Source organism: Equus przewalskii, chromosome 30 (genome assembly GCF_037783145.1).
Source record: "Equus przewalskii isolate Varuska chromosome 30, EquPr2, whole genome shotgun sequence".
Classification (NCBI taxonomy): domain Eukaryota; kingdom Metazoa; phylum Chordata; class Mammalia; order Perissodactyla; family Equidae; genus Equus; species Equus przewalskii.
The window spans coordinates 16,525,489-16,629,823 of NC_091860.1; the positions used below are offsets into that span (position 1 = coordinate 16,525,489).

The 104,335-nt window shown below is 37.5% G+C and overlaps 1 protein-coding gene across 1 annotated transcript; it reads right to left on the minus strand.

Moving 5' to 3' along the window:
- Positions 1-5,211: 5,211 nt before the first annotated feature.
- On the minus strand, positions 5,212-94,448 carry MRC1 (mannose receptor C-type 1). Its single transcript, XM_008541233.2, has 30 exons — positions 94,020-94,448; positions 84,193-84,594; positions 80,499-80,672; positions 75,972-76,136; positions 68,604-68,717; positions 64,534-64,680; positions 60,502-60,684; positions 57,243-57,400; positions 55,232-55,342; positions 49,694-49,809; positions 47,158-47,306; positions 44,232-44,431; positions 41,441-41,568; positions 40,858-40,945; positions 38,702-38,846; positions 37,113-37,154; positions 35,729-35,892; positions 34,631-34,698; positions 33,060-33,160; positions 32,220-32,362; positions 31,715-31,829; positions 28,554-28,720; positions 25,372-25,474; positions 21,403-21,635; positions 18,820-18,985; positions 17,838-17,987; positions 8,876-8,989; positions 8,188-8,352; positions 7,040-7,081; positions 5,212-6,153 (listed from the first exon to the last, which is right to left on the minus strand). The coding sequence occupies exons 1-30, from the start codon at positions 94,078-94,080 to the stop codon at positions 5,903-5,905; spliced, it is 4,365 nt and encodes a 1,454-aa protein (XP_008539455.1). The 5' UTR covers positions 94,081-94,448; the 3' UTR covers positions 5,212-5,902.
- Positions 94,449-104,335: the final 9,887 nt, after the last annotated feature.

Genomic DNA, 104,335 nt, shown 5'->3' on the forward strand with positions numbered 1-104,335 from the left:
GCAGGAGTCTCTCTCTCTTCCCCCAGGAAAAGCCTAAATTCAATTTTAAGACCGTTCAACTGATTAAGTTGGGCCCACCCAGGATAATCTCCCTAACTTAAGGTCAACTGATTAGGGACTTTAACTGCTTCTGCAAAATCCTTCCACAGATCACGTAGATTCATGTTTGATTGAGTACCTGGGTGCTGTAGTGCAGTCTAGTAAAACTAAGCAAAAAGCCACTTCTCAAATAACTTCTAGTAATGTACCTACCATCTACTGTGCCAAATCATCCAGCCTTGACTGGAAGCTTGAGGATCAGAATTTACACAGCAATGTAAGTACAATGTAAGTAATTATATAGCAATGTGAGTATCCTAATGAACACAGGACCAAAGTAAGTGGCAATCAAAAGAGAAACAAGGTTTGAGATATGTGAAACCAGAAGCTAGTCTACAGAAACTCTTTCACTCACCAGAATGTAAAAAAATAGGAATAGAAATCTCAGTTATCATTGATGCCTAGTCAAAATGGAAGGCTTAAGTAACACGATATATAAAATTATAAAATCAGTATGCATGTTTTGACGGGAATGTGATATTGGAGATTTATCAAATAATCCGCTTTAACTGTAACTTGGAAAAATATTTTTGGAACACTTCAATACAACAATTGAGAAATTCTTCTATAGATACTGGCAGATGACAGATTTGAATGTATAGAAAGTATACTTTATTTTGTCATTTTAAACTATATCAAAGAATTAGGAGAAAATGCAAGGAAAATTAATGGGAATATTGAACAAAGAAAAATTAGCCATGAAACCAATAGAAATTATTCTGAGATCAAGATATAAATAAGAACAAGAGAATTTTCAGATGATTCCCAAAACGGTAATTTATAAACAGGAACTGATAAATTTCGAAATGAAGTAGTGAAGAGACTCAGGTTTTACAGTAATTTAGTTAATGAAGGAAATGAAGAGAAGTGAATCAGATGAACATTTTAGAAAAAGATTTAAATTTTTAGCTGACGACGTAAAATAACAACCTCACCAAATATCATATAATATGCCATTACAAAAACAGTGTCAAGAAACTGATTAGCGAGAATCACCAAATTCAAAGGTATTTAAAATTATTCATTGCACAAGAAAAACTCTCAAAATGAGTGCCCTGAAATATTAGTGATATTTGAATATATCAATATATGAATGAAATTCAATAGTGGTTTTCCCATATTTGACCATAATCTTAAAAATTTACACCACATTATCAATAACAAGTTGTCAGAACCTTTCCTAAACTGTCAAAGCTTTTTAAAAATTCTGATTGATCATGCAAAGCTGCATTATCTTTCTACTCCCTCTTTAAAAATAATTATAAAACCATTGCCGTATAAGGGGTGTAGTGGTTAATTTTATGTGTCAACTTGGCTGGGCCATGGTACCCAGATATTTGGTCAAGCATTATTCTGGATGTTTCCGTGAAGGTGTTTTTTTGGTATGATTTTCACATTTAAATCAGTGGACTTTGAGTAAGGCAGATAACCCTCCATAGCATGGGTGAGCCTCGTCTAACCAGTTGAAGGCCTTAATAGAACAAAGAGCCAGAAGATTTCTGCCAGCAGACTTCCTTTGGACTCAAACTGCAGTTCCTCCCTGGGTCTTCAGCCTGCTGGCCTGGGCTGTACGTTTTGGACTTACCAAGCCTCCACAATTGCATCATCCAATTCCTTAAAATAAATCAGATAGATAGATAGAAAGATAGATAGATAGACAGATAGATACATACGTACATACATACATACATACATACATAGATGATAGATAGATGTATATTGGACAGCCCTGATGAATACAAGTGACAATCAAAAAGAAGTGTTACCACAGGAACAGAAGTCATGAGCTGAATTGTGTATCCCCCACCCCAACAATTCATATGTGGAAGCTCTAACCCACGAAACCTCAGAATGTGACTGTATCTTGAGATACGGTCTTTAAAGAGTGGGTTAAATAAAACCTAAGTCCATTAAGGTATAACCTAATGGTATCTAACTGTTGTCCTTATAAGGGGAGGTAGGACACACAGGGAGACACCAGGGCGTCCTGCACACTGAGAGACAACCATGTGAAGAGGCAGCAAGAGGGCAGCCACCTGTACACCAAGGAGAGAGGCCTCAGAAGAACCCAACCTGCCAGCACCTTGATCTTGGACTTCCAGCCTCCAGAACTGTAAGAAAGTAACTTTCTGTTGTTTAAGCCCCCCAGTCTGTGGTATTTTGTTATGGTAGATCCTAGAAAACTAACACAAAGCATATCAGGAAGTTAATTATTAGAAATAATGTGTAATTGCCCTGAACTTAGGTTTGTTGGAGCTGCCAGCTCTTAAAAATTTATTTGTCATGATCTTTTCTCATTCTGAATAAATTTTCACTTTTTTTTTTTTTTGGTGAGGAAGATTGGCCCTGAGCTAACATCCATGCCAATCTAGCTCTATTTTGTGTGTGGGATGACACCACAGCATTGCTTGATGAGCAGTGTGTAGGTCCATGCCCAGGATCTGAACCCACAAACCCTGGCCTGCTGAAGTGGAGCGTGCAAAGTCAACCACTATGTCACTGAGCCAGTGCCCTAAATTTTCACTCTTTTAACTATTATTTTGTATTCCTTTCTTGAAGAAGCCTCCCAAAAGTTGACTCTTCAGGCCCCCCAAAACCTGGCTCTTTCTCCTGAAACCATATCTGTCTCTGTCACCACTCGATTAATATCTTAAGCATATTTCGAATTGTAACCAGGTGAGGCAATGGATGTGTTAACTAACCTTATTGTGGTCATCATTTTGCAATATGTACTTCCTTCAAATCATTACATTGTACACCCTAAACTTACACAATATTATATGCCAATTATATCTCAATAAAGCTGGAAAAAATATCTTATGTGTATTTCTACCAGTGCATCCCCCACGTTGCTGAAAATGATCTCTTTGTGTGGACCTCCGCTAGACTGTGTGCTTCCTGTGGACACTGCTTCTTATCCATATTTGACGCTCCAGGAGCTAGCTCAATGGCTGGCACACGTATTAGATGCGCTACAAAGAGCTGATGACTGAATGGGTAAATGTACAAGCAGAGCAGGAGTGAATACTGAAAAATGGGTGGATCAGGACTCTACCTGTCTCTACAGACATCACCTTTATTTTTAGAGTTCAAGCTACAGACTATTCACATTGTTTGCGTTCAACTGGGAAGAAAACATCCTTAAGAATCTTCCAGCTGCCAAGTTCTGGTGCGAGTGCAAAGCCACTGAGGAGAGCACTTCAACATTTAATCCCCAGAGAGAATTTCTGGTTAAAACACAAAACAAATCAACTACAACCACCAAAACTGAAACCAAACGCATAAAACCAACCAAAACTGCTCTTCTCCACCCTGTATATTGCCCCCCGCCACCCCCATCCCATAGCCTTGCCATGTGAGTATTCTGCTCGGCAGGTGTGTGGACGCATACCACTTATCCACAGGATTATCTGTCTGAGTGGACAATGTGAGAGCGGGAAGTACAATAGTTAGCTCTCTGTCAAACACAGACCATTTCTAGAAAAGATAAGACATTTAAGTCTGAGATATATGTTGTTTGAAGTCCAAAATATTTTCTGTGAAAATGCGTTATTTTGAATAACATGAAAATTATTATAAATTATAATAAAAATGATGTGTAAAGACTTTGTAAGTCAAGCTCACTCATGTATTTCCCCTCATTTCATATTTCTAATTCTCTCTTGTATCTTGAGAGAAAAATAATACGTGTTTATATATAAAATATATATATAATAAAAATTTATATAAAATTAAAATATGTATTAGGAATATATATACATATTAGGATTAAGTATATTTGGAATATATATACTAGGAATATATGTATAAGGAAAATATATTAGAAATATATACATATATAAGGAATATATATTAGGAATATAAATTAGGAATATATGTATATATATATGTAGGATATATATATATATATATATTAGGAGAGGAATTTCTTTAGTATAATTCACCACACAGAGCTTTGATGCTGCAGCCATTGTTTCCACTGGAACTTCAAATGGAATACACTTTGTTCTTACCAAGAAAATGGAAAGCCACTTTGTTTTCTATTGTTTCAAATGTGCGAGGAGTTGTCTGTACCCAGCAACCTTTCCCACCATCACCCACCTCTCAGGTCCTATTTCTTTCGACCTGTCACCTATCTAAGTTGAGGTATTGGAAACGCCATCCTCCCCCTACCCCACCAGCTGCTGCTTAATCTCTTTTGAATTGTGGAACTTTCTTGAAAATCTAGCTATTTTCTTCCCAGAAAAAAAAAAAAGAGACACGAACACAAATAGGAACATTTTCCATGTAATTGGGGGCCCTCATAGACCTCTCCATGCCACCCAAGGGGAGTCCTGTCCAGGGACCTCGGGGGAGGAACTCTTGGCCATGAGCAATCCCTTTGGAACGGCAAGGATGAGCTGGCAGTTTGGTACCTTTGTGAGATGTGAAACCTCCAAGGTATTTCACAATGTACATGAAGCTTTAATTAACATCAAATCCTTAAGCAAAAAGGAATTGTTAACATGAGAAAAAGCCACTTAGAGATCTAATTCCCAATAATGGTCTTAGATTGTTGAATTCTGAGTTGCATCAACTTTATGGGGAAGATCTGGGAGATTATGGTAAAACATTCATTTCATGCATAGTATTTTTTTTTTTAAAGATTGGCACCTAGGCTAACAACTGTTGCCAATCTTTTTTTTTTTTTTTAAGGATTGGCACCTGGGCTAACAACTGTTGCCAATCTTTTTTTTTTTCTTCATTATCTCCCCAACCCCGCCCCCCATACACAGTTGTATATCTTAGTTGCAGGTCCTTCTAGTTGTGGGATGTGGGACGCCACCTCAACGTGGACTGACGAGTGGTGCCATGTTGTCCGCGCCCAGGATCCAAACCCTGGGCCACCGCAGCGGAGGACACGATCTTAACCACTTGGCCATGGAGCCGGCCACCATGCATGGTATTTTAGCAACATATCTTTTCCACATAGATGAAGGGTTTAATTTAAAGAATTCCTCTACTGATAAAATCGCTTATTTTCAGACTAAAGCTAAGTGTAACGTAAATGGATAAAGAAATCACATTTAAAAGAGAATTGACACTTAGCAAGATCACCAAAATACAAATCTATTAAAAATAGACCTTGTCTTTGACGTTTATTTCACATTATCTAAGTACATCCAGTTGCGCAAATTTACAGTTTTATTTCACATCTTGGCATTCCTGATATACATAGAACAGGACAGAGAACACATTTGCAATATTCAGTCTAGAAAACTCTGCTTGGGGAACACAAGATTCTCAGCTGCCTAATTTTTTCTGCACATGTACAAATACAATTCTAAATAACTGGAGTGAAAATCAAGATTGCTAAAAGAAAAACATGGCTACATTTTTATGCCACTAGAGGTTATTTGTACTTAGTTTTTGAAATGGTCTTCTAATTACGGAAATACAATTCAGTAGGTAACTACTTTGGGAGCTCTTTAAACTATTTCAGGAAGCTTACAAGTTTGAGGTTTTTGTAATCTGCACACAGTCGAAATTAGCTGCACGAGTGATGCTTAAATGTTGGCATTTTCGTGCCGTGTCTTCACCTAAGATATTTTTTAAGTGATAGTCAATATTATTATTCCTCTCTTGTGAAAATATCTCGCCAGGCTAGAAAATGAGCAATTATTTCTGCAATTAGGCAAAGAAAAAGGACAGACAAGTGCAATACAGTACTAATTTTAAAGGAAACAATCACATTGAATTAAAGACCTTAACATTTGAGTTACAATTTTATAAAATTCAAATACATCTAAATCACATTATGATACTAGATGACGGCGTGTTCATTCTGTTCAATGTTGCCCATGAGATCTTTTGTATCACCAGTTCCCGGACTTGATCTACTGTTAAAATAGAGAGTGTTTTCAAAAGTGTTCTCTTGAGGTAAGTGCACACGTCTTTTCTTATAAAAGAAATATGCAGTGAGGCCAGCACCGATTATAATCAGGAGGACCACAATGACTGCGACTCCTGCCATGTTGGAAGACGGTTTGGGAGGTTCCATCTTCCTTGGGTCAGCTATAAATAAACAAAATCATTAGGAAAAAGGTGGAGGGAGGCAGAAGGTTGAATGCTATGGAGAACAATACAACTTTCTTTTTTGAAAAACTAAAATGCAAGAATATTCTTTCCAGAGACATTTCTCAAACAGACATGCCGGAAATGAAAAGCGGAGTCCTTATGACATAGAGGATTACTTTAAATGTTAAGATTATTATTCAGTTGCAAGAATATTTCATGTCTATGCAGCATGGAGCTGGTGAATCGATATTTTAAAATATTTATACCTGTTTCAAAATAATTTAAGGCTGCTTACAAATATATCATATGAAGGTAAATAGAATAGTAATAATAATGATGGTGGCAATAAAAAGCAAGAGAGAAAATTAGGGGAAAAAGAAAATAGGAGTAGTGGAAATCTGAATTCATGACTATAATTAATTAACCAATAGCACCCATGAGGTTATATGGGGGTTGCAGGCAAGCCATAAATCTCACTTTGTGTTTTTTTAGCAGCCAACAAAATGAGCGAAATAGGATCAGTTACCTAATTCAAATTGTCTATAAAATTAAAATGAAAAACATTGCTTAAAAAAAGAGAAAAGAAAAAACCACAGGGATGCCTGAGAGAAATTTCTTCCTTGGGTTTTCATAAGGCAACTCTTTGTAACAGAGCAGTCAATGTCTTCCGTAACATCTACAGTAAAAACACCAACTTGACTCCAAGGTCTGTTTTTGTAGAGCATCATTCAAGGCAAGTTGATGACATAATGTCAAAGGCTAGTAAAGCTCACACAATTCTACTGAGAGTGCGGGGAGTGTAGGAAGGGATTATTATGGTTTTTGAAACAAACTGTATGGATGTATTACTAATATAGAACTAGAAATTTCATAATGGTCTTACCTTTTGTTGTAATTAATGCAGTAGTAGGTTCAGCATCAACAACTGTGTGTAAAATAAGAATTTAATTAAATACTTATAGAAACCCACAATAATTGCATGTTGATAGTGAGTATTATTTGGTCACAGATACATGGAATCCTCCATATTTGGTTTATGGTGATATGAGATGATATAGACAGACAATAGATAGATAGATGGATAGATCCGTATATCTATACAGATGGACTTATCAGCCTATGTATTCTATAACAGCATCTTACAGTATGGAGAATTTGAATACATTAGAAGATCTAAAAGTGTAATCTTCTGAGTTGCATTTGAGCCACTGATTCACCCTCAAAATCTACCCAATCTACCCATAAATAATGTATTCTGGGCTAGCAATTGTGAAATTCGCCCACTGAAGCCTAAGGTATTGCAAGGCATTTGAGTGAAAAGTAAAATAAGCCTCCAACATTGCACCAAAGGGATTGGCATCTTAGAACAGAATTTGAAAAGACTGGAGAACTACACAATTCTAAAACAATCAAATCCACTGGGGATGAAGTGCTGATATATCTAGTTCATTCATTTAAATCTATTATCTAATTAATCATTTTATCTCTTGGGAAGGATATTATGTGAAGTGGAATGGAATAAAAATATTATTAAAGTCCAGATACATCGGGAGCAAATTCTATTAATTCCCTCAATCCTTGTCCTTCCGTGGTCTGCCACCCAGTCTCAGAAGGAGACTTCCTTGGTCTTACATGATTTATCCCATAATAAATCCTGATTCCTCTCCAGAACCCTGACCTCCTCTGGTTTGGCCAGGGGACTGTTTCATCTCTTCTCCTCTCATGCCATAAGGTTCTGTAGGCTGGCTCTCCACACTGCTTGCGACTTCACAAATCCATAGGTATGGATATTCCATTGTAAATGTATTGATCTACCAAAATCATTATGTCAGCTAAGCAGACAGAGAGTGTGTCGTGCTGCCTCAGAGCTGCAGACAATTGATTGCCATGGTAGACTGGATTTGTCACTTATCCAGGAGGAAAGCTTGCAAGGGACCTGTAATCACATTATAATCCCACACCGGATATCTTAACATTTGAAAGAAATGGTGATCTGTGAACTTATGTACCATGGGACAAATTCTTACTTACTTTTTGGTCTTTTACAAATATATCCTTTGTAGGAAGAACAGTGAATATTACTCCAAAATCCAGAAGATGCATGCAAAGCTACACAATCATTTCGTTCACCAGAGGGGTCTCCCGTGTTCCAGTTGACAAAGGAGACTGGATTGTGGTTTATCCACACCCACTTTCCTGATTATCAAATAAAGCCAATAAAGGTAAAGTTCAAAATAATCCATCTTAAAATAAATTTAACTTATTCATGTAAAATTTCCAAGTATATTATTTTATACTACAATCAATCATTGTTTACAACCAGACTTTTAAGAGGCAAGATTACAATGACTCATTACTACAGAGAAGGAAACTGAGAGAAATATCTTTCTTGTAAAGCTTTAGTTGAAAATTCCTAATTAGTACAAATATGTATACTCATCCTTCCCTAATTTTTTTCCAGGAAAAGATAGAAGATATTTTCTTTTTAGACTAATTTAGCCACAGAAGACATGCTTATAATTAGAAACTTTCAAGATAGCACAATATATGAGTCATTTAAAATTTCAGTTCTTATCTCAAAGGAAAATATGAGTTCGAATTTTTAAACTCTTCACAAATTAATCATTTGTTTAAGGCAAGACTTTCTGGAACTGACACCTTGTTTAACGTACAATATTTTGAAATATTTGTGATTAAATAATTGCTCTGTGAAAATCACCTTCAACATTTCTGAACAATCCTATCCAAAAATTGGTTTTGCTTTGAAGTGGCTCAACTCGATATGACAAAAAACTTGATTCAGCAGCACTTTCAATGGAAACCAAAGAGGAACCTGCAAATTGTAAAAGGACAAATATGATGGAAGCACACTGAAGTACCTAAAAATATTTTTATAATGACAGTATTGATATTAAGAGCAATAAAAATCATCCCAACCTCGCCACTTAAGGGGAAGAATTTCAAAGAGTGGACATTTGTCGTCTCAGAATCTCAATTTCCATTCTGAAAATATGATTTTTTAAGCATCATTCTTGCTCAAGCACTGAACAACTTGCTGCAGGACATGCAAAGATGAGTAGGACATAGAATATGTCTTAAGAAGGTTATGGTTCAGTGGGTAGTAATGAGTTGAGAGTATAAAGGAAAGCATTAGATGAGGAAATAAGTATAATATGCTACTGACATGTCAAATAGGGAGAAGACTTGTTTTAGGTGAAGCAACTAAAAGGGAGCATAGAGGAAATAGAATTTAAGACATTAAGGAACATAGGATTTCAAGAAGAAAAGATAGAAAATAATTCCAGGAAGAGAAAGAATAAAAGAAAAGACATAGAGGAAAGCATAGAGCTTCTTCAGGAACATGGCTGACAGACACGTGGAATCCTTCATATGTGGTTTATGGTGACGTAATATGATAAAGATAGGCTAGAATGATCATAGACAATAGATAGATCAATCTACTGGGGGAAATTGAAAGCATTAACAGATGGTTCAGTGTGACTAGACTAATCTGGTCAATGGGTAAAAATGGACTTGGGTTAGGCCTCACTGCAGATGGCAAGAGATTGGTATTTAGGGTAATGCGGTGATAAAGAACATTTAGTTTTTTCAGGCAGCAGAATGATGCAATACACTGTCTTAATCCAGCTGTTATGTATAGAATTATACAAAGTAAGAAGAGAGGAAATTGAAAGACTGACTGGATGACTATGGCACTGACAACCCACATTAGATTAAGGTTGGTTGAGTGTTGGCATTTGATTTTATAGTAAACATCTATAGCTTTTTAATAATAAATACTAATATATTTTAAGCACTTTATGCCAGATATTTTGCTTTGGGCTTTACAAGCATGAGCTCACTAAAATTTTACAACACCCTTATTAAATGGGTACTATTGTTACCCATTTTATAGATAAGGAACCTAAAGTGCAGAGTGTCAGCAATTTGCCAAGATCCTAATGATAGTAGAGGGCAGATTCACGGCATGATCCAGGCACTCTGCATCTTGAGGGCCTACACTTAACCATAGGCCTGTATCCCATGTTACTGGGTCCTGGATTGCCCCCCTGAGGATTTTTTTCATGGCACTTTTACATATTCTGTTATTAAATGTATTTCATAGACAATAGCCGTTTCAAAATATTTGGACATAATTTGATGAATGAGAATCACTCACTTTATTTACAGGAAAATATAGTCACTTAAAAATTGAAAACAATATTTCTACATATTCATTGCAAAATTTTTAAAAATACTGAGCAACATGAAGGAAAAATGTTTTTTTAATGAAAAAAGCACAAAGCAGACTTCAAGTGACATCATAAAAAATGGCAGAGTAAGTACCCCTGAAAATCCTCTTCTCTGCAAAAGCAATAAAACACTGAAAAATTTGTCAAAATCAACTTTTTTAGAAGGCAGAAGATTAATTAATGGCTTGTAACAATCCAGGAAGAATTTATTCAAGAAAAATGATTCAATCTTGGTATGAATAGTGAGCTTCATGGTGTTTTAACTTGTCCTAATCCTATTGTCTTATTCCTAGCTCTGTGGTTGTCCTAAAAACCAACAGCCCTAAATCACAGTGAAAACCAGTAGCCTAGAAGCCACTGGAAAAGTCAGAATGGGGTTGGAGTTCTTTCAAATTCCCATTCTCAAAAAATTTCCACTATTGGATGTCTCTGACAGTTCCCTGGAAAACCTCAGTTGCAAAGCTTGCTTTTATTTGATCTGATTCAGAGTTCACCTAGTGTAAACAGCCTTTTTCCTGGGAATGTACGTCAAAAACTATCCGTGGCAATTGTCTAACATCACAGCTGCCTGAGGCAGGTATAACATTTCAGGAAAACAACAAGCTAACCAAAAAACTTAAAAGGTAAAATGAGAATGAGCTGTCCATAGGGAGCTTTAAAAAGCACTGACCTATTCCTGGGCATTTAGAAGGCCACAGACATGAACTGGGGTGTGGACATGCCCAGGACTATGTGCATTTCTGACAAAGAACTGAGAAATCCTTAAGCTCTCACCTCAAGGCTGACCTTGAGGATCTGCACAAGCAGGAAGTGAAGGTGAAGGCAGAGTTTTAATCTTTCTGTATGAGTGTTGAAAGCATGTCTTCAGACAAAGCCCCTGAGTAAAACCTGGGAGACTTATTTTTTCCAGGAACTTAAGAAAATCTTTTCCCAATCATTAGCCAACCACTAAGCAGAGACTAAACTGACCTCACATGAAAAAGAATTGGAGAGTCAGTGAAGGAATAAGCAAACAACAACAAACAGCAATAGCAACAAACTCTGTGGAGTGGAAAAAAATCTTATTTCCAAAGGTTCCTATTATATTATTTAAAATATTCAATTTTCAACAAAAAATTACAAGAAATGCAAGTAAGCAAGGAAGTACAGCCCATACCCAGGAAAAGAAGCAGTCAATACAAACTCTCCCTGAGAAAGCCACACCTCGGATTTACTGGACAAAGACTTTAAGGCAGCCATGCTAAAGATGTTTAAATAACTAAGGGGAAACACATCTAAAAAACCAAAAGAAAGTGTGAGACAATGTCTCACTAAATAGAGAATATTAATAAAGAGAGAAATTATTTTTTAAAAATAGAATTCTGGAGTTGAAAATTACAATAATTGAAAGAAAGAACCCACTAGAGGGCCTTAACAGCAGATTTAATAAAGCAAAAGAAATAATCAACAAACTTGAAAATAGGTAAATTGAGATGATCTAGTCTGAATAATGGGGAAAAAAGAAGAAAAATTTACAGAACCTCAGAGATCTGTGGGACATCATCAAACATATCAAAATACACATAGTGGGATTCCTAGAAGGAAAGGAGGGAAAGAAAGAGGCAGAAAGAAGACTTGAAGAAATAATGGCCCAAACCTTCCCAAATATGATGAAAAACATTAATGTATACACCCAGGAAGCTCCACAATGTCCAACAAGGATAATCTCAAGGAGACTCACACCATAATCAAACTGTCAAAAGACAGTGAATCTTAAAATCAGCACAAGAGCAATGACTCATCATGTACAAGTGATCCTCAATAAAATTAACACTGATTTCTCATCAGAAACCGTGTAGGCCAGAAGGCAGTGGGATGACATATTCAAAAGGCTGAAGGAAAATGACTCTCAACCAACAATTTTCTATCCAGCAAAACTATCCTTCAAAAATGAAGGGAAAATTAAGACATTCCTAGATAAACAAAAATGGAAAGAATTTGTCCCCAGCAGATTTACTCTACAAGAAATACTAAAGAGAGTTCTTCAGGCTGAAATGAAAGAACACTTGATAGTAACTCAAATCCACAAGAAGAAATAAAGAGCATCAGTAAAGGTAACTACGTAGGTAAAAATAAAAGACAGTATTAATTTACTTTTTGTTTGTAATTCTTTTTTTTAACCTTATATGATTTAAAGACAAGTACATGAAGCAAAAATTATAAATTTGTGCTGATGGGCATACAATGTATAAAGATGCATTTGCATGACAATGATATCACAAAGGATTGTGGAGGGAATGGAGCTATATAAGAGCAAAATTTTTGTACACTATTAAAATTACATTTATATTAATTTGAACTAGATTGTTGCATATTAAGATGTTAATTGTCATACCCAGGGCAACCACTAGGAAAATAAACAATACATCATAAAAGAAATAACAAGGAAATTAAAATGGTACACTAGAGATTATCTCTTTAACATAAAAGGAGGCAGAAATGGAGAAATGGAAGAACCAAAAGACGTAAGACATACAGAAAATAAATGAAATAGCACTTACAAATTTTACCTTATCAGTAATTACATTAAATGTAAATGGATTAACTACTCCAATCAAAAGACAGAGAATGAATAAAAAATAAGAATAAATAAATGGAAATAAATTTTAAAATGATCCTACTATATGCTGTCTACAAAATACACACTTGAGAGTGAAAGACACAAATAGGTTGAAAGTAAAAGCATGGAAAGAGATATGCTATGCAAACAGTAACAAAGAAAGAGCTGCAGTGTCTATACTAATAATACACAAAATAGACTTTTAGACAAAAATTGTTACTTTTTTAGAGACAAATACTGACATTTTACAATGATTAAAGTTTCAATTCATCAAGACTGTACAACAATTATAGATTTACATGTACCTAACAATAAAGCCCCAAAATACATGAAGCAAAAACTGACAAAGTAGACTTCATCTGACACGGAATTTAAAGTCAAAATTCAAAGGGAGGGACTAAGATGGTAAGAAGCCCGTGAAATTCCCTCCTCCCACAGACACACCAAATGAATAGCTAAACATAGAGCAATTCCTTCAGAGAAATCCAGAAACCAGTTCAGTGACTCCTACACATAGGGCAATTGTGAAAATACCCATACCTAAACAAGTAGGAAAGGCTGAGACACACTCTCTTCATAAACCCCACCCCCAGCACAGCACCATACAATAAGGAGGGAACCCCTAACTCTCAGCTTCTCTCTGAGGAGTGAAGGGTTTGGGCCACATGTCTAGCCCCCCAAGTTTTAAGGCTACCACATGAGGGATGGATCCCCAAAACACCTAGATGTGAAAGCCAATGAGATTTCCAGTCATGAGACCTACAGGACTATAGAAAACCACAAAGCAGTTCTTAATGGGCATGCAAGTATTCACCATGCCTCTATTCCCAGGGCTCAGCTAAGAGGAAACAGGCAAAAACGCCCATCTCTGTGTTTCCCTGGAAGGAGATTGACTGCAGACTTTACAACCTGCTGCCTGGGGGTCTGGCTGCTCATTTTCATGCATTTGGGGCCAGCTGTGATCCTCCACAAAGCTCGGGGGAGCTGGTGGGCACTGCCACCACCTCTCCCTCTGGCCTGCTGCAATGATAAAACCAGGTCAATAATATCCTCTGAAAGGAGCTGTACACACACCTGGCTTATGTACTTTCCCAGCTTCTGCCTGAGGGTCCAGCTTCTAATCAGCCTGCATTTATGAGCTGACTGTGATCCTCTCCTTTGGGATATCCTTGGGTCTTGGCACAACCTCAACTACTGGGAGCCACTAAAAACAAAGACAGCAGGTTGGACAATCACAAAGGTGTGAGAGACAGACAGGAGCTTGGGCTGGGTTGATTGATGAGTTTCACTTCTACATGAGACCAGTCTTTCAAGACTGGGCGAGGTGGTCTGTTCTGTCTAATGTGCAGGAACCAACACAGAGAGTCAAAGAAAATGAAGAAAAAAGAAAACGTGTTCCAAACAAAAGAACATGATAAATCTCCAAACCTACCTTAATGAAACAGAGAGAAGTGATTGACCTGATAGAGAGTTCAAAATAACAGTTATAAAGATGCTCACTGAAGTCAGGAAAGCAATGCACGAACAAACAAAGAATTTCAACAAAAAGATAGAAACTATAAAAAGTACACGCAGAAATCACAGTACCTCAACAAAATAAAAACCATAAATGATAAGCCCACAGCTAACATCATACTCAATGCTGAAAAGTGGAAAGCTTTTCCTCTCAGATCAGGAACAAGCTAAGGATGTCCACTCTCACCACTTTTACTCAACATGGAAATGGAAGACCTAGCCAGAGCAACTAGACAAGGCAAAAAAAAAAAAACAAAACAAAAAACCCAAAAAGCATCCAAACCAAAAAGAAAGAAGTAAAACTGTCTCTGTTTACATATGACATGATCTTATATGTAGAAATCTCTAAAGACTTCACTAAAAAACAGGACTAATAAATGAATTCAGTACGGTTGCAGGATACAAGATCAACATACGAAAATCACTCGTGTTTCTATAAACTAACAACAAACTATCAGAAAGAGATTAAGAAAACAATGCTATTTACAAGGGCTTTAAAAAGAGTAAAATACTTAGGAATAAATTTAACTAAGGAGGTAAAAGTCCTGTACACTGACAATGATGAAACATTGATGAAAGAATTGAAGACACAAATAAATGAAAAGATATACCATGCTTATGGACTGAAAGAATTAATATTGTTAAAATGTCCATACTACCCAAAGCCATCTACATATTCAATGCGATCCCTAATAAAATTCCGATGACATTTTTCACAGAAATAGAATCATAAAATTTGAATGGAACCACAAAAGAACCCGAATAGCCAAAGTAATCTTGAGAAACAGCAAAGCTAGAGGCATCACACTTCCTGATTTCAAACTATTTCACAAAGCTTTACTAATCAAAACAGTGTATTACTGGCATATAAACAGAAACATAGATCAGTGGAATAGAATAAAGAGCCCAGAAATAAACCCATATATATATATGGTCAGTAAATTTTCAACAAAGGAGCTAAGAATATACAAGGCAAAAGGATAGCTTCTTCAATAAATGGTGCTGAGAAAACTGGACCTCTGTCTTACATTGTACAGAAAAATCAACTCAAAATGATTAAAGACTTGAATGTAACACCTGAAACCATGAAACTCCTAGAAGAAAACATAGATAGTAAGCTCCTTGACATCGATATTGGTGACGATTTTTTGGATTTGACACCACACCATAAGCAAAGGCAACAACAGCAAAAATAAACAAACGGGACTCCATCAAATCACAAAGCTTCTGCATAGCAAAGAAAACCATAAATAAAATGAAAAGGCAACCTATGGAATGGGAGAAAACATTGCAAACCACATATTCTAATAGGAGTTTAATATCTAAAATACACAAGGCATTGATACAACTCAATATCAAAACAACAAATAACCCAATTTAAAAATGGGCAAAGGAAATGAATAGACACTTTTTTCCAAAGAAGACTTACAAATGGCTAATAGATACATGAAAAGGTGCTCAGCATCACTAATCATCAGGGAAATACAAATTAAAACCACAATGAGATATCACCTCACACTTATTAGGCTGCCTATTATCAAAAAGAGAGATAACAGAGCCAGCCTTGATGGTCTAGTGGTTAAAGTTTGGTGTTCTCACCACTTCAGCAGCCCAGGTTCAGTTCCCAGTCATGGAACCACACCCCCTGTTGGTCAGTTGTCATGCTGTGGTGGCATCCCACATAAAAGAACTAGAAGGACTTACAACTAGGATATACAACCATGCACTGGGGCTTTAGGGAGGAAAAAAGAAAGAGGAAGACTGGCAACAGATATTAGCTCAGGGCAAATCTTTTCCTGTGGGGAAAAAAAAGAGAGAGATAACAAATGCTGACAAGGAGGTGGAGAAAAGGGACCCCTTGTGCAGTGTTGCTGTGAATGTAAACTGGTACAGTTCCTACAGGAAACAGTATGGAGGTTCTTCAAGAAACTAAAAATAGAACTACCATAGGACCCAGCAATTTCACTTCCGGGTCTATATCCAAAGGAAATGAAATCATTATCTCAAAGAGATATCTCTACTCCCATGTTCATTGCAGCGTTATTCATAATGGCCAAGGTATGGAAACAACCTAAGTAAGTGTCCATCGACAGAATCAAAGGATAAAAAATAATATTATATATACATACAATGGAATATTATCCAGCCTTAAAAAAGAGGGAAATCCTGCCAACATTGATTAACTTGGAGGGCATTACTCTAAGGAAATGAGCCAGACAGAGACAGGCAAATAGTGCATGGGAAACTTACATGTGAAATTAAAAAGAAAAAAGGCTAACTCACAGAAACGGAGAGTAGAACAGTAATTGCCAGAAGCCGAGGGTTGGGGGAAATAGTGAGAGTTTGGTAAAGGGTACGAACTTTCAGCTATAAGATGAATGAAGTATGAGGATCCAGCAACATATAACATAGTGACTATAGTTGACAACATTGTATTGTATAATTGAAATTTGCTCAGAGAGTAGAGCTTAAGTGTTCTCACTAAAAAAGAAAAAAACAAAGGTAAATATGTGATGCAACAGATGTATTAATTAACGTGAAGGTGGGAGGCATTTCACAATGTATATGTATATCAAATCATCATGTCGTGTACTTTAAATGTTTTATAATTTTATTTGCCAATTATACTTCAATAAAGCTAAAGAAAAAATAGATACATAAAAGTAAAAAGACAACGTCAGAACTCAAGGTTGACTTCTGAATGAACGTGAAGGAAATGACAACACAACCATCGCACAGCGCTGTCGGATGAAGAATGCTCACTTAGGGCATAAGCCAAATTCAGCAAAAAAAAATAATTCTGTAAAAGAGTCAGTGGGATTTAATGAAGTGGATTTTTAAAGTGCCCTGAAAAATTAGTTTTATTTGACATTTTATTTCAGGGGGGAAATTATCCATCTATGTCTGTCTATTTGAGTTTTGTTTTTCTTCACAAACAATAATCAGATCCAAATGTTTTTCTGTTAATGGTAAAGCAAAGTGGTTCTTGGACATTTCTGAAACCTGAGCTTATCAATCATAAGAGACAACTGAGAATGAGAATCCTAACAAGTGAGAAGATTAGGGCAGAAAGTAAGACAGACTTGTTCAGCAAATGATTGTTTTCTACTGGAATTTTTTAAGATTTTGAGCCTACCACGTTGGAAATTACATTTTGGGGGGTGTGATGTTGGCCATTCTGTTATAATATAAATTATTAAGAAAAATAACCAGTTATTTTTATTCCTTATGTCTTTAATGTACAGTTTTATTAGTACCATAGTAATTCAGAATAGATGATTGTGAGATTTTCTTACAGGAAATGTGGCACTTACCCATTCGGAGACATTCCAGAGAAGCTTGGCCCCAGTTCCTTGTATACGAAGACTCGATATAGTAGCAGTGACCATGAAAAGGAATCCACGCGCTGTGCTCTGACTCTGGGCATCTGCCAGCCAGTTGTGGAGGTTCAGTGGCAGGGATTTCTGTTAGTAAAAAGACATTTAAAATAAACTAAAACCTGAAGTTTCTGAAGTACATAGAATAATATAGTAGTAGCTAAGGAAAATGTCATCACTTATCATAATTAAAAAAGGGTTCTAATAGTAATCATTTGGATCCACCATATTTATTATTGGGTTTTATTTTTACTTTATCATTTTTTTCACTTTAAATATATTTCAGTAGAATGTACCGTGGTATAGTGGAAACTAATCACACTCATAATTAAGAATGCAGGTCTATAGATACCTACAAAGATGTTAATAAGTTCCCCCCCAAAATAATTTGCAGAGGGAGATCTCTTTCAAGACACTGCTATCCTTTTCTGGATCTTAACCCCTATAAACCCTTCTTAGCTATGACTGACATCTGTGATATAACTAAATGCTATAGTTAAATTCTGGCACTGTGTTACTATCCACTTCTAAGACTGTATTTGAAGACCGTAGCACTGCAGCATCACTGACTCCAATGAATCTACATGCATCTACAGGCGTGCTCTCGACGTCAAAGGTAATCGTAATTTCCTGGGGAATCTGACATCATAGATTCAGAGGATAATCTCAGAAACAAAACTTCAGAAATTTATAAGGAGCAAATAAACTCTAGCAATGAAGAAAAATTTTCTATCCCCTTTATTTTGATCCATGTACATTTGTTTATTACCAAGTCTGTCTTTTGTTAGGTGAAAGAATAATGTTTTACCTTATTCTTAGGCTACCAAGACATGTTACTATTTAAGAATATCAAGAGTGGCATGTATTTGTTGATTGAGAACATTTCAAATTCCTTAATTGTTTTCGCGTATTCAATTACCATCTGATCTTTTGCAGAGAAGATAAAAGCTTTCATTACAATATGCTGTCTTCCAATAGCCATCAACATCCAGATAAACGCACGCTGATTTCAGCCTGGGCTCGTCAGCAGCCCAGTTAGTGTACCGCACCCTCCATTTATCAGTCCAAACATATTCATTATGGGTCTGCAAGAACAAAAACAACCATTAACGTGGAGCCTGCCTTCATTTAGAGAATACCAAAAGAACCAAGGGAGCATGAAAAACTATATTTAAGATTGTGATTTGATAAAGAATCTCCAATGTTTCGGAATAAGAAGAACATTATAAATCATTTCTACCAACTCAAATTCAGTAAATGCAGGCTTTCTTGGAGAGCTCCACGAACACATCCTTGGAGGCTAATTTCAAAAACACTGACTTAAAAACCTATGTCTTATTCTGTGAAACTCTATTTGCAGTCTTTCAGCGCAAAAGAGAAGTTTCATCTTGAGAACAAATAAAATATTTATTATATAATCATTGAAATGACAATAAAAATTAGTAATTTTCACTGAAGTCATGGACCCCTGAGAGAAACACTAATCTCTTTTGATCCTCTCATTGTTTCTCTGTTAAAACAGCGTCAGTGACAAATGACTTAGATAAGGTCACGTGGGTAGACAACCAAGGCACCTAGTTGTCTTGCCTTCTAATTAGATGATCTTTCAACTATAACTAATCATAATGGCAATTTTTAAAAAGCTGATTTTTTCAGTTTGCACACTTCATTTCCATGAAAGTTAGTTGAACACATTTATGGTCACATACAAATTAATCGATAACACCAAAAATTTACTTACCAATAACACCCTATTAACGATTTAAATGAGATTTTACAGTAAAGTCGAAGAACGGATGATATATCCGTGACACTAAGCAGAGATAAATTTTTAAACAATTCAAACCATTGACCCCTTTTTAATTGTATTATTTAATTTACCAAGCCAATTATCAAAGATTTAATGACAAAATCAAAAGCATGGGTTATCCCAAGTTAGAATTTTGTAGTATTCTACCATGTTTAATCAAATAATGCCTATCTAATCATTAACTCCATAGATGTAAGGAAGATAATAATACTGTTTTCGTTAAATGTTGATAGAGTGGAAAGCTATTTAATCTTTCTGAAAATAAATGAAAGCTTATTCTAAACTCACAAGAGAATTGCCAGCATGTCAGTGAGAAGAAAATGAGTGAATGATCAAGTGAATTGATTACTGAAAATAGAGTTAAAATAGACATAAAAATGTCTTGCCTATGTTTAATCACAGAAATCATTATAGAATTACTTCTTTTTAAATATTCACTTCCCTATTGAAGAAATACTCATTGCTTGAAGTATAAATTCCATCTCTGCATCACAGCATTAGAAGCTCTAAAAATCTGACACCAATCTACTTTACAGTTTTCTCCCCTTCTATCCTTTTCCCTCTTCTTGGTACTCCTTCCTTACGTTCCATCATCCTAGACGATATCCATAAAGTTTTACTTTCTCTGAGAAGCCCTCTTGGTCCTCAGCCGTGGCATCACTGACCCTTTCTCTCTCCTCTTGTGATCCTTTGTGTATTCCTCTCTTTGACACTTCTTGTATTGTCTCTTAACTACTTTTTGAAACTCTATTTCTTCTACTAGGAAGTTGCTGGCTGAATAGCTATGTGGATGGATGGAGGGAGGGAGGATAGACGGGTCATGGAGCATCAAAGACTCATTTTAGGACTATTTTGGCAACTCCTCCATCACCACTCTTACTTCTATGCCTCACCCTTCACTCCACTCCATTCTCTGCCAACCTTCCTTTCTCTGTTATGGAATACAGGGAATTGACTGAAATGAAATTTCTCATGCATGGATGGGAGCTCCACAACTTCCAGACTGATAGCAACTCTAGAATGCCTTGCCACGAAAAATAAGAAGTATCTTCTTCACCCAGGAACTATGCCCTGACTTGCTTTCTTTTTTTTCCTTTTTTTTTTTTTTTTTGTAAGAAAGATTGGCCCTGAGCTAACATCTTTTGCCAATCTTCCTTTTTGCTTGAGGGAGATTTTTGCTGAGATAACATCCGTGCCAATCTTCCTCTATTTTCTGTGGGATGCCACCACAGAGTCACTGGATGAGCGATGCTAGGTCTGCACCCAGGATCTGAACCTGTGAACCCCGTGGTACCAAAGTGGCGCTCGTGAACTTAACCACTATGCCATCAGCCCAACCCCCTGACCTGCTTTCTTAATTCTCATGGCATAGTTGTAATCACAACATTAGAAAAAAGAAATTAATAAATAAAACTGTTTAGATGCAGAATTTAATTTTAAGATTCAAAAGGAATATGAGAGTTAATATAAGTTAGATAAGGCTTTGTTTGATTTCCGACATACATTACTAGCTCGCGAGAGCCTTGAAGGCATTTGATCTCTGAAAGAGATCTTGTTCACGTTAGTATTATTCATACTGCCCGACACAGTTTCTTAGACATAACAAGTGCCCAACAGAATGAACAGAAAGGGAATAGTATTCAATCACAATTTATCAATCACGTCAAGTCGCACATGTTTCCAGTATCTTACCAAGTTACTGTTCAGGCCGATCCACACAGGTTCGTTAAACGTTTGCGTTTGCATCCACACAAATGCATTACTATAGGGATCTAGAATGCTAGCAATAAGGGAAGAGTGAAGCTTGCAATACTCCTCTGCTTCATACCATTGTAACTTTAATTTCATGAGTGAATAGCTACTTTCGCCATATTTGATAAAGCCATCTGTTGGAATTGTTGCTGGAGAATTAGGCAAGGAAGGGTCTGGAATAAAAAGATCATTTTCATCAGCATTATCAATAAACACTACTTGAGTGCCATCAATACATGACTACTATCTCATACATCACAAAAATAATCAGAATAGCACAAATGCAAGCTATCAGATGTTAAAAATATTTTCATGAACCATTTTGCACGAGAAAACAAAGCTCTATTTTTTAATCAGTATGCCTGATTGAATTAAATAATTTCCAAACGGTGTTTAGAATAATACAGCAAACATGATCAAGTCTCTAAACTGAAAAAACATATGGGCTTACAAATTCAATGAGATCCAGTATCTGGATGAAAAAAAATGCCACAGTTTAATCCTATAAATGAAAGAATATCATCCTGTCATTACTAATCTTTATTTTTCCATCTGGGTCAAATTTCAAGGTGAAGAACAGTCTTCTCCTCCCCCCCCACTCCCCAATCTGTTCCACTCTCTCCATGAATTTGCATCTATTTCTATCTGTTTGATGCCACCTGTGAGTAATGCACCTTCAAGAGACAGGTTTAAGTTCTGGCGTGAAGCTGTACACCGGTCCCTGGTTCATTTCACCTTGATCTCAGGATCAAGCTTTACTCTTACTGATGATTTCCTATGCCCTTCACCCAGACCCCCCATATCTTATCCAAACTGACTTAAGAGCCAGAGCCCTTGTAAGCCAGAGTCACTCTGGCTTTCTGACCTTTCCTCCTCAATCTCCTAGCATGGGTTTCTAATCGTTGTTTGAGGCCCACCCATACTCTGAGCCCCTCACCATCAAGACCCAAAAAAACAGCTTGTTTCTGCATGCCTTAGCTGGTGCCCTAGGGAAAAGGTCAGCAAAGGACAGCTGGAGTGTGAAACCTGGACTGTTGTCTGTTTCTGTAGCCCATGAGCTAAGAATGGCTTTTAAATGGTTGGAAAAAAAAATCAAAGATGAATAACATTTTGTGACACATAAACATTATATGAAATTCAAATGTGTCCATATACAAAGTTTGATTGGAACACAGCCACACTTATTTGTTTATATAGATAAGCTTGTCTATGATCACGGCAGAGCTGAGTAATTGCAACACAGACTGTATGGCCTCTCAAAGGCCACAATATTTACCATCTGTCTCTTACAGAAACAGGTTGCCAACCCCTGGTCTAGGGTTTGAGATATCCTTGCCTACCGATTTTGTCTTGGCCACTTCTCTGCCTTGTTCCACTAGACACCAACCTAATCCACTGTCTGCCTCGTTCTGTCACTACACAAATGCCAAACTTTCTTTTGATTTCGCCTGGTAAGGCAGCAACTTCAGTTCAGCAAGCCAGGCCAGCCTCCCCTTTCTTCTGCTGTTGCTGCCACCTGGTGTTGGTAGAATATTATTAAACTGAGAGACCCAGGCCAGGAGCCTGAACTGTCACGGCTGATCGGAACTGAACAATTTTATCATTTCCCAGCTTGTGGAGATCTGGGTTTGTCTTAATATCACTGGAAAATTTGGAGACTGCTAAAAGCGTGAAATGAGGCTTGAAGTAAAGCTAAAAAAAAATGTTTCATGGCAGGCTATATGCAATTGGGAAACTAAGCTCATCTGTCCATTTTGCCTGTTTATTAAAACATTCATAGAAAAAAATAAAGAAAAACTAAAATATTGAGAAGTTATTTTCTGTGGTTATATTATGGGTATTTTTTTCTCTTCTTTATGGTTTTCTGTATTTCCTAAAATTTCAACAAAAAATGTGTTATACATTTTTAAATGGTTTTTATTCATATACATGAATATATATATGTACATGTGTGCATATCTATCTACTTTTATATATCAAGAGAGAGGTTTTGAAAAATGAATAAAAATACAATAATACAATGAAAAGACTAAAGTCACCCTTAATCTCGATATCCAAAGATAACCACTATTTCTATTTTGGTGCATTTCCTTAATCTTTTTTGTTCTTATTTTTTTTATAGAGGGTTCATAGTGTTTTTTGCATAATTGATAGTCTATGAAATTTTATATTCTGCCTTTTTTCACTTTAACACTGGAAACCTTTCCTGAAGCCTCAGTCACCAAAAATCTTCAAAATATTTCTTATTGGTGGCAAATATTTTATCTCTTATGTTAATATTAAGAAACAAATGGATTTTTTTTGAGGAAGATTAGTCCTGAGCTAACTGCTGCCAATCCTCCTCTTTTTGCCGAGGAAGACTGGCTCTGAGCTAACATCCATGTCCATCTTCCTCTACTTTATATGTGGGACGCCTACCACAGCATGGTGTGCCAAGCAGTGCCATGTCCGCACCCAGGATCCGAACCGGCGAACCCCGGGCCGCTGAGAAGCAGAACATGCGCACTTAACTGCTGTGCCACTGGGTCAGTCCCAAAAAAAGGATTTTAAATAAGCTTGTGAACTGTCATTCACTCCTTCAAGGAGCCTTCCTCTTTCGCCCAAAGAACAGAGGCACAGATGGCACGGTTTGGCGTCACTGGTGGCCTAAGATTCTGGTGCTGTGGGGCATAAAAGTGACACGGCCTTCTCCGGCTTTGGGATTAACAGAAGGTTAGAATTCCTGCAGTACTTTTCAATCATCTGAAAATATCCTAGTGCTTTTCAGTCATCATGATGAGTTGGCATTAGTTCTCTGATTCGCCAGAAAGTGTAGAAAAATCTGTTAGACCTGGGAGAATAAGAACCTTCTGACTCAAACTCATCCTCCAAGAGCTGTGCTCAGGAAGACAACAGCCCACCCCACTCTCGACCCTCATCTTTATAATCTGTCTTTTAATTTCTGAGCCTCTTCTTGTGTAGCTAGACATTTTTATTCTAGTTTCACTAGACACGAAAACGTGTACAACCATAATCTTGATTCTCAGGAACTCTGTCTTATTTTCATTTAACCATAGTCAGGCTTCCTAAGATGAAAAACGGAACAGAAATCAGATAGCCACATTTTTAAAGACACAGAACACAGAACAAAAAAAGAAGCATAGACGATGTTTTGTGCCAATGGTTCTTAAAGTATGCAAGTTGAACTGAGGTATTCCTACTCTGACATTTTGTTTTAAAGGCACAGGGAGGCAAATATCCTAAATTTCTAACATTAGAAAGAGTTCCAACTTCAAGGTTAGACTGCACCAAACTTTCTGGTAATGGGTGAGGGGGCACATTCATGAATACATTATAGAAACCATCACCCTTTTTGTCTGTCACAGGCATACACGGATGAAAGTGAGAGTCAGACAAACCTGCTGATGTACAAGGGAATAATCATTTTCTTATAACACTTCATATTTTTAGAGCAGTTTAAGGTTCACAGCGAAATTAAGGAGGCAGCAATTAGAAAAATATCTATATTAAACATCCTCTGCTCTTGGGCCAGCCCTGGTGGCCTAGTGGTTAAGCTCAGCACGCTCCGTTTCAGCAGGCTGGGTGAGCTCCTGCAGTGGCAGCTCACAAACAAAAAGAGAAAGACTGGGAGGTCAGCCCAGCGGCGTAGTGGTTAAGTTTGCACACTTTGCTTTGCTGGCCCAGGGTTCATGGGTTTGGATCCCAGGCATGGACCATCAAGCCATGCTGTGCTGGCGTCCCACATGCAAAGTGGAGGAAGATTGGCACAGATGTTGGCACAGGAACAGTCTTCCTCAAGCGAAAAGAGGAAGATTGGCAATGGATGTTATGGTGAATCTTCCTCAGCAAAAAATAATAATAATAATAATCCTCAGCTTTTACAGGCAAGTGAAGTTTGGTAGAACTTACCAGAAGGTGTGTGGCATATATAGCCTCGCTTACTGTCACAGGTGTCATCCATCCATTTTCCTGCATCCTTTGATTTCCCTCCAATCATAACAACACAGTCAGCCTGTATGTTTATGGAGAAAGAAAAAAAAGTGTGAATCAACAAAATTATTTAAATCAGTTCATTAATAAGACAAAAAAATTCTTCATCCCTACCTCCAAATTTTAAGATCATTCAAATCCATTTATAATATATTCAATTTGTCTTTACAGTCTATGCAACTGCATCCATTTCCATGTGGATACCTCGTACTGAACTCTTGCTATTTTTTTGAAAACTAAATAGATTTTGGAGATAGGTCTGCAAAAATTTGCTATCAGAACTTTTACTAATCTCTATCAAAATTTAGGAACCAAGTAGACTAGGAGAACACAGTATCCTTTCCATACCAATTCTCATAATCCAAACCCAGAAATAGGCATCCTACTATTAATGGGAAATAAGTACAATCTATAGATTTCATTGCTAATTTAATTTATAAAAGTATTATTATGTATTCAGAGCAAATTGCTACTATACAGCTAGAAAGTTTCACCTTATTTGTAATCTTACAGGAGAATATGCCAGGGCTGGAAAAATATTCTATTTTTTTGTTGTAAATGAGTTTGCAATTTCAAGCTTCCATGGGATAGTCTTTAAGCCAAAAACTAGCAAAAAATTTGTGAAACCTGGACCTGTCAGAGTTTTCATCCAGCGTCATTGAATAGATTGGATAGATTATATTGGTTACATCATGTGTTGGGTTTTTTTAACCTATCAGTTCTAATGATTATCACTTACACTCATAATATCTAACACTATTCTAAGTACTTTACATGTATGGATTAATTTAACCTCACACTCATCCTATCAGGTCAGTACAATAATTAGGCCCATTTTATAGATGAGAGAATTGAGCACAGGGAAGTTAAATAACTTGCCCAAGGTTACACAGCTAATAAATGAGCATTCAGGCCTCTTGTCTAGACTTTAAGCACTACGCTGTATTATTTTAATTTTAATAGCACTACCATCCATCCAAATTCTCTATATAATAGATGAGATTAACAACCTCTTAATGAGCCTCTCAATGAGCAAGGAATGCAAAGTGTGCTGGGGGCAGGAGTGCCCTTCAAAGGTTTTCTTGTTGATAAAGAGCCGCAAAAGAAGGGAAGATTGGGTATTGTCTTGAGTGGTAACACCTAGACCTTCTCTATCATGAAGTAATGAAGATTTATGCCAGCATGTCAGGAGTCAAGAGGAGAAAGATGGAAAGACCCCCAAACCTTAATAATATTGTGTTTGGAAAACACGGATTTACCCCGTTCCCTGATCTGCAGCTATCACAGCTTGCACCACAGCTACAGCTGTCTTCCCAACCTGCTTGCCTCCAGTCTCAGGATCCCATGAGCCTCAACTCTCAGGAACCCCAATCCTACATGTCAAAGAATCTCCACTCATCCCCATCTCGCTTCTTAGCTATTCTTATCTCCCATTATCCTGGCTCAGAGTCTCTGCTCCACTCCAGAAAACACGTACACAACAAGCACGTTTCCACCCCAAAATACATATGAAACGTGCTCTCCCAGTCTCTTTATCAAACTGTATTTAATCCTTTCCATTTTCCAAATCCTGAAATTGCAACAACACAGTATGTGTGTTTTGATTCCATTTTTGTGAAATATAAACTTCATATTTTTACACACACTAAGAAAAAGTCCAGGCATAAAATCAACAAAAAATTAACAGTTTTTTTTTTTCCTGGAGGGTGAGATTATAGACTTTGCTTCTGCTTTTCTGCATATTCTTAAAACAGAAACTTGTGCAGCAATGATCTTTTTTTCTTTTTGCTTTACACAAAATTCACCTCCCATCCATGAAATGTTTCTAAGCAAATTCTACCTCACTACTTTAACTTCTTCAGTAAGTTTTCAGCCTTCATTTACATAATGAGGATTCAAATAATTTCTCTGCAGAAAATCAGTTACCCATCACCAAAATGTATCCACTCTGCACAGAACTACCAAATTAATGATCATAAAGATGCCATTTTGATCAGATCATTTTTTCTGTTCAAAACTTTGTTCGCTTCCCATCTGGCAAAGTCCAGACTCTTTCACAGGCCATCTAAATTTCTCTAAATTCTGCTTCCTGCCTTTCAAAGCCAACTCCTACTTCTTTTCTGCATGAAATACCTGCCACATCCACAACCATTCACTCCTGCGCAAAGCCATCTTCTGCCTTTTTCTGGAAGACTTTAATCCCCTTGCCCACATACCATGGCCTTCCCCATCCTCTTGGCAAGTCCCCCTGATCATTCTGTTTTAAACTTCTTGAGAAAAAGTCTCATAGCAGATTCTTTTTCATATTCCTTCTCTCCACCAATTGAAGGGCTTCATAGATATGTGTTGATCAATTAGATCATTCCACCCCATGATAAGTTACTTTCCTCCTAATTTCTATCATGCTTTATAGCTGGTCCTGTCATTATGCACTTTCATTTCTTTACTGTCTTCTTTCTTAGAGAAGCTTGTGGTCTAGCTTAAGTGTAGTCTTCTTGAAGGGAAGAACAAAATCTTATGTTTCTTCATGTTTTTCTCAATGCCTAGTAGGATGTTTGACATTGATTGGTTGACTGTTCAATGGCATAAGATTAAGAGTAGTAAAATAAAGAAGCAATCATCCGTCTCCTAGGTTAATGTACAAAAGCACTTCACACAGTGTTTTGCACATAGTAAGCACTCTACAAATGGTAGCTCAATAATGATAATGATGATGATGATGAAGATAACTTTAGAAGGACTGGTGCTTCCAGACATACACCCCAAATACTACAACAGCTTCAAGAGTTAGGGGCAACTGATGCAAAGATAGCTGGCAACTCTGCATTCAAATATACATCCTCACCACAACACAGACCCACAATGGAGCTGGCTTTCCCCATCCTTCATGATCGCCACCCTCTGCCCCCCAGGTTAAAGCATTCGTAACCGAATTTATAGCCCTCCCTTCAAGGTTGGCTCAGTCTGAAAGAGTTAAAGTCTGTAAGGATGGATCTGATCAAGGAGTACTCTGGTAGATTTTTCACGGAGGATAATCACTAATATGATGACTTTAAGCAAGCTGGCAGTGTATGGAGAGGTGACCTAAAAATGGTATTTACATCTTCATAGGAAAGACTGCTCCTTCTTCCACCAGGGTAACCTTTGCCCCAGTTTGTATAATAAACTCCTCGCCCATCCGTCCAAAGGAACGTGTGCTCTGAGTTGATGTCATTCAGCCCAGTCCAGGCATTAAAAGTGGAGTCCTTCATCTGGTAGGTAAGAAATGCTGAAAGAAAGTTTCACAAGATTAAACTTTGGGGGGAAATATTCATCATAAGGAAAATATTCAAAATATATTAATTTAAAAATACTGAGCATGTGACAAATGTCTTTATTGTTACTTAAAAGCACTTACCATGAAAGCAAACACATTCTAACTTTGGCATTGTGTTATCACTTCTGCTTTGGACTTTGAAAAGTTTTGCACAATCAAAGTCGAGGTTTTATCTGGGCCGCTGTAGACAGTTATACAGCTTGTGCCCTGCCCAAGGGCACTGGGGCACTGGGACAAGGAAAGCTAAAGTCCACCCCACACCCTACGCTCTATTTTGCACACCCAGTCTCGGTTGTGCCCTACCATCCTGCAGAAAGAGGTACCTTTTTCTAGTCCATGTAACGTCATCCTATGAGTTAGTAGGCATCCTGATTCTATAAGGAAGATAATCTGATTGTAAAAACTAGTGGGCAGAAAGGGCTCTTCACACAGAAAAGTTCTGAAAAGGAAAACTATTTTCCCAAACAAGAAGCATTAGGCTGTCAAATTAGCACTACCTTAGATTGCCAAACCAGAAGAGCTACCCAACTGGGACTCCTCCTGGGCAGCCAACTCCTAGGAGTCAGTGGCCATCCCCTGAGTGTGTTTGGACCCAGGAGGCATCCTGATGCTAAGTGTTCACATCATGAGGAGAGAAGATCTGCAGAAATTCAGAGAATATCGAGCCAATCTGGCCTCTTGATTCTTTATCAATTCAGTGGCTGAGAGGATGGTGGCAAACATCCAGAAGCTGTAAAAGGCTTCAATATGCATGTCCCATCCTCTCTTCAGGAGCCCATTCTCATGCCTCCCACACCATAGCAGCTGCCTTCTGCATCCAGCAGGGGCCATAGACACTTAGATGAATGAGCACCAACTCTACAGAACAACAACTTCCAAACATTTATGCTTAAACATGACTCGGGAATGCAAATAGGTAACTGAATGACTAAGCACTTGGGGTTACTAATAGAAGATGCGAAACAGAAAGAATCCCATAGAAATAGGATTATCTGTTTATTCATGAACAAACAATTTCACAGAAGGGCCTTTGCCATGTGCTCACTCTTTCACAGAGTGGAAGAGGCAGTGAGTACCCTGCTCAGAGATTTGCTTATTTCTCAATTAACTAAAGGTAAAAAAAAAAAAATTCCAATATTTTTCAGAGAGAAGTGTGAGTAGATATTTATTTTGGTTTTATTTCATTTCCTAAATAAGATCATAACTTTTACCCTATCCTCAACTTGAACTGAAATGTGGAAAAGCTCTACCTGCCAATATTTCAGCACTCACATTTTTTCTGCCAACAACCACAGTAAGAATTCAACAACATGTGCCTATTTTGCCAGGAATAATGTTATTTTATCTGAAAATTGTTTCCTTCTGCACATCTCTATTACCCAGGTTCGAATTTTGTTATGCCAGGAATCAGCACTTTGTGGTTAAGAGAGGAAATCAATTATTGTGTCTCTCTGCTGGGTAGCTAAGCCCAAAATGTGGTAGGCCAGTTAGAGAAATGTCAATATTACATTCTTAAAATTATGTGTGTGTGTGTGTGTGCGCTATGGTTTAACCCTTTTCTTTCAGTGTCTGGTGAATTGTTGAACTGGTCGACGGTTCTCAGTGAAAGCATAGTTGATTTCTTGTATAATGTGTTCCAAGAGAGCATATGGTGGCATTTATAGAGTAAAATAAACATTTGGGAGAGCACCATATGGGGTTCTAGCGTCTTTCCTCTTTCTTATGTTTCTTGAGACATACCATTTTTTCCAGGAAATGATTTTAGAAGTCAAAGATTCTTGGAACCAAAAAGGAACTTAGAAATTATCTAGACCACATCCCTCTCCTACAACATCTGGGTCAATTCACATATACGACTAACATTTATTGAGCATCTGTCACCCTAGGTACGAGTCAATATATGTGACTCTACAGCATCCATTTGAACACCTTCTGGGTTAAGCATTTTCACAGCTCTTTAGAAAACTCACAAAGCAGCCCATCCAACCAGTTCTCATTGCTAGAATCACCTCCTAATTTTGAGCCTAAATCTATATCCATATAATCGCCACTCGTTGGTTTTGGGTCTTCCTTCTGGAGCCACACAAGATGGTCCTTCAAAGCCCACAACATCCCTCTCCAGGCTGTAAAACTTGAGAGTCTTTCAAATATTCCCCATGTGCCACTTGCTGTGGCTTCCAAATCCTTAGTCACTTTCATCTGAATCGCCTACGCTTGGTCAACATCCTCCTTAAAGTGACAAGTCACGAATTTAACCTAATATCTATTTCAGATAAGGTGGCCCCAAAAAGACCATGCAAAAGTGGTCAAGTACCTTCCTTTTGACAGAACTGTAATGAATTTTACAATCTGCCCTATGGATATGGCGAGTTTTCTCCTTCGTTGCTTTTCTCCAAAGCTCTGGCTTATCCTTATGTTTTATCAAAAATTTTTTCTCAGTTTGTTCAAAGTTCATATTTAAAAATCAGTTTTATTGCATTATAAGTCATGTGATCACGTGAGTAGAAAAGCAGTAAATGGGAAATCAGCAATTTTTCATTTTCTTCCTAGAACCACTCTATTTCTTTACCTCTTTGGGGAGCAAATTGGTTCAGAGAAAATAGAATTTTCCGGATTAAACAGGATTTAAGCTGGATAGACTCAGTTTACCCGGTCAGTTCTTTGACTCAAGCCTCTCTGAAAACCATTTCCTCATTTACAAAATGGGGTATTGATACCTGCTTCATAGAACTGCTATGACAATGGAAAAGGTACTTTATACATAGAACACCCAACATGGCGCCTACAACTGAATAACAGTTCTCAATACACAGTTGATTGTTTTTTCCCCTTCCCAGTTCCTACTCTGGAAAACCACAAAATCATTTGTTATCAGCAATATTCGATCATTTTATGGGAAAAATTACATATTTAATTGTACCATTGATTGCACCATGGTCTACGTACCTTGCTCTTTTTCGCTGAGGATAGACACCAGATTTCCTCCAAATCCCGTGCAAGCTTTCCGTGCCTCTTGCCAACTTTTTCTTTCTTCTTCAACAAATCCAAAGACTTTGAAACACTGAGATGGAAGGGAGAAAGAGCCATCAGGATTAACTAAAGATAAGAGGGAAAAGACCAGCGAAAGACATCAAAATCATTTATGAACATGATAGCTAAACATAAATTTTCTCCCAATCAAATAGAGATCTAAAAAATTGTCAGTTTTTTTACACACAAACTTTCTTTGCAAAGTTTTTTTTCTCCCTTGGGACAAAGGGTACAACTATCTGGATAATATCTTCAAATTTACTCTCAATTTCCACGGAGAATTTGACATGGGGATCTCCACCTATTCTTGCCTGAAATTTTCTAACGTGATAAGGTCAGCGAGTTAATTGCAAGCTGAAAGATTTGCATTGTCACTTTCCCTGTTGATCAATGTCTAGACTGCAACTCATTTTCTTAGTACCTTGTTATTGTAAAAACTCCAACCTTCCTTACAACCTCCTGGGACGGACGGCGTGGTAGGAATAGCCGTGGCGTTGATGCTGCTGTTATGCCGTTGGCAAATGAAGGCATTTGGATAACCACAATTAATGTCATTCCAAAACCCTGGCAAAGAACAAAATAGTCAAATTATATTTACATGTTTATGTTTAAAAACACTCTTTTTTTAAACGCATTTATATTTTACAAGAATTCTCAAAATGGTTTAGACTACAAACTTTGAATTTACACAAGTGACTCGAAAGATCTATGCAATATTCCCTTTTGCTCTTTCACTTAAACTGATAATAGTTCAACTTTGTAGAAGGCTTCCTATGAGCCAAGCACATACTTGGTGTTGCAGTTATGTTATCTAAATAACCAGTAATAGCTAATAATAACAACCTAATACTACCTAAACTTTATATATACTAATCAGTTGCATAGTTTTTTAGATGGATTACCTCATTTAATTTCTTAACAACAGATAGGTTCTGTCATTATTCCCATCTTACAGATAAAGATTGAAGAGAGAGACAAAGGAGACAGATAAACATTCTGAATATTTTCCTCAAATCACAGCACGAAAAAGTATTTCATCAAATGAGAAGTGAGAAGATTGACCGTGTCACTTATTAGAGTAAATGTTAAGCATCCATTCTCCTTACAAATTGAATGGCTATACTGCTAAAATTAGAATCCTCCTTTATTCCCTCTTCTTTTCTTGCCCGATTTAAGTGCACAACTTGCTGCTTTTAGCCTAGGGATGTAGGAAATGACACAACATACCACAAGGCAAATTCAAGATTTTTATATCGTCTACCTGAGTTTGAATACATGGTTACACAGTTTTCATCTTCATTTGCAAAATTGGGTTCACCTGTGGCCCAAGCCACATAATCCACTTTGCTTCCATCCATCCATCTGGAAAAGAAAATTCAGGCATTTAGCAACAATCCAATCATTAGAATAATTGGCTATAGCCTAGTGGCGGGGACAGGCAAGTCAATCAAAATGAAGGGCACACAGGAGCCTAAGTGAACAGAAGAGAAGGTTCTAGAGAGACTAGCAGGAAAACACCAAAGATGGTTGATGATTCCTGTGGCATTGCGCTTCTCTGCAGCAATGCAGTGCCTTGGCAAGTCTGTCTACTTTTCCATCTCTGGAGGAAACTACCTTTAGTCTTGAACTAGGAGAAGAAAAGGAAGTAGGCCAGAGCACAAAACCCTCCATAGTACTTCTTAGGCACGATTCCAACAAAACAAAACCACCCATAGAGAAATTAAGAATGTAGAGTTTCTTGTTAGGCCCATCGCCTGATTTTCATGTTTATTCTGGTCTCTCCTAAGGTACGTGGGCCAGTGCTTATTTTCATAAATTATAGAAATTCAGAGACTGTTAGCTGGAAAGAGACCAAGAGATCATCGAATTCGACCCTCTCATTTTAGAGATGATTAAAACGGGTGCTTGTCCAAAGGAGCATCAGACATCTCTGGTCTTTAAAAATGATGAGTGTGAGTTTAGGTCTCTATTGCTCAAAATGTCAATGACAGTCACACGGAACACATGTGGCTAAAACATGTGTATATGAGCCAGGAAGACATACCTGCTCTTCAAACTTAGGAGAACATGTGTATTAATGAACAAGGAAAGAAACCCCAAAAATGTACTAATTTCCTTCTTTCTGCAGCTTTTCCTGGCCCCTGTATCTAACGGAAAACAGTACAGTCATTCCTTTGAAGGGAAAGCATTTCATGCAGTTGAAAGAATACTTCAAAGTAGTGTTCTTATAGCAGGGAGGAGGGCAGCATGAAAGGACCCTTTGGTTCTGTGCACCAAGAGCAATCCAAATGGGAATCATAATTTTTAAAATACAGTAATGTGCGGCATAATGATGTTTCGCTGAATGATAGACCACATATCGGATGGTGGTCCCATAAGAAGTACCATACAACCTAGGGGTTTAGGAGGCTGTACCATCTAGTTTTGTGTAGGTACACTCTATGACGTTCACACAATGATGAAATTGCCTAACAATGCACTTCTCAGAGAGTACCCCTATTAAGTGACACATGACTATAAATTCAGTATTCATATCTGTATAATACCTGATCTTAGGATATGATTTACTAACAGGTGACATCTAAAAACAAAGGTAGGTGAAGTTTTGTAAGATTAAATCAGATTTTGACTTGTTTATTTGACAATTATAATGTTGAAAATATTAACAGGGTTATTTTATATTCTTCTGGGTTTTTTTAAAGATGCTTTTTAGATTGAGAACACTGCAGGATTTTTTTTAACGCATTCATCAAAACAAAAGTCTCAGAATAACTCTTAGGTATTTATCAGATCAGTATCCTAAGCAAAGTTGTTTTATTTTAATTTACTTACACAAACTTTTTATCCAAGCTGACCAATAAGCCAATAAAATATGCTGGTTGTGCATCATTCTTGTTTACCTAAAACATGGAAATTTACAGATATTTCAATCTATACTTACATAGTAAGCAAATTCTTAAATAAAACCTACATATTCATGAGGCAGCCTATTTGGGAACTTTTCTAAGGAAGAACTCATGCAGAAATGTTGCTGTATATTCAAAGTTATGCTTTTCATAGAAATAAAAACAAAAATATGCACACTATATAACAACCTGCATTTATAAAACAAATATTCTAAGTCATTCTCTATAGTATCAAATGCCTATAGTAATTAGACTGTTGAAGTCATTCTTTAAAACAAAGTAATCATTTGGGACTATCTGTCTAAGGAAAGACTTTTTCATCCACATATATATTTGTGCAATATTAGGAAACATCCTGAGAATTTCAAACCAAGGTATATCCACAAAGATAAAGATAAGTTAGACTACACTCTAATATCTTTGTCATCAGATGAATTTTTATTCTTTCATTACTGTTCAACTTATTTTTTTCTGCTCTCTCTCTCCATTCCTTTCTGGCCAATAACAAGGATACCAAGAAGCTTTTTAAGAGAAAGACTGAGCCAAGCACTCTTAGAAAAAAAATTCTACTTTCACTGTTAGCTGACAATTTTGGTAAAAGCAGAAAGATTTTTATGTTAATAATCAAGCTATACTGTTTATTAACCAACAATTTGCTCCAACTAAGACAGGTTTGTAAATTAATAATCAACCTGCACTGCACATAAAGGGTCCAGGATTGATCTATAACAACTAGTCAAGAATCATAACCTTTGAAAATTAAATTGGTGAACTCAAAACCATCAATTATGGATTCTCACAACACCCAGACTGAAAATTGTTTCTGGGTTCTGTGATTCTGCATTAAATATTCAAGAAATCTATGGCCAACACCCACCTCCCCTCCTCTGGCATTTTTACCCCTGATCTTAGAAGGTTCAAATTCAGCACATAATTTGAAATTGCACCATGGGGTACCATTTGTAGACATTATCTTAGCTTATCACATGTCACTATTCTATCCTTAAATTAATCATATTCTTACATATTTCCACAGAAACTTCTTTTCACTTTCGCTTTGAATAGAAACAAGATCAGCAAAATTCTTCTTGCAGAATTCCCGTGCTTTGTCCATGGTTTCCTTCTCTTTGCTAAAATAATACTGATAGTCTTTGTAAATAACCCACCCATCTTCAGTGACTGGTGGATCTGAAAAATTAATGGAAAAAGGTGACGAATTTTACTTAGACAAATTCAAGAATCTAGTATGTATCATATACAAAAGTGCAAAGGGCAGAGTAGTTATATCAGAGGTATCTGCAACTCTGAGAGCCCAGAATAAGCAGGATGTGTATGCCTAATAAAGAGTGAATTATCTAAGCCCAAATATCCACTTTCCACCAATTCTGTAAAATCTAGCTGCTTTCTGTCCCCAATTAAGTTCCATGTATCATTATTGGGTAAAAGAACTCTCAATGTTACTTTCATCAATAGTATAGTATAGTTGGAAGGATTTACATGCAGGGAGTGGAAGTTATTAGAAAGCAGCTTTCATCTCAATATAAGAAAGAACTAAGAGATGGACTTGGGTGCTTCAGTGTATGATTGAAGAATTCACATACCAGGAAGGCTCCTCTCTTAAGGCTTCTTCCAAACCATGGGATTCTACGGTTCTGTGCTGTAGAAGGCTGACTAAGAGCCCCCAAAGATACCCAGGTCTTAATCTTTGGAATCTATGAATGTAACCTTAGATGGAAAAAGGTACCTTGTAGAAGTGATTAAGTTAAGGATCTTGAGACGGAGAGATTGTTCAAGATTATCTGGATGGTCCCTAAATATAGTCACAAGTGTCCCCATAGAGGGAGGCAAAGGGAGATTTGACTATGGAAGAAGAAGGCTTTGTGACAAATGAAGCAAGATGCTACATTGTTGGTTTTGAAGTTGGAGGAAGGGGCCATGGACCAATAAATGCAAGGAATGCAGCTCTAGAAGCTAATAAAGTCAAGGAAATAGATTCTCCCTTAGAAACTCTGGAGGGAGTGTGGTGCTGTCAATACCTCGATTTTAGCCCTGTGAAACTGATTTCAGATTTCTGACCTCCAGGACTGTAAGGGAATAAACGTGTGTTGCTTTATGCCACCAAGATTGTGGTAATTTGTTACAGCAGCCATAGGAAACCAGTACATGTGATAAGAAGAAACCTGGGAGCTTAGATTTGATTCGTGAACCCTTGAGAAATTGTATTACCCTGCTTTATGTTTGTGCTTACGAGCATCTGTCTGAGGGAGAAGATGCAAGCTTTCATGAGATTCCCAAAGATGTTAAGAACCTCTGTTCTCCACCTCCCTAGGGTAAGTATTTTCTTCACAGAAAGGAAACAGGAAAGAAAGGCCATCAATATGGAGATGGAAAAATAGGAAAACACCTACTGTCTTGAGGAGCTGGTGTTGGCTCAGGTTTTGGTGTTTGTCCTGGAAAACAAAAGAAAATGAGATATAAAGTGTGCTCGAACTTCTGCTATCACGTATCCTTCTAGTTTCTCTATCTTCGTGGATCAATATAGCTAACAACTTCCCCTCTCTTCCACTCACCAAATCTCCCAGTATGTTGCAGGGGAGGAGAATGAAGGAAAACAGAGTTAGGAGCTAAGATTGAAACAAATTAGGCACGATGATAACCACCAGAAATTGGAAGACAGCTTTCAGGCACAACAAGTAACGTCATACAAAGGAAAGAAAAGAACACAAGTTTTGGTTCAGAAAGCCTAGGTTCGAATCACAAACTTGACTGTAAATTGCTTACCCTTAATTTTGTCGACAGCAAAATGGAGCTAGTAATAGTTGGGGGAAAGTATCTTAATTATTGGAATTTAGAAGGCGCTCCATGATGCTAGTTTTACAGCCACACATCTTATCATTCACTGTAAAATTACTTAAAATTTCATTATTTGAAACCATTAAATGCGAACTATTTACTTACAAAATATATTTTCTTCAAAGCACCTTATTTTTATTAAACATATGTTTTACTAAAAGTTAAATTAAATATTTTTCTTTCCAAGCTGTTAATGGTATATCTGGACTTTGCTGAAATCTGATAAAAGAACTCAGGTTACCTAGCTTTTTTGGCTTAATGTGTTTAACATCTGTAAGAATAGAACGACTAATAATACATAAGGAAAATGGTCATTGGTAGCTCGGAGATGTTCAAAGCAAAACTGGCCGGTATTTAGTCCTCTCTTCTGAGAACTCTGAAAGCACTAATCTCAGATGGAGTGAGGAAAATAAGCTGACAGACAGCAGGAGCAACACAGCGTCTCTGGCAGTAGAGTTGGGACAGTAGCTAAGGCTTCCCCAACAGCAGAGGGCAATGTGGTCCCATTTATCTGTTTACTGAGGAGGTAGTTGACGTATATTTTGATTCAAGGTGTGGGTCTGTTTGTTTATATTAATACAAGAACCCAAATCCTCTGATGTCAATGCCTGACTTGAATATGTGGAACTTGCTGAGTTATGATATTGACTTTTTGACCATCAACCACATGGTGGGTCCAACAGCATCAGGGGCCTCAAAATGATGCTTGGTCTTTGTGTTGAACATTTATTTGAGAAAGTGATTCTTAGAATATTCAGACTTAGGAAACTTTTAACTGTTGATGAGTCATGTAGGTCAAGGGGTGAAAATTCCAAAACAGAAATTGTATTTGCATTACTCTGCTTACAAAGTACAATGCTCACCCACTCCCATCACTGAAAAACCTAAGCCAGAATCACAATTCGTGGGAACTGTTTTAGAGGACGTGACTCTCATCCAGGATTCCCCGGGTGGCCTTTTGATCTCCTGTTCCTTTGGGACATTTATCTGTGCTCAGCGACTTCATTCCTATCCTGTGAAGAATGGCCCCCGCCAGTACCCTTGTTTTGTTATTTTCTTTGGTTCTGCTAATTAAGGGAAGATAGTGCGATGTCATGAGGTTAGTTCTCCAATCTGAGATAAAGGAGAACACAGGTTATCATACCTTTTTGTATCTGGCAAATCCAGTTGTTGAGATGTTCACAGTTAATGTCATTCCAGGACATGCTGGGGTCACCTTTCAACTCACCACAATATTCAACATTTTGATAATTATTAGGCTCTCCAAAAGCCCAATTTTCATATGAAACCTGTGTTAGAAACATTACATTGCAACGATTAAGCATTTGTATCAGGCCAATGCCAATCATCTATCCAAACAGGAAAGGAAAGATATAGTCACATTTTTTAATCCATTTACTTTTTTTCACAATAACTTTGCTTTGAAAGCAAGGTTTATGAACATGGGTGGGAAAGAAAGAGCTTTCATTACACAGAAACTTTTGAAGTTGAATAGAGTATGCTATTAATTATTGTACAATTTTCCTTACTTAAATAGAGTGGATCCAGGGCCATGTAGAGGGACTCATATATAGGAAAAACTTGGCAAGAAAGCTCCACTTGTCAGTATTGGGAGATCCTACATCTATAACCCATTCTTAAGGGATAATAATTCCATGTGATGTTGGAAACTTTCTCTTTATGAGACAGGCAGGATAAAGAAATGCAATTAGTTCTTCTCACAAAAGAGAAAGACTTATGAAATGTTGCTAACAGAGCTACCAAACTTTACCAAAATGAACAGTGGACATAAATGGAGGGCTGGGTTTAGGTTTCTGATGGAGTTTTCAGTGCAGAATTATAGCCCACGGGTTTGAGACTAAGCACTATGATCTATCGAGAGATATATATATAATATATTATATACATTACATTATATTTATATTATTATATATGTATATATCATATATAATTCAAAATTAATTATGCATTCATATATATAATCCAAATATGAATGGAGCCATCAAATAAGCCATGTTATCTAAGTGCCTTGAAAAGGTGCTGGTGGGTTATAGGAAGAGGTAGAACTGAAATTACACAAAATCACTTCCTGTGATGACTGGAGCTGCTAAATAAACACCACGGGCATGTGCCACAGCCTCTCGCTTCTCCATTCCTGAGAATGGAGAAGTCTGCCAGAGCCAAATGGTTACTAATGAATACCAAAAGTTGTTTCCAGATCTCATGATCTAGAAAATTCTATAAAACACCCAGTTTTTAAGAAGCTTAAACACTTACACATCAATTTTATGTGGTAGAACCAGAATATTATTTTATATAAGCTAATGGGATGAATTTTCTAATATTTTTTCATCCAGTCAACCATGGTTATGCCTTAAGTGAACGGAGAACTATACCAGGGCAGGGCCATAATGATGATCCTAAAATGGCATTTATTTTTCATAGAAAAATGTCTCCAGCTATCATAAGAACCTGTCTTAGGAAAAAACAAATGTTGGAGAGAATGTGAAGAGAAGGGAACCCTTGTTCACTGCTGGTGGCAGTGCAAACTGGTGCAGCCACTATGGAAAGCAGTATGGAATATCCTCAGAAAATTAGGGATAGATCTACCATATGATCCAGCTATTCCATTGCTGGGTATTCATCCAAAGAACTTGAAAACACAAAGGCATAAAGATACTTGCACCCCTATGTTCATTGCAGCATTATACACAATAGCCAAGACATAGAAGCAACCTAGGTGCCCATCAAGGGACGAATGGATAAAGAAGATGTGGTATTTATACACGATGGACTACTATTCAGCCATAAGAAATGACGAAATCTGGCCATTTGTGACAACATGGATGGAGCTTGAGGGCATTACGCTGAGTGAAATAAGTCAGAGGGAGAAAGTCAAATACCATATGATCTCAATCATAAGTAGAAGATAAAAACGACAAAAAAAACACACAGCATTGGAGATTGGATTGGTGGTTACCATTGGGGAAGGAGGGAGGCGGGAGGGCAAAAGAGGTGATTAGGCTCACATGTGAGGGGATGGACAATAATTAGTTTTCGGGGGGTGAACATGATGTAATGTACACAGAATTTGAAATATGATGTACATCCGGAAAAATAAATAAAAATAAATAAATAAAAATAAAAAATGAAATACCTACAAAAAAATTTAAATTAATTAATTAATTAATTAAAAAAAGAACCTGTCTTACCAAAAATTTGGATTAAGCCAAGGAATAACGTCAAAATAAATACACGATAAGGTAAGAAAATGATATAGTCTTAAATCAAATTACTCACAGGAGAACCATCACTCCAAGTAAAGCCCTCTGAAGGACTTCCATATGTCAATCCCAACCAAAAGAGTTCATGGTAGTTCCCACTGGTCCTGCAATATACAAGACATAAAGAAATCTTATGCTATTGTGTGAAGTGAGTTTGCTTAGTTATGAGGACTAATCAAATGTGAAAGTTACCTCCAAAACATAAATTAGTTAGTACTCAGATAAAGAGATTCAAAGACTAAAGATAAGCAGTATGCAATAGATGTGCATTTGGGGACAACCCATAGAGATCCTGAAATGCCTGTCCTTTTAAGAATAAACCATTGTAAAGCATTGAAATACAGTCATTCATTTGTTCATTTAACAATAGATATTGAGTGTCTTGTACTTTTATAAAGCAATTCACCACAGGATTTAGACCTATAAAATTAAAGCTCGTGGAGTGAAACTAAATCAAAACGGACCCATGGATTTGGGATATGATATATGTACTCAGGGTAACCTCACGAGCCAACAATTTTGAAAATGTGAGAATTTTCTCAACATCCTTAGCACCCAATAGGTAAAAGGAAGGAGCATGATATACAAAAGATACTTACGTTATTAATCGCCATATTGCTTGCTGTTCCTCTTTGTTATTGATGCTAGCGAGATCTCCACCCAGAGCTCTACAAAAGTCTCGAGATTCAAACCATGTTTTCTTCTCATGTTTTCCTTTTGCATACAGCTAAAGATGATATAATTTCAGAAGTTACCTTACACATCAGAGCTTATCAAGAGAAATAATTATTTCCTTTTGATGAGATTTCATTTATAGAAAAACAAGATACTGCAATGGCCCAAAACAATATAATTCTCTTGATTGAAAATCGATTGATGAATGAATATTGGGGTAACAAAATTTGGGGGATCATTTTGTTGAGAAAACCATAGAAAAATCACATTTTTTATAGCACAGAAGAAATTAGACTAAAATCTTAGAAGCCTTAGGCATACAGCTCATTGTAGAAAACGGGATTAATTTGGTTAAGTGTGAAATGTGGCCTTGAGATGGGGGAAAAAATGAAAGAAACGATGCAGAGAAGGTAAACATAAATAAAGGAAATTTTAAGGAAAACAACCTCCCTAAGCTTGTGCCACAGTTTGTTATCCTGTGTAGCATAAACAATGAATAATCTGGCAGTCTTTCAACACATTGTTGGTAGTGTCCTTCAAAACTGTCTTGTCTTTTTCCTTATGGATGCATATTTTAACATTGGAACACATGCCACAACAGACACTCATCTGGCAAAGCATCTAAAAAGATGGGTTATAAGCTAAATGGAATTTAATAGATTACACAGTTTAGAGAATATGTCATATTATCCACCGGACTGCAGTGAAATGGAATCCACAGTGACAATCTGGGGAACACCTATCAGTATGCAAACAGTACAGGAGTTCATCATATCCACCAACTTTTATAATTTTCATTTGTTGTTTCTCCTAAGTCACAGCCCCCAAAATCACAGGCTTGTGGAAAAAGAGATTTGCTTCCAACAGACTATGGCTGCCCAGTTGTCACCAAGCAACCCAAGCCAACCTTGACCCTAATTTGAGCTATCTAGACTAAGGTACCTTGAACAAGTTTCCACTTCAGGAACACCCAAGACCTCTGTGAGCCCCTCAACTTGCTAGGCTGTGGTATAAGACTTGATTTTCTTAAATCAATTTACTATCAGCTGAATTTTATTGATAATTCCCACATCTTAATATGTACAAAGATGGTCTATATATTTTCAAATAAACCCAGCCCCGAGCACCTCTAAAACTACAGAATTTCTAGTTAAGCACTTATTTGGATTTGTTGAACATCTATCTAGATAATATCTACTGGAACCCTTGGTCCACTTCCAAGCTCTGGAAAATTCTGCTGCTTCTCTCAAAATCCTGTGACAAATCTCCATAGTCTACCACCCTCAGGCTAATAGCCGAGTATAGGATGAACCTGGCCTTTGCGTAGTAACTCAAAAGTTTCCAGAGGCAACAATAAAATACCTGATTTGCTTCATGTTGGTCCTCAGTTAACCCATTTACAAAATCCTCTCCTGTCTTGGCCCAATACATGTCCTTCTATGTGAATTATGCTTTTAGCCTTGACTGACTAGTCTGGATTGAACAGCTCATCAGTCTTTATTGCTACTAGTGGGAGTTACCAACCCAACTAGCCATACCCCTGTTGAGTTAGAGAAGACTAAACAAGCTCATTCTGATACACGTTAGTAATTCAAGTTCTTCATCAGCCTTGCGTAACTGTCTTACAAGGCATGCAATGGCCATATGCCATTGAAAGGATTGAATAAAAGAGGTCCAAAGAGTGGCACGCTAGAGAATAGTATCATTAAGCGGTAGATAAGTATATTTCTGTATTTGGCTAAATCTAACTTTCTCTAGAAAGGATAGGACTTAAAAAAGGGGAAAAAAAAGACCCAAATGCTGGGGCTGGCCCCGTGGCCGAGTGGTTAAGTTCACGCGCTCTGCGGCAGGCGGCCCAGTGTTTCGTTGGTTCGAATCCTGGGCGCGGACATGGCACTGCTCATCAAGCCACGCTGAGGCGGCGTCCCACATGCCACAACTAGAAAGACCCACAGCGAAGAATATACAACTATGTACTGGGGGGGCTTTGGGGAGAAAAAGGAAAAAAATAAAATCTTTAAAAAAAAAAAGAAAGACCCAAATGCTTAATTCACTGGGGCTTTTGTTTGTCTGTTTTGGTGAACTTGATTGCATAAGGACAAAATGGATGGTCAAGCCTAAGAATACACAATTGTCATTTAAAGGACACTGAAAGGCCATGTGCCCCTACCTAGCAATGCCTTCATCTCCCATCAGGCATAATAATCAGGGGATAAATCAGAATGATGGAGCATTATCTCTAGGATACCTAAGGGGCATTATTGTACATTTATTTATTCACTCAGTTAGCTAAAGGCTTGGGCTCTAAGAACAAGCCACAAATGAGATGCAATGGGGGAGAATGACGGGGAGAAGAAATTTTCATTAAGATGAAAAGCGTAAGCTCAGATTAGAGCAAGAAAGCCTGGGAGCTGGGAGAGAAGCAGAGAGAGAGTGATGAAGGCAAAGCACGTCAAGAAAGGCTTCTGTGAGTTGTGCTTGTGTTGTCGATTGTGTGTGTTGGTCTAAATGCAACTGGTCATTAGCATGCACCCGAGGACAGTTCTTTAAAAACAACTGATGTCTAGGCCCCCTTCCAGATCAATAAAAGCAGAATTTCTACAGGTGGAGCCTGGGCACTGTGGGTTTTGGTTTGGCTTTGTTTTCATTCCTTAGGTTATTCTTTAGGCTGAAGCATATTACAAATCCATTATTAGCTTAGCACGTCATACTTACCTTGAAACACATGCTTGTTTTAGTGGTGGTGCCCCAATCCTCTGGACATTTGGGTTCGGGAGTGGTGGTGGGCTCCGGTGGGCGAGTTACTCCTTCTGCCCAGTGTTTGCACACAAATTTTGCCTTTTCTTCACATCTCAAAACATCCCACAAGCCCCCTGCAATCCCAGTTCTCATGGCGACACATCCTGCTTTTCGCCCTGCATGAAATACACAAAGTAGAATTCACTCCAGAAGTGCTCCTGAAGGCTGGCCACGCTCACGGGAGATGGTTCAAACCTGAGTGTCAGATTATGGGGGAAAATCCACATATGAGGAGAAAATGGAGAGTAGAGATCCCGTAGCATTTAGCAATTCGTTTGTGCAACTTTGAACCATTACTTACTTTTTATTTGTGTGGCCTGTATCCCCACGGAATTATAACCTCAAATGTAAGGGTTTTGATAACATTTTGTGTTTCTAACATCTGGCAGGATGCCCCACACATAGACATTTAATGATACAATATTTTTAGTATGATAAAATTTACCATAATGGCAAAAATAGTGTTTTAATAGCAGTACCAGATAACATAGCAGTTTTCTCTTCCTTGCTTTCTTAAACCACTGCAAACTAATTGGAAAATTAAAAACAAAAACAGAGAGAGAATGAAATATGAAATACTGAAAGAATGATTCTTTTTAAAAAAATTCTTTAAGATCCTTTTTAAATTTTTTTTCCCCTAGGGCCCAGGTAGGCCTCCCAGGGTGGAAGGTGTTCACAGACGTCAAAATGAGACTCACTGGAGCTGGAGATTTCACATCAGTTACTCGACCACTCTGAACCTGTCTCCTCATCTTAAAATGCAAATATCACTACCTACCTTCTTGAGTTGTGACGAATGCCAGCTTTAATGGATAAAAAAGTACATAAAACAAAATGAGGACTTTACTAAGCTTAATAGTTTATAATTCTGTTTTTACAGTTGTGGTTCTTTCCAAATTATAATTAAGATAGAACTTTGAAAACATGAGGAGTCCTTGCTGCTAAGATGAGTTAATCTTTTCATCACTTTCTTTTAAAGGACGGTAAGTGTTTAGAAGTAACTCTCAAAGTTCTGGGGAGGTACATCTTTCCCAAAATATTTTCTCTAAGATACCTGATTCCCTAAGGCTCTGGTTTCATCCAACTTTACTCCTGAAGGACATTCCAGGATGAATCTCCCAGAATCCTACTGCTGAATGAAAAACAGCAGTGAAGTTAAGAAGTTTGATCCAGGGAGTAAGAATTACCACTCTTACTAGTATTTTTTTTTAAAGTGTGCGCTCAGCTCTTAATATAATACCTAGTTATTTAAAAATGAACTGAAAAACTACTATTTTTTTAGGATGTTCAATAATTAAATATGAATCGCACTGTCCAAACTACTAATCTATTTTTATTATTGACAGCTGAGGATACAAGTTAAAAGAACTCTCGAAGATTAGGACTGAAATTCATACACTGGAGCTATTATTCCTTCTTTAGCCTTCTGCCCAGGCACGATGAAACATCTGACTACAAAGGATGTTGAAATTTTGGGTGTTGTCACACTGAATGATGTCATATGCTTGACACCAGCGTATAAAGAAGACAAAGAATCTTTCAGAGGCTATTTCAGAAACTGCTTCCTAGGGCAGGCAAATCAAAATTTATAGGAAGGCAGGGTGGTGCTAGTGTCAAGAGCACAGATTTGGGAATTACACACATTAGTGAAACCAGTAAACAGCCATGGATGATTAGGTAGCTGGTAACTAAAGTTTTTTTTCCTTTTTTTGCAATTACTGATTACAGCTTTTGGTTCATCACCTGCCCATTGTTAACTGTGCTGCTTAGGCAATATACCATCCAACTCTCATGAGGTTCCTCCCTGGTGCCTGGGTCACCATGGGAATGGCCATTTGAGCTGTTTTTCAGGAATTAAGACCCCCTTGTCCAGTTCAGGCTGGTTGAGACCATCAACCCATCAACTGCACCTGTGCAGATGCCCAATAAGTGACTTTTTGACATCAGGAAGCTAAAAACTCCACCCTCAGATCATGCTAATGCTGCCATTTTGTGAACATGCATCCTATAAAGAGGCATGGATTCTGATTACTCTTGCACAGATCATCAATTACCTCCTCTCTCCTCACCTCCAATCACCTATCCCCATGTTTCAGATCACCTTGCCCCCTACTCCATAAATATCCCTGAGTCCCCATTTTCAGGGAGGCAGATTTGAGACTCGCTCTCCAGTTTCCTCAAGTGGCTGCCTTGTGATTAAACCCTCTCTCTGCTGTGATCTCATTGTCTCAGTGTTTGGCTTTCTCGGTGCTGGGCAAAAACTAACCTGATTCAGTAACGTTAGTCTAAATCCATGGTTGGAAGTTTTCTAGTCACAGAAATTTCCTGAGTCCCAGTGCTCACATCTTTAAAATGAAGATACTTAAACTTATCTTGCAGGTTTCTTAAAAGGATAAAATTAAATCCAAGGCATACAAAGGGTTAGCCAAGGCCACAGACACAATAATGAGGCCCACATAAGCACTATCGCTTGCTCCACCACTCAAGTGCAGGAATCTTTCTATTTATAGTTGCACCGAACAGTTCTGTATCACTTTCTTAGAGCTTTAAGTTTTCAGAAATAAGTTAGACCTTTGGAACATTTGTGACCATTTTGGATTTCATAAATATTTTTCAAACAGAGCAGTACCAGATAACCTCGCAGTTTTCTCTTCCTTGTTTTCTTAAACCACTGCAAACTAATTGGAAAATTAAAAAAAAAAAACAAACAGAGAGAGAATGAAATACTGAAAGAATGATTAATTTACATAGTCTATTTGGAAAGGTATGTGGGGGAATAACAGGCTTTGTCTGATGGACTTGTCGGGTGAATGAAAGCCTCAGAGGGAAGCACTCCACGTACCTGGCATATCTGAATTCCAGTGGCTGAACTGAACCTCTTCCTCAATGGTCCACTGAAAGGTCCCTTTGTTTCGTACATCTGAAAGTCCTGTCCAAAAATATCTTTCAGGCCTCAATCCAACCAAACTAGTTAGAAAGGCTTGTTCATATCTAAAAAAAAAATTAAAAATTGGCTAAATTTTAGAAGCATATGACTTTTCTAATTATCAACATGGAAAGTATCTTCATTGTATGTTTGAGCTGTGATTTAGTTGCTCATTCAAACATATTGTGGTGTATTTATATGTCAGTTAAGTTATGCAAATTTTCACTAAGGAAATGTGATCTTAAGAAGGAAAAATACCATTTAGCTGAGTGAATAAAATCATTGAGATATACTCGAACCATTTCTCTCTATTCCTCACAAACCTTTCTGCTCCTCCTCAAAATATAAGAAAATTCTGAAAACGCAAAGGAGCAAACCATAGCTTTTTAAAATACATTGTTTAAAAATCAGTCCACTTTCAAATATTTCACCTGCTCTACACAATTCTTGGTTAATGAAGTTGAGAGGTCATAACATTATTAAGGATAATACAAATAGAAAAATCTGTGTCAATTTTCCCCTCAGTTTCATTCTGAAACAGAAAGAAACAGAAGAGAAAATTATCAAGAAATACAGAAAAGCAGAACCAGCCCTGGGGGTCTAGGGGTTAATTCGGTGCTCTCCCCACCACAGCCCGGGTTCGTTTCTTGGCCAGGAAACCCTACTACCTGTCTGTTGGATGTCATCATTGTGGCGGCTGTGTGTTGCTGTGATGCTACAAGCTCTGCCACCAGTATTTCAAATACCAGCAGGGTCACCCATGGTGTACAGACTAAGACAGACTAGGAAGAAGGACCTCGCCCCCCTCTTCCAAAAACATTGGCCATGAAAACCCTGTGAACAGCAGCAGAGAACTGTCTGATACAGAGAGGATGGCGCAAAAAGACTGGGCAGGGTTCCACTCTTCTGTCCACAGGGTCAGTGGCTAGAAGGCAGAATCAACCCCACAGCATTAACAACAACAACAAAAAAATAGAGAAGCAGAACTTCAATCTCTAAAAGGGACTGGGAACAGAATCACAAATTCCAATATTTTCTCTGCATTTGAATCTGATCTACGTATTTGGCATGATGTGGTAACAATACAATTTGGTTAGTAAAGCAACCATAGTGCATCTTAATTGATGAATATTAGACAATGAGGCAGCACCGTAGGCAAAAATCTCTCTTTGGAGCAAAAGAAAAGTGGTGCCAAAAGTTTCTAGGAACAAAGGGAGGTGTAGATGGCTCCAGAGAGAGCAGAGAGGGAAAAGGTAGAGAAAGCTACAGTAACAGAACATTTGTTTGACCCTTGTCTAAACAATTTCATTCCCTACACTGGACAAACCAAAAAAATTAAAAGTTCCAAACTAAATATTTCTTAAATGTCTAAAAACCAAATTTAACCACAGAGTTAGTAAGCTCCTGAATATAAATGCAATAGAAAACATAAAGAAAAACAAACCTAAAATATAAAATATAGGGAAAACTCTGTACATCGTGCTCCAATAGACCAAAAGATCAATTACAGAGCAAATCACAACATGGCCCCGTAGTCCTAGGGCCATTTCCTTGTCATAAAATAAAAACTACGTATGTTCTAATTTTAAGATGTTAGCATTGTATCAGGGTGCTACAATATTTCAGACATATAATTGTACATAAAGGAAGGATGTGGTTTTAAATACAAGTTCTTTTATAAAGACTGTACAAATTCTATGACATCCTTCATTTTTATCAAAGGATTCTTATTATCAATAGCATCCTCTGCATTTTATCGGGTCTACCTTGAAAGGCCAAGAAATAGAACTTATTGTATTAAAACTCCATAAGTTTTTACCTTTTTACTGCAAATTAAATGGACATTTTAAAATTCCTTTTAAGTTTCTTGTGTCTCTAAGGCAGCGCTTTGCAAAGAGTAGGGAAAAAATAAATAAATACTAAAATCTCAAAGATGGATGGGACCCTAGAGGCCAAAAGTTACAGAAAATGCTCTATGTCTATGTGATTTTCTGGGCCTATTGGTCTAGCAAACCTAGAAAGGAAAAGAACAGAAGGATGGAAAGGATGGGTAAATATTCAGTAATCTCTCTGCCCTCTCTTTTTGGTAGAGGCAGTAGCAAAGATAGAAAGTGGGATCTTTGATCTAACAAATTTTCTTACTTTTTCCTGCTTTAAAAAATTTGACACATACGAGATCAGAAAAAAGTTACATCTGTAAACTACATTTACTAGAGTATTAATAAGCTCTTCTGAATATTGCATTATAGTGCTAAAAGTAGAAAATATTTTATAGTGCCTGCAATGAAGAATCCAAATAAGGATGTGATTTTTAATACTTCCACCTTTACAAACCATACCTTGAGATCAAACATAATTTACTCAGAAATTTAGAGCATGCTGATACTTAGGCTTTTCTGAAATCGCTTCATTATTTGACATATTTTAAAATAAAACCAAAATTGTTGCCTACCTGTCTTCAATAGTTGTTAGATAAGCCTTCTCATTTCCACAGGTTTGGTTTGCTTCTGTAAACGTTGAAAGTGTGTGCCCAATCAAATAGCAGTAGAAGCCATGTCTTTTCCAGCCCTATTAATGTCATCAAGCAGATTATCATGCATGTTTATTAGATAATGTTATGTTAATAATCCGTCTATCATGAAACGTAAATTGATACACAAAAAGGTGTCTGAAGAACACAAATCCAAATAATTTGAAATGCGATGAAAATCATCTATACGAATTAAAAAAAAACACTAGTGCATTCTTCCTCATATGACAAATTATGATACAAAATTGGTGGGGAGAATAATTTTCTCCACTTCTGATTCATCCTCCAACAGAAACGACTTGTGAAACGTCTACCAAGAAAACTGAACAGAACAACTAAGGTTTCAGTTCTAGAATTGGTAACTACAAGAAATAATGTGCAGAATAGCAAGCCTCGTTGCCTCTTGAGGCCAATAGTAGACAATGAGTCTAAAGCTGGATCATCTGGTCACAGGAGAGTACTTATCACACTTCGGGCAGCATGATTTGGCGTGGTTCCTCTCCCATACTTCAAACACAAACAAATGCTAAACAAAAACAACAATAAACAAAAAATCCATACTAGAATTTGAGAGAAAGAAGGGGAAATCTCCAGGTACCAAAAACAAATGGAAAACTAAAAAGTTGGAAAGGAAAACGCAAAAGCTGAGATTGTGGTTGCCCAGTTGTGTGTCAAACCTAGATTAAGGCCCTAGGGTCTAGAGTCTGGGGTATTAATGTCCACATGGACTATAATATTTGGCCATCAGCCCACCTGAGACAGGGAGATGGGACTGAAGTCCTTACATAAAGATGATACCCACTAAGGGTAGCCCCTCTGTGAAAGGAAAGCCAGAAAACTCTACCCACAGAACCAGCAGTTGACTGAGATTCTTGTCATCTGCCTGTGGTTTAGGTGCAGGAAAATTATTCTGTTTGAAAATAAATACCAAATCTGTGCCACAGATGGATGCCGGCCTCAGTTTGCTTCTATCCACGTTGTATGACAATCCACAGCCAAAAGTAAAACAAAATAAAACTTGGTCCATAAAAGGAGACTCTCCTAGGCACTCCGAGAAGTCAAATACAAAACCACACAATGGAAATATTTCCACAACCCCGGTCATCTAAGACTGTGATATTTGAGGGTTGTGGTTTGGATGGGATGTGGACTAACCCATAATTAAACATTACAAACCACGTGAGAAAATGTCTCATTTGAAGGAAAAGTCAACAATTTAACATAATAAAACAATCTGAAAAATATAATAAAAACAAGCACGTTTGAGATTATTTGAATGACAAAAGAATAGACTCAATAATGAAAGATCAGAATGCCAAGAACAAAGAAGAAGAGGATTGGAATACACCCACACAAAATAGAATTTCTAGAAAAGAGAAATTTAAAGTTAAAAATATATATAAAACTTTATAAAAATATAAAGTTTTTAACTCAATTGGCAGATTAAATATAGAAAATAGGGTTTCAGAAAAAGTAGCAAATTGGATGAATGCAGCAGAGAGAAATAAAGTGGTGAAAATATGAAAAGAGGTTAAAAAACATATTAATAGAAAATAGGAGAATATCAACCCAAGAGAAATTTCAGAAGCACCATATAAAATTAATGACTGATCATTTTCAAGAATTGGAAGAAAGATACAAATCCTCAAAATGAAGAAGCACACTGAGTACCAAACCGAACGAATAAAATTAAGTTCAAATCTCAATTTTGTACTAAGCCTGGAGAATGACAAAAACATGAGAAGATCTTAAAATCAATCAGAGAGAAAATAGAGAGTACCCACTTTCAAAAAAGAAGAATTAGTCTAATCAGAGGAATGAATGCCAATGACAAACATAAAGGCCAGTAGAAAAGAAATCATATATAAAGTACATACGTCAATTTACTCTAAAGACAGTTGTCAATCTACAATTCTAAACCAACCTACCCAAATTATTATGCAGGGTGAGGATGCATTCAAGACATTTTCAGACAAAGACAGAGAGTTTTTCACTCCCAGATCCTCAGTGAAGGAACTACAAAAACATTTACTTTGGCAAGAAGGAATTTTAAGTCAGGAGGAATGAGTGGGTTGCAAGTCAACACTAGGTAAAGATATCAACAAACGTCTTAGTAAATCCAGGTCTGATTGCCTGCACAAAAAGGAAAGATAACTAATTAGGGGTGGGAAATTAAAGAATGGAATATGAATAAGATCCGTAATTTAGTTAATAATATATTATCCATGTCAATTACCTGATTGTGATAACGTTGGATAAAATGTTATCATTGGAGGAAGACTGGTGGATGATACAGGGAAACTCTCTGTACTATTTTTCCACCTTCTTGTGAGCCTAAGATTATTTCAAAATTAAAATTTTTTTTAAATGTGTAAAGGATTAATCTCATTTTTTTCAGGAAGCTGATCGAGATGATTAAATTTAACTTTGTCACGAATGCATGTTCAAAACATGAAGGTAACCATTTGAAAAAAAAACAGAAGTAGAATGAACAATCCCCAAACCTGTAGATGAGGAAAATGGAATAAAAATACTCAAAAGAACCGATGGTATTCAGGGAAGGAGAAAAAAAGAAAGAAAAGAAAACAGAACGGTAAACAAAAGATGGCAGAAACAAATCCAAATATATCACTTGCAAAACAAATCTAAACTCATATGTTTGCCATTTAAAGCCAGAATTCTTCAAATCAGATTAAAAATTAAAATGCAGATGTATATTTACAAGAGCCATTCCTGGAATATGATGAAATAGAATGATTAAAAGCAATCAGTTGGAAAAAGAGATTCCAGAAAAATGCTAAGCAAAAGATAGCTTCCATGGCAATACTAATATTATTTAAAGTTGACTGTATGGTAAAAAAAAAAAAAAAGGGCATTGTTATAAATGAAGAAAGTAATTACATAATAATGACAGGACCAATTCATCAGGAAGATATCATGACATAGCTCAAAGCATATACAGCAAAAATTGACAGAATTACAAGGAGAGTATTTTGTCAAGACAACAAAATATTAGAAATATGTTATATCTGGATAATTGCTAAATTGTATCTAGTCAACATGTATGGATCTCTGAACCCAATAATCAAAGATCATTCTGTTCAAGCACTCATGGAATATTTATAAAAACTGACTCTGAACTAGGCCATAAGGAAAATCTCAACAAGTAACAACAAAAACTTTATATGCGGGCCAGCCCCGTGGCCTAGTGGTTAAAATTTCATGCTCTCCACTTCAGCAGCCCATTACTGCCATCAAAAACCCCACCACTACCAACACACACAAATACTTCTAAATAATTCCCGGTCAAAGAAATTTTAATAGAGGTAAAAAATATTTAGAATTGACTGATAATAAAAACACTATGTAACTATACCTGGTGGCTGGTCCATGGTTTCAATCCCACCTTTTCATTTCTGTAAGCATTTTACAACACATTCATTTTAATGTCATATCCATTAATTCCCACATCTAGAGCTCCTGGTGGTATATTTTAAAATTTGGGAACTCAAATTCATCTGTAGGATTCTTAATCAGCTGGAAAAGGGGACTTCTTTACAAAGATGATTTGCATTTGCATCTGTCAGACGTCCTGGAGCATCAGTAACTCAGGACCACTTTAATCTTAGCTCACGGTTTCCCACAAAGGTAGCCATGAATTGAAAACTGAATCCTACATCTGGATCACAACTGGCCCGTGGTTTGGAATTCTCAAAAAGACCTCTACACCACCAAGTGCCCAGGATCAGACAAAGAAAACTGTCTTGTAAGGCCAGCCTGGTGGCATAGGGGTTAAGTTCACGTGCTCCACTTCAGAGGCCCGGTGTACACAGGTTCACATCCTGGGCACGGACCTATACACCACTCATCAAGCCATGCTGTGGCAGCATCCCACATACAAAGTAGGGGAGGATTGGCACAGGTGTTAGCTCAGTGACAACTTACCTCGAACAAAAAGAGTAAGATAGGCAACAGATGTTAGCTCAGGGCCAGTCTTCCTCACGAAAAAGAAAGAAAGAAAGAAAGAAAACTGTCCTGTTGTCTTCCTTTGCTGGTGAGAGGATTTTTTTTTCTGGTCTTGCCAGCTCTTTGAGGAAGTCACTGCCTAGAGCAGGTGTTTTTAAACTGGCCAAATTATTTAATGTCACTGAGCTTCACTGGCAAACGATTGCTGATATTTTCTTATTACCATCCTAATGATTAAATTGGATTTCATCAGAGATTGTAGATATGACAATTACTAGAAAATATATACATATAAAACTTTGTGTGGAAGTAATAAAATTTAAGGATTGTTTATTATTTATAGAAAATTTCAATAATACACAATCTCCTGTAGATGCAAACTATTAGGCAAAGAACATATAAGTGTATTGGTAGTGAAAGTGGAGGGAGCTGGTGGCAGGAGACCTGGGTCCTAGCTTTGCCTCTGTGTGACTCAAAGAATGTCATATCTTCTCTGGGTTGAAATTTCCAGAATGCAGAAATTAAAAGGGGGCTTTTGATCATCACTAAGATCTTGTATATGTCTAACGTTCTGTGACTTTCTGTATCGCCTCTATTTTTCTTTCAAAATGGTTTGTTTGTAAAGCACTAAACTATGTTTCATGAATTCTGATGTTTGTTATAAGATAATTGGATCCCAACATGACACTCTTGGAAAGAAAATTAGTTTCTACTTTATTTTTATCCAAGAGAAGTGAGAAAGGAAAAAAGAGGAAGATGAGCCACTCAGCCATCAAACAGGAACATGATAATCATGCACTCTGTGCTTTGTAGTTTCTTTATTCCTCTAGAAATTGTTTCACAGAGATCAGTTACTTTAACCTCAAAGAAGTATAAGACCTGCGGGCAGGTGTTGCTAAGTGTCATCCAGGTGAGGTTGACACGCCATACGAGGCATGGCTTTAGTTTAACTGAGTTACTGCTGGCTACTCCCAGCCGGAGTCTAGCTGTCCTGCCTCCCATCGCAGTGATCTGCTGAGAAGAATCCCCACCAGAAGCAGGCTCATTAGAAATATTATCAATGGAAAACATGACTAAGGATCGTTTGCCATCTGCAACTGACGGTTATCTGCTGGAAACGTCCTTGACAACCCGTACGGTCACAGACAACCAATACCTCGATGACCCCTTCTCCTGTGACCTGCCTTAATCTGGTTACCCTCACCAGGCTCCACTGGGGGCGTCATTTTATTCCCTGTTCTCTTTCCTCCAATTCCTATGACACTCTGGAAGGAGCTACTGACCACATGTACCCCGTGGTAAGAGTAGAGAATGCTTGAAGAAGGCGTTACAGAGAAAATGATACTAACGCTAACAAGAAACCATTGAACATTCACACGGTTGAAACACTTGGCCATTTCTGACAATAATAAAATACTTTTACAGACAAAAGTAAAGCCAAGTATTCACATAATGTTTGCTGATCTGAGATCGCTGTGTGCGTTCCGCACTCACCTTCCGGCAGCCTGTGTCTACTTCCACTATTCCTGGCGCTTGGGCTTGCGACTTCGTCTTACAGATGTAGCCAAGAGGCTTCTCGCAGGCCCTGTCGGCCCAGTAGCCATCCTGTGGAAAGCAAAGGGAAAAAACTTGATGGTTATCCATTGTTTGACTTTGACGCTATTTTTTTTCTTGGAATTGTGCTTCAGAAAAGGAAAACAAAGATTTGAGGTTATTAAGAGAAAATGGCATCTAGGAAAAGGAAAGGTAAATTGATATTTTATAAGTAAAGAGCAAATTTGACTTTGGCTACAAAGATGTAAAAAGAGATTGTAACCACAGTATGTTTTTACATCTTAGCTCTCCAAGCCAGTATTTAGAGGGATCCAGAGAGAAAGTAAAAATGATGGTGGCCTTACGTGATGGTGCCAACAGAAGATTTGCATGAGCCTCCTTGTCAATCTCTGTAGTCAGCTGTTTTCAAGTTAACTAAGGACATAGATAGCCATCCAGAAAAAACTCCCTCACCTGACACACCAAACTTGAAAACACACCTGGAATCAGTCATCTTTCCTTTCTTCTTCCTGTTTCTATAGATGAGAGTCTTTCTGGATTGGAGCATCCCCCTTTCGCTCTGCTTCAGATTCCTTCTCTCCCTCTTTCTTAGAGATTTCATGTTAAAATGAACTCCCGCTCCTTCCCTAATTGCTAAACACCTTGAGAAATGTTTTCTTTATTGTCCGCCTCTAATTCCTCCTCTCACTTGGTCTCAATCCACTGCAATCTGGTACCCAAGCCTTCAGCCAGAGTCATATTCAGAAACTGCAAATTTGGTCTTGCCACTCCTAAGCTAATGCACGTTTTCTCAACTTCAGTGCTAGCGTTCCTACCCACACTTCATCTCTTTCACCACGCTTCCAGCCAGACTGTCCTTTCGGTTCTTAGTAAATACGATGTTCTCCAGTTTCCTCTTCCCAGGACACATTTCTACCTATTCTTTCCATAGCTAACACCTACTTTTTTCTTAAGCTTTCAATTAATCACAATAGAAACAGCCACAGTGACAACAGTAGCTAGCACTCGTTGAATAGTAAGTTTGGGCTGGGCACAGAGCACACTATATGCATCAACCCGCTTAATCCTTATACCCACTACGTGAGCTAGGTACCATTATTATGCCCATTTTACAAATGCATTTAAGCCACGCATCAAAACCCATCCTTGGGGCCAGCCCAGTGGTGTAGTGGTTAAGTTCACCAGCTCTGTTTCAGCGGCCTGGGGTTCACCAGTTTGGATCCCCGGGGCAGACCTATGCACTGCTTATCAAGCCATGCTGTGGCAGGCATCCCACGTATAAAGCAGAGGAAGATGGGCACAGATGTTAGCTCAGGGCCAATCTTCCTCAGCAAAAAGAGTAGGATTGGTGGCGGATGTTAGTTCAGAGCTAATCTTCCTCAAAATAAAAAAACAAAATCCATCCTCTTAACCATCACATAAATCGTCTATTAACAAAGTATAATTTGATAATATTGTTGAGTCGCTAAAGTCATATTTAGGACATGGAAACAATCTTTTCATGTTTGACACCTCCGTGTAACCTAAAAAAACAAAGGTAGCTCTCCAATCAACAGATTCCAGCTGTAGAACCCAGAATAGATCTAACTAAGTCTACAACTACTCAAATCCATCAGTCGAAACTAGAATAAAAGCTCTGAATTGATCCATCAAGCCATACATATATATGGTGTCATTTAGAACCCAGCATGGGAACAATATGAGTATTAGTTATTGGTTAATCTCATCCTTGAACCAAAGTTTCTGTCTTACTTTTCTGCTCCTCTTGAAAATTTGGCTTTGCTAGGCAATTGAGAGAGACTCAAGAAACTGAATCTGAATTTTGGTTCAACCTCAATCTATACCAAATAACCTAGAAAAGAAATAATCTAAACAACCATATGTACTAAGTGGCTCAGAGAAAAAATTCCCTGTGACTTCTGCTAGATATCAGTAATCGAAGTTGCCTTACCTTGCCTTTCATCACGGCGCAGTCTTCCTGCCTGTTGTTTTCATGACTTGGCTCTCCACGAAGCCATTTGGTAAATGTCACAGGGGTCCCATCACTCCATTCAAAGTACATTTGAATCTTGATGTCATTTAAGCCAATCCATAACTCATCATTTGGCTCTAAACAGGAAGAAAAACACAGAGGTAAATTACACGAAATTTTCTGTCCAAAAATCAAGAGGTTATCAGAAAAGGAAGGCTCTCTGCTTTATCAACCACAGCTCTACTCCCTTGATATTATAGCTGTCATAAAAGACCATCCTCTTGAGTGTTGATCTGACCTATAAGCTGTAGAGTGAGATGTCACCACATTTCATGTTATCAATCTTAGTTTAACTGTGTAATGTATTTTTTCCACTGTGAACGTGACAGTGTTCTTTCGTGCAGCTATTGCAAATTATATCTCCTGGGAGTTGCTAAAATGAAATCGAGGTAGGTCTATAATTATTTAATTATCCTTGTGAAGCTTCTTTTTTTGCTGTAAATAATTTACCATACCAATTGCACTCATAGTGTTGAAAATAATGTTGCTTACTTATATATTAATCTGACTATTAGTAAATCCTATAAATGTTTTAAAACAATGTAAATTAAAACCACTTCTATTTTACTGACTATGTTGCCATCAAGAACATTCTGGGTGTTTCTGTTCAAGCTCAATCATTGTAATAGGAGTGACAATGATCTATACAGTGAGAAGATATACAAACTGAGGAGTTTGGCTGTCTCCTGACATTTTGTATTTATTCATTAATCTATAAGTATAACTGAATCTGTAATCATTTTCACTATGAAATACCAGAAAAACCCGAATAGCAAAAAAAAAAGTTAAAACAAAACAACCAGGTATAGATATAAAATGTAATCATTTTGTTTTGAAATTCTACGAAGAGCATGATTGATTTTATCAGTAGTTATAATTCTAAGAACTCTAAATATCATAACTAAAATGGGACAAAATTGAAAAATCTAAGATGTCATGGCTAAGAACATATACACTGCCAAATTTTAAAAAATGAAAGAACACACAATTCAATATCTGTTTAATGTGCACTACTGGGAATGTCATTATGAATGCTTGATTTATGTTCTTTAAATGGTAAAATACAGGTTACTTGCCACAAGATCATAAAGATGATGTTGTTGTAGAAAATGAGAAAAATGCCACAGTGAATAGGAATTTCCCTAAATGATTTAGTCTCTTCCTCCTAACAGTTGTCACACAACTTTGCTTTTGGAGAAGTCTCTGCCTGGCCCAGCACCAGCCCCAGCAGATGTTTCCAGTGCCATGAAGCATGAATGACATTGCCAGGATGATCCCCTTTTCCTTTCACTCGATTTGGCACATCATGATCTTTTGAGCAGCAAATATAGGCTTCAAAATGACCTCATGTGCCCCTCAAGGATTTGGGTTCAACACTAATGAAAACCTAAACTCTTCTGTCCCACAATTATAATACAGTATTAAAAGTTTCATATAAACATTTTTCTCACTTAACTGTTCTCTCCCTACAGCTTTTTTAATTCCTAAGCACAATCTTGATCCTGTGAAAATATGTAATATGTGAGTGTCAAGTTTTTGGTCTGGTCGTTATAACTCAGTTATGGAAGCCGTCTTAGTTGATATGATTCATGGCCTGCGTGTGAAGGCCCAAATTTATCCACTGTGTATCCACGACTAAAGTAAAAGACATCATCTCAACTAGCTAAAAAATTCTTTCTAGGCTTTTGATTTACAAACAATAATTTCACTTTTATAACTATTCTTTACCTATATCAATATTATTTTCATTGTTTTAAATAAATAAATCCTTATTGATGATTAAAAAAAGGGAAGGTTTCCCTAGTGAAAATTTACTAATTCGCAAGCTGAATTTAGAAGTGACCTTTGTCATCCAAATTCCCAAAATAACTACAGCAATAAAGAGATACCGTCCCCCTATGACTATATCATGCGATATAAAGGAGGTCAAAATTTGCACCTCAGCCCTACAGCATCTTCACTAACTTGTTTTCCACTGATTCATTTGCAAACTTTTTTACTTCCTACAAGTATCATGACTTGTATGTCATGATATTATTCAGATATATCAATTTTGATTGCGTTACTGTTGTCTGGTCTGAATTCTGCAGGATAGGTAAATATAGAATAGCCAAGAAATCATTTATAGGCTGCAGCAGGCTGTTCTCACAGCCTCCCAACTCAGCAAGCTAAGCAGAGGAGAAAGGATGCCTTTTGGCTCAGGTGCTAGGAGTTGTAGTGTTTGGGGTCCTTTCAATCTTTCTCTGGTCTCTCTCTTTTTTCTCCTCTATTTGTTGTCTTTTCCTCTCCTCTGCCCCCACTCCTCTGAATTGTCAGGGAGTAAGTGTCAGGAAGCTGTCCCCACCACCACCACCATCCATTTCCTCTTGTTTTGCTGGCTGGAAATGAACAGATGCAGCTATTCAGCAGTCTCACCAGTGGAAGCAGAAAATGATAATCATTTAATCAACTACTGCTGAGTGCCCATTATCATTAGCTTCTTCCTCACCCTCCTCCTCTCAGGAGAAGCATGCCCGATTCACTTTACCTTGTCTCTCTCTGTTTTCTTTTTTTTGCTAGTGCCAATTTTTGAAAACTTTACAATATTTTAGTTAGTACACTTTCTATGTATTTCTTAAATTACATACCTAAAATTCAGACATAAATCTCTTTAAAAGGCTTAGGGCAACACCTACTCACTCTAATAAAATATCTATTTCTTTCACTGCTCAACACTCTAGCCACACTTGCTAGGTTAATAAAGAAAATAAAATCTAAAGTACGAGATGGTTCATTTAGAGAGCTTTCTTGTGAGAGAAAATATGGGCCTTAAAAAGGAAAACACATACACACACACACAAATAATTCCAATAAATGAAATATTGTTTACAGTTTTAAGGTACACTGCTATGAATCCAGATTATATGTAGAAAAATAGCATTTTTATAGCTATCCATACATTGATTGCATATTAAAAGAAAAATAAATCAAATTATCTGCTGATGATAAAAATGCTTTAACTTTCTATACAGTTTTTATATTTTAGGCATGATTAATATTTATTATTATGTTTATTGCATTGTTAGTTGAATTATTAATTCGAATTTATTAAATTTAACATTTCTCATTAAATTTTGCAGGGATGGGTGGAGAGTGGGGAAAGCTAGAGTCGTGCTATTACTGATGTCAGGTTTCTTACCATATCCCAGCTGAGAGATGATAAAGTCAAATTCTTCGATGCTGTGGATGCTTGCCAGATCGCCACCTTCCTTCCTACATGCAGTCAAGGCATCTCTCTGGATTTTCTTCTCTCTGTGAATCTTGTAGCAGTGACCTGCGTATGGCCACCACTGACTTGGACAGTTAGTAGGCACATCAGTTTCTAGGAAAAAAAAAAGTTTGGAACACATTTAAAATGAGAGAGCTTTTTATAATTGTAACAAGATCTTCTACCATTCTATATATAAAATAGTTCAAAGTTATGGGCAAATAAAGGTAATATTTATTTTTAATTTTTTGGCAGATGCAGTCACAGAACATGGACTAGACTGTGTTTGCTTTTAGACTAAAAAGTACGTGAAGCCATTTTTCATTTTAAAATAATGTTAAATGGGAAGTCTCTTTTTTTAAAATTGTCCCTGCAATAAAGTCACACTAACATACACGAGATTGTCTCATTTTATCAGCAAACCTGTACCAACCATCTGTTATATAAATCCTGGAGGCAAAAAAGATTTGACATATAACACTCTCCTGAAAAGATTTCAATTTGCCTCTGTTCTGTGGAGATTAGGGAGCCAGTAATTCTTCAGAGGAGAGGCAATATGGGTGAGAAAGATGAGTGTTGAAGCAGGAAATAGAATGGGTGGGGGACAGGAGGCCGCCGAGGAGCCTCTGAACCCACAGCAGCATGTGCTGGCCACCTGTGCCTCTGAACCCACCTCTGCCATTGACTCGCTTCCCAAAGATGACACGCGATATTGTGGTAAAACCTAAATTTGCCACACAAGCTGTGTGATCTTGGGCAAGTCATAGCACGTGAACCAAAGTATCCATATATGTAAAAACTCTAAATAATATGAATGCTAATATTAAACTACCCATCCTCATCATGTTCTTCTGAACTAGAAAATCTTTGGGATAATGTGACTACAAATTACAAATGCCACATAATTATTATTTAATCAAACCAGGAACAGTGGCCAACATCCTACTTATTGCTACTAATAGCTATGGTCCAATTTCATAACTGGATTATACGTTACAAAAATGTACTGCAATAGTAATGAGCTGGGGAGAGTGAAGCTAAAGACATTTGAAGGCAGAGACTCACCTTATTGATCCCTGTACACCCTAGAAATGGCAGATGGCCTGGCCTATGGTAGGTGTAATAAATGTTGGTCAAGAATTGAAATTATATTTGATATACAGCAGTCTAGGCTTACCATTTTATGGATACTGTTTCAAACAGCAATTTAGCAACACAGCTTGCTTAAAGAGGGATTATATTACCAAATGAACATCAATTTATATATTTAAGTTGGATGTTACACGTTTTCAAACGTGCTGCCTTAGTAAATATTTGATATAGAGAACCTTTGTGATTCATTTAAAGAATCAGCCCGATTTTCCCTGAAAGGCTGGGACCACCTATAACATCTTTGTCTGAGCCCAGGACTCTGTGCACAGGAGTCACTTAAGTCAACAGTCAGTCACGATGACCAGACAGTGTTATTGTAATACAAAAATGCGTATTTTAAAAAATTCTAATCCACCAACACTATTTAGATTCCGTCCACTGCCAGTGCTTACCAAAAAAAAAATATGTTAGTATAGCTCTGGAGCCCTCTGGTGAGATATTTTAATTTTGCTTCCTAAGAAGCTGAAAATAATGGCAGCAAATGCTGAGGGCTTCAAAAACTGAACCGATGAACTTTAAAAACCTCTTAAAACATGAAAACAACCAATGAAGGGGAGTTCCCTGGGGCAGCCCCAAAAGATCACTTCTTCCTCCAGAGCAACACTGTCCAAGAAAAATGGAACGTGAGCCACAAATGTGAGCCGCACGCATAATTTTTAATTTGCTAGTAGCCATGTTAAATAAAAGCAAAAAGAAACAGGTGCGTTTAATTTTAAGAATTTATTTTGTTTAACCCACTTTATCCAAACTATTATCATTTCACATGTAACCAATAAAAAAGATAATGAGATATTTTACTTTTTCTTCATGTGAAGCCTTGGAAGTCCAGTACACATTATAATGTACTCACAGCACATCTCAGTTGGAACTAGCCACATTGCATGAGCTCAATGGCCACATGTGGTTAAGTGGCTACCGGACTGGACAGTGCCACCCTAGAGGCCCAGGAATGATGGACAAATAGGGAGCATTGCAGGGACCAAAAGGGAATGAGGTGGAACTCTTGCCCAAGGGGTCACCCATCACGTGTGCTGCATGATTTGCTCTCTGATATGCTTTCCCAAGCTCTGGTTTATTTGACTTTATAGATAAGATGGAATGATGAATCCAGGAAGTTAGAGAAATTCAAAAACCAATGTCAAAGGAAAGTTAGCAAGGGAAGCAAGGTGAGGCATAGTAGAGAAATAATAGTGTTGAGTGCTTGACAACATGAGCAAATGTTCACAGGAAGAACAGGTATTCATATTTCCATTTTACAGATGAGAAACCTAAAACTGGGGGGTTAAGTGACAGGGCCAAGTTACAGAATTCCGCCACCTGTACCAGGGAAACTATAGACAACCATTCTCCTCTTCCCAAAAGTGGCAATTTCAAGTCTTCTGAAGGAGATATGGATGAGTTTTCCCAAGAAGGAAGAATTATACTATTTCTCCCGTGGGAGAAACAAAGGAGATGAATATCAAGATGGTTGAGGTTTCCCCGAGGCATGGCCACAGTCCCAACAGTGACCCTGTAAGTATAATCAAACCCAATAACCACACCCTCATCTACATCATTAGAGATCTTGGCCATGTCTGTGTGTTAGAATTGCAAACACCCCTACTCTTTGATCCGGCAACCCCACTTCTAGGAGTTATCACTTGCATGAAATGACATGTGTATAAAGTTATTCACTGTAGGATTGTTTGTAATAATAAAAAATTGGGAAGTAAACTAACGGTCCATTAATAGGGAACTGGTCAAAAAAAATATGGCCTCTGCAATGGTTATCGTGCAGCCATAAAAGTGAATGCCGAAGCTATTTATGTACTGTATGGAATGATGTCCAAAATTGCTACTAAGTGAAAAAAGTAAAGATATGTTTATTAGGCTACCATTTGAATAAAAAAGACAAAAATAATTATAAACATTTGTTTATGCATTGATAGAATAACTAGGCAAGGCTATAGACCCAGAAACCATTTCCACCAGGGAGGAAACCGGGATGTTAGAAGTAAGAGGTGGAAGGAAAATACCATTATTTATCATTTTGTACTTTTGACTTTCTAGCCACATTAATCATATTATAAAATAAATGAAATTGCTTTAAAAAGTCAAGAATTCCACACTGTCAGATTTCCCAAGCAAAATATATATATTCATTCACAAATTCCTGTAAAGCATTGTGTCCCTCCAAAGACAGCTGATAGTAAAAAAATGTAGTTTATTTGTCTTTTGCCAATTTGAAAGAGAATGCATTCTCGCCTCTGTAGTTTAATTCTTCTATAAAATTATAATGGAGAGCATAATTGGATTTGTGTGTATGTGTCTAGCCTACATATAAAATTCGGTTACTACTTTGTGGATGTTTTATTCCATTTCTGTGATAACTTCAGTGTATGATGTTAAACTAAATAGCATTGAAATAGACCCTTAAATAGTGAGGACATGATAAAGACATCCCTTTCAGATATTTATTTCCTAGCTTGGATTCAAATTTTTCCACATGTGCAAGTTTTATATACCCTCTGAAAATCTCTTCCCTCATCTAGAATGTATGAATGATAATACCCACCTCATAGGGCTGCTCTGAAGATAAAATTCTTATTTATATTCTGTCAAAGGCTTTGTACATGCCTGGACACCACAGCACACACAGAAATATTAGCAACCAGTAGCAGTAACCACCAAAAAGAAATTGTGTAGGAATATCATTAAGTTTACTCCATAAATTATTAACAAAAGCTGTCATTCCATAAAGGTATGACTAAGTTATAATTTTACCTTTAAATTCTACTGTTTTATACACTTTAGATCAAATAGATCACTTACCTGAGGGAATAATAAAAGAATTCAAAGTTGTGTTGCCCTTTTTACAAATATAGCCTAGTTTCTGAACACATTCCAGATTTTCCCATTTAGCATATTTCCCAGGATTTAGTGACACGCAGCTTTTTCCAGGTTCTGCTGATGGACTTCCTTTGGAGAAAAGGAAAAATCAAAGTGCAACTACTATAGGTGTTAGAGTAGACAGCCCCCACAGCCTCACGTCTTCATCCTGGGGAGTCAATGCGTCCCACTCTGTCTTCGCTAGACATTCAGAAATAAATAGTTACTGACAGCAGAGCAAAAGATATTTTGGGTCTCTATTTCTTTGTTGTTGGATCATTCCAATGCCTAAAATGCTGATTATACAAGTTTACTTCTTTGAAATAACTTTTTCTCCCCCACAGTATCAAATAACAAAGCTAGATCTTAAAACCTGAACAATCTTCACGCTGGGGTATGTTACGCATAATAAAGAGATACCTAAGAAAAGAATATATGATGTTGCAAACCAGCCATATTAAACACTATAAATACCTAGCAAAAAAATTAAGTCAAGTTAACTGTGAGGACCAGACTAGAGAACTTCCGGACATGGGAAAACTTTCTCCAATTAGAGAGAGGGGACAAGAAAAGAGAGACAAGGAAAGGGAGATGCTGGAAGCAGCAATCCATCACAGTAAATGCTGGTAAAGTACGCCCAGAACCAAGGCTATGTCTCAAGATTTTCAAGTCGGCTAATTAAATAATATTTTTAACAGCTAATCCCTCATCCCATTTCTTATGGGAAATTGATCAAAGAACAAGATAAAGTCAACTTTGCTAACGCAATGGATATATGCATTGACACGGCGTTTCCCATGCTTTTTCACTACTTTAACATATGATTTTAAAACCAGCGCTCTAAAAACTAGCCCCACCTCTTACCTGAAGACAGGGTGATGAGCCACATTTTGTTAATGACTCTGCTCTGTGACCTTTGACATATATATAACCGGGACCTGGACCTCACTTTCCCTTCGTGCAAGCTGGGAATCATATTACCTACTCCATAAAGCCTTTGTCGAAAATTTGTGAAACTTGCTTGCATAGCGCACAAAGAAAAACCTTGTCAGTGATAAACATGTTTTAAAAATGTTGTCAGTGTGACCAAATCACAGTATAACTGAACTCACAAATAAGGTGTCAGTACCTGAAAGAAATTTTCCAGAAACAATAGTATGCTTTATAGCTACTGATTATTAATTAATATATTAACTAGTAAATCATGTTATGCATGTATTTATCAATATAACACCATCAACAACTTTAATATATCAATTAGTGGTCTTTAATGCTTACCATAGTTATTATATATTTGAATTTACACTTCCACATCATTTATGGAAAATAGCCTCACTTCAAATGGGAATGTATTTTAATAAGTTCATTACTTGGTAAGTACTTAATTGAATAGTTGATGGAACAATTTATACAGTAACATCTTCTAATATTCCTCAAGGTTCCTGCATTTAGTTTGAAGAAACTCTCCTACTATTTCGGAAGGTGATTTAATCTTGCATCTACTTCTTGGGAACTTGGTTTAATAAAGAAGGACATTTCTTTCCTTTTTCATTTATATTCCAGTTACATTTCTCACCTTCACGGAAGTTAACCCCCAAATTTCCTCACGGAACTCTCAGAATGCAAGTGCTTAAATATTACAATAATCACCCCCCAAGGTGAGTAGTAAATAAAGTGACCTGCCTGATGTTGTACAATAATGAAGCAGCAAAGAATAAACTCTAGTGCCCTAATAAATGATTAGTATTGTCTAGCGATCTGCTTGAGCCTGACTGGTGTTCTCCAATTTAATTTGCCTGAGTGAATCGGCAGACGAATCAAATCCTCCCCCATAAAAAAGGACATCTTATGTCCTTGCAGCATTTACTTTCCAAGTTTAAAACAAAATAGAGCTGATTTCTATTGCAAGGCTCCAGGGACAGCCCGGTAAGCATCAGGCATTGAAGGAATGCATTGAAAGTGGAATCTCATAGTAAGATCTAATCAATTTAAATCAAATTATATCCTCTAAAGATTCCTTCTCATGTTTTAGCGTCTATTCTGAATATCATTTTAGCAAAGTTTTTCTTTTTTTTAATAGCAAAAGTCAGTAATATAGAAAATGGATAGTTCAATTCTCTAAGCCAAATGCAAAACCATTCAATGGTAAAAAAAAAAAAAAAAAAAAAAAGATGTGTTGGGCCGGCCCCGTGGCGGAGTGGTAAATTTGCGCGCTCCAGCTTCGGGGACCCAGGATTTCGTCGGTTCAGATCCGAGGCGCGCACCTGGCACTGCTCAGCAGGCCATGCTGAGGTGGCGTCCCATATGCCACAACCAGAGGCACTCACAACTAGAATATACAACTATGTACTGAGGGGCTTTGGAAAGAAGTAAAAAGAAAAAAAGATTGGCAACAGATGTTAGCTCAGGGGCCAAAAAAAAAACAAGATGTCCGACTATATGAAAAAACAGCACTTTAGTATTTTCCGTAGCAGAACTGGGAAATGAAGATGTCCCCCTTACACTATTCCTCTCCTCTCCCACACTCACAGCGGATGTCACTAATCGTTAACCGCACTCTTTCCTAATAAACCATGATTGGTAGGAGGGTCAGAGGAAAGGGACTCAGGTCAGAAGCAGACCCCACAGCGTGCCTCAAGCAGCTACTAAGACTGGTTGGTATTGGGGAATAAGATGAAAATATTTTGTCATCATTGGTCTTTTTGCTTTCTCCGAATAATTGCTGTATATGTAAAACTTATTCACTCTCCTTTTATGCTGTCACCTGTACGTTATGACAGTGTAGCTCAGGTCATTTTCTCTTCCCCCCAAAATTAGAAAGCTTTTGAAGCTTTGCCCATCTGCCACCTGTGTTTTTCTACATCAGACTTCAAAATACCAACAAAAGTGCTAATGAATTTTATGCTAGTATGGAGTATTATAATCTGTGTCTGAAGTATTATTTTTAACCCAACTCTATTAGATTAAAAACGGGAGAAAATGATGTTCATGTAAACCTTAAGATCATTATGACAGTGATAGAAACATTGCAAAGATCTCACGGCTCAAGACAATGAGGAATTCTCTGACCCAAAATAATTTAAGTTCCTTTAAATTCATAGTTGGGCCAGCCCAGGGGGATAGTGGTTGAGTTCACGCTCTCTGCTTCGGTGGCCCAGGGTTCGCACGTTCGGATCCTTGACACAGACCTACACACCACTCAAAAGGCCATGCTGTGGTGGTGTCTCATGTGCAAAGTGGAGGAAGACTGGCACAGATGTTAGGTCAGGGACAATCTTCCTCAAGCAAAAAGAGGAGGATTGGCAGCAGATATTAGCTCAGGGCTAATCTTCCTCACCAAAAAAAAAAAGTTAAAAAAAAATAAAAACTCAACCATTAAAAAAAAAAAGAAATTCATAGTGCATGTGTGTATATGTATAAAATAGGTATAAAATCTTTGAATATAGCATGTACAACATATATTTTCTATATATCACTAATATATATCTCATATAAAAATGCTTTCAACTGAAATATTATAAAATTCAAAAAATAATGACAAAAGATTCAAAGGTCAGTCATACAAAAAGTTGAAAGCACCTTGTCAAACTTTATGAATAGATGTTGGATAATCCTTTCAAGGATGATGACAAGGCTGATGGTGAATCAAGGATAAAGTGACAATGCTGGAACCCAAAAAATAGCATGTAGGAGTAGCTATGAAATTTGATTTTGAATATTCTACCTAGCAAATCAAGGATACTCTGAGAATATCTACTTTAACAGAAACCTGTATTGATTTGTGTGATAATTCTGCCAGACAAATCTTTTATCTCTGTAAGCTGGAATAACCCTACAGTTTAGTATATTCAAATCCAGTTTGTAGATTTCAAAGCAAGGTGGGAAATGGACTGTATTTGGTGAAATCTCCCGATTCTTCTCTTTGAGATCTACATGTGAGATGATGAAGGTCTCTGTGGCATCCAGACAAATTAAATTTAGATGAATTCAACCACAGACAAGTTCAACCCTACCTGGTAACCAGTTCAAATATCGGAATGGCCCGCCATCACTCCACTGCCACCCACTGTTGAAACTCAGACTGTTAAGACCAATCCAGAGTCCAGAAGTCAAGGAAGTGGTTAATCCTACAGAACAAAAGTGAAAACAAAAACGAAACTGACATTCAGAAAAGACAATGACATCAAATTCAGAATTCAGTGCTTGAATCAAAAAGCAGTTGAGAGAAGTAATAAAAATCACACCTAACATCTCTCCTTTCATTCTCCTAACAACCTAAGGTAAAAATAACTTACCTCCATTGGCAGATAAAGAAAGTAAGGTGAGAGAGCCTAGGTGAGCCAATAAGATTCTTGCTAAGGTTCTAACCCAGATCTGACCAGCTTCAGCCCCCACCATCTTGACTACTCCTATAGGATAGCACAGATGTGCTTCTAATTTGGATAAGATTCTGTTTGACCATCATCAAATAATGACAAGTTTGCTTCCTTTTAGAGCAAAAACAAGATTTATTTTGTATTAAAGTCAGTTTTCTATCACGAAAAAGCTTAATAAACATTTCAATCTCTCATTCTCATAAGTTATCCCAACCTCACACTTCAGAACTTATTCTAAATTTTTTAATATTTTTAAAAATCACTTTTTCTTCTCATTAAGATGATGAATAAATTCTAAACACTAAATGCTTATGCTAACATGAACAACACTTTGTTTAGCCAGTTAATATATATCATAATTACGATGTTTCAAGCTCTGTGCTACACCTGGTGTGGAATAAAAACCAGAAGCAGGGGCTGGCCCCATGGCTGAGTGGTTAAGTTTGTGCGCTCTGCTGCAGGCAGCCCAGTGTTTCGTTGGTTCGAATCCTGGGCGCGGACACGGCACCGCTCATCAAACCACGCTGAGGCAGTGTCCCACATGCCACAACTAGAAGGACCCACAACGAAGAACATACAACTATGTAACGGGGGGCTTTGGGGAGAAAAAGGAAAAAAATAAAATCCTTAAAAAAAAAATAAACCAGAAACAGCATGAAACTCAGCCCTCCCATGTCCAACACTCCAAGCTGTTATTACCTATATCTTTCTATAAACCATACGTTCTCTGTTCTCTCTACATTCTTTTTAGTTAATGAAAGAGAAAGGTACCGTTTGGCTTTAATAAAATAGCAACGTTAAGTGTCTGTACATGCTAGTAAACATAAATGAACCAATTTATATGTACTGTTCACCCTAGAATGTATTCCCCAGTCACATCTTTTCAGTGGTGAGAATTACCACTTACCATATTCAAAGCACTGTATTTGCTCATTTAATCCTCACCAACTGTGATTAGGTACTGTTATCTCCATCGTAGAGATGAGAAAACTGACACTCAAAGAGTTGAGATGACGTGTGCAGCTAACAAAAGGCAGAGCTGAAATTTACACGGGTTCTTATAACACCACAGCCCAGACTCTATAGTTCTGATGTATAGTTCAGATAGCAACTGAGCTATCTCAAAGACACTAAAATTTTCCCCAATTTTTCGTTAGCTTATATATACACACATTCTGTCATAAATTCAAATGAATAGAGGTTCAAATGAACAGTAACTGGATGCCAAAAAAATCTCTCACATTTATTGCACCCAATTCCATAAAGGCACAGATAACTTTCTTAGAGATCATGTGACCTGACTATTGCTCTTAATTTATTCGGCATCTGGCAGAGAGGTGCTTGCAGGCAGAGAACACACTTGAGGATATTGATTATGTTGCTATTGATTGGGTAGGTTTATGCCTAATAAACTGAACTGAATTCAATACTGGAGGTATTTGCTGAAAAGTAAGCCTGGCATGTGATTTCCTTAAATAAAGTAATAAAATTAAAAAGGGATGAAATGAAATACGGCATGTAAAAATTAATTGATTCAGAGCAACTTATTTTTATCAAGTGTTTTAGAAAAAAAGTTTGAGTTAGCAGAGCTCTTGTGCCCAGACACTTTTGGTACTTTGGGAGGTATCTAGTGCAATGCCTTCATTTTACAGATGAGGACACTGAGGAATGGAGGCTAAGAAACTTGAAGAGAATGAAGCAGAGGGTTATTGGATCAGAATTGGAACCCAGGGTTCAATTTGGTTTTTCCAGTGAGTCAATCCCTGATTAAATTATTTGCCTGTGAGTTACTATTATAATACCCTTTCTAGATAACTTTAAATGTTAGAGTGCCTTTAAATAAAGAACAACGAACTAGACGGTTATTTCTGCCACGTGCCATTCCTCCCCAAACAATGGCTCATCCCACATCTCCCTCCCGTCTCCTGTGAAGACTCCACATTCAGTTCTCCAAATTTGCAATTTTACTAAAAACTAGATATATTTACTATAAAGTGATGTCAATGAAATGATATTATCAAAAGAGGGCAATGTTTGTATTTGTTTAGTCTTAGAATCTCTGCGATGAACATCATCAAGATGACTGCATTCATTTATAAAATAATAATGAAGTGATAAAAATTCATTCATATTATATCAATTTTATAGTTATTCATCTCATCAATGATTTCCTTTTAGTTTAGTAATTATTTTACATGTAGTTACTAACACTGTTTTGAGCACTATCTTATTACTTCTGTCTCTTTAAGATGAGTTAAAGAAATCAAGTAAAAAGGGCTGTTCCACCTCATTCGTGTAAACAGATAACTTATAAAGTATCAGTGGGAGTCATCCATCTACTAATCTGTACCTTAGAAATGTCATCCTGGGATCAGTTTCACACCGATACTATGTTTTATTAGTAATTACTGTATTAAATACTACCAAACATTGAATGATTTTTTTCCTAAATTCTTTAAAGTTGTGCTAACTTGAATAATGATTATCTCTATCCTTGCAGAGGGGTATAGGAGAGGACATGCTGATGAAAATAGCATTTCAAAATGTTAACTATAGCTATTTCCAAAATCAAAGATGTACTCTGGTATTTTTTAAACTTATCAGTTAAGAAAATAAGCATGTCTAAATTTTCAAAACCAGAAATAATTTACTGACTGTAGGAAGAATTAAAGTAGATTTTGTCTGAGATTGCTTAGATTACTATGTTTGGCATTATGAGAAAAGATGATCACCCTTTAAGGGAATACTCTATCTTTTGACATTCCTCATCTGCTCTGGGTACTTCTAGACCTGTCTGGAAGAACTAATTATTGCTTCTTAAAAAAGGGCCTGATTCATAGTATGTGCCCAATAAATGTAAGTTATTGCTATTATTATTAGTATTATTCCATGTTGAATTAAGTTTAGCAAATTGTGATTTAGAAACGAAATTCAAACTTTGTGTTAAATATGCCACTTAAAGTAGATGAGCATCATCCAAGAATTTTTTTCTCTAATGTGCTTTTGTAACTTTGAAAAGAAACAGACCAATTTTATTTTTAGTATTACTATACAAAGCATCAATTCCGCATGCTCAACTTTTTAATTTTTCTGCAGGTATTGTCTAAAATGGTTATATACCTACTTTTGAACTTAGTTATAATAGAGGATGTGTTAATGTCCAATCTTCCCCTGGTATTTTGATTTTCTTTTCTGTATTGAGGTCCAGTTTGGATTTCAGCCAGCACTGAAGGAAACTGACAGAAACAGAGTAACAAGCCAAATTTCACTTCCTATATCTTATTTCAGTTCTGTAAATCTAATCCTGCACATATGTAGTTATAAATCTGATTCAGGATTTGAGGACTAAAGAGAGCGTCCAACATTTTTGAGGGTAGAAACGGAAGGGAAGACGATAAAATGACTGTAAGTGACATAAGAAAGGGCTGCTGGGCAGGAGCGTTTAGTCCTGTAGATAAGGGTGAAATCAGATTACCAGTTTAGGATAAATTTACTGGAGCAAGGAGCTGTTGACATCCAAATTAAGGGTTCTCTCCAGTGCTTTGGGGACCACCAGATCCTTGCCTATATTGTCAGTGAGAGCTGGGCAGAGTGAAATGGAAAGATAGCGCTCAATTCCAATTCAGCTATTTTCTGAGCGTGAGGCATTAGACAAGTTTCTAACTTCTCCATCCCAGTCTGTTATTTCATCTACAAAGTGGGGATGACAATATTCATTTAAGAGGTTGGTGTGAGCTTTAGAAATAAAGCCCAGTGTCCGGCACATAGCAGCTGTTCAATCAATGACAGCTAATTTGATCTGAGTCATAAAACAAGCTTACATACTTTTAAAAAATGACATTTACTCCTCAAAAATCCTCACAAAAAAGAAATCTTATTTTAAATGTAGAACTATTTGTGGGTGTGGTTTTTAAAATTTTAGTGGCGTATTTCCCAAAATGGAGCAGATCACAATCTACTCACACCATTATTTTCTAGATTCTTCCCGTATATCTCAATAAAGCCTGAATGTGGTGAATACCTTCCCTCTCAAAAAACAAAATTCTGTTTTATTTTTCTGATTCCCCCATCAGCCTTTTCCCTCCTAATGGGTGATATTTTTGACTTAGAGAAAAGCAGGAAATATTACAAATCTCGTCAGAGAAGTCATTCTTATCCAGATTACAGTTAAAATTTGCTGACTGAAATTCCCGAGGCTTGGATAAGATTCAAGTCAGTATCTGAGGTAGTCTCAGCTTCAGAATCTCTTAGGGCTTGTTTGCCCTCCTGAGGGACACAATAACAGCACTCGCTGATTAGGGAAGCATTTCCTGTGGAGCCTGAGAGTGGAGCCAGGGACCTGGAAATGAGTCTAGAGCTGGGCAGAGCTGCTGTCCTGCCCGTATTGTCTCTTTCATCTATGTAGCTGGTGAAGTCTTAAAAAGTAACCTATGCCCTGTCCCTTGGCTTCCAGAAAGCCGAAAACCAAGTAAAACTTGGAAGAGTCAAGACAACACAACCCACAGATTCCTAAAAGTAAAAAAAGGCAACTCTGATTAGATTGTTCCCTCATCCATGCAAATGCACACGAATAATACCAGGATTGTCTTGAATCATCCTTTCTATGCCTTAACCATCCACATGAATTGATTTTTGCCCCTTCCTGTGTTTTCTTCTCTTTTTCCTTACTTTTATACATGATTGTAAGTATTAATCACTCTAATACTTTGTCCTAATATTAGAAAGGCCCCCAAACCAACGCAAAACAGAATAATTGAGCAGACTGAGGCATAATCCCTTCTCTGAGTTTATGAATACACAACGAGATCAGATTGCTTTTCTTTCATGAATGTCCTTAATAATAACAGAAAGAAAATGGTGAGTTGCTGCCTATACCGAAAGGAGAAGATTAATAAATGTTCAACTTGGTGCCCAACTGTTGCAAGAATATTTCATTACAATGGAGCTGTTTATGACTTAGTCCTCAGAAATGGATGAGAGGTAGAAAAATGCTTCTTGCCCAGTTACACTTTGTCTATTTCACAAGATTGTGCTAAATAAATGTACATTATCATTTTTCCACCAAAAATAGAATGCAATAAACATCTTCACATTCAAATTTTTAGAAAGAATAATAATAACTTATGGGAAGAATGTGTTGCAGTTGATGAAGGGTATCATCTGAAAAGAGTTGGAGAAGGGAAGTCCTAGGAGAGGAGGCCAGGCCGGGAACAGGCTCCATCCGTTGCATGGCTTCACACACACTCTCCCCTTTAACGATGAAGTCACTGAGGCATGGAAGCCTCAGGTGATCCCCTAAGGTCCCCCAGCTTCACAGAGTTGGGACCCAGGCAGTCTGCTCGAGAGTCTATTGTCTTTGCCCCTGCACTGTGCTGCCCAGTGTCTAGTCAGATGGAATCCATAGGTATTGCTGACACAGCAGATACTAACACAGTGTCTTGCCAAGTATGGTCCCCCAACCACTTGCCCCGGGGTATCACCTGGAGGGTTGATAATATGCAGATTTCTGGGCGCCACATTCTACGTACGTATCGATCTAGAACCTCCAGGGTTTATACGCGGGCATCTTCACTTTAACAAAGGTCGCTAGTGACTAATAAACAACTTCACATTTAGAATGACTGCACTTCTTGCCAGAAACTGACCGCTTGTCCAAACATGAGGCTGAATTTCTAAACAGTTATTTTTATTGTGCTGCATCGTCGTTTGTCAGTCAGCAAACACTCATCGAGACGCCCTTCCTTGGAAGGTGCTCTGTGAATCTCCTTGAGGAGGGGGCATAAATATGCACAAGATATTCCTCATTTTCAGCCAGTCGCCCCTCTAACCCCTTCTCCCCACAGTCTTCGGCTTGCTTTCTTCATGGCACTGACTGTAATTTGTATTTACTTGTTTGTTTTCTTGTTTATGTCTATTTTCCCCATTGGACTTTAAACTCCATGTCGACACGACATGGCTGGCTTTGGTCACCATTGTGTCCCTAGGATCCAGCATAATGCCTCACAAGCAGATACCAGCCATCTTGCTGAATGAATGAGAAAAAATAACAAAGGAATATATTTATACCCTGGTAGGGGAAGTAGGACACAAAGGTAAGTAACTCTTCTAAAAGTGGTAAACAAATAAGAAAAATGCAGATGGAAATGGAGAAGATTACATTTCAACCCTATAAAATTTTGGGAATTCCAGGCCCAAGAAATGGCAAGGGAGAAGATGTGGAGGTGAGAAAGAATGAGAGAGAGATGAGGAACACAAAACTTTTGTCAAGACTGTAAAATACATGATGGGGAACAAGAGTCAGTGGACAGATGACACCTTTTAATGTCAGGTAAAGGTGTTTTGTTAAATATTTGATAGGAAATGAGAAGCCACTAAGGGTTTTTTGAGCATGGTAGTCACAGGATCAGAGAGGTATTAATCTAGGAGCAGTGCCAGGGTGAACTGGAGGGAAGGGATTCTGGGACAGGGAAGTGGGGATGCTTTCTCTCCTACACTCATTTCTGGTCCTAATCGCTCTGTTCTGCAAGTGTGAATTTCAGAAGCTAAAACAGACATTCTCATCTCAGTGAAACATTAGGTCTTTCCATCTTCACAATCCTGTAAGAACAGAAGCTTAAAAAACAGCAGGCAGGTGGCTTAGCAGTTAAGTTCAGCATGCTCCGCTTTGGTGGCCCAGGTTTAGTTCCCAGGCGTGGACCTACACCACTCTGTGAGTGGCCGTACCTCACTAACTGGTTGTGGCACATTCTACTCTGAGCCCAGACTAATCCTCAGAATTCTAAGCACAGGTTCTAGAGAGTGTCACAAAGTTGGTTCATGAGACAAAGCCATCCTGGGTGTCATTTTCAGGGTGAAAATTTGTCAGACTCTCTGTACCTTCTGCTTAGGGACTGACTCCATCATCACGTCTACAATCACTTGTGCTGTCTAATTTTAAGTCAAACTCTGTAAAAAGAAAATATCAATGATCTTACTTACAACTTCATTTTCTTTTCATGGCATTACCTGTCAGGTATGTTTGCTCATGTATCTCTGTGATGCTTAAGAGTTCGGCTTTCTGTTGTTGGCAGCTCTTCCTTGCCTGTTGCCAAGTTAAAGCAGATTTGGAGTTTATTTGGTAGGAAATGCCAGTCAACGGGTCATTATTCCATAAGCTTTCACTGCCTTCAACTGTAAAAGAAGCCAAACAGAGTGAGCCGCATTATGCATTAGAAGACTTTCAGTGAACAATAGTTTTTAAACCATCCTACTAGTGTTATTGCCTGAAGCATTATATTTCTTTTCCATTCTTTTCTCTTTCATTTTTCTTTTACTTATATTTAAAGTGCCTAGGAGATTCTCTTCGCCCCTGAAATAAAGAGGGGCAATTTTCAAAAGATCCACCATATCCAACCTCTTTCACGTGCCTAAGAAAGAACGGGGGGCATCCCCTCCCTATTCTTCTGTTGGGATGTTTGGGATCAGGTGAGTTGAGAAATGAAGCAAATACAAGGACTAAGTAAGACTAGAGGTACCAGCCAACTTCTCTAATCTAGAAAAAAAAACTAAAAGGGAGAAAGAGAAAAGAAATACATGTCTTCTCTCAGAAAGTGGATATTTTGCCTGCATATTCTAGTTTGGTCTTTTTAGAGCAAAGACACAGGCCTTAGAAGGAGGGGTCACAGACTCCACAGACGGACTGACCTGGACCTGCACCCAGCATGTCACTCACTAGTGGTTTGACCTTAAATTGTTAACTTTTGGTGCCTCACTTTTTCATCTCTAGAATATATTCAATATACATAGCTCCTGGCAACAGTAGTTTCTGATTATTAGTTTTTCTCCCTTCAAGAGTAAAAACTAATTATTTTGGCATATTTTTTCCTTTCCTATGATTCCCAATGTACTCTATAAAGTTGATTATACTCTATGAAAGGCCAATAATGTAGACAGATAAATATTATTTATAGCATTTTACATGCAACATGTTGGGGAAATTAGTCAACAAATGAATTGTTTTGGTATGCTTCATGTTATAAAACTTTCTCTTTTGTCTTTTTAATGATATAAAATCCTGGCAGCCTGGTGGCATAGTGGTTAAGTTTGCATGCTCTATTTTGGTGGCCCAGGGTTTGCCAGTTCAGACCCTGGGTGTGGAACTACACACTGCTCGTGAAAGCCACACTGTGGTGGCATCCCACATAGAAAATACAAGAAGATTGGCACAGATGTTAGCTCAGGGCTAATCTTCCTCACTAATAATAATAATAACAATAATAATAATAATAATATAAAATCCTACTTAAAAGTCATGTGAAGTAATAATCCTTTCATTTATTTATAAGGCAGAGAAAGGACTATATAACTTCTCAAATTTTTTGTGAAGTATTCAACTTGCTAAGAAATTGGGCATTTTCCATAAGTATATAGCCTATGCTGTTATGATTTCTTTGTATCAGACAAGGAAGTGATCTTTTTCATATGCAAACCACATACTATGACATGAAACTTGTGGTCCCATGGCACACCAAAGAGGAAGAAAACGATATCAACATTTCATTCAGGCAAGAGCCTAGAAATTTCTAAGATGTTTTAACTATAAAATCATTATAGTCATTGGACCAGCCCTGTGGCCGAGTGCTTGAGTTCTCACACTCTGCTTTGGCGGCCCAGGGTTTGGATCCTGGGCGCAGACATAGCACCACTCATTAGGCCATGTTGAGGCAGCGTCCCACATGCCACAACTAGAAGGACCCACAACTAAAATGTACAACTATGCACTGGGGAGGTGTGGGGAGGGAAAAAAAATCATTATAGTCATGTAAAAATAAATTTGAATGACTAATGTTAAAATTACATTATCATGATCTGAGGCCTTACTAGTTTCGTGTCCAAATAGATGCTTCTCCACGTAAATGAGATCATTCAATGAAACTGTGAGGTGTATTTGAAGATGGAGATGTTTTAAATAAATATTTTCAGAGATTTGGAGGTTTTGCTTATACTATGGTAGAAAATGTGAGAGATAAAAAAAAAAAAGTGGGGATTATTTTCTTGCCCATGAATGGAGGAAAGGAATAAGTGACCAAAGAAGGTAATGGGATTTGATTCTTCTCTTCCTTTAAAAAAGGGATATTTTGCAGGGCCAGCCTGGTAGCACAGCAGTTAAGTGCACACGTGCCGCTTCGGCGGCCCAGGGCTTACCAGTTCGGATCCCCGGTGCGGACATGGCACCACTTGGCAAGGCATGCTGTGGTAGGCATCCCACATATAAAGTAGAAGAAGATGGGCATGATGTTAGCTCAGGGCCAGTCTTCCTCAGCAAAAAGAGGAGGACTGGCAGCAGTTAGCTCAGGGCTAATCTTCCTCAAAAAAAAAAAAGTGTTTTGCATTTTAAATCAAGGAATTACAACCTATTTCTCAATGATTGTGCAGGTTTGCTGGCTCAGCATCTCCCCAAATTTTTCAAATTCCCACAGTAAATCAGCACAACCGGTGTCAAAAGCTAAAGCTGCAAGCTATGGAGAATTGAGAGAAAGGGGTCTTTTCCTTTTCCTGTTCTCATGATACTTGAAAATAAATGTCTAAAGAGAAGGAAAACATTACAATAAACAATGCAGAGGACAATGAAGAACATATATTAAGTGTCAGTAGGTCAATAACTGGTACCTCATTTTCCTGTGTTGGACCTGCTAGTTTAAGGCTAATACAAAAGAAAATGTTCTTTTGGAAGGAACACAAAGCAAGGAAAATGAGACAGATTGGAAAACTGCAAAGCCCTTCCGGAAAGGCATGAAATGTACAAAATGCACTTTGAAATTCTAATGCATATTGAAATCAAACAATTTTAAAAAATTTCTACAGTTATTTTACTTTTACATTTAACAGGAAAAATACATAATTTGGTTTAGAAGACATAAATTAGAGGCAATAAGTCTAAAAGAGCGTCTTAGAGCATACTCAGCATACCCCCTCCAAAACACATTCTTCCACAGTTGTGAGGTGTGGTTCGTGATTCCTCATTTGTCCTCCATTTTATGATTCATTAAATCTACAAGCATCCAACAATTTCTCTGCCAACGCTACTTAAGTGCAGATGCTATAGTTGGACCCATGAGATCCATAAGCCTAAGAAACCTCTAAAGGTTGCTGTAAGAGAGATGAATACATTATGAGAGAGTGGTGCCACTATCAAGGGGGAAACCTATGAGTTTTTATGGGTATTCCCCCAGCACAGAGGGACCACACACAGGAGAGAATTACGATAACATACGGGGCATAGAAATCAAATTTATTTTTGGTGAGCTGTTTAGGGATTACAAATCAAGAGACAAATAAGCATGATTCTTGGAATTCTGGCTTCAACTCAACAAACTAAAATATTTTTGTAAGTTGACTGTTTCAGAATAACACTTGGGAGAACGTGATTGTGTATGGATGTCTGGTCCTGAAAGGTGAGTTGTGAGCAATGTTACTGCAGTTCAGACAGCCTCACAGCCATCCCAGACTGGATCTGATGCTTTTCCCCTGCACACGCCCCTTTGCAGGACAGCAGGAAAGAGAGTTCTGGGTAATAGCAGAAAACAGGAGCTGCTCTGATCCATAAAGTCTGAAGTAGCAAGAGGTCAGGGGGTAAGAAGTTTAGGGGGAAGTTAAGGAAGGGGGAGCTGGCAGCAGGAGAAGAATGTGGGGTAGCAGGGAAAGTGAAGCAAAGAATTCTTCCTTTTCCTCCTTCTTCAGCCTCATCCCTGCCTTCCATGGCTGATGCCCTTCCTCTACCCAACCCAGACCTGTTGCACTCTCTCTTTATAGATTCTTGAGCATAGAAAGAACACATTCTTACGTTCTGATCCTCCCCCATCAATATAATGCAATGCCACTTACTTTGCATTACTGCAATAATACTCATATTTTCATTTTAAAAACCCTTCAAGCACGGGAATAACCCACTTCCATTTGATTCACAGCTGTGTTAAATTAAATGATAGTCTTCTTAAGTTTAATGTAAGAAGAGTATCATTCCTATCATTTTCACAGTAAGGGGCCCTTTTCATTACATTGACATAAAATTCGGGAGCCCTCCCATCTCTCTCTCTCCAGCAAACCACACGCTTGTAGCCTTATTTAAATTCGATTTTTGATCTATAAATTTAATAAGGGTAAATCATTCAGAAGTTGGAGAATGGCATGCCTACCTCTGGTATTAAATCTATTTTGCATCATATACCGTATAATTTGAGCTTAAGTATTAGAAAATAACTGGCGGTAATGGTGGAAACTGAAGAAAAGAAGTAGTTGGTGAAAATAAAGGGGTTATTTGATTCAGACCAGGGCTGAGAGTCAGAAGATCTGTGTTCTAGTCCCAAGCCACTACGGATCACTTTCTTCATTATAAAATGGGACAATAACATCTGTAATGGGTTGTGATGGGGTATAATGCAATAATAAAGGTGACATAACTTTGGGGAAAAAATGTTCTAAATAAATGCAAGGTGTTATTGCTCTGTTGCCATACTGAATACGCCAAGTTTTCTTGATGATAAAGTTACTTACATTTCAATGGACAATATCCAAACAGCTTGTCCACGTCGTAATCTGTAGTGGTTCCACACCAGAGCCATCCATCTGATCGCCCAGCACTTGTGCAATCCGCATACCACTTGTTTTCAAACTTGAATGGGAATGCACAGGTTGCTCCGTTGGCATTGCCAAGTAGTGTGTACATGGCTGGAAGAGACATTGACTGGCGCTTAGAACATAAGTGATGCTTCCAATAAGAAGCATACCAAAAGAACCGGTCTTATTCCTCTGATCACACTTTGTGTCCCCACACAGGGGATTCCTGTTTATTTCCCTTCTCCCTCTACCCCAGTCCATTGCTGGGTGTAGACAACAGTCTGTACTTGGGAATAACTCTAGTACCACTTCATTTCTGCTGTCTTTTGGAACAGATTTTCCTCTTTCCTCTTGTGAGGCTAAAGTAATCAGCTCAACTGACACCACCTTTGACTTCTGCGTTTCCTCCAAAACAGAGAAGAGGCCATCCTTCCTCTTGCTTGGGATCATAGCATTATTAAATCTCTAGGTTGAAAAATAAACTTATAGCTGTGTAACCCAAACACATAGTCAAAATTTAAATCCCTCTAACCACTTCCTGTCAAACCCGTTCTCACTTGTGTCTCTCAACGATGACTATGGGAAAGGGTAGGAATTTTGGCATAACTTTCTAATCCACATTATGGAAAAAAATCACTCAAAACCATTAGATACTATGTACAATAAATATTTGCCTTTTTAAAAACTGAATTCAAACAGATCAAAATGGGAAGCTCTGGGTTCACTTGGAAATTGAAATATAGAATCATTGTTGATTATGATTTTGCTTAAGCCAAAAGGATTAAGGAAGCATCTATCTCCATTGACAACCAAACCACTCACCTAGCTAAATTCTCCAGTGTGTTTAAAGTCTCTGTCTTCGTAAGGACACCCCCGTGGGAGATAATAACACCCTCCATATTGAAGACACCTCTATATTGAAGACACAATATAAAGGACACCATCTATATTGAAGTATCTAGCCTCTTGCCACCAGTTGATTTTCAGAATTTGTGCTAGGTAGGAATACTCTTTTCTTAATTAAGTTGTGTAGACTCTATGGCTTTTAAAAGTTCTTAAAAAATATCATAAAAGTCATTTAGAAAACATAAAGTTTGCAAAACATGTAGCACGGCACCTACCATATATTAAGAGCACAATAAATATAAATTCCTACCCTTTACTCCTGTACTTACTGAGTCCTCCTTAAAAGCTAGGTTTATTTTCAATTACCTCAAAATCACTTTTCTGCCAATTAGGTAGTTGTTAGTAACTTTAAAATAACACTCTAGCTTTTGTTCCCCTAAGTTATAGGACAAGCTTTCCCAATCATATGTTGTGTAAGGAACGTGCTGGATTCAGAAATAGTTATGCCTCTCCATCACTGGAGTAGCTGATCCTTTGTATGAAGAAAATCTGGTAAGATCATCTCAGGGCTAGTTGTACCGTTCATTCAATTAGCCAAGGAATTTTCAGTGCTGGATTTATAGATGTCACTCAGAAATGGCCTTCTCAGGACTAATTCCATTTATTTAGCAAAGCACAGATGAGGCCAAAAGAACCAAGCTCCACTCCAGTCACTTCACTGACAAATCTTGTGACTGCAGTCAATTTACTCTTTGTCTTGTGGTCCAAACTTCCAGAAGACCCTGAGAGCCTTCGAAATCTACAATTCTGATTCCATTATTCTAAATGAATCCCTGGCCCCAGCCAGTTTTCTCCCCCAAGTTTTCTTTAGAGAAACAAAGACTCAGCAACACCCTCTCTGCATTGTTTTCAGTCCTAATGTATATTCCAATGAATGGATCCCAATCCCTCTGAGGGGCTAGGTCTTCTAGCAGAAATTTCTTAAGTATTGGGAGAGAGTTGGGGAGTATGCAAGGTGAGGTCAATGGCCCATCTGCATCCAACCACCCAGGTGTTCATAAAAATAACTCAATAGCTTCCCAGGCCGCTCCCCCAATATGCTAATTTAGAATCTGGGTGGGAGAGGGACCTTGGGATCTGCATTTTTAAGAATCTGCCCTTTCCAAGTGATTCTTAAGCTTATTAAAGTTTGTGAGCCACTGTCCTACACCCTATGCATATTTTTCTCAAAGCAAACAGAAGAACAGAAAATGGGGGGACTACAGAACTTCAGTTTATATTTTAAAATAAAATAAGAAATCTGATGTCTTAGCACCAATCTTCTTGGTGTTGAATCCCTCAGTTAGGACTGTTGTGGAATTTCACTCAGTCAAGTTTGGGTCGCCCTTGTCCTGCTCCATCATTTTCCATCGTTTCTCCTGAAAGGTTATAGTACTTAGGCTGCGTTTCGTATAACTTCTAAACCTGCATTATGTTCAATAAATGCCTTGGGATAACTTTTTTCTGAACACTCCTTCTCACTCTTCTTCAATTCCTACTCTCCCTCCTCTTTATATGGAAAGAAAATGGAAAGTTGACATCATTGCCTTGAAAGACCTGAAATCCTATGCTATACTTAGCTATGATAACTAGGTCCAACCAATATTTGCAGCCTCCATAACACAGTAATTTTGGAAACAGGTGATCTCTTGTCCCAAAATGCAGGCTTTCTCTGACCTTGAGGTCATTCTAGATAACACTTCACAATAACCAACCACCCAAACCTGGAATGTGGTTATAACATCATCTGACTCAAGAAACCTTTCTGAAAGGCTTCAAGCTCCTTTTTATTTTTGCTTTGTTTTCTTTTCTTTTTCTGTGCAGCCACCAAAGAATGAAATTTTGCCAAGAAAAGAGAAGACTAAATACTCCGATTTTAACTTTCAAGAGCCTAAGGAACTTCGTACATATAAAATTATTTCCTGCCCCACTGATGCTACTATTTTCTTAGATAGTTGACTAAATACACTGCCTGTTAATTTATAAGCTAATTCCTCAGCTTTTCTAATCTTCTGATTATTATAGTCTCTAAATACCCATAAGGTAATAAATTAGAAACCCAAATTATCAAGGAATGCCAAGATTTCACTTTAGGCAATCTGACTTGGTAAAGACTATTGTTCCAGGGGCTGGCCCAGTGGCGTAGGGGTTAAGTTCATGCACTCTGCTTTGGTGGCCTGGGGTTTGTGTGTTCGGTCCCAGGCACGGACCTACACACCACTCATCAAGCCATGCTGTGGTGGCGTCCCACATACAAAATAAAGGAAGATTGACACAGATGTTAGCTCAGGGCCAATCTTCCTCACCAAAAAAAAAAAGAAAGAAAGAAAGAATGTTGTTCCATGGATCATTTCTCCAGGGATAACTTAGACCGAAGGAAAATAACTATTTTGTTGAATTCATTTATCACTCCAACCATCAATGTCAAATGGGAGGCTTCTGGTCAAACATTATAGTGAAAATTAGTCTCTAAAAATTGTAACCCATACTTAAAAAAAAAAATCTTAGCAAAAGTTAAAAAAAAAGTCTTCCCGTTAATTAGAAAGAGCTAAAGTATCATTCAAGACTTTTTACCATATTTATTGACTGTCATATCCTTATAGAACACAGAATAGTTCAAAACAGAAAGGTAATCAATTAACATTTCTAGTGCAGACTAAAGAATACGCTTATTTTCTTGATTAAGTTTCCAAGTAAGAAGATGAGAAAAATTTGACAGAAAAGTAAAAAATTCCATGCTTCTTACCTTCATAACCTCTAGAGCATAAATCGTCCGTGGTTCCATAGACCTTCCATCTGCTCCATAAACCTGATCCCTTGTAAAGCATAATATTCTTTTCTTGTCTGTTGCCATAGTTAAAAAATAAATCTTCTCCCTTGATGCCCAAAAGTGTGTCATTTCTGCACTCCCATTTCTGAAATTCACTCTTTGAGTCACAGGCATATAGAGTGACGGGAACCCAATCCGATTTTGATGGCACCCCTAAGCACAATTTTAAGGCCACACTCATAATCTGGGATTCAGACACCCATCGGAATTTCTGTGCTTCATTGTCCTGGTTGCAAACTGCGGTTTGGACCGTACTGGGATTCAAGGCTTCCACACAGCGCTTGTGATCTTCATTATATATTAAAAATTGCCTAGTGTCTGTTTAAAAAAGAAAGAAAAAAGACAAAAGAAAGAAAGGATGCTGAAATGGTTACACACGACAAAGACAATAATTTAGGTCAAAAGTTCCCAATGTTTCCATTTCCTTAAAGACACGATCACAGGAAAAGGGGTGAAATTGACTCTGCCTGAGCCATCTCAGCTCCCTCCAGGGGCGCCCTGAGCTAGAGAGAGAGACTGGCTTGAGTGGCCTCTCTGGGAGCATGTGGCTGCTGGCAATTGACTGGAAATCTACAAGATGTCCTAATTCATTATGAGGAGGCTTTAGAGAGGGTCTGCCTTCAATGCACACGATTGCGGTGGAATAAACATAAACAGTGGATAACAGAGAAATAATATCCATCAAAGAAAAGAAAATTTGGGTATGAATACTATAAGGAGTAAAATTAAATACATGTATATTGTGGAATAGATTTTTGAAGTCTGACTCACTCCTGCCTTTTTTAAGATAGCTGAAACATATACATAATTATTGTGATTTTAACATTAGGGGGTATTTTTGTAATTTTAAAAATAATTTTATTTTAGAAAATTTTACCTTCGTTTTATGTCCAGCAAATTTTTTAACTAATGCTTTCTGGGTAGCCCAGGTCTGGACAACAAGAGAAGTTTGTTGTTTTGTTTTCCTTTCCAGCAGTAGGTAACTTAGAGATCTAGCACCTAGAGGTAAGTTATTATCTATTATGCAACTTTAGTTTTCATTTCATTGGCATAGATGATCTAACCTTGTATAACAAAAATGTATTTAAATGTGTAATGATTTGTGACGTATGCAGTAAAGATTAAATAAATGTAAGTTTTTATATCATTTAAGGTAACATTTATAGGATAACTTTACAAATAACAGTGATTTTTAGACTTGTAATTTGGGACTGGTGATTTAAATAAATATGCATCGATGGATTATGCATATAATATATAGCTGCTAGCTGGCGAAACTCAACTTCCCCTTGCCAAAAAAAGAAAGAAAGAAAGAAAAAAGGATGTGCTAAGCATATTTTTTCCCCTCAAATCAAAATTGAGTTCCTGTAAAGGTTTTTCTTTTTGTTTATTTGTTTTTAAGAACAGACAAATGAAAGGAACTGACTCTATTTTAATTTGGGGATATAAATATAAATTAAACACTTCTTGTGAAGTTTTACTATATTCCTTCAACTTAAGCGGTCCTTTCAAAATGAGCTGGTGGTACTGTAGAGTCTGATTAAATGAGCTTCTTATTTTCAATCAAATCATCCCAGTGAAATATAGCAAAGTAATAACAGTACCACTAGGCAAGGCCTTCACTGTTTATGAAGCAATGTCACGAGCCGTATTCTGTTTACTGTCCTCAACATCGCTGTAAGCTGAGCATCACCTACACTCTGAGGTCAGTTCTCGGACTATCAACTTAGAGCTTCTAATGGATTTTTGCCTCAAAAGATGATTTTCTCCTGCCGCGCTCCTCTATCTGCTCTGGTCCCATACTTGTTGGAGACCTCTTGCCTCTATCTAGTCTGGGTTCCTAAATCAGTGCTACATTGAGACTCTGCCGAGGTTTGTGGGCTGGGTTCCTCATTTCTGTTGGTTTGATTTATTGGAATCAAGCCTCAATAGAGCCTGAATTTAGAACATCTGCTTCTGTTGGCTTCTGTGGAGTTGACATCTGTCAACCAAACACGCAATGCCCAACCAAATGTTCTCCCATCCAGCTGAACTGCTTCCCAGGCTTGACCTCACTGTGTTGCTGCCCATGCCCTAGTGTGACAAAACAAGCACCTTTCTGCATTGGCAATTAAAATTGTAATAATACGGTGTTTTGTTCACAATAAAACACAGGAAATAGGAAATAAAAATTTTTTTTAAAAAAATAGTTACTATGATAATTTTCTACACATAAATGTAAATCTAATCTAAAAAAGTAACGCCCTCTGAAAGTTTTGTCCTATATCTTTGTAAACTCAACTGTACTGCCGTTTACATTTAATTTGTGTTCGCTAGTCCACCTATGGTTTTCCAATCTAGACTTATCTTCCACTTTTCAGATAGTTTGGCTCAGTAACATCTCATCACCAGTAATAAATATCTTCCATCTCAGACTTCAGTCATTTGATAGTATTGTCAACCAGCCAACACCTATCAACCACCCAAATTCAGTCGACCAACCAATTGATGACAAACCATTTGAGGGAAGGTGCTTGAAAGTCTTTATGCATGAAAAGTGTTCCTCTTTCAGAGGTTTTGACACTTATTTGACTTTCATTTCATGTGCTTAATTTTCATCTGTAGTTCCATCTTAACTTTATTCTAAATACAATGGTATTTAATGAGCAAACATCTTGTCTTCTTGTTGTCATTCGTGGTACCATCATCCACCCAGATCCATAAGCCAAAAACCTAGGAGTCATCTCGGGCTCCCCACTTTCCTTCACTTTCTAGGACCAAAGCAGAATCTATTGGCTCTACCCGAAAATATACTGTGATGGTTAATTTTATGTGACAACTTGGCTGGGTCACGGTATCCAGATATTTGGTCAACATCAGTCTGGATGTTGCTGTGAAGGTTTTTTTTCTTAAGATGTGATTGACACTTAAATCAGTAGACTTTGAGTAAAGTAGATTACCCTCCACACTGTGGATCGGCCTCCTCCAACCATTTGAAGGCCTTCAGAGGAGACAGATGGAGGTCCCTGGAAGAAGAGAGAATTCTTCCTCTAGATTGCCTTTGGACTTGAACTGCAATAACGACTACTTTCTGAGTTTCCAGCCTGCCAACCTACTCCTGCATATTTTGAGCTTGCCCTGCCTCCGCAGTTGCAGGAACCAATGCCTTAAAATAAATGTCTCTCAAAAGATAGATGATGATGAGGATAGATGGATAGATTAGATAGACAGACAGATAGATAGATAGATAGATAGATAGATAGATAGATAGATAGATAGATATGGAGATACATAGATACATGGATATATAGATACACACACACACATGCACACACATACCCTATTGGTTCTGTTTCTCTGGAGAACTCTGACTAATATACATATTCGCTAATCCATTCTTTTCTCTCCATCTCCACTACCACCACTCTAGACCAAGTCACCAGGGTCCTGCTCTGATCTTCCTCTCTTTGAAGTGGAATCATCAAAGAAGATAATGCCTCATCTCCTAGTTTCCTGGGTGAGATGGACCTAACTTGTCACCTGGCTCCAAATTGCAAAACCTACCTCATGTAATGGGTTGTTTCCGCTTAGCTATATCAGAGTCAAATTTCTTTCTGTTTTTGCAATCTCTTTAGCAGATTGCCTGTAATACGCATCACATTCTGGTTGAATGCTTATTCAATAACAATTGTTTTCTTTTTCTTCTACCTTTATGAAGAGGTTTTCTAGGTAGGGAGGAGAATTTGTTGTTAACTACATTTCTCCAACAATTTAAACCCTTCAAGAGGGTACCACTGTACACAACAAAAAGACATCCAACCACCACATCACAGCTCACTGGGGGGAGCAGGTCTGACCCTGTTTCCCTCTGCCCTCAACTTCTCTCACACCCGCTCTCACTCACCATCCTCCAGCCACAAGAGCTTTCTGTTCCTCAAACACTTGAAGATCATTCCCACCTTAGAAACTTCATATTTCAAGTTCCCTCTTCTTGGGGTGCTCTTTAGGGTACTAGCTCAAGAGTCAACTTCTTAGCAATCTGACTATCCTAATATTACTTTCACTTTCTATAAAATATCCATAGTCACCTTAAAATATATATATTTTTTAAAAATTTGTTTACTTGTGTTTTGTCTGTGTCCGCCTACTGGAATGTAAATTCCACAAGTGGAGAGACTGTGTCTTTCTGGATCTGTGCTGTATTCTCTCTTTTTGGAGCCTAACAGTCTTTCAACAAATAGTTGAATGAATGAAAGAATATTCAGTGAATCTGAAGCATATTGACTGGCCCCCCGGATCCATTATTTTATTTAATAATTGATAAATGCTGATGGGTCTGATAAATACTACTTTTCCCCCTGAAAGTTTATTTTTACCAAAGGGCAAATTATAAATGTTTATACTTATGAAAGTACTTGGAAATGAAAGCACTTGGAAATGCAAAGCTTCTATTTCAATACCAACTTATCTCCTCTTGTTTCCTTGATTTATCTTTGACATTAGGAAGCACAGAAGATTTGATATTGCCTCCACCAGACAATGCAAGGAAATGTAAAATTATCGCTTTATGGTCCTACATTCGTACATTATTCTTCTCCCCAACTCGTCAACATGCAGTTTTGCTTTATCGTGGTCCCGGCAATGTCTGTGACTTAAAAAGTCATACGTCTTCCTCTGAAAGTGACTCAAGGCCTTGACCAAAAGGTAGCTTGCGGCATTTTTGCCACTCTTAACTACACCAATGTTTCCTATGTATAAACATTCTGTTTTTTAATCTATACTAATTACGTTATTGTAACAGAAATACAGCAAAGCTGAATAAATGAGGACAGTTGGATAGCTCTATTGATTTCGCTGCAATCTCATTTATGGAATTGAATATGTGTTTCTTTTTTTTTAAACACACATCAGAAATTTATTTACAGAATCGAAGAGGCTCTCCTTCCATCTTAACTCCATCTTCCTAATCTTATTTTTCAACAAACATGTGCCAGGCACCATGCTAGTGACAGTGCAAAGACAAGCCAGAATCAAGTTCCCTGACACACTGAGCTCAGACTCTGCTGTAGTTAATTCAAGGTCAAAGTACATTGAGGATGGTGAAAGGGGTAAAGGGGCACATTTGTAGTAATGGATAAAAACTAGACTGTTGGTGGTGAGCGCAATGCGGTCTATGCAGAAACCGACACACAATAATGTATACCTGAAATTTACACAATGTTATAAGCCAATATGACCTCAATTAAAAAAACACATTTAGGAAAGAAGCAATAAGTTTCAACCCTATATCTTGGGTTAAAAATAACTGAAGACTAAATATCCAATAACATGGGCATGAATTTTCTTCTAAGCATGTTTGAACAGTTTTACATTGTTAACACTGAGCAATTAATTAAATTTTGAAACTCACTGGCAAGGAAAATTGATTCTTAAAAGTGACTATTTAGGTGCTATATTTTCCTAGACATATTTAGACTTTCCCTATGATCAATGAATAAAATGCTTATGTGAAACGTAAAAGAGATTAACTTCTCGAAGATAGAAAAGCTAGATAAGAGGAAAATTTGTGGGAATTTTGTAGCAAATACGGCCAGAATCCCACTTATTTCTTCCAGCCTTTTGCCATTTCAGTGAATGCTGGCCCCATTCCACAATGCCACCAGCACATCTCTGGGCCTGGGGGCGTTTCCTGGCCACCAGAGTCCCCCATGCACGCACACTGCGAAGACCAAGAGGGTGAGAGAAATAACACCCCAGGAGTATAGCCTTTCACCAGTGACCAATGGGAATTGATGAATAAACACCCCAAATTCCTGGCACCTTGGGCAGGCTGACTCTGAGGCACGTATTCTATATAGCCGTGCAGAGCACCCCAGCAGGGCTGAACGCCCCTTGTCCAGAGTGGTCACTGGATCCTTAACACTCCAGTCATCGGCTGCCTTCCCCTCTGGTCTCACCTCCCCACTCCTCTGCCAGTGTGTCCTGAACCGCCCTCTCAAATAATCTCCTTCACTCGAATCATTGTCAGGGGTCAGCATCTCGAGCAAACCAAACTAAGAAATCTGTCCATTAGCATCAGTAAATGAACGCATAACCTACATTTATGTCCCCAAAGAACTGAAAGTAAGTGGAAAACAAATATTGATATGCATCTAGTATATGCACAAAGTATGCCGCGTGCTGGGGCCCCGAGGAAGGCTAAAGGTCACAGCATTCAGTTTAGCAGCACTGAACAAAAGAATAAAGAAAAATTGAGAATTATTTTATTTTTCATTTCAGTTCTTCATTCATTCATCAAATATTCAGAGAAGCTACTAATTTCAGTCACTGCATCTGGCCATTTGGGGAAATACCAGAATGAATCCAATCTGGGTTGTGACCTCGAGGAGAAATCAGAGGCCAAGAGTAAGAAATCCCGCCCATCTCTTGCCTCCCTCCATAAAGATATGACTATCTATACCCTTCCTGGGTCCATTCACTCCCATCTCAGTAGATCTCCTTTGACCTACTGACCTCTTTACCTGTATCCTGGATTCCATCCCCTCCTGCCTCTTCACTCGCCATCCTTTCCTTTCTCCCCTATATCTTCGACCTCAGAATGCCAGGCTCTCCCCCAATGTGAAGACACAAACAAAACCTGTAGGTAAGAAGTTGACACTACCCCATTCTCTGTTCCTCCGTTCATAGCCATACTAATTAATTAGTCTTTATGTATTGTGTCAACCTGATCATGGCATAATCAGAGCTCCACTGTTCACTGACTGTGTAACCTTGGTCAAGTTTCTAAATTACTCTGTGCTTCCTTTTCCCCTTCTGAAAACTGAGAGGGAAATAACATGCCTGCGGGTTATTATGAGAATTAAACGAGGTCATCTAAATGAGCACTTAGAATAGTTCCAGACACATAGAAATCGCTTGATACATGTTAGTTAATTATTATCATTAACTTGGAAAAATAAGTCTGGAACACAGTGTGAAATGGTTCAGAACACCAGGAAACTTGAGAAAACAGAGAGCTGTTGCAGCAGCCCAGAGAGAGGGACAAAAAGAGACAGGGGGGCCTCAGAGTTTCTAACCTCAGGAGACAGGTCATGTGATGGAAAGAGGTGTATTCTTTGGGGTCAGCCAACTTGCTATCAAAGTCTGGTGCCACCGCTTACTAGCTGCGTTGCCTTAGTTAAGGTGAGCATTCTAGCCTCGATTTCCTTACCTCTAAAATGGGGTCAATAATGCTCTGTCACTGGTAGAGTTGCATCGAACTTCTAAATGAGATCGTTTATGTAAAGTACCCACTATGTCGTTTTGCGCATAGTAAACACTCAGATGTAACATCCTCTCTTCCCTTTTCCTAGTGAAGAGTTTTAAAGTCTGTATCTCTGAATTATAGAAAAATCGGATGTAGTTTGGAACAATAACAAGAAAAATAGGCAAATCTAAGAGGAATTGAAAAAGAAAGATGACAAGAACATGGTTTTGCTCAATAACTTCAGAAAGTGTCTTAAATCTGGTATCTAAAATAAGTCTTATAGAAAGGGAGAAATGAGAGGCTAGAAATAAAGTAGAAATAGTATAAGAAAAATCGTATGAAAATTAAAACTAGTAAGGGAATGGCAGTGGGGAGTTGCTGCTTGAAGAAATCCTAGATTGGTATTAAACCAACCATTCAACCAGCAAAAATGCATTGCTTCTGTTTAAGAGACAGAACACTCCCTTGGGAGTCAGGAGTCCTGAGCACAAAACAGGCTGTGCCGTTGACTAGTTGTGAGACCCCAGAAAGATCACTTGACTTGTCTGGACCTCAGTTTTCTCAGCAATAAAACAAGGAGGTTGGTTGCGCCATCGGACCGCGCCAGAGCTCAAATTCACTGTCTTGTTTTCTCTCTCATCGGCCAGTGAGAGCCTACCGTTGGCATCTCTTCCCAACTCTGCCACCAGGGGCATCACATCGATAGTTTGAAATCAACCATGGCAGTAGTATTACACCATGGAAATCAGTAAATGCACAAATCAGTGCTTTTTTCTTCTGAGAACCAATTAAGTTGCCTGTGAACCAAATCACCCCATTTCAACCTAAGCTTCTCTGCTGAGGTCCAACCTGTGTCTGAGTAACTCTCCCTGTGGCTCTGCTGTGATTATATCTCCACGGAGGTCTAAATGTTGGTGCTGAATACAATTCTCTCAGCTAAAAAGAGAGCAGGGCAAGAAGAAGAGGAAGAAGGGAGAGTGGTTCCCTCTGTAAAGCTTGGCCTCGTGGGCCCCTCAAGGTAAAACACGGATGCTCATGGTGCTGATAACGTAGGATTCTGGTGAGGGAGGTGGAGGAAGGGGTTCCAGTTGAAAAGAAATAAACCACAGCAGAGAGTAGAGAGAACTTTCTATGGGTTTTCTTAATGCATAGGGAGCGGGGGGGTTGGGTGCAGAGAATTCATACATCCTTTATTCTATAGCTAAGTAAGCAGGTGCTCCACTTTTACCCAAACACCTCTGTTCATGGGCTGCAGGGACCAAGAAAAGGTAAACTAAGAATTATAGGCTCTCACGTTTAAAAAAAAATTCTGGAAGGGGCTCCCTTACTCATATTTTTGTTTGTTTTTTATTCTCTAAGTAAACAGATCTTCAGCATCCCCCTGTTTCTCCCATATTTATGCCTACGAAGGGGAAGACATTCATCAGAGTAAGGCATCCTGCTGTCTCGAAGAGAGAAAAATTCCTAAGCAAATTGAGGAACACTTTCTGCCCAAAAGCATTGAGTCAGTTTAGAGGAAATTAGAGGCTGGATCTGTGCTGCCCACCATGGTAGCTCTTACCCCACGGATCTATGGAATGCTTGAAATGAAGTCAGACTGAACTGAGATGTGCTGTAAGTATAAAATGCACACCAGATTTTGAAAATTTAATTTTAAAAAATGAGTGTAAAATATCCCAATAGGTTTCATATTGAGTAAAGTTGATGAACAATATTTTGGATATATTAGGTTAAATAAAATCTATTAATCAAATCAATGTCACCTATGCGTTTTTACTTTTTCAAATGCGGCTACGTAATGCAGCTAACTGTGCTTCTATCAGACTCCCCTGGATTCGAATCCACATCTCAGACCAGCCTTGAATTTGTCATCCAGCTTCTGTCTGAAGACCTTCAGTGACAAGGAACTTACTCCTAAGCAGATTGTTCTGTTTGAGACAGCACAATCCTTAGAAGAACTTAGAATACAGATATGGATGAACTTTCTAGCCATAAAAACTATGAATGATTAAAATGGTTCACAGGAAAAAAAAGAAGGATTGCGGAAATCACATGGAATTCCTTTTGGGGGGATGATCCTTAGACCTACGATGAAGAGAGACCAGAGCTGCCCTCCTTTCAGCCAAAAACACTCAGAAGATATTTGTTGGAGGTCAGATAGAAACATTGTGAAATGAAAACTATAATGCGCAAATCATAGAGGAAATCCCTCTAAGAATAAAGCAGGGAAGGAACAGTGAGAGAGGAGAGAAGTCAGGAGGAAGACAGGCTCTGTGGGGCTCAGGGCCAGGAGGCACCTCCGACCCCAAGAAGCAGACTGCCTCCTCCAGCCCTGGGCTTCCAGGCGTGGCAGCCAGGCGGAGGTGACAGGTTTTCCATAAAGCTGGTGGTGCAGGGGACTTTTGCTTTTCTCCTCACCACAGGTGTTGAAAAGAATCCATTAACATTGACCCAAAGGGAAGACGTGCCGTAGACCCCAGACCCCAAGCAGAGAGCTTCTGCCTCAGAGCCAACTTACCCAACAGCTGCGTGGCAACAGGAATGAGAGAGAGGAAAACCGGGAGCAGGGACAGCCTCATGGCCCAGAGTGTATCCTCTTCTCCCCCTGATGGAGAGGAGGGGGTAAGAAAGAACCAAAACAAGGAGGGCGCCGGATCACCCCTTCCCCTGCTCGGTCCTCAGAGCTGCCCTGTTAAAAAGAAGCGTGAAGGAAGCTCTCACTTTTAAAGGGCTTCTGAAATTAGGGAAAACCTCCAATAAGGAGATATCCTGTCACATGAGGGTGGTTGGAAAAACAGGAATTCAAAGTTACAACTTTGCTTGGTAAGCTAACTTCTGAGAAGAACAGACGCAGAGGAAGGGGAGAAAGGGACACATGTGGGAGAGGGATGAGGAAGGGGGGAGGAGAGGGCAATGGTGAGAAATGAGGAGAGAGGGCTGGCCTGCTGGGAAGACGAGAAGTGAAACAGCTTTGGACCTCGTGGCCTTTGCAGTCAGGGCTGTGTGTGGAGAGCAAGCCCGAGGCCATTACTTGGGCTGGAAAACTGAGGTTCCCTCTGGGAAGTGATGAATCAAGGGTCCCTGAGCAGACAACCTCCACTCTAAAGTGACAGAAAAGGCGTCATTAAAAAGAGCAGCTTTATGGTGGAAACAGTTTGGTGAGGGTTGAAACTGATGCCCCTCATTCTCCATATTCAGTGCTTAGAGTCTCTTTTTTGCTCAGAAAGCTTCAGAAGAAACAGTTCACACAGAGCTTTGTTCCTTTACCTAGAAGAAACGTGAAAGAGAGGCTAAACCTAAGAAAGAATCTCAGTAACTCAAGGAGAGAGAAAGTTCTAGGTCTTTTTCTAGAAAGTTCTCTAGAGATAACAGTGACAAAGGATTTGCAATAAAGTCTTGCTGCCCAGTTTCAATCATAGGGGTCATTTTCAAGTTTGAAAGGGTCCTTTTGCTGGATAAAATCTCCTCTTTTGATAAAAAGATGTATATTCATTACATGACAAGTGGAATTCTTTCCTTAAGACAAACGGTAACAGATTTTTCATTAACCACAATATTAACCCCTAAACATCTATTTACTTATTTTTCAGAAGTAAAGCATGAATTAAGAACATTTTGAAGCAGATATCAGTAATTAGCCAACCCACAAACGGAGTGTGGCAAATTTAAAAAGAAACTGCTGGAAACATTGTATTTTTTAAAATTTTAAAAGAATGATTTATCTGCAAGTGGAAAGCTCCAACATTTACTATGTTTGTGATAAAGTTATAAACTTTACTTCTTAATGAGAAATGTGATATAGTTCTCTTACTGATTTTTCTTTTAGCATTCTAAATTTAAGATTATTCTGAGAGGAGGTAAAAGATGGTGAAAATGTAGGACACAGGACAAATGTTTCTTTTTCATTAAGCCAGTGCTTGACTGACAAAAAAGTTGGTTACAAAACAGAATAGATGAAACAAAAATGTTTCTTTCCAAAACATTGCTTCATTGATTTCTCATGAAAAAAATATTTTAAATGAGTCATGCATGGCTTCTAAATGTAAATAAATTATATACATTTTTTAAAAATTTCATCCTAATTTGGATTTATATCTATTTCAGAAGCAAATAAAATTGAATTCTCTCTACGCTCACATTCAGGGTTTTTTTAGTTATACAAATGTATTATATGGCCAACCAGGATCAGTGGTAAAATCTGTGACTTTGAAACAAAAGGAAGCCAACTTTTGCACAAAGAATTTACCGCATGACCTTGACCTTATTGAAACACAGATTTATCAGGCTAGAAGAGGTGACCAAGGCAAAGAAAGAAATCCAACTCTTGGGGGAGTGACATCACAGAAGATGGTGGAATAGGAAGATTTAGCAATCCATCATTTCACCTAAACAGCCATTGAACTGGCAGGAACTGTCTGAAATAATTATTTTAGAACTCTACTCTAGTAGAAAACTTGTAGCATCTGGCTTGACGGAGAGGCTGGTAAATGTTGGCGAATTTCAGCCTTTCCCTTGTGGTAGTGGCTACCATCCTCCATCCCCCATCTTTGTGGGAGGCAGCAGTGAGGGCAGATGACTGTGTTTCTGGTGTGGCTTGCTGGAGCCAGGGTGGACAATAAAGACCTTGTCCTCCAAGTATTGAAGCTGTATATTCTGAAGGTTAGTTGCTGCTTTTAATTGCTTTCACCCCTTCTATTCAACGTAGTACTGGAAGCTCTGGCCAGAGCAATTAGGCAAGAAAAAAAATGAAAAGCAGCCAAACTGGAAAAGTAATGTCATCTCTCTTCACAGATGGCATGATTTTACACGTGGAAAACCCTAAAGCATCCACAAAAACAACTGTTGGAGCTAATAAACAAATACAACAAAGTGGAAGGATACAAAATCAAAACACAAAACATCAGTTGCAGTTCTATACACTATTAATGAAAAATCTGAAGATGAAATTGAGAAAATTCCATTTGCAATAGCATCAAAACGAATAAACTACTTAGGACTAAATTTAACCAAGGAGCCCAAAGACTTGGAAAATACGAAACATTGCTGAAAGAAATCAAAGAAGATCTAAATAAATGGAAAGATATCCCATGTTCATAGAATGGAAAACTTAATATTGTTAAGATGATGATACTACCCAAAGACATCTACAGATTCAATGCAATTCCCCTCAAAATCTCAATGATGTTTTGGCAGAAATAGAAGAACTCATCTAACATTCACATAAAATCTCAAGAGATCCTACATAGCCAAAACAATCTTGAAAAGGAACAAATATGGAGGACTCAGTTCATACTTTCTGATTTCAGAACTTGCTACAAAGCTACGGTAATCAAAATAGTGTGGTACTGGCATAGGAGAGATATAAAGATCAATGGAATAGAATACAGAGCCCAGAAAGAAACTTTACCTGTGTGGTCAATTGATTTTTTACAATGGTTCCAAGACCACTCAATGAAGAAAGAACAGCCTTTTCAACAAATGATGCCAGGAAAACCGGATATCCACATACAAAAGAATAAAGTTGGACTTTAACCTTATACTGTATATAAAAATTAGCTCAAAATGGATCAAAAATCTAAACTTACAAGCTAAAACTGTACAATTTTTAGAAGAAAACATCAGAAAAAAATCTTCATAGCATTGGATTTGATGATTTTTTTGGGGGGTATGACACAAAAAGCACAGGCAACAAAAGAAAACGTAGATAAATTGAGCCCCATCAAAATAAAAAACTTGTGCATCAAAGGACACTACCGAAAGAGTGAAAGGACAAGCCACAGAATGGGAGGAAATATTTTCAAAGCGTATATCTGATAAAGGATCAATACTCACAATACATAAAGAAGTACAAATCAACAGGAACAACAACAAAATAATCAATTTAAAAAATGGGCAATGGACTTGAGTACATTTCTCCAAAGAAGATACACAAGTAGCCAATAAGTACATGAAAAGATGCTCACCATCATTAGGGAAGTGCAAACAAAACCACAATGGCATATCACTTCACACCCATTTAGATGGCTGCTACCAAAAGACAAAAAGAGAAAATAAGTGTTAGTAAGGATGTGGAGAAATTAGAACCCTTGCACATTCCTGGTGGGAATATAAAACGGTATAGCCACTGTGGAAAACAGTTTGGCCCTTCCTCAAAAAATTAAACATAGAATTCCCATATGATCCAGGAATTCCACTTCTGAATATATACCCAAAATAATTGAAAACAGAGACTCAAACAGATATTTGTATACCAATGTTCACAGCAGCATTATTCATACTAGCCAAAAGGGAGAAGCAACACAAATGTCTATCAGCAGATGAATGGATAAACAAAATGCAGTATACACACACACACACACACACACACACACAATGGAATATTATTAGCCATAGAAAGGAATTCGGATACTTGCTACAGCATGTACAACCTTGAAAATATTATGCTAAGTGAAATAATCCAGACACAAAAAGACAAATATTGTATTATTCCACTTGTACGATATACATAGAATATGCGAATTCACAGAGCCAGGAAGAAGAGGTTACCAGGAACAGATGGGGGAGAAGAAATGAGCATTAGTGTTTAATGGGACAGAGTTTCTGTTTTGGATGATGGAAAGGTTCTGAAAATAGATAGTGGTGACAGTTACACAACACCGTGAATATACTTAAAGCCACTGAACTGTACAAGTGAAAATGGATAAAATGATAAACTTTATATTATATATATTTTACCAATTAAAATAAAATCTAACTCTTACCCTCCTCTTTATACCCTTCTACTAAGTTTTGATGCTGGGTTTTGCTTGGCTATTGATGATGGCGGTTGTTTTTGACTAGTACTTCCTTTAAGGTAAAGAAGTATTTCTATAAAATAAAGGAAATCTTCATTTATTTCATCGGCAAGACAATTGCTGAACTATTCCATTTCCTCCCAGACCCTCTCTTTCTCAGACATCACGTGCCTCACACCCATTCAACTCCATATGAGATGAGCTTAGTGACTCCTTTGCTGTGAAATAGTTGTGAGAAAATCAGCTCAATAAATTTTTTGGTAACCTGTTCTATCATTTATCACAGTTAAAACTCCTAGTTGAGGGGCTGGCCCCATGGCCGAGTGGTTAAGTTCACGCACTCCGCTGCAAGCGGCCCAGTGTTTCGTTGGTTCGAATCCTGGGCGCGGACATGGCACTGCTCATCAAACCACGCTGAGGCAGCGTCCCACATGCCACAACTAGAGGGACCCACAACGAAGAATATACAACTATGTACTGGGGGGCTTTGGGGAGAAAAAGGGAAAAATAAAATCTTTAAAAAAAAAAAAAACTCCTAGTTGATTCAGAAGTTTCTTTTGTTTAAGCAAACCTGTCTTTTAATGGGCAAATTTGCTCAAGATTATTTTCGCTCAGTGAGAAGGAAAAAGAAGATAGAATGATACAGTTAGGTAAAAACTTAAAAATTTAAAAGATGGAACACTTTTTTTATGTTCTTACTCTTTATATTTTTCATTTCTTACCAAAATATATCAAAACACCAATAATGCATTTACAGTTTAATAGAAACAATTACCTTCTAGCAATCAAAAATATTTGTATGGAGTTATTTATCTAAAATTTGGCTTTATTGTAATTCTCTTCAGATAGTATATTTAGATTTAATGTGACCTACAGTATATGTATGCAGACTATTTGAAGGATCTGTGAGTTTCATAGTTCCATAGTCAATGTTATGTTTCATTTTGTTTGCTATGGCACACATCTTTATAAAATACTTATTTAACTTTACGAAATAATTTAATTAGAAGGTTATTTGACCCATTTAATATTTGAAAAAAATTTTAATAAGATAAAAAAATGTATTTTATGATCTGAAAATGACCTAAACTTTACAGATAGAAATCAAGACACAAAATCATTGGGTTTCCTCGTCAGAACTACTCCAAATATATAATGTTACCTATAGTTTTTAGCAACTTAGAAAGTAAATTTTGTATTTATTCACTCAAATATTCTGGAAAACCTAGTCTCTAAGGTATCTAAATCCTTAAACAGAAATACATCACAGAGAAAGAAGGCATTTCTGAAAAATCCATTAATATTCCCATTTCAATGCACGGAAAATTATTAGTTTTTTAATAGGCTTATCCTGGAAAACTAAGATTTGTGTTTGTATAAATGCAAACTTTCTCAGCAAATATTACTATTGTAAATATTATCCCCCAAACATATTTTTTGATATGTTTAGGACTACACTACTTTTTTAAAAAGACTATTTTTTTAGAGCAGTTTCGTGTTTACAATAAAATTGCAAGGGAGGTACAGAGATTTCTCATATACTCCCCTGCCCCAACACATGTATAGCCTTTCCCATTATCAACATCCTCTGTTCTCTGCCTGTTCATTTCTATTCCCTCCCTGCCCCACCCCAACATTGAGTTTTTTATTGTCTCTCTAATTTTACCTTTTCAGAATGTCATATAGTTTGAATCATACAGTAAGTAGCTTTCTCAGACTGGTTTCTTTCACCTAGTAAGATGCAGTTAAGGTTCCTCCAAATCTTTTCATGGCTTGATACCTCATTTCTTTTTAGCACTGAATAATATCCCATTGTTGGAATGACCACAGTTTATTTATCCACTCACCTACTGAAGGATATCTTGGTTGCGTCCAAACTTTGGCAATTATGAATAAAGCTGCTAAAAACACCTATGTTCAGGTTTTTGTGTGGACATAAGTTTTCAAGTCCTTTAGGTAAGTACCAAGGAGCACGATCGTTGGATGGTCTAGTAAGAGTATGTTTAGTTTTGTAAGAAACTGTCAAACTGTCTTCCAGAGCGGCTGTACCATTGTGCATTCCCACCAGCGGTGAACGAGAGTTCCTGTTGCTCCACATCCTCTCTAGCATTTGGTGTTGTCACTGTTTTGATTTTGGCCATTCTAACTGGTGTGTAGTGGTATCTCGTTGTTTTAATTTGCATTTCCCTATTGACATACAATGTGGAGCATATTTTCATATGCTAATTTTCCATTTGTATATCTTCTTTGGTGAGGTGTCTGTTCAGGTCTTTTGTCCATTTTTAAATTGGGTTGCTTGTTTTCCTACTGTTGGGTTTTAAGAGTTCTTTGTTTATTTTGGATAACAGATATGTCGTTTGCAGTTAGTTTTTCCCAGGCTGTGGTTTATGTTTTAATTCTTTTGATACCATCTTTCACAGAACAGAAGGTTTTTAATTTTCATGAAGTCCAGCTTATCAATTATTTCTTTCATGGATTGTGTCTTTGGTGTTGTATCTAAGAAGGTATCACCATCTCCAAGGTCATCTGGATTTCTCCTATGCTATCTTCTAGAGGGGTTTTATAGTTTTGTGCTTTCCATTTAGATCTATGATCCATCTTGACTTCATTTTTGTGAAGGGTGTAATGTCTGTGTTTAGATTAATGTGTTTTGCATGTGGATGTCCAGAAATTCCAACACCACTTGTTGAAAACGCTATCTTTTTTCCGTTTTATTAATTTTGCTCCTTTCCCAAAGATCAGTTGATGATATTTATGTGACTCTATTTCTAGCCTTTCTATCCTGTTCCGTGATCTGTTTGTCTATTCTTTTGCCAATACTATCCTGTCTTGATTACTGTAGCTTTATAGTAAGGCTTGAACTTGAGTAGTGTCAATTCTCTGACTTTGTTCTTCTCCTTCGATACTGTGTTGACTATTCTAGATCCTTTGTCTCTCCATATAAACTTTAGAACCAGTTTGTAAATATCCACAAAATAACTTGCTGAGATTTTGATTGGGATTGCATTGATTCTAAAGATCAAGTTGTGAAGAACTGACATCTTGACAATATTGAGTCTTCCTATCCACAAACATGGACTATCTCTCCATTTATTAAGTTCTACTTTCATATCTTTCATCTGAGTTTTGTAGTTTTCCTCATATAGACCTTGTACGTATTTTGTTAAATTCATACCTAAGTATGTAATTTTTAGGGGTGCTAGTATAAATATTAATGTGTTTTTAATTTCAAATTCCACTTGTTCATTCCTGGTATATAGGAAAGCAATTGACTTTTACATGTTAACCTTGTATCCTGCAACTGTGCTATATTCACATATTAGTTCCAGAGTTTTTTTTGTCAATTCTTACAGATTTTCTACCTGGAAGATCATGTCATCTGTGAACAAAGACAGTTTTATGCCTTCCTTCTTAATCTGTATACCTTTTCTTTCCTTTACTTGCTTTATTGAATGATGCTGAAAAGTAGTGGTGAAAGGCAATGCTCCTGCCTTGTACCTGATCTTAGTGGGAAAGTTTCAAATTTATCACCATCAAGTATGATATTAGCTATAGGGTCCTTGTAGATGTTCTTTATCCAGTTGAGAAAGTTCTCCTCTATTCCTAGTTTCCTGAGATTTTTTAATTATGAATGAGTGTTGGATTTTTTCAAATACTTTTTCTGCATCAATAGATATGATCATGTGATTTTTCTTTTTAGTTTGTCAATGTGATAGATTACATTAAGTGATTTTTTAATGTTGAACCAGCCTTGCATATCTGCAATAGTTATGGTGTACAATTCTTCTTATACTTTTTTGGATTTGATTTGCTGATATTTTTTTTAGGATTTTTGCATCAATGTTCATGAGAGAGATTGATCTGTAGTTTTCATTTCTTGTAATGTGTTTGCTCAGTTTTAGAATTAGGGTAATCCTGGCCACATGGAATGAGTTAGGGAGTTTTCTCTCCTCTTCTAGTCTCTTAAAGGGACTGCGGAGAATTAGTACAATTCCTTCCTTAAATGTTGGCTAGAATTTACCAGTGAAGCCATCTGTGCCTGATGCTTTCTGTTTTGGAAGGTTATTAATTATTGGTTCAATTTCTTTAATAGGTACAGCCCTATTCAGATGATCTATTTCTTCTTGTGTGAGTTTTGACCTATTATTTCTTTCAAGGAATTGGTCCATTTCATCTAGGTTATCAAATTTGTGGGTATAGAGTTGTTTATTGTATTCCTTTATTATTCGTTTAATTACAATGGGATCTGTAGAAATGTCACCTCTTTCATTTCTGATATCACTAATTTGTGTCTTCTCTCTTTTTTTTGTTACTTACCATGGTTAGAAGCTCATCAATTTTATTGATCTTTTCAAAGAACCAGCTTTTGGTTTCACTGATTTTCTCTATTGATTTCCTGGTTTCAATTTCATTGATTTCTGCTCTAATTCTTTATTTCTTTTCTTCTCCTTACTTGGAATTTAATTTGCTTTTCTTTTTCTAGTTTCCTAAGGTGGAAACTTAGGTTATTGGTTTTAGTAGCTAATATTGTTTTCTAATATATGCATTGAATGCTGTAAATTGTCCTCTAAACACTGCTTTTGCTGCATCCCACAAATTTTGATGTTTTTTGGTTGGTTGTTTATTTGTTTAAAGATTGGCCCTGAGCTAACATCTATTGTTACTCTATTTTTTCTTCTTCTTCTCCCCAAAGCTCCCCAGTACATGGTTGTATATTCTAGTTGTAGGTCCTTCTAGTTCTGCTATGTGGGATGCCGCCTCAGCATGGCTTCATGAGCAGTGCTAAGTCCACACCCAGGATCTGAACTGGCAAAACCCTGGGCCATCGAAGCAGAGCACACGAACTTAATCACTCAACCACAGGGCTGGCCTCATAAGTTTTGTTTTTATTTTCATTTCTCCCATATATATTTTAATCTCTCTTAAGCTTTCTTCTTTAACCCATATGTTATTTAGAAGTGTGTTGTTTAACTGCCACATATTTTGGGATTTTCCTGTTATCTTTCTGTTACCGATTTTTAGTTTAATTCCAGTATATTATGAGAGCAGATATTTTATCATTTATATTCTTTTAAATTTGTTAAAGTGTGTTTTATGGCCCAGAATATGGTTTATTTTGGTCAATGTTCCATGAGAGCTTGAAAAGAATGTGTATTCTGCTGTTGTTGAATGAAGTAGTTCTTAGGTGTCAATTACTTCCAATTAGTTCATGGTGTTGAGTTCAACTATTTCCTGACTGATTTTCTGCCTGCTGGAACTGTCCATTTCTGAGAGGGGTGTTGAAGTCTTTGACTATAATAATAGATTCACCTATTTCTCTCTGCAGTCCTATCAGTTTTGGCCTCATGTACTTTGATGCTTTTTTGTTAGGTGCATACGTGTTAAAGATTGTTACATCTTCCTAGAGGATTGACTCCTTTATCACTACGTAATCTTAATTCCTGATAATTTTCCTTACTTTGAATTCTGCTCTGTCTGAAATTAATGTAGCTACTCCCACTTTCTTTTGATTAATGTTCACATAGTATGTTTTTCTCCACCCATTTACTTTTAATCTATATGTGTCTTTATATTTAGAGTGGATTTCTTGTACACAGCATACATTTGGGTCATGTTTTTTGATCCATTCTGACAATCTCTGTCTTTCAATTGATGCATTTAGACCACTGACATCAAAGTGATTATTGATAAAGTTGGATTAACATCTATCACATGCGTTATTGTTTTCTGTTTGTTGCCCCTGTTTGTTGCTATTTTCGTCTTTCACTCTTTTTCTATCTTTTTTAGTTTTAATTGAACATTTCATATGATCCCATTTTCTCTTCTTTCTCAGCATGTCTGTATACTTCTTTTTTTTTTTAACAGTTTTTAGTGGTTGCCCCAGGGTTTGCAACATAAAGTTATGTTTACCACTAATTCTAGTACAGTTTCAAATAATTCTATACCACTTTTTTGGGTAGTGTGAGTATCTCATACTAACAAACTAATCCTAATTCCTTCCTCCCATCCCTTGTAGCACTGCTGTCAGTAATTTCAGTTA

Bases quoted from the DNA above. Each gene is read 5' to 3' on its own strand.
- MRC1 (XM_008541233.2), bottom strand. From the start codon at position 94,080: ATGAGGCTGTCCCTGCTCCCGGTTTTCCTCTCTCTCATTCCTGTTGCC. The intron at 35,893-37,112 runs GTAGGTGTTTTC...TTAATTTTTCAG, and splicing joins AACACCAGCTCCTCAAGACA to ATCCACCAGTCACTGAAGAT. The intron at 8,990-17,837 runs GTAAGTGCCACA...TACAATTTGCAG, and splicing joins TCTGGAATGTCTCCGAATGG to GTTCCTCTTTGGTTTCCATT.